Source organism: Equus asinus, chromosome 18 (assembly GCF_041296235.1).
Source record: "Equus asinus isolate D_3611 breed Donkey chromosome 18, EquAss-T2T_v2, whole genome shotgun sequence".
Taxonomy (NCBI): Eukaryota; Metazoa; Chordata; class Mammalia; order Perissodactyla; family Equidae; genus Equus; species Equus asinus.
Window position 1 is genome coordinate 3411181 of NC_091807.1, and position 144179 is coordinate 3555359.

Sequence of the window (144179 nt, forward strand, 5' to 3'; positions counted from 1 at the left end):
GCCATTTTTGTGTAACATAAAACAAAGTTCTCTTCATAGTAACTTTAAAAGCCAGGTCAGACTTCTTTTTTGAGCAAAAGTGGCAAGAAAAGAGAAATTCTGTCTGAGCAGCAACATGGTAAAAACAGAAGGGCAGAAGCGGTCCCTGAAGAAACCTCGTTCATGATCTCTCTCCTTCATTTTGCTGTATTTCATGACTTCAACATTACTTCCACTGACCTATGTGTTGGTGGCACTGGAGAGTGAACAACTGGGCCAGGGCTGTGTTCTGGATTTTCACCAGCTGAATGAAAGAGGAAACAATCTCTCTCGGTCCTCTTGGCCAGTCATTACCCCCCAAAATGTAATTCCTGGAGCAGACGTTTGTTAAACACAATCAGTTACTTTACAACCTTGGAATCTTGCAAAAAGCACCCACAGGGAGAGACCCCAGCATGGAAAACAAGCATGCGATAATATGAGTCCGCAAACTATGTGGCTCTTGTGGGCGGACTTGTGTCCCCCAAGAAGATGTATTAAAGTCTTAACCTCCAGTACCTCAGACTTTATGGAAGTAGGGTCTTTACAGAGGTAAAGCTAAAGTTAAAATGAGGTCAATCGGGTGGGCCCTAATCCAATATGGCTGGTATCCTCGTAAAAAGGGGAAATTTGGACACAGAAACAACACACACAAGAGAGAGGATGTGGAGACACACAGGGAGAAGACAGCCTTGTGACCGGAGTGATGAAGCCATAAACTGAGGGATGCCAAGGAGGCTGGCAAACTTGAGAAGCTAGAAGAAGCAAGGAAGGATTCTCCTCCAGGCCGTTAGAGAGAGCAAGGCCCTGCCAAACACCTTGACTTCAGACTTGCAGCCTCCAGAGCTGTGAGGCAAGACATTTCTGTTGTTTTAAGCCACTCAGTTTTTCTTTTTTTTTTTTGAGGAAGATTAGCCCTGAGCTAACATCTGCCACCAATCCCCCTCTTTTTGCTGAGGGAGATTGGCCCTGAGCTACCATCCATGCCCAGCTTCCTCTACTTTATATGTGGGACGCCCACCACAGCGTGGCGTGCCAAGCGGTGCCATGTCCGGATCTGGGATCTGAACCCATAGATCCGCACCTGGGATCCGAACCTGCGAACCCTGAACTGCTGAAACAGAAAGTGAGAACTTAACCGCTGTGCCACCAGGCCAGCCCCTAAGCCACTCAGTTTTTTGTGCTTTATTACAACAACCCTGGGAAATTAATACAGGACATTAGACACAATTGTTTTTTCCATGGCCTACTGAAATACTTCAGGAAAAAGAGAAGAAAGATAGAAATAACGTTGCATTGTGTAAGACCCTCACATTATAGAATTTGAAAATCAATCTCATGTGGCTGAAGCAGCACAATTTCAGAGATGGGAGACCATCCCATTCTGTGCAGCCCCTCCCATTGGTCAAACGTGATGAAACCTAACCCCTTTGGCAGCGTTTCTGCCATAGAGACGTGCATCTCTTGTGAGTAGATGGGATACATGAAAGCTCAGACATACTGCCGTGCTTTTCTCCTGTGAAGTGCCAGAGCTTCACAGTGTTGGTACATGCACAGAGATAGTACCAGAACCTGATCACACAAGCTCCAATTTAAAGATCTTCCAGAAGTAAGTTGTGTCTTACAGAAACAATATTAAGAGAAGTTGTTTATTGTCACTAGGGATTTTACAGATGTGAAAGGATCTTTAGACTTGTCCTGTCCTGCCCCTTGCTTAACACTACAGGGCTTTTTCTGTGAAGGAAATGTAGCTTCAATTGGCAACCACTGCTCTCACTTCTCCTCTCACTGCTGGGACCGCTGGACTGCCCTGGCGACACCCCTCCACCCCAGGGGCTGAGGTTGGCGAATCTCCTAGGTCTCACCCACCTCTCACACACCTGGGCCCGGCTTCATGTCCTGACCTAGTTCAGATTACACACTTCTGTGTCCATAACATGTATTTTATTTTCTACTCATTTAATTATGTCTGAATGCTCAACCAAACCAAATGTCAAATAATAAATAGCAGCCAAAGCCTTTTCCTTATGCTGCTGTGTCATCTTATCACACGCTGATTGTCCTAATCACATCCCAGCTTGAAGGCACCGCCACCATCATAAGAGGAAAAACAAATTGCTTCTCCTCGGGGTCAAATCAGTCCACGAACTTGCTTCCTTCATCTTACTTCTAAGAAAATTTACGAAAGATCCCAGTTTTCTCAGTTGCAGTCTCCCCTTTGTATCCTTTTGTTGTACCTTTTCTGAAAACTTCCCACCTCCCCTCTTTATTATCATAATGGACTAAATTGTCGTTTAATTAGTGACTCTATGAACCTAAAGGGAAGAATACATTTCATCCCTATGGGGCTAACTGCTGAGTTTATCCGGTCCCAGGGCCAGAGGCTACACACCTCAACTGCATTTGTACACGGGACCCAGAGAAATGTCTGCTATGATTTAGTATAGTTCTGGTACCTAACCTAGAAAAAAGAATGCATAAGGAATGTCTTTGAGAGAAGTTCATTGCTCATTTCAAGCAAGGGAGAAGCTTTGGAAAGAAGTACGTGAAACAAAGAGGAAGGAGACACTCACTAAGGTATTTGAATCTCATAAATCAACACTTGATGTCAACAAGAAGACAAAGAAGACGCCAGCACCTCTTTGTATCTGCCTTCTCAGAGCAGGTAAATAGTCGTTTTTAGGTATATGTAGAAAAGCATGCAAGCATTTAAAAGACATTGTTATGAAAATCTTCAAATATATAGATATATAAGTTCATAGTCTTCAAAATACTTCGATGTAGTAAATTTGTCTGTTCTTTCCATCTAGTCTGAAAACCATCAGATGGAAAAATTGTGGTTTCTAGAGCGGAATAACAGTCCCAAAGTCACAGAGAGCCAGAAACTGGTCGAATCAAGATTCAAATACAGGACATTTATTGATTCAATAAACATTAATCTAGCCCCTACTGCATGCTAGACTTATGTTCCAGGCAAGACCAAGAATTTTCTTATTATGTCACTGTGGCTTTGAACCACGTGTTCTAAATAGAACAGAAAGATAATTATTTTTAAAAGTCATTTTCAATTGTTATTTCTTTCAAAATACTCTCATAAAGTTTTGATTTATGCAGTAGAATTGTTTGAAGTTCAAAATATACAATCCAATAGCATTAAATGATTATTTCTGAGCACCTCTGAACTGTTGGTGTGTTTATTTGAGGTGTGGAATTATTGGGTCTTTTCTAGATTAACTTTAATTTATGTCTAGATATCAGTAAACATAAATAAAATTACTCTTAAAATGACTTTAGGAAACGTATCTTTAGTTTTCTCATAAAATCCATAGTCAACCTCATAATTGGATTTTGTAACCCAAAATAAAGCGTCTTGTTTTGCTTTATGTAAACACTGTCAATAACTGACAGGGAGAGATGTCATACCAACAACTTTCTTGTCATCTATGTTAAATAGAATCACTTGCTTTTTTTCTATGATCCAAAGACAAGGTATGCATATGGAATCTCTTAAAGCACTTTGCTTGTTAAAATCTAACTGAATATAGTGCGGCATTCAGTATGGCTTTGTAAGTTGCCTTCATCAGGGAACTGAGGAGAAAAAAAAATGTCAACTTTAGGTAATTCAGAATTCTGTCACAGCCAGGCTTTCCTTGTTTTTCAGTGCTCAGTTTTTTAAATCTTTGCACAAATTATCCATCCCAAAGACATTCGAAAGCTTTAATAATCTGTCAGTTGAAATAGTCCATGGATATTTATTTTTATTAATCCATCCATTCGCTCTAGTCTGCAGTTCACTCACTAAGCTGTTGGCTTTTTAATTCTGTAGTATTCTGGCTCCATAAATCCACAGAGCCTGTGACAGCTTTCAGCCCCATTCTGCAATCCAGGACTGTGGCTTTGAAATTTACAGTCTCTGTGGGCCTTTAGATGATGACGTGATGGGTAAGGCCGACTGATTGCCCAGGCCAGGCCTTACTGGAGAGTTACAACCTCATGGATTCACCATGACTCAGCTTTCCGATGCTCACTTTTGTCAGTACATCCAAGTGCGATCAGGCTCTGATTCTCAGTGATCATACTTAAAAGAGATTGATTTATAAGCCAGAATGCTAGTAATTTACAATGGGGTAGGAGAATTTGGCATATGCTTACCATCGTCCCTTCTAAGTAAGTAGGTTCATTCAGATAAATAAATGTAGATCAGGAGGTTGCCTGGTGAATACTGTGTTATAGAAAAGGAGTACCTTATTCTAAAAAGATTTCTGTTCCCTAACTGAAAACAGCTTACCTCCACTGCAGAAAAATTTAAGCTTAAAGGGAAGAGATCAGTCATTAGGAATACCACTTTCCTCTGAAGATGCCAAGGAAACTAACAAAGCTCTAACTCATTTTACTTCAAGAATTCTCCCTTTTGTTGCATTTAACATTCTGTTCCTCCATTTTCTTTCAGAATGCATATAACATTTATTTTTTTGTCGTCTTAGATTTTTAAAAGTTATGATAGGAAAACTCAGTAATTTTGAAAGAAGTTTTGACCAAATTATTGCATAAATCAGGTTTCTCAAACACCTGATTCGAAATATTGTGTCATCCATTTATTCACCGTTTTACATTCATCTATTCAAACATAGCACAATATGTCTTGCTAGCTTCAATCAAAGAGAATATATCTTTCTTCTCTCTGAACTTTCAGTTACTTCCTTCAGTAACTTCCTTAAATAATTGTTTGATCTATTTTTGTAATTCAAGTTTGGACTTTCATTCTTTAAAGTCTGTTCTTGCATGGGTCAATTTCTATATTCTAAAGAATACCTAAGTTGATTTGAGGTCCCTGTCCTAAACTTTTATATCATGGAGGATGTTTCTGGAAATCTGAGCTCTCATTTGCCTGTCATTAACAACAGGAAAAAAATGAATGCTTCAATAAACTCTTAGAGACTGTTCTAATATGGAATATGGAATTCTCTACTAGCTCTATTTTTAGAGTTAACCCAAAGGGGTCAGTAGTATCACTGAGTTGATTGTTTTTGACGCATGAGCTAAATATTCCAAAAGATGACAGCCGACATCACTGTAAAAATCACAGAGAACTGAAGTTTTCTCAAAGATACAGAATCTAGTTATTCTCTTAATCTTCCTATCCTTTTAGTTCTCATAATTGTGTTTAGTTTTCTATATTATGTTTATGCTTTATTTTAATTTACTTTTTAGGAGAATGGAACATATCAAACAACTTTATCTCCCAAAGTCATATTACTTCCTCATAAATTTAGATAGAGCCAAAAAGGGGCATATGTGACCAGTTTTGCACCACTATTTCAAACAAGATTATCCAAAAGTCTAGTAGGAATGCTCTCTCTTGACCTTGACATTGTTGCAGTCAAATCAGCTCTCACTTCATCAGAGAGGTGTTAGAGGACCGATGCTTGCTCTCCTCAGTCTGGAAGTTGAGTCATTGTATTCCCTAGGCCAGGGGAAATTAAGGTTGGCCTAAATAGTAGATAAGCACCTTCAAAGCATAGTTTGACTGTCACTCTGCACAATATGAGATCTAAACTGAATGCCAGTCCATAACCTTGAGAGATCTGGCATGATGGTCAGCTTCACACCACTGATTCCTAAGGAGGGTATTATGATGATGAGATCATGGAGGACAGAACAACAAATACTTAATCTGATTATACTGAGATTACACTTCCTAAAATTAACTTATACATAAAACAATTATATTACATGGTGGGTGCAAGATATAATGTATTGGTATGTTTTGCCTTTTTTTAATGAAACCTAGTACACAAATGCATTCACTTAATGAAGATAAATTAACAATCAGCACTACAAAAACATTCGTGGCTAACCTCTACTAATGACAGCCTTAAGCACATTAAAATATTATTTCATGCAGAAAATTTTCATTCACATATTTGTTTTTTAAAAATACATCTATTTCATAAATGTAATTTACAAATGAATGGAAAACTGCTTCTCTGTGATGTCCTTGTCAAGCCTCCTTTGCAATCAGACAAAACTCTGATGCTTACATAACAATTAATAATTTGTTTTTGTTTGTTTTATATCTTTTGGGGGAAAATATTGGCATTTATAAATACAGCTCTCAAAAAGATTACAAGTGGTAAATATCGCAAAAAGAGAAATATCATTTAGGCTTGAAAAATTCTTGTGAAGTATTTTTGCCCCAATTTGTACTAATCTGAAAGTTCCTGTGTCTGGTAGAGAAAACCTGCCTCAAAAAATGTAACAGAGGGGCCAGCCTGCTGGGCTCAGTGGTTAAGTTCACACATTCTGTTTTGGCGGCCTGAGGTTCGCAGGTTCACTGGTTTGGATCCTGGGTGGGGACCTATGCACAGCTTGTCAAGCCATGCAGGTGTCCCACATATAAAGTAGAGGAAGATGGGCACAGATGTTGGCTCAGGGCCAGTCTTCCTCAGCAAAAAGAGGAGGCTTGGCTGCAGATGTTAGCTCAGGGCTAATCTTCCTCAAAACAAAAAAAATAGTGGAATGACAGTTGGATTTCACTAGTGTGCATCACTTATGGCTCAGAGAAATTAGCAGAAGACATGGGGCACGTCCTCCTTTCAGCTGTCTCTGACTTGTGTTAGCAATGGGTGCTGGAACACCCTCTGCATGTGCCCACAAGGACAAACCACGGCAGACCACTTGGCTGTTTCAAGAAAGAAATTGATCTCAGCAGCAAGAAAGGTAAGTTCAGTGAGTATAGTTTACTTTGCTTAGCACTGCCTTTAGACGGGGAACCCGGAAGATGGCAACTTCTGTCTCTTGGTCTTTGAAACTTCTTTCTAATTGGTTTCAAAGACTAACCCAAGCCTTCAAAAACAAAGCATTCATTCATTTACTCTCCAGTCAACATGCACAGAATGCCTACTGTGTGCCCGGCACTGGCCTATGCACCGAGGATAAATGGTGGGTAAACACAGCCACGCTTCAAATAAAATAATCTAAGCTTCTCAAACACATTGCACCTCTGAATCAATTTTACAGAATTACTTAACTACTGGGCTTTCTCCTTTCAAATTTTAGAAAGGCCCCAGGTCAAGATTTGTAAATCCTGAAATCTACAAGTACAAACAAATGCTAAATATTCTGTATCCTTAGGTAAAAAAAAATATACTTCTACAATAAAAATATAAAATTTTCGTTTTATATATATAAAATATAGATATATATTCTGTATTTTTCTAACACTATTGGGAAAAAATTGACAGCATTTAATGTAACTTTAAAATGCAGTTTTTGAATGTTCATGAAATATAGGAAAATGTAATCCTGTGTCTAACCGTGATGTTATTCTATGATAGCAAAAAATTCTAGGCTCAAATTTTGCCGTTTAGTTTGCTAGATCACAGGTTTATTACATTTAGCGTACGATCCAGGTAGAGGTTATATGAAGGGGTAAATAAGCAATTGTTTACCATTTACTCATTCAGTAAATACTTATTGCACTTAATAGACTCAACAGAGAGGCAGGATATTTTTTTTAAGGGGGGTGTAGAAACCTTATAAAAGTGTGTGAAAGTGAAGCTGACGTCATCTGTGAGCACGGTCTCCTCAAACAGCGGAGGAGCCTGTGGAGTGGGGCCACAGGAAGTGTCAGTCCATGCCTGTGCTCAGCGAAGGAAGCTTTCTCTCCAGACACAGCTGAAAACAGCGCTCTTTGTGTGAGAAGCTGGCCAGAGAAAATCCCTCCCTTTACAGAAGCACCAGGCAGCGAGCAAGAGAGACGTGGGGAGCGGAGCAGTGGGAAGACCAAAGTGGACAGACAAGCTCTTCTTCAGGAGAAGTAACCAGCGGTATATGTTTTCCTGAGCATGTTAAAGGGAGGCAGACCTTCAGCGCAGAGTTAATGATAGTCTGTGCCTAATATGAATGTTGACCAATTGTATAAACACACTGAGGATTTTCTGCAAATGATAAAGAAAGCATCAGTGCAGATCATTCTGGGAGAAGATGGCCAAGGGATGCCACACAGGCATACCAGCAGAACTCGCTAACTTAGGACTGAGAGGCCTTCCTAGACCCACACAGCCAGTGAATGGGTCTGTCCAGGGGGGAGAGTTAAAATTAACTTCAGAATTTTAACGTTTATTTTCTTTCTGAATACAATTATGCTTATGTTACTTATGCTTTATTAAACTGTGTAGCATTCTCACTCTATAGGACAGTTCAATCATTTTCATAAATATTTTTATTATATTTACAAACCCCTCTTTTAAATAACTCTGGATTAGTTGTCACTGTCACTTGGGATTCTACTATTTACTATTAAGCCTCAGGTTGCATTGAAAATAATTTTGTTTTACCATATAGTAATAAAGAATGTAGTATATATACATGTTTTTTCTATAGTTTATTTTCTGGCTAACGTTTTGGTTAAGTGAAGCAAAGACTCACTATTTCATATACAATGCAGGAAAATATCTTTTTAAAATGATGAATTATTGAAGGCTGGGAACACAGTTATATTTTTTTCTGTAAGTCCTTTGATATTTTACATTATAGAATAAAGTAGATGGAGTATTTGTAATTGGCATATTATTTTATATAAAGAATTTTTTAATATGTCTTAACTCCTGAAAAACAAATATGTTCCTGTGATATTTTGAATGATTAGCATACAATTTTTTTTTCAGTCTGTGAAACAGATATTTTGACCAAGCCCTAGAGAATCAAAATTTTCAATGTCTAAATTAATCATGGGTTCAAGTTTATTTACTCTTATAGTGGCTTAAGCTTTCTCTAAACCCAATAAATTCTGGGACAAAATAATAGATACTTGGACTAGCAACAAAATGTAGCTTTCAAACATAAGCAAGTATACTATCCACAAACCTAAAAAAGGAAATAAGAAAGCTGAATTTTGAATGGTACTTTACTTTTACATTTTCAATTAGACTTCATCATTACTTTTAGACAGTCTCATTCCCTGATTCTTGAAAAACTTAATAATAGCTAACATTTATTGAATGCTTTGTATGCCAGTCACTGTTCTTGGAGATTTATATGTATGAACATATTTAACCCTTAAAACAATTCTGTTAAATAGGAACGATTAACATAATCATTTTACAGATGAGGAAACTAAGACACTGAAAGATTGAGTACGTTGTTAGGAAATTCAATGAGTATAATGTTCCAATTATTCTAGATGAACAAATTCTGGTTTGCTGTGCAACACCAAGCCTGTAGTTAACAATACAGTACTGTGCACTTCAAATTTTGTTCAGTGGGTAGATTTTATGTTAAGTACTCTTACCACAAAAATGAAAACAAAAACAAAAATTGAAAAAAACCCCAGAGTGACATAACAAAACTCTGGAAGGTGTTGGATGGTCTATGACATTGAGGTGATACTATCATGAATGTTTGCAATATGTTCAAATTCATCAAATTGTACAAATTAAATAGGTGCAGTTCTTTGTGTATCAATTATACTTTCCTCAAGGTGTTAATAAAGGGAAGAAATTTGTCTAATAGCCCAGCCAGGATTTGTAGAGCCCTGTTCAAAACCAAACAGATGATACTCAACCATTACATCAGAGTTTCTCAACCTCAGCACTACTGATATTTGGGATCAAATAATTTTTTGTTGTAGGGGGATTTCCTATGCCATGTAGGATGTTTAGCAACATCCTTGTCTTATATTCACTGGGTGCCACCACATAAATCACAATAATCAACAATGTCTCCAGATATTGTCAAATGTCTCCTGGGGTAAAGTTGCCCCCAGTTGATAAATACTGGGTTAGACTAATCAGAACGTTAGGAGTCTTGACCTAAAGGAGGATGAGAAAATGAAAATTGAGGTTCTATTTAGAGGGGAGGAGAAGAGTGGATGTTAGGTAAGTGTTCGACATTACCCACTAGCTGTACTGTAAGTATTTATTGGCCTTTGTCCTCCAGTAGAATGAACGTTTCTGGAGGCTTCACTTTGTTTCTCACGTCTCTTATTTCTACGGGGCTACAGATAACAGTTGAGGGCAGGTCTTTGATATTTAAGAATGTATAAAGATATTAGATGGTACCCTTGCAGGCACGTTCTGATCCTGTGTATTTAAGGATGCAGACACCAATCACAGCTCAGAAAATCTGTGCACATGAGTACTGACCATCTGAGCCCCCACTTAGGCTGACCAAGGTGTAAAAACACAGCAATACACCTCCCACTAGCCAGACAACATGTCAGGCAAGGTTTAAATGGACTTGTTCTAAATATGGACATTTTCCTCTAAGATGATGAGTTGAAGAAGGAAGAAAGAGGAATGACAAGGAGAAATTATATACAATCTGGAAATATTTCACCCATTCAAAGCTAATTACTTGGCAAACAGTTTAATTTTTCATGCAAAATAAAATCCCTGCTAATATTTCAATTTCAGTGTGAGCCCCTACTCTAACTGAGCAACACAATCCAGATTCCCTTTTACCTTTAAGTAAGCATGTTCCAAATCTCTATTTATCGCAAGTGACACTGTTAGGTAAAGAGTGGTGGTAAAAAAAAGAAAAAAATTACATTTAACTTTTTCATATCGTAAATAAATGAAAATACACTCATTACTTGATTAAGAGGTAGGTCAAAGTTGACATATAACTTTAAAATATATTATGTTATAGTTTCTAGCTTCATAGACCATTTTCCTTATGAAGGAAAAGCTTTGTTTCTATGTATTATTAGAGTAAAGACCTTAATAGTTGGTAAATGGATACTATGTTGTTAAAATCACTTGTGACAGAATATCAATAAGCAAAAGATGTCATTTTATGGATAGTAATAAAAATAATGTAAACTAAATCATGTTCGGGAAATATCACATTAGTGATCAAATGAACAAAGGCAAATATAATTTGATTTATTATTTGCATTTTTACTAAATGATATCAAAGCTTCATTGTTTTTCTGTCACTTAAAATAGAAAATTTAATTCATATTCCAGTTATGCACTGAGGAGAAAACTAACAGCTAATAGAGTAGATAAAACTCGTTTTCTAGCAAAAATATTTTTGGTAATTTTCTTTATAGCTTACATATGAATTGGTTAACTCCATTTTATTTTATAGTAAATTGTTCCCTCAATAAGATACAACTTATAGAAACACTTATTATTTTTATTATTAATTTTCATCCAGGAATCTCATCAGTTATTCTAGTCTTGATGCAAAGCAAAATCCCCAAATCCCTGTATCTAAATGTTCCATGACAAGACCATGTGCACTACAATCCTTTTAGATAACTAAATATCTTAAGGCAAAAAAATCACCATTTTAGATATTGGGGGTAGCAATCTGTGTTTTGCAAAGATTAACATAAACATAATGGGTTCTGGAGAATAAAGCATTGCTAGTGTTTCTGCAGAAGGCCTCCAGTAGTTGGTGTATGACTTAACGGTGATGTCAAATTCTGAAAAATTCTGCACTTTCTTCAAACAGAGCATATAAGTCCTAGGATTCTTTTATTATGCAAATCAACAACGGAAGTTTAAAACATATAACATTAATGCTAAGACAGAGAAATGTCATGAGATTAGACCTATTCCATGCAGAACCATATATATATATATATATATATATATATGTTCTAATTACTATTAAGCCTGTATATCTCTTAGTACTGGAAGCTAATGCAATCTCCCCTAAAGCACGTTGTAGGACGAAATCACGCACGGTATTTGTTATTTTGATTGTTGTCTGTTAGAATTTTCTCTGGGTAAATTTCTCAGAGTTTAGGAGTGAAAAACAGAAAAAAGAACAGAATTGGGGAAAATAAATCATAAAACTATTATAGTACATAATATATTTTGGGCACCAATCTTTGTTCTTTACTTATATTAATTCTTTTGGCCTTCATAACAAGTCTATGGCATAGGTAGTATGACTATTACTCCTGTTTACCAATGAGAACACTGAGGTCCAGAGAGGTTAAATGACTGCCTAAGGTCACAGAGCTAGGAAGTGACTGAGATCAGAACGGGCAGGTCAAAGTTGGCATGTAACTCAAATATATTCATATATATAATTCTGACTCTGCTTCCAGAGTCTGTTTTTTAACCATACTGCTCTTTTGATTGTAGGAGAGCATCCTGTAGTTATGTGTACTATCCTTCTAAGTCAATACTCCTCTTTTCTGTGCCCCTTTTTTGTCCCAGTGGAAACTGTTGATGAGAGGACTTCTTTTCTACCGTGTGTGTATGGACTGACTCAGCTCCAGAGCCAAGGAAGTTTCTGAGCGGGCAACTATCTCTAAACTGACATCTCTGAAAGACGTAGGATTTCTATCCTCTTTATCGAAGAAAGCATAATCTGTGACTGTGCCAGACTCTCCGAAGCAAACAACATCACTGACAACTGTGTACTCAGCCAATAATAGGAGTTAAATAATATTCTTTCATTCCGTTTGAAAAGCAGTGTACCATAAAGCTGAACTGCTAGGGAAAAAACTTTTCAATGTTTTATATTTATATCTAATTTAATTAATTATATTTATATTCAAATACTATGCAGCAGTGTTAAATTTAGAGAGCGATAGTATATAAATTAATTTTGTTTGTAGAATAAGACAACATCTTAAATACTATGCGCCTTTTTTTCTGGATAACAATTGGAATACATTAAACTCAAACAAGTCAGCATAAAACAAGTATTATCATACTTAAGAGACTGCAATAAACTTTGTTAAAACTATTTTTAAGTGAAGTGATAGATGGCCTTTGAACAAGCAAAAACTCTGGCAAATATGTAATTTTTAGAACAATTCATTTCATCACCTTAATCTAAACGTATAAAAAAATAAAAGCTTATCTTGTTGTGTGTGGGCTTTGCTGATGAAAGTTAGTCTCCTTCGCTCCTCCAAAAAAGAGAGAGAGAAAGAAAGAGAGAGAGAAATCGAGAGAGAAAAGGAATGTGTGGCATTCTTTTGTGTCAGGGTGTATCACAGCAGGATTTAATGTAGAATTCGGCTCTGTTTCAAGTTTACATATCAGTGTAGCAGGTAGAATTCCTGTGCAATAAAGTTGGCTAAAGCGAAAACTCAGGAAATATGCTTTAATATTGGGAAAATAGTCTTTTTTGTACAAATAAAAATATCTTTATAATGATCTGCAATCAGCTCAGCTCTCTATAGATTGAAATATTCTGACTTGTCTCACACCATCAGTCGTTATATATTGCTAAAATTAACCAAAGGAATTTCAATCTATTAGATTGCTTTAGAAACTCTTAGTGAATACTTTCATATAAACAAGTACTTAATATACTAACATGCTATCGAATATCTAAATTACACGTACAAGAAAAAAATGTAAAAACACTTGCCTTGTCTGCAAAATATTCTTGAAGTCTTTTAAGCCTATGAATTAGCTAACTTCAAGTTTTATTTCAAAGACTTAAAATCACGGAGCCAAAATAGGTATTTTGTCTGTGCCACACTGGTTTTCAGCTAGCCCTAAATCAGAATCTCTATCTTGGTATGATATTCAAAATTTATTTTTCAAATAGGTCTCTTAAAATATGGCTTATTTCTTTATATAATCATATTTCATGAAAAAGCAAATCATGTATGTCGGAACAAAATAGATTAATAAAAAATTGGTTATGGCACGGTTAGCTAAAATAGCATCTTAAGGCAAATATTAGTGTTGTTCATCATTATTAAATAAGGATCATTTTCATAAACTATTTCTCATAAATGTCGGATGCTTTCTCATTTTAAAAGAGAGTCTGAGGAAAAGATGTTCCCTTCTTATTTTATAAGCAAAATTAATATGTATACTATCGCTCTCTCTAAATTTAGCACTGCTGTGCTGTAATATTTTGAAAATTTCCTTTCCCATTTCTCAGGATTCCTGCATCATAATTTGTTTTCTCTGTGCTCATAAATGATATAAATAAAATATTCACTCTTTATCTTCAAATATTTCAGAAACTTCTAAACTCAAGCCAATATGGTATATATTATGTAAAGTTAAAAAAAATTCCACACTAATAATTTTCGAAAGCCAAGTTTGTAATGTTTCTGAAAGAAGTAATTTAAAAACAAGCAAAGCAGACACTTAAACACCTGTTTTTTAAATCAAAGACTCATCATCCATGTGGATATAATGCCATATAAGCCACTTATTCCTGGGTACAACAATATCTTCATTCTCCATGAGCATTGCTAGAGGTAGGAGGCTCTTGTCGTCAGTTTATAGTCTTCTGGGTTCCTCTATACCTACAGTGCCACTTCAGAGTCCCTGTGAGAGACTTCGGTGAAGTCAGTGTTCACTTCACCAATGGAAGGAGCTGGTGATTTCAATAGGTAGTGTATGTTTCCGTGGTTAAAATTCTCAGGCATGCCCCAACTGATGCAAAATGCGGATGAGTTTCCAATCATGTGAAATTAATTCTTGTAGAAAGGCTGGGGAGTGACATCAGGTTTCATGAGGAAATCAGCTAAAAAATGAAAGACCAGTACATGAAAACTTTTCCCCAATTCAGCACTGCAGTGACCTTGATGATCACTTGGAGCTCTGCTCATGCAGGGAGAGTAATATCCAGAAACAAGCCATTAGTACTGTGAGGGAAAGTAATCCTTCAAAGACAAGCCATGTGTAAGATTATTGCACCTTCCTGTTCCGTGCTTGGGTCTCTCACCATGTACAACAACAATGGTCATTTAATTAATAGCTTATCAATAATTATCAGATATTGGAAAATATCACTTAAAAAAGGATTTCTTTCCTATTAAATGGATATTCTTTACCTTCCTTAAAACTACTCAGTTTTAGGAAAGGCATAATGATGCTCCTACACGTCCCCAGAGGAACGTAGAGGTAGATACTTCAGGAATTAGGGTTAAAATGTTTCATCGTTTCAGAAATTCAATATAATGTAGATTCTGAATTTTAAAAGTGATCATTTATTAGTTGCTGGAAGACCCTAATAAAACATATTAGTTGTCTTATAATCTCTCAATTTGTCATTGTTGTTTTGATTTGCATTTCCCTGATGACATATGATGTGGAGCATCCTTTCCTGTTTATTTGTTATCCGTATATCTTCTTGGGTGAGGTGTCTAGAAAAGTCTCTAGCCCATTTTTTTAATCAGGTTGTTTGTTTTCTTATTGTTGAGTTTTAAGAATTCTTTATATGTTTTGGACAGCAGCCCTGTAACAACTTTATCTTTTGCAAATATTTTCTCCCAATCTACTACTTTGTCTTCTCATTCTCTCCACAGTATCTTTCATAGAGCAGAAGTTTTTAATTTTAAATAAGTCTAGATTACCAATTATTCCTCCATGGATTATGAGATACCACTACACACCTGTTAGAATGGCCCAAATCCAGAACACTGAAAGCACCAAATGTTGGCGAGGATGTGGAGCAACAGGAACTCTCATTCATTGCTGGTGGGAACAAAAACTGGTACAGCCACTTTGGATTATGCCTTTGGTGCTGTATCTAAGAAGTCATCACTATACTCAAAGTCAGCTAGATTTTCTCCTGTTATCGTAGAATTTTGTGGTTTTGCATTTTACGTATATGATCCATTTTGGTAAACATTTGCATTTCGTACACATGTAAAGCAAGCTTCACATAGTTAATGACAAGTCTTTAAAATAATTACAAGACACTGAAAATGTATGAACATTTAGTTTTAAATCACAATGGTAGTAATAATCATCAATATTATATAAATATGTATTGCATACATTTCTAAAAAGGATACTCTAACAAGACTTACTTGTATCATAGAGACATAAATATCTGGTAAAATAGTGTAATTTAACAGTTAGAAAATAAATCTTCACTACTAATGTCCAAAAATCAGAAAAACCTTTTCACTCTGCACGTTCAGTGGCACGTGTAAAGTTGTCATTTGAAATTTCATGTTGTAACAATTAAATTTAGCTTCTTTTTGATATAAAAATGAGTGAATATGGAACAAAAAACTAGGAGTAGATTTTGGCATTTGCTTACTCAAAAAGTTGTGTTCAACAGAAATTATTTACAGATAAAATCAATTCAGCAAAGTGCACCCACAGTCCCTATGACCTTCTAAAGGCTCCAGTTGCAAGTCCGTCTACTTACTGTGGTTGTGAAGCTATATTCCCCCTCTTCCTGAAATGCCTGCCTCCAAGGGCATTCGCGGGATCTATAAACAATCAGTGCAATAAGTAAAGACACACTGTGCCACTGACAATTTAGATCTAAAACCTCATTTCCTGTAGAAAAAACTGTAATCTCTATCAAATGATTAGTTTGAAAAAAACCTCAGACTATTTGATAAAGAAATATTTACGATTGATCTTAGCCAAAAGGCTGAGAAGCGATGATAAGGAAATATTTAGCACTGTTGTCTATAACTATTTTGAAAACTCTATAACTTCTTTGAAAATTTTCCCAGCAGGAAACACATTTATCTTTACCATCTTTGAAACTAAAAAGGCTAAAGGGGTAAATATCTTATTTCTTATGTACATGAAATTATTAAATGCCAAAGTGAAAGCAATTCAAATCTCAAAGATAATTCCATTTCTTCTTCCCTCCTCATCATACACCTGTCCTTTCCTTATTCATATGCAGAATTATATCGGACTTATTCTTATGAAGGAAAACGTTTCTACAAAGTGACGGTAGCTACGATATTGATGGAAGGAGGCCCACAGACTGGTAGAGCCACTGCTCTGGGAGGGAGACTGCATGTCTGGAGGCTCATTTTTAATTAAAAGAACTTATGAATCTCTTTAATATCCCACAACAATATCCTTCATAATTAATTATCAATTTCTGCAGCCTTGTCCCCATAGCCCACATTTCACATAATTTTTGTGAAATGTTATGGGCATGACCAATAAGCTGTTCTAAGTACTGGTATTATTTATTTTTTTTACTTATATAAGAACATGTTATAAATATATCTGAGTATATGGATGTTATACAAAATATACACACTAAAGAGATTTATTTGTAATGATGAAGAATCCAGTTTTCCCTACATTGTTTATTTTTCTGAACTACATGTGAAAAATTGCCCACTTCTTGGCTGTATATTTTCAGAAAGACATTAACAAACTAAGAAACATTCAGAAAAAGGCAACCAGAATAAAATAGTTTGTGATTATGTCATATGAGAAATTGTTGAATGAATATGGAATAAAACCACCAGCTGTTTCCCGGGGAAAAGAGAATACCGGTTAGTAGAAGTTAAAAGAAGACATTTTTTCATACAACATATAGATAAACTTTCTCAAAGTTATATCTCTTCACTTATTTCTTACAAAGCTATAAAGTATGCGTTACTATAAATGTTTGAACACTAGCTAGATAGCCTTCTGTTCACTAAATAAAAGTTAGGTTAAATGACCTGTAGGATTCCTCAAAATTCTAAGATTGAATCAATTAAATTATATATATTCTAAAGATATTTTTTGGAGTTACATTAATATGTCCTAAACTGAAACATAGGATTCAGACAAGTATTAATGGACTATTAACTCATACATTATGGTGTCTTTAAACCACATGTCTTTTAGGTTTATATTTAATTACAATTTAAAGGCTATTTTTGTGAATCGAACCTGCTTTTCCATCAGAAAAAGCTTAGGAGAAAGTAAGATTATTCACTTCTCATGTTAAATGTTCAGCATCATTTAAACTTTTTCATATCACTAGCCACCTGCTCCCAGAGTTCTCATTCTAGAGAGCCATTTCATCCTCATAATACTTTTTTGCTTTGAGAACATTTATGGTAATACTTTTACACTTAGATAAGTTCAAAGGCCATTACATTTTCAATAGATTTATAATCTATACATAGAAACAGCTTTTTCACATCCTCTTGTAAGGGTGATGTTCAAAAGAGCAAATCTTTATTATGAATGGAGGAATTTGCAATTTTTATATTTTTTTACAAGCTTGACTTGTATTCACACCGATGATGTATACCTTGTGGTTAATGTAATGTGGTCACCAACATGGTTACCAATGTTTTATTTGCAAGAGAAGATTATGAAAATTTCTGTAATAAATTTTTTAAAGAGATTAGAGGCAGAAAAAGGAACCCTGAATCTACAAAGTTCCAAGAAGATTGTACTGGAAATGTAAATTCAATTGCAAATTACGTGTATTAATCTTCTGGGAGTGCAATTGTTGATGGATTAAGAAATAGCCAGAATAAAAAGAATAAAAAATTAATGTCATTGAAAAAGAAAATTATTAGTTGCACAAAGATAGGCAGAATTCAAACTCTGTATTTGAGCACAGAAGTATCCGTTGTGAAGGGATGCTGAAGGATGCCAGGTGTAGCAAAAATGTGATCCTATAAACCTTAAAGAGCATCACTGAGATGGTTCTAGTTGAATGAGCCCTGATTTGACATTCAAGTGGCAATCTAGCAAGTAATGACTATGTGGATTTTGCTGGGACAATAACTTCACATGCTCGTGCTTGTTTTTTGTGTTTTTTTTTCCCTCTAATATAGAAGAATTTGATCACTGTTACTGGCAAGTAGAACAAAAGATTGAGATTTGCCAAGTTACTAATTTTTGAAAATCACCTAAAAAATCCTGATTTTTTGGCAAACCAGATTTAAAAAGGGAAAATTATAAATAAAAGTGTATTAAATAAATAAGAAAAAGATCATGTATCTCGAGAGTAATTCTTTTAAATTCCCTTAGTATGCTCTATTGGTGCTCTAAAATGTGCTTACATAACAGCATTGAAGTAAGAAACAGTATCTTTTTTCTCTAGTTTGAAATTAATTTGTGGACTATTTGGAATTAGAAAAAACAACAATCAGTAGTATTAAATTTTATAAAAGTTAGATAAGTTGTTTGAATTAATTGAAATTTTGAGTATTAAATTATTGGTATAAGAGATATCCCTCCCATTCAGGAAAAGTATAATCTTGCTTGAAAGATAACCTGTATGGGTCCAAAATAAACATTATTCAACTGGAGAAAATCTAGAGGATATTCGGGATTTCAGAAAAAGAAAGCTGATATTCCACGATATCATTTAGCTTAGAAAGGGGGTACAATTGCTGCAAAATAAAGTACTTTTTTGTAATTCAATAAATATTTTTGGTTATCACTGTATCTTTGCTATTTTTAGAAATATCTTTACTCTTCTAGTTCATTTGTAATAAATACATCTGGAAGAGAATTAGATTTGCATATAAACCAGGGAATCAAGGTATCACCAAATGCCCAATTCTTTTTGTTTCCAGACCATTAGCAGTAGTACTAATTTAGTCAACAGCCATTCTTAGAAGTGCAAAACGTTTTTCATCTCTGGTGTTTGGAATTTGGGTCATTCAAGTAACTTTACCTACACGTCACCAACAGAGTTTGACCGGTAGAGGGAGCCATTATCTACAGAGTCTAAACCTTGAAAACAAAGCAGTTTTCAAAGTAGAAAGAAACTATCACAGAATCTTAAAATCAATTTATCAATCCCTTTTTAAATAAAAAAAAATAAACCACCTAAATTGGTTTAACGTTTTTTATGTTTCAAAACAAATTAAAAATTAAGTTTATTGTAAGCCTTTTTGATGCAGTAATGAACATCTTTTATAATTTGTCTACTGTATTTAATCTTGGCTCAAATTTATTGAATGTCAGTAATACTAAAGGAAATGTATACCCAGCTATTATATCAGTATCTCCTCTTTTCATATTATTGTTATATCTATTTACCTTCACTGTTCACCAAAAAAATTCAAACTACATAGTGTTGGGGGCAGAATTATCTACAGAAGGCTCCATACTTGTATTATAGAGACAAATGAAAAGCAATGTAACTTCTAAAAGACCTATGGATTTTCTTATTGGTAACTATGAGAGTATGTTGGAAATTCTCTTTTGATAAAGTATAATGTTTTTAATAAACTATTTTTATCAAGAAATAGAATTAGGAAATCTGTGTTTGCCCAAATGTTGACACATTGATAACATTAGCATGGTATTTAAAGCTTATGTATTTATTAAAAAGATATTTAAAAATAATTATGCATGAAGACACCTAAAATGATTCACATAATTTTGTACAGCACAGCTTGACACAAACTTAAAATAAGTTTATAGTTAAGTCTCTACACTCAAACTCCAGAAGCTCAGTTTGCTTCCCATAGTGATATATGAATTAACACCCGCATTAATCAAAGAAAAGCATCATGCGACTATTTACTCTTAAGTAATATTCATTAGAAGATTGTGAATGATTCCTCATTTTTTCACAGTTCTCACTATCCTCACTATTTAATACAGTTCTTACTTTATCACATTTGTGATAGCTGTGCAGACATGACCTTGTTTGTACCAAACCGCAGAGTCTAGACTAGTAGTTCAACGAGTAGGTGCTAACACCGACCTGCACCAGGCATGAGCAGAGAGAAACTGTTGACACAGCACAGACCCAAACAAGCGCCCACAACTTCATCATTAATGAGGCTCAGGCAGGAAAGAATCAGCCCAGGTGGTCTTACCTGGTAAGGAGGTGTCTACACCCTTGTCACTCAAGGTGTGCTACACTGTCTAGTGGCCCTGGCCTCCCCTGGGAGCTTATTACAACCCTACTCTCAGGCCCCAGCAGAGCTGCTGAACCAGAATCTGCATTTGAATAAGATTTCCAGGCACTGCAAATGCACATTAAATTTTGAAAAAACATACCACCTCTTTGCAGAGATTTCTCCAGGCCACAGGGGCTCCCGAGACTTCTAGTCTCTAGTATTAATAAATATTTGTGACTTTGAAACTGTGTAGTTTTGGAAAACTGCAAAGAAGTTTTCTGGTTCTTATATGTCCTGTCAATGCTCCAAATTCTACCTGACAACACAATTTGAGGTGTGACATAGAGTGTTGGTGCAGTTTACATGCTGGGTTTAATTCTAAAACCACAGATAGTTGTTTTCTAGTCATCCTGTCTTTTTCAGTAGGAAAAACACGTTAGAGATGCATCTAAGACTACCATCACATGCTTCTTTTTGTGCTTTCTTTTCTTATATAGCTGCAAAACTTTCGATTTAAATAATCACTGTAACATAAGCAGCTTTTATAATTGTGATATAATATGAAGTGAAAATATACTGGTAAAGTTAAGAAGCTTCATGTCAGTGTTGGAAAAACCCAGTACATAAACTTTGATATAACGAAGCCAGCAAGGAGTTAAATGTCACTCGCTGCTCCTTAAGAGCGGAGGAGGAGATCCAGCCTGTAGAGTATGGTGATCCCTCATTATCCCCAAACCTGCGCTCCCATCTCAGCTGAAAGGGTAACCCTCCTGGTGTTCAGCAATTTTTGGTGCTCTGGTTATAGTTGGCCAAATTATATCTTCAAAGTCCCAAGCAATCTCACCTTTATTATGATATAAAACCGATAGAAGAGTAGAAATCATGATGTAGATCTAGCAAAGAAAATGGAAGCTTATGCCTCGGGATAGGGCTGGCTTTGTGTCACTTGCATTGTGAGTGATAACCTCAACCAATGCACACCCCTCCTAAGGGATCGCGCCCCACATGGCAGATAAGCAGAGGGAGAGACGCAGGAGAAAGGCAGTGACTCCATCTCCTGAAGTGTCCTGAGGTTGCATACACCTCTGTGTCGTGTGTGTGCGCCTGTGCACGCGTGCACAAAGCTGATTTTCCCTGTCTCCCTTTGTCCTTCATCACAATTCACCACCTCAGGGAATCGGTGTCATGTCACTGAAGGCGTGGAAGAATCAGCCACTTTAATTACGGACATGGAAACTGAGGTTCAGCCGGGCTGGGAAACCTGCCTGCAGTTTCCAGCGAGTTTGCGGCAGGACTGACAGTCAAATCAAAGCTTCTTCAAGGCCCAGCTTTCCTCCAAGCTCACCTCACAGCCTGCATTTTAAAACATGTGTGGGTTTGATTTTCCCTTCAAAGCAGGCTTCCTAACATAGCTTTGAGATTGAAAAGACAGGGGGAAACGTGCCCCACGTTGTGTGCTGCGTACCTTCAGACTAATTGGATTGAATAAATAGTTCTTAAGTGTCTGTCATATTCCGAACTTTGTTAACTGGTAAGACGCATAGATGAGAGAGATGTCCCCTCTTCTCTCACAGAGCTGATCTAGATGCAAAGGCTGAGGGTTGTCACCAGGCTGCACAAACCGACCATTTCCCTCTAGCGGGAGGTCACAGTAGCCTGTCATAAGCCTCAGTAGGGGAGGCACCTCTCTCTCCCTTATCCTTCACACCTGTACCTAGTGGGCTGTACACACCCCAGGAATTACACACTCTGAGCTGGGAAGAGCGCTACCTGACTTAAATGTGCTCCCTGGAAAATAGTAGGCAGCGCCCCTTGCCAACTTGAGAATCTGTTCAAACTTGAAAGGAACGGACCAGGGCACTATTGAAATTCTGAGCATAGTCCTGTGTTGTTGAAATGCCATCATAAAACAGACTGTTTCATCAAACATAACCATCACTTTATACCCTTTATTTTGCCAAGCATTGCGCTTTGCGAAATTAAAAAAAGGTCACCTCGGCCATTTAAAATGTGCATATGATTTTTAAAACTTGTTATAAAACTGCAAATTAAAAAAATCTAATGTTTAGACCTTTGATCTTATCTCCTTCCCCTGTCGATAAAATCATCAGTGGCAAGCATGAGCTCCCCACTCAAATATACACATGCGTCCTGCTGTTTCTGCAAGAGCATAAAATTATAATTCTTACAGAGAAAAATCATAAACCTCTTATTATATCATTTTCTTCTTTCACTGAAATCAAATAGAAAGAGAATGGGAGGAAGATTGCCATTATTAGGGATTTTTATCTCAAACAAGTGCTTCAGCACAGACTGAAGAAATTACAGTAGATTCAACTAGAATTCTGTTGTTTTAAACTGTTCAGATGCATACCTGGAAAATTAAGCGCAGATTATTCTAACACTCTTGGAGCATCAGGGCTGAGGATTTACCTGTACAGGGGGAGGGAAAGAGGAGAATTGATAAGAAACAACGACAGGCAGAAGCAGTGTAAAGGACTGTAGATGTAATGTGCATTTTTATGCAATGCATCTAAGATATATTTCAGAAATTGACAGTGCCCACGTGTGTAGTGATAATACAGAATTTTGTTTTAGATACCACCATTGCCTCTGTGTGGGCCAGGTCCTCGTCTCTCCCTTGGAACACTCTTGCAGCTTCCTGACTGGCCACCCTCCCACACGTTTCTCACTAGTCAGTCTGATAAATAGCCACAAAAGAGTGCCCCTAAAAACGTGATTCATCATCTAACATCCTGGTTTTAAAATAGCTCTTCCCTGTCACTTGTCTATGGAATAAAATGCCTTTTATGCCTAGGCTTTAAGGTCATTTGCAACCTTGCTGCAGCTTCTATTTCAAGCTTCACATCTCTTTTACCATTTCCCCAAGCCCATCTGCCTGCTTTCTGCAGGGGGTAACCTGGACTCCCGGGACCCTGAGCTTTTCAACATTTCCCAGACACGCTAGGCATCATTTAATGCCTCTGGATGTTTTTCTTCTCTACCTGGAATGCTCTTTCTCCCCTTCTTGCATAGCAAACTCCTAGTTTTTGAGCAAACCTGACTTGAAAACAAGCTAGTGAGAGAGGCTCCCTAGGTAACACTGTTCCTCCATCTTCAAGTCATGACTTAACTCGACGTTGTGTCCCCTGCAACATCTGCTCATGTATTGCAGCACTCAGATGTGAGCATATTATAGTAACTCACCAATTTTCTTGTCTGTTTCTTACACTCCATCAAAAAGTCTTTTCTATTTTCTATTTCTGACTTCCATCACGAAACACAGTACCAAGCATGTGCTTGTTTCTCAATAACTAATTCCTCGGGGGAAAATGAGTGAATGATCCTAATCAGATTGGGTAAGCACACTCACAAAATTAAACAGTTCCTCCTTTTCCAATTCATTAGCACAATATTTTATAGCGCAAATTATACTTCACATTTTATTTAAAGGCACAACAATTAGTGCTCATTGGCTGTTTCTCATGTATGATGTTTACTCCTTCTTTTGTCTGAGAAATAGTGCTATCAGAGTGCATTTTATCCATTCAGATTCCTACTAGAGTATCAGTGGGAATGAGTTCTGCTACTGAAAAATAACTAATTGCCACATTGGTTCTTAGAATTCTGTATAACTTTCTACAATATTTTGCAAAATTACAGTTAGTAAAACTCCATTGATACCATAAAATATCCTGCTACATCTCCCAAAATTGCTGTACTTTAAGCACGTTTTGAATTATCATCTTGCATCAAGTAGAAATTTCAAAACAAATTAATTGAGATTATAACAATTTAACTTGCTTCCTTTGTGTGCTATTGTAGTTAATAAATAATCTCAATTGCTTTGCAAAGGCTTATTGATCCAGCCGTGTAATGATGGCAAGTAGTAAACTTTCATTTACCATTAATACAGATTCCAGAAAATCAGAGAACCTACATTTTTTCAGCATCAGACACCATGATTCACCTGTGTGACATAAATCCAGGTTAAATTTTCTTAGAAATCCTTTGAACAAAATTACTGTATTCCCTATAAAAAATTATGGTTGTAGGAGCTGGCCCCATGGTGTAATGGATAAGTCTAGCACTCTCCACTTTGGTGGCCCGGGTTGGCGGGTTCAGATCTCAGGCACAGACATACCGCTCATCAAGCCATGCTGTGGTAGCAACCCACATACAAAATAGAGGCAGACTGGCACAGATGTTAGCTCAGGGACAATCTTCATCAAGCAAAAAACAAGGAAGGTTGGCAACAGCTGTTAGTTCTGTTAGCTCAGAGCAAATCTTCCTTACCAAAAAGAAAAAAAAGTTATAGTTACAAGTAATCAGTCTAGTGGCTGTCTGGTGAAGATCACTACCTTCTACTCGGACAGAAGTGATCCAACTTCCACTGTACAGTGCAAAGCTGAGTAGAAATGTTGAAAGGAGACATCCTTTTCTTATTTCCAGTAATCAGGTGGAGAGAGTGCTCAATAGTTCATCCTTAGATATGATGTGAGCCATAGATTGTTATTGAGGCTCTCTTTCCCATCAAGTTCCCTTCTTAGTTTGCTGATAGCTTTTATCACGAATCAGTATTGAATTTTGTAAAACGATGCTTTCTGTGTCTATTGATGTCATCATATGATTTTTTTAATAGGTAGCAGATTACATTGATCTTTTTGTGTGTGTTAAACCATTTATAATACTGGGATAAAACCCGCCTACTTAGTCATGATGTATTATCCTTTTTTGTGTATCGTTGAATGGGATTTGCTGATACTTTGCTGTGTTCGTGAAAGGTATCAGTCTGCATTTTTCTCTGCTTGGTTTCTACCTTTGGGTTTTGTGTCAGGGTTATATGGGCTTCAGAAAAGCAACTTGGAAAGTGTTCCCTCCTCCTCTCATTTCTCAAAAGTGTTGCGTGAGGTGGCATTATATCTTCCTTAATGCTTTATAGAATTCATCAGTGAAGCTGTCTGTGTCTGGAATTTCCTTTGTAGCTTTTTTTACAATAACAGACATAGGGCTACTCAGATTTTCTATTTCTTGATTCAGATTGGGTAAGTTACGATTTTCAAGGAACATGTCCGTTTCACCTGTCAGTTTTATTGGCATAATGTTGTCATAAAATTTTAAATATCAGTATCATCTGTAATGATGTTCCCTCTCTTAATGTGATATTGGTGCTTTCTGCTTTTTTTCTCTTTTTCGTTTTTCATGAACAATTTTGCTAGGGATTTAACAATTTTATTAACCTTATCAAAAAATCAAGTTTTAACTGTTGATTTTAGCTGTTTATCTACTTTTCATTTCACTAATTTCCACTATTATTTTTATTTTATTTCTTCTATTAATTTCATCTTAATTCGTTTTTAAATGCTTCTTAAAGTGACAGTGTAGATCGATTTTGCATCTTTCTCTTTTTCTAATAGAAGCACTTAAAAATACATATTTCTCTCTAAACATTGCCTAAGATTCCATATGTTTTGAAAAACTGTTTTTTATTATTATTAATTTAGAAATATTGTTTAAATATTCATTGGGATTTATTCTATAAACTTATGATTTATTTGGAAGTGAATTGCTTAATTCTGCTATTTGAAGATTTTCCAAGTATCTTTCTATCATCGATTTCTAATTTAATAGCATCTTGGTTGGAGAACATACTCTATGATTTTGATTCTTTTAAACTTACTGAGACGTGATATGTTGACCATTCTTGGTGCATGTTCCATGTGCAATCGAGAAGAGTATATTTCCTGCTGTTTGGAGAGGTAACATGCCATAAATATCAATTAGTATGGCTCAACCTCCTATAGTCTTCCTTTTTTCCTCTTGGATTTCAGTGGAAATCTAAATTGTTTCAGGATTCTTTGTCTTGATCTGGACATTTTTCCCAGGAGGAAAAGCCAGCAAACCTGTCATTCATGGTCAACCTGAGGAGAGGTCACTGCCAACACTTGCACTGTTTCTGCAAAAAAGGAGCAAGGCGTGTGGAGCCCTTTCAATAAAACATAGCTGTGTTCAGAAACTTAGAACAAGGGTGTGGAAAAAGGTGGGAGAAAAGAAATCTACACTGAGTTTCTTAGTCTAATTGCTTCACTTCACATGTGCTTTTCTGTCTTAAAAGCCTATATATCATGAGTGCTCAATTTAATCAACCTCACAAAAGATAGGAAGGAAATCGGAAGTTACTTCAACTTTAAGAGCTATGAGGTTTGATTAGTAATTCAGAACCAGCTGGGGAAAATTATAGAATAGTACCTATAAGAAATAGTGTGTATAAATAACATTTATCAACACACATATACACGCACACACACACACACTCACTCACACTTCATATCTTCTTAACCTCCACATTCAGAGCCCAGAAATCACTAATTTCTGAATATAGAAAGACTTGTAAAGACATCATTTTATGCCTTTTAAAATTTTCTTTGCATAAAAAACTTTTAAAAATAATTTTAATCAAACTCTTTGATTCAGTGATCCTATGAAGATACATCCTATACAGTCATTGCTGGGGATCCATGCAGGATTGGATCCAGTACCCCTAAGGACACCAAAACCCACATATGCTCAAATCTCTTAATATAAAATGACGTGGTATTTGCATGTAACCTATGCAATCCTCCCACGTACTTTAAGCCATCTCTAGATTACTTATAATACCTAATACAATGTAAGTGCTGTGTAAATAGCTGTTATGTGGTATTGTTTAGGGAATAATGACAAGAAGGAGTCTGTATGTGTTCAGTACAAACACAGCCATTGAAGGCCTTTTGATCACGATTGGTTGAATCTGCAGATGTGGAACCCGTGGATACAGAGGGCCAACTGCATTTTTTTCCTTTAATGAAAATGCAAGGATAAAAAACATGAAGAAAATAGTTTACTTAGTCAGGATTCCCATCAACCTAGTTTTTTTTCCTTCTTTGCTGCTTCAAGGATCAACAAATGAAAAAGTGCAGAAGTACTTCAGTGGACAACTAAATCGTGAAAGTTCTTCTATTGCTTTGCAATATAGATCTGCCGCTTCTCAAGCAGTCTGTTGTCAAATTCTTTCTCTTAAAAGGTATTGCTGACCTTGAGACCGTATTAGAGCCCTGGAACCAGAAGAGAAATATTTTCTGCTGAGATATCTCTTCATTAAATTGCTTTAGAAACCAAGGGCTGAGTGTCTTCATTAGTTGCATATTTTTTGTATAAGAAAGTGTTTTAAAAAGACTATTTCTTATGACAGAACAGCCATTAAAATGAGGTTTTCCAAATGGGTTGATTTTAGCAAAGAACTGTCACTTTTTTATTGGATATAGCTATAATAAATGTACACGTGTGTTTTTGCTATGCCATTTGTCATCTATTTAGTTATTACAGTGATGCATGTGATTTTCCTGCCTCCTGTATTTGTATGATTAGGCAGGTGAAAATTAACTCAGAGAAACAAGCTGGGAAACTTCTGTCTAAAGCAGTCCTTTAAATTTGTTGATGCTCAGACTATTGAGGTGTATTCCTTTTTTAATGTCAGTCTTACAGAGTATCCTGAGTGGTAAAGGTTTTCTTTCCAGCTTCATTGATATGTAATTCACACATAACATTGTATAAGTTTAAGATGTACAATGTGATCATTTCCTACACATATGTATTGTGAAACATTCACCACAATAAGGTTTCACCCATCTTTCACCTCACATAATGACCATCTTATTGGTGATGTTGTCATGGTGAGAATATTAAAGCTCTACCCTCGTAGCAACTTTCAATTATACTGTACAGTCCTGTTAACTATAGTCATCGTGCTGTATATTAGGTCCCAGGGACTTCGTCATCTCGTAGCTGAAAGTTGCAGGCTTTGACCGACATCTCTCGACTTCCCCCAGCCCGCAGCCCCTGGCAACCACTATTCTACTGAGTGGTGAAGTTTTAAAAGCATTCAGAAGTAGGCGTGTTTCTGTGTTGGTGCTGGCTTGCCATTGTCTTATCAGTGGATCAGAGGTGTGTTCCTAAGGCAGTCTGGTCTCAGAGGAGAGTCTGGAGACGGAGAAGCAGAAGTAGCCAACTATATGGAGTTATCCTGCAGTAGTTGTGAACTCTTCAGTGGATTCCTGTTTGAAAGCAGCTTCCTTGATGGAGAGAAAATCAGAGCTGCTTCCTTCCGACAATCATGTCCTGAGCTCGGTGCTGCCCCTTCATTTCAACCCTCCCAGAAAATAAGAACATCAGACTCAGGGTTGAGTTTGGGCTCATCGAATTTACCTGGCTAATCTCTCTCTTATCCACGTGGAATAGTTTGTGCTGCTTAAAGTATTGTTCCATGTAATTGAAATTAATTATTAAAGAAAAGCAGACTGTGCCAATGTGCTAGCAACTGTTTTTAAACGCAAGTAGATGTATCTAAAGAACACTTTCGTACCTACAAAAAGGTAAAAATCATTTGTCAGTTTTTGCCAAGATAATCTCGAAAGTTACGGTCCCCCTGAGAAAACTGTTGTCTATAGTGCACATTTAGCATATAGATACACTTTTGAAATGTTAATTTTTTTAAGTTTGTATATTTTTTTGGCAAGTGAAATCCGATGAAATCGGCACTATAATCATGCCTATTTTGCATATGATGAAACTGAACACTAATTTGTTCCACCTCAAACAAATAAAATAGGATAGGGAAGATTAATATCTTTATCACATATATATGTATATCAATTTAAATTATTTATCACCTAGACCGACACTGCATACATACACACAAATATACATCTGTATAAGTATAAAATAGGCTAGTGCATTGATCTATTGTCCAATATAACTTATGTGAGTCCAAAAACAGAAATATGTACTAATTAATTCATTACTATTTCAGATGACCAGATTATATACATTTTGGAAGAATATAGTTGCATTTATAACGACGAAGACGCAAACCGTAAAACCTACAAGGAAGTAGATCACTTAGATTCCCAGATAATGGAGAGATGTCTAACAAAAGTATTACTCTGGGGGCTGACCCATGGCCTAGTGGTTAAGTTTGGCGTGCTCCACTTTGGCAGTCCAGGTTTGGTTCCTGGGTGCAGACCTACACCACTAGTCAGCAGCCATGCTGGGGTTCTGACCCACATACAAAATAGAGGAAGATTGGCACAGATGTCAGCTCAGGGCAATTCTCCCTCAAGCAAAAGTAGGAAGATTGTCAACAGATATTAGCTCAGGGCAAAAAAAAGGATGTTAGCTCAGTCAGCAAAAAAGAAAAAAAAAAGTGTTATTCTAGTATAAAAGTCATGGATAGTAACACTAAAGACGTTTCAAAGATATATTTTGTCTTCTGCAATGAAGAGTTCATTTTTGTGTAAATTGGCATTTATTCCTGTGGAAAAAGAAATGCACAGATGCATGAAGATCATGCAAATTTAGCCAAAAAGGAATTTTTGTAATCAGTCTCAGCAGGAGTAGGAAACAGTTGAGAAGTCATACAACTTTCAAGCCTAGATGCAGAAGCAGTAAGAAGGGACCACTACTCAGAAGTGACAATTTGATTGCCATTTAGGTCCAAATACATTAAGATCAGAGTCAAGTGAGTGTGGTCTACTCTCACATCCTTGAATTTTCCCTAGATGGGATGGATGACTCTGATTCATGGCAATTGCTCCTGGCTGATTTTGGCCTAGAGAATTTCTAGTTCATTACCTCCTCTAGTATTTTAGTCCAGGTAAAACCAATTGCTATCCTTTTAAAGAAATTTTTGCTATTGTGCCTTTTCGTCTCTCTTCTTAAATTTTTTTTTAAGATTTTTTTCTTCTGCTTTATCTGAACATATTTCAAAAGACAACATCCCTTTTGTTTTATACTATGCTGCTCTGAAATGTGTGTGTTATGTGCCATGAAGTGGGCTCTGACTCCTCGTGACCCTATGAATGAATGAGGCCCACCATGTCCTGTCCTCAAAGACCTCCTCAGCTCCTGTAGACTTATGCCTATAGCTTCCTTTATGGAGTCAATCTGTCTCATATTTGCCTTCTTGTTTTCCAGCTGCCTTCTACTCTCCCAGCATTATTATCTTTTACAAACAGTCCTGCCTTCTCATGATGTGCCCAAAGTAGGACAGCCTCAGTTTAATCACTTTTGCTTCCAGCAATAATTCAGGTTTAATTTGCTCTGGGACCCACTTGTTCATCTTTCTAGCAGTCCAGGGGATCCACAGAGCTCTCTTCCAACACTATATTTCAAATGAGCCCACTTTTTCCCTGTTAGCCTTCTTCACCACGTAGCTTTCACATCTGTACATGGTAATTAGAAATATGAGGAAGTGGATGATCTTGGCCTTGGTTGCTAATGACACTTCCTTACACTTGATGATCTTCTCTGATTCTTCATTGGTTCCCTTCCGAGTCTCACTCAGTCTTCTCTTGATTTCTTGGCTGCAGTCTCCACTTAAAATCATGACTGAACAAGGTAAACAAAATCTTTAATAATTTCAATGTCTTCACTGTCTACATTAAAGTTATGTAGTTCTTCTGTAGTCATGATTTTTTTCTTCTTGACATTTAAAAGCAATCCTTCTTCGGCACTTTGATCTTCCACTTTCATTAGAAGTTGTTTCCAGTCTTTGCTGCTTTCTGCCAGTAAGATCGTGTCATCTGCGCATCTTAGATTGTTGAAAATTCTTATACCAATTTTCAATCCTCCTTCATTGGAGTCTAGCCCAGCCTTTCATATATGTCCTGAGTACAGATTAAACGGAGAGGGAGATGAAATGCACCCCTGTCTGACACCTTCACCTATAGGAAATCATTCTGTCTCTCCATTTTCTGTCCTGACTGGCTTCTTGTCCACAATATAGGCTACATACACATCAAGACAGTCAAGTCCTGAGGTACTCATTTTTCTCAGAGCAGCCCACAGCTTTTCATGGTCCACAGAGTCAAAGGCTTTACTGTAATCTACAAAATATAGACTAACCTGCTAGAATTCTTTGGAGCACTCCAGTAGCCAACAAGTAATTACACTTAGATCTCATGTGCCTCTCCCTTTTCAAAATCCACTTCTTGCTCCATATAAAGTAAAAGCCTTTGCTGCAGCACCTTGAGCACCACTCTGCTAGCATTGGAGATTAGAGCAACTGTCCTATAGTTCCTGCATACTTGGCATCTCCTTTCTTGGGGGTTGGAGGTATACTGAGAGTTTCCAGTCTGTAAGCCATTGTTTTGTTTTCCATATTTGTTGGCATATTCCTGTTAGGATTTTGACTCATTAGATTCAGTCTCTGTGGCTTAAAATAAGTCTATCGATATCCCATCTATGTCTGGTGACTTATTTCTTCCCAGGACTTTCAGGGCAACTTTCCCTTCACTTTCTAAAATGACAGGTTCTACCTCGCAGGAATCTTCTTCAAAGGTATCCATCTTCTCTTTGTCTTGTCTGTCTAGATCTTCTGTACGTTGTTTCCACCTTCTCTTTATCCTCCCCTGATCAGATAGCATGCTCCCTTGTTGGTCATTTAGTGTTCCTAATGTAGGTTTAAATTTCTGTTTGATTTCTTGAATCTTCTAGAAGGGACTTCTTGTTCCTTTTTTTTGTTTGTTTCCTCTGTCTTTGCATTGGCCATTACAGTAGTTCTGTTTATTTCTCCATGACAGTCGCTGAAAAGCTGAGTTCAGGATTCTTAAAGGAAAGGATTCAACCTTTACTTTTGCTTCTCCTCTGTCTTTAACAATTTTTTCTGTGTTTTTTGTCGTCCATCTCAATGTTTCTTTTCTCTTTACTTCAGGCACTGTCTTTTCCACCCTTCTCAATAATATTTCTGGTTTCAGTCCATAGTTCCTCTAGGTTCTCTGTTGATTAAGTTTAACAATGTAAATCTGGTTTTTATGTGGATTTTAAATTTGTCGGGAATGTTGTTTCCACCATATCTTGGCTCTACGATTCTTTTAGTCCGCTTCTTCAGCTTTACTCTGATATTTCATATGAACACTTTGTGGTCAGAACCACAATCTGCTCCTGGTCTTGTTTTGGCAGAGAGAATACAGCTTCTCCCTCTCCTGCTTCCAATTACGTGGTCTGTTTGATTTCTATGTTTGCCATCTGCTGATGCCCATGTAAGCAGTCGGCTGTTTGGTTGCTTGAAGCCTGCATTTGTGATGGACAGATTGCTGGCTTTACAGAAATCCACAAGCTGGTCTTCTGCTTCATTTCTGACTCCTAATCCAAATTTTCCAACAATCTTTGACTCCGCTTTATTTCCTACTTTTGCGTTCCAGTTACCTGTAATTATTAGAATGTCTAGTTTTGGTGAATGATCATTTTCTTCTTAAATACTTGTGTAAAACTTTCGATTTTGTCTTCTTCAGCATGTATGGTTGGAGCACAGACTTGGATAATGGTTATGTTAGTAGGTTTCCCCAGAAGTCTGATTGGTATCTCTCGCTTGGAGCTTATATTACAGCCCCTAATTGCCTGTGCTACATCCTGCCTCAGCATTAGAGTCACTCTATTTCTTCGGAGTTTGTCATATCCAGAGTAGAGTACTTTGAGTTGACTGACTGAAAGGGTCTCAATCCAGTCCATTTTAGTTCGCTAATGCCAAGTACTGCAATATCTAAATGTTCTTTTCTTGATTTATGGTTTTCAGTTTACCTTGGTTCGTGTTTCTCACGTCACACGTTCCAGTTGTGTGTGTTGTACGGCACTGGACTTTCCTTTCACCTTTGTGTGCTTCAGCCGCTGGATGTCCTTCTGGCTTTAGTCTAATTGCATCATTAGCAACAGTGTTATTCTTACGTGTTCTTTGCCCTTCCGCAGTAACTTGGTGCCTTCTGACCTGGTGATCTCATGTTCCAGTACTATCTCATATTTCATTTTGGACTGTCTCATCACAGGTTTTCAGGGTAAAAAAGTAAAAAAAAAAAAAAATGGAAAATGCAGCAGTGGTTTACCATTGCCTTCTGCTGCACAGTGTGTGGGTACAAACGACATGGGCTCTGGGCCGTGGTTTTGTAATCACCAAATGCCTATGAAATGTAGGTGCCCCTGCAGGAACTTAGAAATAGGTCTTGTTTATACTATTCTTTATATACAATATTTCATTGCAAATAGCACCATATATTTCAGAAATTTTCCAGTAATTTATTGTATAAGATAATAGCTTTGAAATAGGTTGCATTTATACTGTTATCTTACAAATAAATTACTGGAAAATTTCTGAAATATATGTTGTATTTACAATGAAACATTAACACCCAAAGCATTTTGATTAGTCAGTTACACCCATCTTTAATTGAAATATTAAGATGGTTGAAACATTTTTTAGAATGTCAAAGTTGATTACATTTATACTTTGCTCTTAAGTTATAGAAAATCAAAGTCAGAGTATTTGCACAGTAATGCCAGTCTCCAGTACTTTCTCCATTTCCTGCATCCTTGTCAGTTATTAAATCAGTGTGATTCATTTTCCCAGTGTAGCCTTATGCTACTGCAGAAGTGATGTGAACAGCGGAAGCAACTACTTGAATTTTGCCTGAATTTCTCAAATAATCCAAGCAGAAATAGAAAGTTTGCTTGAAGCACTATTGTTATTCTTCTCTTCACAAGTTGAGTCATCCCCATGACTGTCAATCAAATGTCCTGTCTGTTAGACGGTTCCACTCTCTTAACCACCATTGCTCAAAATGTCTAGACCTCATACATTTTCTTATTTTATTCTTGGAAACACTCTTTAAAAATATAGGCCTCACTTTAGACAGAGAATACATACATACATCAGAAATGAACTCTAGCAACATTTTTTTGGAAATAAAATATTTTATTACTCCTTTCTATATAAAATTTTCCAATCCTTCCTCCCACCATGGGTTACACATCCTCCACTATTTGTCATTATGAAAATAAACATATATATATGTGGCTCGAAGGTGCTGTGAATTCATAACTAAACATTAGAATGTACACATCCCAATATTGTTAACATCTTCAATGTAGTCACTTTTAAAGGTTGTGTGTTTATTCAGAAGTAACTACTACTTTGCAAAAAAAAGGATTTTGAATTTTTCTTGGAGAATTACGCTGAATGTCTGTGACAGATTCGTTGAAATTCTATAGTTCTTTACCCATAAAGAATATATTCATATCATCACCATCCCACAACCTCGTCAAACATTCTTCCTTGTCAAAAATAGAACTTTGAGCCTGGCATCCCAGAGGGCCCTTATGTTCTCCATCGTGATCACAATCTCGTTCCAAAATAACCACTATCCTGTTTTCTATCATCAGAAATGCCCTTGCCTTTCTTTACGATTTTTATCATTTAAGTGTGCGTTTTTAGACTTTATTATTTGGTTTTGCTCATTTTTAACAACTTGATAGGTATTTTAAGTTTCTTTTAAGCTTCAGGGCCATTTTCTATCTCTTTATTTTCGTTAAATTTTTAAATATCATTTCTCAGGTCATTTGACTTGTAGAGTTCCCCATAGTCTGGATGTTGTAGATTGCATGCTTATGGTAGAATGCAGGGTGTCCCTTTTTCCTGTGTATTTGCTGAAAACTGGCTGTTGGATCCAGAGACTTGATCAGACTTAAGTTTGATCTCTTTGGCAAGGTCATGGTGGTGGTGGTGTGCGTTTGGTTTTGTTTCAGGAAGCACATCTTATCTGGTTTGGATTCTTTAGGATGTTGGCGTCAGTTGCTGACCAACGCCTAGATCCTTTATTTGACTGAAGGTTGCACAATGGTAATAGCCTATCATTTTACTTTCATTTATCAGCTAGTATAACTTTGTAAAGAAACACTTTCCTTCACCTATTATTTGGTTGTACAGTAATAGGAAAGGCAGGATAAATGTTTGATTCTTTACTCTTGTTTCCCCAGAGACTTTGTGAGTGCTGCTAATAACCTTTTGCTGCCTAAAACCTCAGGGAAGCTGGGCTGGCCTTTTAGAGGATGAAGCACCACAGAGAGAGAGGGGCCTGGTGAAAGGTGGGCAGACTACCAGATGTGCGAGTGAGGCCATCTTGGATCACAGCCTGCCCACCTCCAGGTGTCAGTTTACTTCCACTGTATTAATGATCCCCAAAAGACCAGTAGCAAGAAACTACCCAGCTGAGGCCAAATTGCTAACCCAAAGAATTGTGAGAAAATAAAATGGTTGTTTTAAGCCATCAAGTTTTCCGGTAATGTTTTCCACTGAAATAGACATCTATGGAATGTATTTAAAGATAAAATGTCTTGTCATTTCATAGTGATATTTCCAACTCCCGTTAGGCTATGGGCTTCTTACTTACCCTCTTTCCTAGCATATCTGTGTCTTTCTTCTTCCACATTAAAAAGCCTGGTTCTGAAGGACACAGGGGATCATAATTACTCATTTGCTTTATTCCACATTATCCATACAAGTATCTTAGAAAAACAACAATACTATTATTATCAATCATGATCCCTCAAAAAGATTAAAATGTTTTCAACATGCTTTCCCCATTCTCCTTGCGTAATTTAATGTTGTATTGTGTCTAGATCATCAGATTTTATAGTCGTTAAATGCTATATTCTCTCCCACTTAACCTGTTTTATATCTAACTATATATTTAATATTCACCACAAGTCCTTATATCAATGTTTCTGTAGAGTCACTTTTGCTGTCTGAAGCTCATTCTCTATGAGCTTTATGGTATGTGTTAAGATAAAAAAAGGGAGCTATATTCCTTGAGTCTTGTGTGTTGATAACAATTTGTGACTTGCATAATTGAAGATCAGTTTTACTGGATATAAATAACATCACATTTTCTTTGGGAATCTTGCATATTTACTCTATTTTTTTCTGAAATAAAGCATTACTTTCGGAAAGCATGATGATAACCTAATTTCCCTTTCCACAAAAGTCACATTTTTTTCTCTAGATACTTAGAAGATTTGTTTAAATTCCAGAAAATGTGCTAGATTATATGACCATGTCCAAGATATATATTACTGCATATCAAACCACTTCAAAATTTAATAGCCAAAAAAACAACGATGTTATTAGGCTCATGGATTTTGTGGGAAAGAAACTTGGAAAGGACACAGAGGGCAGAGCTATTCTCTATTCCACAATGTGTGGGACTGAAAAATGTACTACTAGGATAGCTTCTTCACTTACATCTGGTGGCTGGGCTTGGATGACTGAGTGCCAAGATTGGCTAAAACCATTTGCAGGAGCACATACATGTCGTCTCTACAGATGGTGGTCTCAGTGTTGTTGATATCTTACATGGACACTGAGGGCTCCATTATTCCTGGTGAATAAAGGGGAAGCTTCAAGATCTTTTATGAATTTCCTCATACTCTATAGTCAAAGAAGTCACAAACCTGCCCAAATGGAAGATGAAGGGACACAGTTCCCCAACTTGATGTTTTTTTTCCTTAGTCCGGGCAAAGCAGCCTGTGCTGCTATAGTAAACAACCTTAGACTGAGAGGTTTCTAAACAAAAGAAATGTATTTCTCACAGTTCTGAGCCTAGGAAGCCCAAGATCAAGGTGCAGGCAGATTTGGTGTCTGGTGAGGGTCTTCCTAGTTCATAGACTGTCATCTTGTAGCTGTGTCCTCACATGGTGGAAGGAATAAGGGAGCTCTCCGGGGTCTTTTTTATAAGGGCACTAATCCCATTCATGAGAGTTCTGCCCTCATGACCTAATCAGCTCCCAGAGGCCTCTACTTCCAAACCCATCACATTGGGGATTAGGTTTCAGCATGTGAATTTTTGGAGGACACAAATGTTCCGTCTATAGCAGAAGAAATGTCAAGAAACTTGCAGCCATGTTTTAAAATACCCAATCCACCCTCTGTCTAAGATATTACACACATTCTTCTATTTATATACTTCCTCATTTATAAAATTGTCTAAAAGTCTTATCTCAAATGACGTCAGGCTCAAGCTCGAGGCTGAAGATTTACAGATTTAGAAGAGATCCGGGTGTGGATGAGGTTTCTGAGATTCAGTTCCTCTTGATTTTATTTGCTTGATTTTATTTGCTTACCATCAATATTTGCTATTTTCTTTCGAATCCTGCTTATCTCTTCATTATTTTTTACTTTTATTTTTTAGCTTATATTCATAATAGGGCTGTATTTGTGGTCTTTATTTCCTTTTTTGTTGATTCTAGCTTAGTTTTCATGCATAAAATATGTTTTCTTTTACTTCTAATTCTTTACCGATTCAGGTACCTCATTTCAAAGATTTATCTCATTGAAAAAGAATGTCCTTTTATATATCGTATAATTTTTGTTAATATATTTTAGCTCATTTTGAAATAGTACAAAACAGTTTTGTTCTGTTGTTTTGTTTGGAGCCTGACATTCTGGTGAGCTTTCATTCTCTGTAGGGAAGTTATCCTCTTGCTTTTTCCTTCTTCCTTATAGGAGCTTTGTGCAGGATTTGACTCTGATGTTTTCCTGTTGCTCATATGCTGTGTGATTTTAGTTTTCATGAACCCTAAGAAGGGGGCTTGGATCAGATAGCTTTCACAACTTCAGGGAAGTTTTAGATAATGTTAAAAAGATGATGGCCTATTTTATGAAGTTTCCTGGCTCTGTTTCCAAGTGCACTTTCAAATAGATCTTCTCATTCCTTCATTTCTGTTATTCCTATCAGCTCAGTTTATTTCTGCTCTAAGCGATACCTGCTCAGTGTACAGTCCTATCCTAGAAGAGAGTCTTAGTTGGTCAGTTTCAAGCACTCACAGGCTGTGGAATGCCTAGGTAACCTCAGAACTTTGCACGGACTGCATGCATGCTCCCGATTTGGAGTGAGCAAAACCCCTCCCAGTTAGAGCTGCCAACTTCCAATGGCCTTCCATGCTTTCCAGTGCATGCCTGCTGCCAGTTCTGTGCTTCCGAGTTCTCGCCTTCCATCAGGGTCCCTGTTGCTTCCCTCTCGCCACATGGATGTAACACACAGTTGCCATGTAATGCTAGTTTCACCCCACCGACTTATAGTATGCAGTTCTTCGGAATACCTTGTCATTTAGTTTTGCTATAAATTTTGAATGTGTGTGCTTAATTTTGTTATCTAGTCATTCTATTTATATTTGGAGATCAGAGATGATCCAAAAAATATGCTTCCACCATTGCTGCCATTTTCCAAAAAATCCTGAGGATGATTTCAAAAGGAGTTTTCAGAATACCATTTGAGAAAGCGCAAGACAATAATGGCCATCTTTGGAAAGAGATGTTAAAATCAAGCTTTAAATTGTATAGTCATGTCTCACATTACATATATTTCTAATGAAAAACGATGAAAAGTAGTGTGAAGGTCAATGTCATTTAAACTTGTTGCTTTGGAAAAAAAACTATTTTCCCTGTATATGATCTTATTTTTATCAAAAAGACTCAATAAGATGACTACCTTAATTTGTGGTATCCCCTTTGAATACCAGCTTTATATTGACTCTAATGCAAAAAGCATACATATCTGTAGACTAAATAAATATGTAACAGCTTCTTATGCACAGGAAATAACGCACTTTGAGAGAGACTAAGACTATTAGAGTATAAAATTGAGAAACGTTTCATGGTATCTTGAAAAATAGAGTAAATCTTTTTCTTGCTGAGTGATTCTCTAGCAAAACTAGGAAACTGCTTTGTAAACCATGATCTGTCCTTTGATCCACAAGGCTCCTCACCCAGCATTTCCTCCGGGACCAGGTTTGCTTTGGTAAACATAAATTTTTCTATGCCCCCCAGGATTATGCTGAGGGAGGTAGTCTCATCATGTTATTAGTTATCAATTCATTAATAATCAAACCCCCATAACAAAGCATGTTTTCTCTTGGTACTTTAGGGTAATGGCTGCTGCTCAAACTCCCTCTGCTTTTCTAGAAGTGACTAAAAATTATTCATGAGTATTTATTTTTTGTGGTAACACTGAGTGAAGACAAAAACTAGTTAGTTTTTGCAACTTACTGTGTCTTTAGAGAAGATCGCATTTCTCATAGTAAAGCATAACTTATCATAGATTCTGCAGATCTAAGATGTCGCTCAGATTTGTTCTGTCGTCCATCTCTCATGGCTCAAAAGGTAAAGCACAGTATTACATATTTGAAAATGAATATTGGAATTTCATTTATACTGGAGCATAAACTGAACAAATTAGACAATTTAGACATGAGTTTTTAATTATTAGAGTTATAGCTCTAAATCCAATACTCAAAAACAAATTCTTTTGCATGTATACAAACACATATATACAAGTACATATATATCTAAGATGTAGTAGTATGCATATATTTATTACTATATTAATATATAATATATTAGTTATTATGTATTACTATATACACATTAGTGTGCTAAGGCTGCCATAACAAAAGATCATAGACTAGATGGCTTAAACAAAAATTTATTTTCTCACTATTCTGAAGGCTAAAAGTCCAAGATCAAGGTGTCATCAAGATTGGTTTCTGGTGAGGCCTGTCTTCTTGGCTTATAGATGGCTGCCTTCTTGCTGTATCTTCACATGGCCTTTACTAGGTATACACATGGAGAGAGAGAGATTTTTGGTGTCTCTTCCTTTTCTTATAAAGACACCAGTCTTATCAGATTAAGGCCCCAGCTTTATGACATTTAACCTTAAATACCACACTATCTCCAAATACAGTCATACTGAGGGTTAGGACTTCAATTTAAGAATTTTTGGGAGACATGATTCAGTCTACTATATATATAAACACACATATACATAGAAGTACACAAACAAATATACAGATGCAGACAGGCAGGAGCACGCTTTATATAGATGAGCATCGTTAAAACTTTAGTTGTTAGATAATTTGTCAGAAATGTGGCAGTTAAATTCCCTGGCGTATTTACATAAGTCTAAAGTCTATGTAAACCATAACTTAGTTACATTTCATGTTTACAATAAGAACTAGTACGGGTTGCTACTGCAACACTAGAAATTGACTAATACCAATATAAAACCCTAAACTGAATTCGTAATAGTGGTTTAATTTTTTTTTTTTTGTAATTGTGAATTTTGGTGCTGGAAAAACAGAACAGTAAAAGGAAGCAGACAAGGAATTTTACAGAAATTTAGGAAGGAGCTTTGGGCATTAGCAATTGTTAATCTAATTTTCTGGGATGTCTGACAATACTTTAAAAGGTATAGTTTCCTTTATCAGGATAGGGGCCACTCCTGAACTAAAACTTAGATTTCAGTTGGATGATTTTCTGGCTCACACATGTAAGAGAGAGAGAGAAAGAGAGATTGTGACTGAGACTGATTTGGGGGGACTCTTCCATGTTGGCATTCCTTACCAGCTCCAACAGGAGCAAGCATAGCAACACTCCCCCTCAGAATTCCTGAGATGGAATCTCTTAAAGCTCTCAGTTATCCCAGTAAGGCTCTCCCACTACGCCATCTCCACAGGTATTCCCGGTCACGCCCACAAAATCTTCCCAATTGGTCATCAGGCTTAATACCATCAAGCCCTTTATTTCTGTTTAGGTTGGTCCCCACAGGAAACTTGTATTCCCAGGCATCCTACGTCATCTAACACACACAATGATGCTGACTAGTATTATCTTAAATTCAAAACCTCCTAAGCCCTCATTCTCAGCTAGTGTGCTTGCTTGCTTGCTTTTTTATATCACTAACAGAAAGAAACCATAAAATGACTTTACTTTTTTATATCTCTGGAAAAAATGCAATCAGAAGAGGACTTCTGCATGTTCTCCCACCAAGCTCCCAACCTACACACTCTGCTTTCTCTCCTTGTACAAGATCTGTGCTCCCCTCTAAGGGGACTTCTCCACTTTCAATGGATCACATCCACTCTTCACTCTAGGAAATCAGTTCTGAAGTTGTTTCTTCCCCAATATCACCAGTTTTTGGTCTCATCAACCTACAAACATGCTATGATTCCAGCTTTCAAAAAAATGGCTCTATTCAACTTCTCACTTAAGTGATTATCTCCATCTCATTTCTCAGCTCTCCTTAAAGCAAAACTCTTCAATAAAGCTTTCTGTACTCATTGTCCAATTCCTGAGTTCCCGTTCTCTCTTGAATCCATTTATTCTCATTACTCCACTGAAATTGCTCTCCCATTCATATCTACATTGTCATATTTAGTGGTCACTTTCTCAGGACCCATTTAAATACATCTATCAGCAGCATTTTAAATAGTTGTTTATTCCTTCCTTCTTGAAATACGTTGTTCTCTTGGCCTTTGAGATACTCCTCCTCTTGAGTCTTCCCCTAATTCATGGTCCACTTTGCTATAAAGTTCTTACTCTTCTAACCTCTAAATGTTGGAGCAACCCAGGAATCAATTCCTGGATTTTTATACTCTCTACTTGAACTTTCTTTTTTAGGTTATCTAAACTAGTTTTGGGCTTAACATATTTTCTCTATGGCAAAGAGTTTACCTCTCCAATACAATCCTGCTCTTTCCTAACCATGAGAGACATATTCAAAACTACTTATTCAACAATTGCGATTTTAGGTGTCTCCAAATTAACATTGAAAAATTGTAATTCTTCATTTAACTCACTTCCAAAGTCTACCTATCCTTGAGTCTTTCATGGCTTTGTACATAGCATCTGTATTCTAACGAGTTCAATCAGGAACCCTGGTCTTCTGGACTACTCTCTTTCTCTCACATACCATATCGAATTTACCTGTAAATCTAGAATCTACCCACATCTTTTCACCACCACTCATACCATTCTAGTCTAAGTAATCATCATATTTTGCCTATGTTATTGTAATAGCTTCCTAATAACTTTTCTGCTTTCATTTTTGCTATCCCACCTTCGATTCTTACAAAGGCAGATGGAGTAAGCATCTTTCATTTATTTATTTTTATTTATTTAGCATATGTGTTGAATAAACAAATAAATGAAAAATCTTTGATGTATGGAGGGGAGTAAAATGAAAAATACCAGAGGGAGAGAGAAGTAATCTATATACTCAAATAGTTTCCTTAAGTAACTGAGGAACGTGAGAAGATAATGGGAAAGAGAGAGTGTACTACAGTGAGATTGTATTAATGAAATTATATAGTCTTGAATACTGTCCTGGTTTGTTACTAATCAAGGGGGTGGGTATAATTCTAAGATGGCGCCATGATTCCCATGCCCTAATGTACTTTCATCTTCTCCCTCTTCAATCAAATTCTAATCTATGCGCTGCTTTGAAAAGATTTTGCAGCTGTAACTAAGATCTCAAGTCAGGTGACTTTAAAAATAAGATCATTTGGTGGGCCTAACCACATCTTGCAAGGCCTTAGAATGGACATATCTATTCCTGGCATTGAAGATCTGAATCAAAAGGGAAATTCCCTGTTGCTTGCTCACAAGAAGGAGGAGGCCAATTGCCAAGGAATGCAAGTGGCTTCTAGAAGCTGAGAGTGCCCCCAGCTAGCAGCCAGCAAACAAATGGGATCTCAGTCCTACAATCGCCTCGAACAACCACATGAGCTTACAAGAAGACTTTGGACTCAAGATGAGAAGGCGACCTGAACTACGCACTGGTTTTAGCACTGCAAAACCCAGAGCAGAAAGCCTAGTCATGCTGCACCCGAGCTTCTGACTTACAGAACCGTAGGCTGATGCATAAGTATTGTTTTAAGCCACTAAGTTTGTGGTAATTTGCTATGTAATCTCTAAAACAAAGGTTTTAATATCTTCTCTTTTTTATGAGATCAAAAGGAGATCAGTAATTATTTTTTTTACAGAACATGCATATTACCTATAAATTTGATAAAAGGAAATTGTAGAGAGAGATGTTGATAAGACAATTAGCTGCTACAAGGAAAAGTTTTGGAATAAGCAAGAGGAGGCAATAGCTGCGCATTAAGGGTTTTAATATGCACCATGGAGTTAACTGGAAATGTGGAACTCCTGCCTATGGTGGAGTATGAGTATAAATCCATGTTGAATTCTATTGTAGGATACATTTTATTTTATTGGAAGTTTTCTAATACTCTTAGTGAGTCCACTTCTTGCAACATACCTTAGATTTTGTTTACAAAAATAAAAAAAAAAAACTAGTATATTATCGAATTCTGATTATAGGGCAAGAACTATCCTAGATCTTTTACTTAGAATGTCACATTTAATCTTCCAAACAAAAGCAAAGAATTAATGACAATCAAGGAAAGATTTGTCTTATAAACACCACTAAAAAGATTCCATATATTCTGGTGTTCAAAGGAAAATTCTCCTCCAAAATCTAGAATTCTTATAAAAGTATTGATGCATAAGAAGGCATTTGAGGCTTTCTACATTATTCTACATTATAGGGGAAAATTTTGAGTCATTAGATATCATGTCTGAGGAGGAGTTCAGAGTCAATGAAGTTGCCATCATTTATCATTTTGGTTTAAATTTTATAGACAGAAAAACTCTTTTAAATTGTGCCTGTTTGTTACTCAAGCATCCTGCTGCATCGAGTTTGGAGCTTACCACCTGGGAGACATTTATGCTCACTCAAGTCTACCTTCCATCCTCCAGTCTCTTTTTAGCTATGTCTAGTCTACTTATTCGGTGTTTCAATTTTATTATCACATCCACATCCATTGCTAGGAATTCTATTTGTTGGTTTAAAAAATCTATTTGTCATATTCCACATTATAGTCTCCTTTTATGTAATCAATTAGATACTCTAATTTTATTATTTCTCCCAAGTTGGTCTACTATCATTACTGCTTAGATTTTTAATTTCTGTTCTTTACTGTGCTGGCTGACACTTCAGGAGCATCATTTTCTTGTGGGTTTTGAATTCTTGTTGTTAGCGCATCTTCATTAAGATTTCCAGTTTTGCCTGTGGAATCATATGCACCCAGGTAGTGAAGTTGTTTTATGGAATTAGTTTTGTCTGCTTTTCTCTGGCTTCTTACAATTTTCACAGGTTCATAATTAAATGATTAATTTCTTAACTTAGAAGATGAACAACATGGGTAATATCAACCCGATGCAATGTTAGAATGTAACCAAAGCCTGGGGCTTAGATATTTTTATGAGTCTATCTTTTCCTTTACCCCAAGATCTGGGCAGATGCAAGTTTTTTGTTTTTTTTTTAATCTTTTCCTTGCATAAATGGAATACAAAAAACCCTCTGCGTTTGGACAGGCCAAAGCATATTTGCTCTTCTCTGGGCATTGATAGTTGACCCCCTCCCCCCTAGTGCTTACGTCTGGTTCAATATTATCTGTGTTTATGTAACATCAGTTTGCAGAACTCCTGCTCTGGCTTTAAGCCCTCTTTTTTTCTTGACTCATGGATATCTTTCTTTTGAGCACAGATATGTGTTTTAATGGAAGACAGTCATCTTTTTTCCATCCCACTATGGTACTGGGACCAGAAATCAATATATAATTTTTGTCAAAAGGAATACAGTAAAAAGAGAAAAGTCTAGGAAGTCTCTGAGCTATCATATGAAGGATCTTAGGAAATTATTTTAGCTCGCTGAGCGTGTTTCCTCACCTCTAAAGCAGAAATTTTATTTTTCATGCAGAAAGGTTTGTGGCAGATTAAAAGAGGATGTCTTATTTGCATTCTACTGCTGGTGGACGTAGCCAGCTAAATGTCCATTTATAAACCCAGAAGATGGCCATCTGACAATGACAGAGAGGGATGGGACAGTCTCTCTTGTAAATCACTGGGATTGTGGCTGGGGCTGTAGAGAGAACACAAGACTGACTAGCGGCAGTGTGATCAATTTACTGAGAACTCCCAGGTGGAAAACTGTACCTTTAGACCTTTGCTTACTAAACTCAGGAAGTAATGACATCATATTTGATCTTCAAGGCTCTTGTTACAATTTCAAAACCCTATACAATAGAGAAGTCTTCTCCCATATCTATCAGGTTAAAGTACTGCTTAATAGTGGTGTGCTGGAGCCTGCACCACTGGCTCTTGAGCGCTAATTGTTAAAAATCCTAGAATTCTGTAAGCCAGTTATGACACTGTTGGTAGCTTGAAATTGACTATGCAAGAGGTATTTATACCACAAAAATTGGCAAGCACTACACATCAGGGCCTTAATTAATTATTTAATAACTGATTTACTAGCCAACACTGCATACAACAAAATGAAGGTCATATAATTCCCTGCATTATTTAATTATATTCAATTTGACTTTTATTCTGATAAAATTTTCTCATTTTAACAATTTAAACTGTGTCTACAGTTGTGAAGAGACTTACACATCAAACTGGAACTACTTAAGGAGAGCCTGAAAACCTAGAATACGCTGAAAACATTAGAACTGCTCTCTAACTAGTGAGTGCTCATCTCACTAAACTGAACATTAGCGCTGCCGGGCTGACTGTTTACTCCCCCAAGCATGAGAGCATAGCGTCCCCTAAGGAGCTCCCTAGCTTCTCAGACGAGGTCTGACGGTCTCAAAAAAATTTGTTGAGCGTGTATATGAAAATGAATCCCACTATTAGATATAACAAAATTCAGATATGTGGCAAAGACAATTTCCTGTAACATTTCCTCAGAGGAAACTACTTATGCCATTATGAAACACTCTTCCCCAATCATTTACTCTGGTTTGTTCTCTATCAATATTTTGGTTTCCAGTTTAAATGTAGTTAAAATATCCAGCACATCCTGCTCTCTGGTTTCCGTCACACTAAAGCTATGTTTGACTAATGACTACTTGCATAACTTCTTGTCTTACAATATCCTTCCTAATCCTAAATCACTCTCAAAGTGAGTAATAGGTTCTGATGTGTCATGTCACTCAGCATAAAGCTCCTCATGTATTTTTGATACCACTCAGACTATGGCAAGATAACACTCAACAGAAAATTTTTCCTGTGAACTTTCCAAGGAAAGAAATTTTGCAGCAATGTTTTAAAAAAAAATTTTAACGCATGCTGACTTTTGTTGAATAACAACTCCCCTAACCTCTGACAGAATCACTGTTCCATAAAAGTTGCCGAACACAATCTCACATGAACCACTCCTTAGTCCCGTAGATTCTCAGCCTTCTTAAGTTTTCAATTCCTTTAATTTGAGCAGATATTTACATTTAATCAGATTATCTAACTCTGTGTTGTCCATGTACTTACATTGAGGCCGTCCAATGCACCAATATACATTCATGCTGTGCTTTACCAATGAGTTTAAAAACTCTTGGAGGGCCCCTATATTTTTGATATTTTTATTTTTATTTGCTTAGTGTCTAATATGATGATCAGCACTCAGTGGGTATGCAATATATGTTGAAAGATCCTTACTTGTTTGTAAAATATGCAAAACAGGTATAATAAATGTAGAAGATATCATATGTAACAGGAGAATCATCAATTTATAGTTAAAAAAATAGAATGCTACAATATGGCTTTGTATGCTCAAGGACCATAATGCTTTCAAAGGAGTCAATAGATTTATGGTGATGAGACATTTTAAATATTTTCAATAAATATGACACATACAGACCCACCAGGCTGATGAAATTGTTCAAATTGTCTTGCTATTCTGGTCTTATAATTACAGCTTTGTTTGGCGATAAGAACCATCGTGGTATATAGTGGTTCAAGAAATCGGACTGGGGCTCGGTAACAGACAATATGAGGAATTCCAGAAAGAATGAACTTGGAAGTGAGTCTATCAATGAAAGAGGCTATAGCCTAGACTTCTAGGAAGGTAGGATTAGGGAGACTGGATAATCACTGCTGGAATTTTGGAAAAGGCTTCTAATTTCAGGAAAGATAGGGTTACGTACGAAACAGGGCTATCAGTCTAGAAGAAATCATACTCAAAAAGAGAATCAAATCAGAGTTTATTGAGCAGAGAGAGTATCAGATTTAGGCCCTGAGAACCAGGCTGCATGGTCAGTGTAATGCTGACATAAGATTGGCTTTCTTCCTAGATTGCTTGTAGAGTCTAGGGCTGAGCAAGGGTCTACAGTTTGGTGTTAAATGATATCACATGGAAAAGAAGAGACAGGAGGTCCAGAAAGAACACTAGGGTCTTGTTACATGATTGACGTGTGATGATTTCATAAAAAACGTTCTTGTAAGGTGAAGTATATACAGATTTCTGGGATCTGGATATAGCAATTTCCTCAAACTTGTGTCAAAAAGTATTCTTTTCTACCTCCCTCTTATCTATCCTCAAACCCACAATTTATTCAGAAGACAGAGACAGAATCATTGAATAAAACAATATCAACAGGCTGGTCATAAATGCATTTTAGCCCTGACAGCCTTAGAAGTTTTGAGTATACCTATGTATGTAACTATTAAAATCATGTTTCCGATCAAAACATTTACTTTCAGATATGCACAAATTCAGTAAACTTGCTTTAGGCTTCTTGAGGAACTGCACATTTTATAGGTAACTCTAAATATTGAGCGGAGCACTAGAAAGTTATTTGCATTAATCTACTCAAGTATAAAAGGTTCTGCTAGTTAAACATTCATAAGAAGGAGTGTCGATAAAACCTCAGCTGACTTACCCGTATGTATTTCTTACAACACATATTTATTTGCTCATATATTACATTTAACTATGTAATTCCAAATAGAAGTGAAAAAATAGAACTTATTCAGAAATTGTACAGGACAAGTGCTTATACTCATTAGATTTTGTCATGTAGGAATGACTGCTATGGGAAAAGTAGACAAAAAATGCCCCCTTTTAATTAATCTAACTTAGAAACGTATGTACTGAAAGTGTGTAAATTATGTTGCACATCAAAACAAGGATAATCTGAGAAACTACAGTATTGATTAGAACAATATTATTTCAATGTATAAACATAGTTTGTTTCAAAAAGGCACATTTTAAAAAACAACCCCCTAATCCACCAATCAAAATATGTCAATGTACTTTTTTTATTTCATATAAAACATATTTATTATTCAGAACAGGAAAAATCTGGTTAATATTATTTATATAAAAAACATTGTATTAATCTTCAATAAAATCTAAGTCCATATTTATACATATAAACTTCCATTAATTTTAGCCAATTTAAATTTGAAAACAAGTATAAAATTTAATAAAGCATAAAACGGGGCTGATTGAATAACACCTGTCCATCCCCAGCTCATTCTCTTTAAAGTATCTTATCATTTCCTGAAATGTGGTCTGTTATTTCCACTGAATCATTCCACTTAGATTTTTTTTAGGGTAGACACTAACAAACAAAATTATGATTATATTTCTATTAATTTACTCAAGTAATTAAAAAAGAGAAACCTTTTGAAAAATTTTGAACAAATAATTTCACTTGTTTAACTGAAAATGTAACCAGAACATACACAAGGAGGACAGTTGCAAATGTTCATCCAACGATCTTATTTAAAAAATAAATTAAAAGAACTTTTCAAATCCTTATTTAAAAAAACAATGGATAAATGCCCTCATGTTGGAAAACTTAACTGTAAGGCATCCAAGGACATGATGTTCACAATAGGAACTACCAGCCTGATCACTGTACCTGGCGAAGAAAATGATCACAGTTAAACTGTACTGAGTCAACATATTAAAAACATATATATTTAAAATTATGGATTAGGGGCCGACCTGGTGGCTCAGCTGTTAAGTTCGCACATTCTGCTTCTTGGCGGCCCGGGGTTTGTCGGTTTGGATCCCAGGTGGGGACATGGCACTGCTGGGCAAGCCATGCTGTGGTAGGCGTCCCACATATAAAGCAAAGGAAGATGGGCACGTATGTTAGCTCAGGGCCAGTCTTCCTCAGCAAAAAGAGAAGGATTGGCAGTAGTTAGCTCAGGGCTAATCTTCCTCAAAAAGCAAAAACAAAAACAAAAAACATAATAAAATTATGGATTAGAGTTATTAAATACATGGTTGATTATCAATAACATCAATTAATTGATGTTATTAACTAGTTGAGTATTAAAACAATAATCAAAAACCATACAGGGGCCAGCCTGGTGGTGCAGCAGTTAAGTTTGCACATTCTGCTTCAGAGGCCTGGGGTTCGGATCCCAGATGTGGACATGGCACCGCTTGGCAAGCCACGCTGTGGTAGGCGTCCCACATATATAGTAAAGGAAGATGGGCACAGATGTTAGTTTAGGGCCAGTCTTCCTCAATAAAAACCAAAACAAAACAACGAAACAATACAGAGAAGTCACCAATAGAGACACATTTGTACATATAACAAAGAATTTAAATATTTTGATATTGAAGATATTAATTAACGTGCAATAGCTGTCACACTTTATTTTATTTATTTATTCTTTTTGGAGGAAGATTAGCCCTGAGCTAACACTTTAATGTAATTTAAACTGAGTCATTTGAATCAAGGATTTATCAACAAGACCTGTTCCTAATTCTGAGCCTGGTTACATCTTTATCCTCCTGAAATCAGGGTAATACTTAGGGGACCTTATTAAAGAGAATAAAATTGCAGAAATAATTATCATTCCTGTGTGCACTTCATAAACCCGAATGCAAGGAAGTGGCCTTTAGCTAGAGGCTCCAAAACTTTACTTGGAAAGTAGAGTATTTCTAAGTGGAGAGGACAGACTGTATCATGTGTGTACCGAAGAAACAACAAAACTGATAGCTGTTGAAAAGGAACAGGAGGAACTCAGTGAAACATTCCATGCAGAAATGAGATGAGCTGTTCATGAGTTGTGATTACTCTTGACATTCATATCCTTCTCATCCAGGCTTAGCACGATTGAAAATATATAGTAACTTAAATACATGTCAAAGCTTTCCTGGACTATTCTACAGCATGCTCCTAAGCCTTGTTTCTCCTGCAGTGCCCCAAACATACTCCTGCCTCAGTGACCACTGCCAACATGGACCATGACAATTAGCAGCTGAGAGGATGAGATGCGCCATTACCATTGTTGTTGGCTAGGAATTGGTACCATTTGTACCACTGAAAAGGGTTGAGGAGTTAGTCCTTATACCCAACCAATGCCAAGGGGTAGCCCAGGATAACAAAAATGATCTCATTTTAAAATGGGAAGTACTCACAAATGCTACTTAAACTTTCTGTGTCATTCATGTTGCATGTACTGTGACATCTGCTCATTTTCTCTCACTCCTTTCCCTCTCTCCAAAAGGACTTGTTTTATTTTTATTGTTAGTGGAAAATCCTTCTTTGTTATCTTTCCTCTAAGATCACCTCTGTTCGCAATGAGGAAGTTACAGAATTCCCCCTACACACCTTCAATTTGTGATATTTTCTTCTTCAAAAAAGAAATTTCATATCAAACATGATCTATTGAACATCAACTTAAATTTCAGGCTTTACTGAGCAGTTTATTTTGGGCAGTTCATCAGCTATAGTTTCCAGCAATATATTATGATATTTAAGTTTTTATTTAATTATTTAAGTAAGTGATCGTAAGAGCAAGAACTATCTATCAATTGTTTTTCAAGCTAAGGAAGGCAAAGAGGAAAGTGCTAGCATTGTCATGGAAAATAGTAAAATATAGCAAGAAAAATGCTTTAAATTCTGTGAAGCCAAAACTCAAAGCACCATCATTAAAGGGAAAAATCAAACTATTTTTAGGAATAGAACACAAAAACGGCTGATAAAAAAATAAAATTTAAGTTGTAAAAAATATGATGAACACAAGCTGTTAAATATAAGGCTTAAAAAATAAGATGAAAATAAACTGTTAATATAATTTTAAACTATAGAAAAGTCTGATTTATAATGAAAAAGGAAGCACGTATAGGTTGCCAAGAATAAAATATTTTGAAAAGCAAATGATTACAAATCTTTGGATATTAAATATTTAATAGCATCACCATATGAGGATACAATTAACCTCTCCTGTCATCAGTGGCAAAGCTTTTTAAGGGATCTGAGGCATGAAAATAGAAATTGCAATTTAAAACTGACCCTAAATAAATTGAGTAGTTTATGTTAGTGAGATTTAAAAAATAGTTACTTGTCTAAATATTTGTATTCACTGTTGAAAAATATTGCAAGTGTATGGACTAGTTATCTAAATTACCATCTAAAATACAATCCAGAAGAATAATAAAGTGCTCTTTTTGTTTGTTTGTTTTTCTCCTTGTTTCAAGCTAATATTCCCAGGACACTTTAAAATCTATTTAGATCTTTAAAATCATCTTCCTACCTTGTTTTACATATTTAACATTCGATTTTTATATTGCAATAATGTATTATAATTATATTGCTATATAATTTGCACTTCGGATATTTCCTGTAGTCTCCAAAGAAACCTCTGGAGTTGAAATAAATACAATAGACTACTATGTTGTTCCAAAGAATTCAAGACCAGATATTTTGAATAATCTATTAACTTTCTACACTAAAATCATAAGGGTAATACTAAAGAAAAGTAACAGCCACAAAACAAAGATAAACCAAAAACAAGAACGTTAAAGTGTTCAATTCTCTCATCTGTTTTGTGTAGAATCTAAATTTGATTTGTAAGAGTTAAACCGTGATCAATTAAGGAAAACTTTTAACTGAATTACGTAATAAATACTGATTCAGATTGTCAATATCTAAAAATAATCTGTTGGCTTGCTTGTTAATTCTCCCTTTTATTCGTACTTTCTAAACTACGATGGCTAAAGCAAATCTCTTCTCTATCTCATTCTCTCGCTTTGCTTGGTAGAAAGTCACTAGATAAAAATCATATATCCCACCTAATTTAGAGAAACTAAAAGTCCACAATGTTAAATAATCTGCCCAAAAGTCACACAACTCAATGAGTCACATCTAGAACTCAGGGCTGTAGACTCCCATCTGGTGCCAAGTTGCCCCTCAATTCCTAAGTATACAGCAATTTCGCAATAATTTTAAAATTATGAGCAGATGTTCAAGGAGCAATGAACTATGAAAGCTGTATAAACATGAATAAAGTGTAGAGTGATAATCAAATAAAACTTACAATACAACAAAGTACATTTAGCACATATCCTGCCGCAAGGTAATTAGGTATAACCAGTAAGCAAAATCGTAAAAGAGCACAGTTAGTCTTTGAAATGGTCAATTGTATTGTTTTACCTCCTTAATTTTTTAAGTCCTAGATCATTAGTTGTCCCTGATTCTAGTCTACCTTCAGCTGCGTTCAGTCAAGCTATGCTCAGAAAGCTTTCATATGGCACAAACACACCTTCACAAGAACATTTGGAAGGCACCCTATAGATAGTTGAATAAAGCAGTCTATTCGAAAGCACCTTGTGGGTGGGAAAGGCCTCTGGAAATCTGGCACCATGGACTAAGTCTTATGAGAGGGTTAGAGCAGTTTTCAATAGTGAACTATTTTCATCTAAAAAGCAGTACAAAAATTCCTAACTTGAAAGAAAAAGTTGCTTGTTGCTCCAAGTAACAGAGCCATACCAACTGGGACTGCTGAGCTCAAGGTTAAGGGAAAAGCACAACGATAAGCAAGGCAGGAACAAGGAATTGAACTTGAAAAATGCCAGAGCACAAAGAAGAGGCAAAGGGAGAGGGAGGTTGAGTCAGTGTGAATCACACTTGCCTGGATGGCTGGATCTTCAGGGGTTGGAGCTCAGGGCTGAAATTCATCTTTGCCTGTCTCACTCTTTGAGGTTCCTTCAGGTTAGAAGTTCAGGTAAACAACAGATGACAAGAGACAGGAAGACCGCTGCCTAAAACTCGCTTCTTATGGCTCTCGCTAGTTTATCCATGAGGCAAGACAATGCTACTTTATTAGAAGAAACACCACGTTTTTTGCAGTTTGTTTGCTGCAACTTGACTAAGTTGCCTGCTTTTTAGCAAATGTCCCTGGTTTGAGGAAAAGTTGATCTTAAATGAACAGGTAGCAGCAAAATAAATTGTAATAGTACAATTGAAGCATAACTATTAGGGCGTTCAATGAGAGGAAAAGATTATTTTATGAGCTGTTAACTCTGTCTGGTAATCAGAAATGTCTAAAAAGGAAAGGTAAGATGTTGAAGATTGAGGATGAGCATTTTAGCAAAATCATTTGAATTTATCAGGCTCTCTTAAGCAATGCTTTTATGTTTGTAACCTTTTAATGAGTCATAAAATCAATTCAGTGGGTCACAACCAGCATTTAAATAGTAACTAGAATAGAATAAAAATATAACAGAAACTAGCAGAGTACATGATTTATAGTAAGGGTAAGTATCATTTGATGAAACTTTTGTCTCTGGTGTGTGTGCGTGTGTGTATGTGTTCTGGCTTTCTATGCTACCAATGTATTTGTTATTTGGGTCAAAGAAAAACCAGCAAAAATCTACCCCCTCAAACAAAACAAAACTTTGACAATCACTCCTCCTCCTCGCAGGTGCAAGCCTGAAAGACTGCCGCCCATGAATGTGCGGACAGTCCTCAGGTGGCGCATTCACAGTAACCCGCCACCTCTTTCCTTCTCAGAACCCTCCATTCTCCCCGTGGAAAAATCTTCTCTTCCTCAGCTGATTTCTATTTTCATTTTCTCTCACATACACATACACCACACACAGTCACAGCTCACACAAAGAGTACCCCGTAGAATAGCACACTGACAAATGCTAATGAGCTCCCAATTTTTAGCAGTTTGCTTTATTTTTCCTCATAATTGTCTCAAATTGGTGCAACATCTTTTTTCACAGTTTTGTGGAAAAATATGTAAAAATGATGACAAACTGCCTTCCACTCACTTTTTCTGTTTTAATATAATGTAGCTACATAAGCACAGACACACTTATACACATAACAACCACAGAAACAACAGGAAATCTTCGGAAAATCACTATTAACAACAGGTTTCAGGACCATATCCCTACTTCATTTTTCTTCACAGATAAATGGGCAAAACAGAAGTGTTGCATCTGGTTTATCTCATGGGGTTTCAAATAAGTCATCTGGACCCTTCTCCATATTTCTATTCATCTCTTACAACTACCTGAAAAAGAGTACAAAAGAAATCCTGAATCTACCTGATTCCATGACAACTATTTATCGAAGAGTTATTCACTAAGGTCATGTTTTTATGCAATATTTTTTCTGACTCAGTATGATTTTAGGGTGTACTCACCTCTGAATCAATTTATTTCATGGAATGAGAGCTGCCACAGTTGAGGCATCACATGGAAGAGTGGGAGGGCTCCCATCTCCCTGTGACAGAAATATGACCAACACTACCGTCATTGGATGTTGGAACTCCTATGTGAGCTTTAAGAGAAAGAAATGAAACACACATCCACATATATACAACTGTAAGTCTGTATTTTATCATACAAAATTATTCTATGACACAAAATTATTCTACAACATCAATCAAAACTAGAATTTTCTGGGGCTGTCTCCTTGGCTGAGTGATTAAAATTCTGTGCACTCCTGTGCAGTGGCCCTGGGTTTGTGGGTTCAGATCCTGGCTTAGACCTACTTCACTCATCAGCCATGCTGTGGCAGCGTCCCACCTACAAAGTACAAGAAGATTGGCACAGATGTTAGCTCAGGGCTAGTCTTCCTCAAGTGAAAAAAAAAAGAGGATTGGCAACAGATGTTAGCTTAGGGCGAGTCTTCCTCACGAAAAGAAAAACAAAAGAAAACTAGAATTTTCCTAAGATTTTCAATATAAAATTTCTGATATGCAATAAACAATGGTTTAACAAAGTATAAACCATTCAGTTTTGTTATTGTTATTGAGTGTTTTTATTCTTTTACTGTCCCAGCTTAATGAATAAAAGCAATAGTCATACTTAATAAGCCTTTTGCTAGAAGAGTTTCCTACCCAAATTACTTATGCAGCAACAAATATGCTGTGTGAAGGAAGTGTGCGATGTCAGAAGTCAGAGAGCATAGCCCAGAGGTTAAGTGACTCTATGTGGCTCAAGATTGATGCAAGTAATATTATGGGTTAAGGGGCAGGTGAAGGTAGGAAAGAGAGCAATACGTTTGTTTAATGGAGTGTCTTTCTATTATATTCCTGATGAAAGAGAAGGCTCTCTGCTGGGACACACTTAAACTATATATTGTTTTGTTTCCTTATTCACAGAATTACAGCTTCTTAGAAAATGTGCAATCACTAAAATCCGAATATCAATGTATTAGCTCAGTTTTCTTCTAAATGCTTAAGTGCATTAATTGTTTTGAATAACCACTATAATAACAGTAGAGTAAATGTACATATCAGGTTCCTCAACCATTTCATGCTATGAGCTATGGATTTATTTATTTAATCATTTATTTTATGGTGGAAAAATATACGTAACATGAAATTTACCATTTTAGTTATTTGCAAGTGTACATTCAGTGGCATTAAGTACGTTCACATTGTTACACAACCACCACCACCACTCATCTCTGCAGTTTTTCATCTTCCCAAACTGAAACTCCTTACTCATTAAACCATAACTTCCCGTTCCCTCCTTCTCCCAGGGCCTGGCAACTACCATTCTACTTTCTATTCTATGATCTTGAGCACTCTAGATACCTTATATGAGTGGAATCATACAGTAGTTGTGATTTTGTGCTTGGCTTATTTCACATAGTATATTGTCTTCAAAGTCCAGCCATATTGTAGCATGTATCAGAATTTCCTTCCTTTGTAAAGTTGAATAATATTCCATTGGGTTGCTTCCACCTTTGGCTATTGTGAATAATAATGCTATGAACACGGGTGGACAAACATCTGTTCAAGTCCCTGTTTTCAATTATTTGGGTATATCTCCCAAAGTGGAATTGTTGGATCATACGGCAATTCTATTTGTAGTTAAATTAAACAGCAGTGAGAAATCTGTTGAAAAACAGTGAGAAAATCCAACATATGCCTTCATTTGCTTATTTGTTCAATTCTAGTATACACATAGTCATTTCAGAATTGTTGACCAGTACCTTCATGGAAAACAAATTTATCAACTAGGAAACAGGGCTTCTACGAAGTTCCTTTTGCTTCAATCTTGTAGACTCCACTCATTTCTGAAGATAGTTAGGTCAACATCTTTATCCCCATCTTCTTCAGGGAGGTTGTGCACATCTGTAATACAGTTAGATCCTTTTATTACATTCTGCATTCCATCCTGGCATCTCCAGCCTTGTAAATCTTTTTGTTTTAATTTGTACGCTTTAAGATTTACTCTTTGTGCTGTAAAGTTCTATAAGTTTTGACAAATGCATAATGTTATGTATCCAATATTACAATATTGTATACAGTGGCTTCTCTGCCTTAAAATATACCCTGTATTCACGTGCTCAACCCTCCTCTCTCTCCTTCAACTGCCGACAACTGACATCTGTCTGCCGTTTCTATAGTTTTGCCTTTTTCAGAATGGCGCATAAGTGGTATATGTTGCATGTAGCCTTTCAGATTGATAGACTAGTTTTTTTCACTTAGCAATATGCATTTAAGATTAATCTATGTCTTTGCATGGTTTGATAGCTCATTCCTTTTTATTGTTAAATAAAGTGATATTCACAGTTTGATTGTCTATTCACCTATTCAAGGACATCTTTGTTGCTTCCAGTTTAGCTCAGTTATGAATAAAGCTTCCATAACATTTGCATGCAGGTTTTTGTGTGAACATAAGTTTTCAAATTATTTGGGTAAATATCTATGAGCACAATAGCAAGGTCATATGGTAAGACTATGTTTAGCTTTGTAACAAACTGCCAGACTTTGTGTGTGTGTGTGTGTGTGTGTGTGTGTGTGTGTGTGTGTGGAGAATTGGCCCTGAGTTAACATCTGTTGCCTATCTTCCTCTTTTTGCTTGAGGAAGATTGTCACTGAGCTAACATCCATGCCAATCTTCCTCTACTTTATGTGAGATGCCGCCACACTGTGGCTCAAGGAGTGGTGCTAAGTTGACACCCGGGATCCAAACCCACAAACCCTGGGCTGCTGAAACGGAGTTGGAACTTAACCTCAACCCCCCAGGCGGGCCCCTTTGGAAGACTTTCTTCCAAAATGGCTGCACCGTTTTACATTCCCACAGGAGTGAGTGAGACTTCCTGTTGAGATTTGGTTTTTAATCAACAATTTGGCAAAGGGATAACTGGATAACGTAACAAAACTGTGTCCTGCATTTAAACATGTTTTAAGCATCCTCAGAGATTTCTTGTATAATGGGAAGGTTAGTAACGCTGCAGTAGCAAAGGCAAGAATTTCAGTCAGGGCAACCTCTGCTAACTCGACACTACCAGATGTACGCTGTGTGATCTTAGGGTAGGGACTGTCCTCTCTGCTCATTGATTCTTCATCTCTGGAAAGAGGACCGCAGTGCCTGTCCTCTAGGCGTTTTGGAAAGTTAACTGAAATAGAGTTGGCTGAAGACAATCCTGAAATCATTGCAACTACAATCTAGTGCTAATCTCTCTTGACTTTTACTCCTGCTCAGCCTTTCACTGACTTCCTAGTACTGTCCACAACGGACTCTTCTCAAATAACTTTCATTCTATATTAGTTACAAACCCAACTCTACACTCTTAATTCTTTGCAAATGATCTGCCCTCTTATTTAGCAGAATAGATTGAAGAAGTATAATAGGGATTTTATGTTATATATATATATATATTACATATGATATTATATTAAATATACATATGTAAGGCCACAAATCAAGGCTGGATCTAGCAGAAACACTTGGGGTTCTCCTTCTCATGCATTTTCTTTCTCCACAACCAGAAAGAAGCTCCGTGTACCCAGAAACAGAGTGACACTTATCACCTTTCTGATTACTATTTTCCTGAGACTCCTACCCTGTCCCTGTCCTTCCTACACATTCCACACAGTCACACAGTTACAGGCTCTCTCATGATATTCTTGAAATTATTCTTGGCGTTTCAGAATAGTCTGAGGCCGGCACAGAGGAATTAAGAACAGTTATGGTTCTTCTGTTCCTCTTCCGTTCTCAAGGGAGGCCTGAATAACGAGGAAAGGGTGAAAGGGGGGTCTAGGTCTCCTACCCCCAACACTCCCACCCTCCCTGCCACCCTCTGAGAGCCATGCCTCTATGGTAGTAGCAACTATTTTTTCTTTCTTTTCTGCACGCCCATGCCTAGCAAAGCTATCTCCAGAATTAAAAATTGCCACCAAAAACACCAGAGCTAGCTATAACTGACTTATGATTAATGAATCTATAAAAAGTTACTCTTTCATCTCTTATCCAAGGAAATTTACTGAGCACTGAAGATGTGCCAGAAAAATGGTAAGCATGTTATACCTCAAAATACCTTCATTACCACCATGATCATCATCATTACAATCTCATCATCACGCCACAAACATTTATTAAAACACAACTATTCTAGGAATTGGAATGCAGTAGTAAAGAAAGCTAATCTTGTCCTAAACTTACAGTCTGGTGGGATAATAATAAATCTTCATACAGTAGATTACAGCTTAAAAATACATTTAGTTAACCTTTTATTTTAGCTTTTTATGACTAAATTTTTAACTCTAAATTGCTAAATACTTAGCTTTCTCTTGTCTTCCTATTTCATAATTTAAAAATTTCCTGGTTTTGTTCACCCAGCACTTGTACAAATGATCTCTCTCATTGAACTAGGGACTGCCACAGGACTACCACTTTCAGTGAGGGGATAGATTCCTTCAGTTTTAGGTATGCTGCATTTCAATGGCACATTTAGTTATGAATATCCAGGGTATAGACAGTTGGCCATAGTAGAGTGGAACTCAGGAGTGGGAAGTGGGCTGGAGATTTGGGATTCGAGGGATATATTGTTGGTAAACGAGGCCATGGATGAAACTACCCAGAAAGAAAGGCAAATGAGGAGAGAACCCTAAGAAACATTTAAGGAACAGGTGGGATTGGTCAAAGGAGAAGCTTGCCTAAGGCTAGTCAGGGACAGTGAAAAACTACAATATTATGCACAGGAAGAGAGCTTCCAAAAGGAGAGAGTGGTCAAACATGATTAAGATACAGGACTGAAAATTTCGGAACGGATTCTGCAAACAGGATACTAATGGCCGCCCTCAGCAACTAGGTGTAGAGAACTGGAATGGATGTTTTTTCAAGAGTGAATGCGGTATGAAAGTGAGGACAGCCAGGGTAGATGGAGACGGTATGATGAAGAGTGTCAAGAGCATTTTTTTCGTTTTGCTCTGTTTTTGTTTTTGTATATATCTAAAATCAGACCTTCTCTTACATTCTCTGATCTCCTGACGTCCCCTCCTTTCTCCTTTCTTCTGCCCAGCCCCATCCCTCACACTCAATCTCTCTCAATTTCTCTTTCAAATTCTGTCTTTGGTGCCCTGAGACTACTCATTTACTTTTTCAGACATGGAATGAGAATTTAGCTGAGGGAAAAAAAGATCGAAATTATACAATCCCTTATAAAAGTTAGATTTCACTTCTGTGACACTGGCATCAACATGGGAGGGTGTTGAAGGTGTTAGCTTTGCTGACCCGCTGGCAGTCAGCTGAAACCGCCATTTGGTAAATGTCACTGCTGTCTGGAGACCTTGAATGCCAGGAAGCAGCTGGTCCATTGGACTCTCTTGGAAGTGATTAAAAAAAGAAAAATCAGACTCTCCAAGGGACATTCTTCTAAAGACATCAACCAAATGGAAATTTCTTCACCAAAGCATTTATAGAACATATTTCATGGTTCTGAATTTTGACATATTGGACCAACTTAGGGAGAATTTTACTTTTATTTTTACCCTGGGGGAAGAGCATCATAAATTATTCCATGACTATTTCCTCTCTATTTACAACACTATTTGGAAAGTGTTCTGGAACATGAAAAGAGTGACTATTTCACCCTTGTCTGCATATTAGCTGTAGCTGCGTGAATCTCTCCCAGCTTAATGAATTCTCCACATTATGAGACTAAAACTCACACAACAGAGCCTAGCACAGAAGATGCACTCATTAAATATTAGGCATTTTTGGTAAGAGGAGGGCTTCTCTCTTACTTGAAACTGAAAATACCCTGTAATTGCTTTTCAATCTCCCTTTGGATTTAGGATGCATAAGCTCGACTTTTACGTTAGAAACATCCTCTGCAGTTTCTGAGTTGAAATATGCAGACAGAAGAATGTTAAGGAAATGGGGACAGCAGAGCATAAGTTCTGATGGCCAACGGTGGAGCAGACGTACCGACTTTTGAGGCAACAGCAGCCATGTTGCCAGGAGTCGCTTGTACTGTCCACAGAAGCCTTGTCTTCTAGCATGCAGTGTTGGAGGCCTGTTTCTGCTCTGTGGCATGATTTTGGGTAAGATCCTGCCTGCAGCCTAGCATCCTTTTACCCATTCTTTCTCTATACCTGGTTCTTGAGGCTCCTGGTATTCTGTGATCCATTCATTCTGTTTTTAAAAATTTATTTTCTGTTTAAATAATAATCAGAGTCAGATTCTGTTGCCTACAGCTAAGAACCCTGATAGATAACAATCGCCACATACATCAGAACTCAGAAGCAGCCACCACGGAGCTTATCAAATTTAACTTTGACTCTACGTTATTAATGCCGCAAGAACCTCAGATGCGGGCTATCTATGTAAAAAGGCTCTGCTTCTCCTTCAGCTCTGGTGGTACAGTGAGACGCTAAGGCTTGGATACTTAAGGCCTGAAGTTGGTGAGCGAGGCCATGGAAGGTCAGGCTCTGATGGCTGCCTGTGGAGACTGGTCTACGGGTTTGATCCATAAAAGCCCCAGCTTCACAGGCTGCTTTCTGACTGATTTCTAGCAATGTGCCCTCAAAAAAACACAGTTGACTTTTAAAAATTTACATAATAATGTTCCAAGTAATAGTTTCTGTCTCTAAACTCCTCGAGGACCCTTTTGAATGGTCAGCTCCTAACTCCACCAATTTAGGGACTTTGGTAACGCTCTGAATATGATCCTTGTTGATGCACCAGGGTTCCACCTCCACCCCTTTCCCCCCAGAGTCAAAATTTTCTAATTAGCTGTTCCCTTGAAAATGTATGCCAGTTTCTTCTTGTTTAAGCCACAAATCTGAGCTTCTTCATAACTCTTTAAGAGGAAGAGTGTGTTTCAGGATTTGACTCAAAACAAATCTTTATGCTGAGATGATCATATAGAACAAATGTCTTAATATACCAATATATACTCCAAATCAGAAGAATCTTCTCTTGATTGATTTATCCTGTGGGATGAAACATAAAGGTGTTCCAGAATCCTGTAATTTAAAAATCTGTATTGATACTTTGATGATATCTTTGAATAAATGAAATGCATACTCCTCTGCATGGTGGAGAGAAAGATCCTCTGCTTTCTATACACAAATAAAATGGTCTTATTTCCTTGAAATAGAAGTAATCTTAGCTGAGAAGTGACTCTGGTACATGCTTGATACCATAGAGAGTAATTATGTGAACTAGATAATCCTCAACTGGATTTTAGATAAACAGATTCTTCAGGAAGTTGACTTATTCAATAACTTATGGATACATTTGAAAAAGTTACCTTCTAGTGTCCCACTAATTTTACAAAGGACATCATACTTTACCATTATTATCTAATTGGCAAGATGCACATTGAATAAAACCCAATATTATTTAGATAAAATCAATACAGGTGTGACATATAGCCTAGAATTTTGACCCTCAGAGTTGGCATGAAATCAAACTTTTTTTCTTTTCAGGAAAATCTTGTCCTTATTCATAGATGGTCTTTCTATTTGAGTCTCGTCAATTTTCATAAGGAGAAGTGAAGTCTACTCTGAGCTTAGCTGACTGTTGAACTATGTATCTTCATTCTTTTTCAGTGCAACACACATCTGCTTTCAGGTACATTGCAAAGAACATAAACTCAGTTCACCACTATTTAGTACTTAACAAAGCTTGGCTGAAATGACTCACAGATACAGAGAACAAACTGGTGGTTGCTGGTTGGGGTGGGGGTGGGAGTTGGGGAGAAGGGTGAAATAGGTGAAAGAGATTAAGAGATACAGACTTCTGGTCACAAAATAAGTGAGTCACAGGGATGCAATGTACATCATAGGGAATATAGTCAACAATGTGGTAATAATTTTGTCTGGTGACAGATGCTTACTAGTCTTATTAGGGTGGTTATTTCATAATGTATATAAACGTTGAATCACTGTGTTGTACACCTGAAAATAATACCATATTGTATGTCAACTATCCTTCAATTAAAAAAATAAAACTTGGCTAAAATGGATAACTTCTATAGAATATTGCCTGAAAAAATTTATACTTTCCATTCATTTATCAATCAATTTATATCAGTGATTTAAAAGAACTTTAAGCTCTGAAACACTCTCTTCAAACAAGGCCTTGAAAAAATAATCACTACGTAATAGAGATGAAGGTGGAATGACCTTAGTTGGAGTGTAAGTGGAAAGCCCTCATTACAGTCAGGGGAGACGCTGGGCTCCCTGAGATCTAGAGAGCAGTGTTTGGGAACCATCACTATGAATATGTTAATCTGGTTGATATATTTAGAATGTATACCAGGGCCATGCTGTTTCCAAACACCACCTAGGATTTACCTTGTTGCGTTGCTTGTGTTGCATGGCACAGGCCATTGGATGGCTTCATGAAAGATACAACCCTTTGAAACTCATCATTACATTTATTATAACTCTGATGTTAAGATATTTGTCATAATATCATACAACTCCTCTTTATTCCCAGGAAAGTTTTATTCGTATGTGACAGCTAGGAACACTTCTACTCACGTGAATCAGTTTGTATGCATCTTTAGAACCTTGGGACACAGGTAGTGAGTTCCTCATATTCATTGCTTGCTAATAAGCTAAAGGACAAATTTGTGCCAAAAATCTAGCAAGTGGACAGTGATACAGTATATTTTGTGTGCTAATCTTTGATTATGTGTTCTCTGGTTCCGTCTTTGTTTTGAGGGTTTGTTTTTTAGAATTTGGCTTTATCTTTAATGCTTTGCTTCTCAATCAAAAAAAAAGTAAATGATTGCATTACTTGTATGTTTTGAATGCTTCCTGATATCTCTCTTTTTTTTGGAATAAGGCAGGATATAAGTTTTTAGGATAATTTAAATATGTACTATCTGTTTTTCCTCATCCATGTGAAGTCTTGAGTGTGTCCATTTAATATGGCGCCTTCTGAAGCTTTCCTTTTCTCTTCTCAATATTTACCTTCAACAAATCCACTTATTCCTAACCCATCCTTTCTCACTGGCACTATAAATAAGGTACAAAACAGTTTTAAAATATTTGATGTGCTCATAAACAATGAATTGCCAACAGTCCTTTTTCCTAAAAGACAATTTAGGTAGAAACATTTGTCTTCTGCTTTTAATTCAAATACCTCCTAGTTTCTCAGTTTGGTGCAAAAACACTAAACTCAAGATGTTTCCAAAACCTTAATAACTAGAGAGAGTAATTAGATAATAAAGGCAGCCACTAGTGGCCTTGTACCTCGTTAGCAGAAAACCAAATAGCGGAGCTTTTGATAAGCATTTCAGAAGCTGGGTGTATACACCACAAACTATTATGTTCATACAGACATCAGACATGTAAACCGGGTTGAACTGTGTTTGCATCTGTCAACCTGTCCTCAATGAGTTAACCAAGAATTGTATAAAGCTTTGCTACAGTAATGGTATGTCTGAAATAACCACTAGTCTCCAAAGTATGGTCTATTGGAAGCAGCAAGGCCAACGCCGAGGAGAACAGAAATCTAACTTTATCACTTTCAACCATATTCCAGGGCAATAGGGTAGTTTCTGTGCCATCAGTTGATTGACCAAATTAACAGGTGGTGCTCAGGTGCCCTTAAATAGTTAAATGATTTTATTACGAAATACTCTTCTTACAGCATCAGGCTCAACATAACTATCCAGTTTAAAATAAATATTTCCCAATGTTAAAAAATTATCTGCTTAATAGTCAGAGAGCCTAGCAGATCCCTGGGGATAATTAGATAGAACTGCGCTATGGAAACTGGAAGGCACATCAAGCAGATAATTTCTAATACATTTTAAGCAGTGGCTCTCTGCTTTTGCCCTGTAATTATTTCTCACACAATATGATCCATCCAGGGCAGAATTTTTGAATATAAACATAACTTTCAGTGGGAGCCACTAATGAAGGAGTAATGCTTGGTGCTATCCAGCACAAGGACATGCATAAATCATAATCTCAAAATGCAAAAACAGAATGAGCTACTCTATTATTCAAGAGTTACACTCCTCAATACATTAGTATTTCCCAAACTAATGACATCAAGTAGATTTTTATCCCAGCTAAAACTTTCTAACCCACAAAAGCAATATGAATACATTTATTATTTCCAAATTTTCTTGAGATATTTTCTAATTAACTGTATGATTTGGGGCAATATATTAATAGCATTTCTATCAAACAGAGCCAGCATTTTAATTAAACCAAATTTCCCCAAAAATTATTTATACATTGAATAATTTTTATAAATTAGTCCAGTGTTTTATATATAAAAATTATATTCATCTCTAATTTACTTATAATTTTGCCACAGGATAAAATCTGTAGACAGATTTCACAGACTTCAAACCCAATATAATATTTGTAAACCACCCAGATAATTATTGATAAAAAAGAAAATTAACATTTTTCTTTTTTTTGTTCCACCTAGAGCCAAGACCAAGACAGGAAATTAAATGTCTTACTGTTTTCTAGTTTTTTCCGGGTTTACTCACTGAGGAGTTTGGCATTCTGGGTGTGTGTGTTTGTGTGTTGATGGCATGTTTCTGTCCTGACTTGATCTTCCTTAAACCCAGGATTTTTCATAGTTCCCGCACATGCGCATGCCCTGCTAACACCATTTTATAAGCCACTAGTTTGGGAGATGCTGTCTGGGTAAATGCTGCTCAGAATCCCTTCATCCTTCTGATTTTATTTCTGACCTCCAGTTGTTTTCCTTACTTTTCCTCCAATTCATCCATTTAAAATAAAAACATGTCTTATCTTCACATTTTGTTTAATATCTTTGGTGTTTTGAATGGGGAGGCATCTTGCTAACATAATTCCAAAAACATCCTTTCCATTATCATTCCTAACTGTGCAATTTTTAATGTACTTTAGCCTGCTCCCTCTATAGAAGTTTTGATGGGGTGAACTCGAGGTCATATCTATTTGCCTCACTGGTTAGATGTGTCCAGAGCTGCGATTATTCTATTTCCCAAAGAAAAAGTTGAGCTAAACAATATTGAGAATTTTTAAAACTGTCTTTTATTTTATTACTGGGTCCAGGAACTCCAGTTCGAATGGAGAACAAACTCTGAGACAACTTAATTACAGCCTTTGTTTGAACTGTGGAGATCTGGCCCAGTTTTTGCTGGTGGAGATCCAACCACCTGCTAGTAGCTTTATGAAAGGAAGCAAGGCAACAGAAAACAAACTCAAAATGATGAGACTCTGTGGAGTTCATTCTACAAGAATGGGACCACTTTGACAAACCAAATGACGTGTGGTTCGTGGTTCACTTGGAATTTTTATAGCACAATAAAGAAAGGTGTTCTTATTCACATTATTGAAATTTAAGCAACTAGTCAGAGTCAGTGAGGAAAACATAATTTTGGAAATATGGGATATATGAACACAACTCAATGTTTTGCAAGTTCACTTAAAAAGAATTACCATTTGCAGAGCACAATAGTAGACCTGCTGAGAAATAGAAACACGAAAACAAACTCTCACTCTTCATCCCTTTGTGAAACTCATCTTAACACACAAAGTGTATGTCTTCATATATTTGTTAAGCCTCTCTATTCAATTTAACAATGAAATAAAGAAGGTGAAATTATCTGCTTCCATTTCTTTGAATGATGAAACAGCTGCAAAATTGTTGTTGGACATGGTTGCTACAAGGAAGAATTGTTTTCCGAAGCACACTTGGCCTGCTCTCAGCCCTGCCACCCACCTGCCCCGGCTGTGGATGGATTGAATGGTTCTGTCTACAAGTTTACAGAGAATAACTTGGGCAAGAATGACGCAGGTAGCTTTCTCGTCTTCTTGGGATGGTTTTTAGACATCACAAGGTTAAGTTTGTAGTTCTATGCTATGCCTTTCTCTCTTCAATCTTATCTTGGCCCTGCTTGAGAGGTTTCTGTAACCTGATGGGTTAAATTCTAGGATTTATTTAACAAGCCGAGCTGTCTCTCAAGCCAAGTTATGTTTTCCAATCTTATCTCTATCAGAAATAAACACTATGGTTCTGCTTTCATCTTTAACTTTCGTTTTATTTCTTAAATTTTTTAAAAGGGTGCTATTTATTGGAGGCTGCCTCAGAGACACAAATAGAACTGTGTAAACTTTTCTATAGTTTCTGATTAAATTATAAGTGCTTGAATTCTCCTTCTAAATTAAGACGTAATTAATGTCAAATCCATCTTTACCAGAGTCAAAGGTAATGTGGGTGTAAAAGCAATTAGCAGACCTACTTGAGAGAAAAACTTTGAAAAATGCTGGGATCTAATATGTTTGTCAAGCCATGCAAACTGTTCATCAGGCCGTTGTTGACTGATAGTTCGTGTTTTGAAGCATTAAAAATTTCAAATATGCCTAAATATACTGTTTCCCTCATGACTGTCATACCACATCATTTCTTGTAATGGCCTTGACTTTGTTTATTTTGAGATTACAAACCACAGGCTCACAAATGATCTCAGGAAGTCCTGGATTCACTTGCTTTATTTTCCAGTAGAAATCAAGGACTGGACGCATTGAATCACATCTTCAAGATCACACAGTGAACCAGAGTCAGAGACAAAATTCAATTCAGTTTTTTAAAAAAAATCAAACTCTTCAAATGTTTAAATACGTATACAAAGAGGGAAGTTACTATTATTGAAATAATATGGTAATAGCTTACATTTGTTGAACCCTTACCATATCCTAAACACCACTTTTAGCATTTTACATACATTATTTCATTTCATGTCACAACAATTCTACAGGTATACATATCATTATACTCATTTTCTAGGTGCTGGAAGTAAGACTTAGAAAGTTTTAGTAACTTGGCCCTCATCACACAATGAGTAAGTAGGGCAGGTGGGATCTGAAACCAGGCCTGACTAATGTAAAGCTTATACTTTAATTCACTGTGCAGCTAATTTGTCTCAAAGTGTAAATGATTACTGATTTTCATCTTAGATCTACATTTATGTTTTCAATTTCCAACTTCTCTACTGCATCTTATCCTTGTAGGTAAGCAATAATTTAAAGTTATATTACAAACAAAAGAAATGTGAAAAGTAAACAATGTTCAAATACAGACAGTTAGCAATTTTCTTTTACTTGTGATATATAAATATGTACCCAGAATCTCCTACATAGGAAGGAGAACTCAATGTCAATAACCAAATTAAAATTTTAATGATCACAGCTTTGCATCACATCTTTGTGCATTTTTCACAAAATAGTAACTATTTTGGAGATATGTAAGGACAAGTATACACTTATTTATATATGATACAAACAAAAGTACACAAAAAATAGACAAAATAATAGTAGTTAGCATTTAATGTACTTTTTACTGTCTAGGTACTTTATACATATAAATTTGTAATATAGGTTTGCTTTATAAATTGAAGTACTAAGAGGTAATATTATTGATTAACGTCATACCCATTTTACAGGTAAGGAAATATTGGGGTAAATAAATGTTCAGTTGTCCAAGTTTACCCAGGTAGAAAGTGGGTGCGCCTAACGATTACTTTTTACTGCCTTTGTAAAGAGCTTTGGGTCTTGCTATACTGACACAAAACAGTGGAATTCTTTGAATAGGTTAACACTACATAACAAAACCAATTAAATACTATCACTTAAAACTTACAGTAGCAAAAGACAAACCCACTGCAGACTTCATTAGTTGGTTGGCATTATTTATTACGTACATATCACAGATCCATGTAGAAAAATACTATAAATATTAGCATGAGATTGTTTCTAGAGCAGCGCTGTCCAACAGAACTTTCTGCAGTGATGAAAAGACTGTGTATCGGAGCTGTTCAGTAGAGTAGCCACCCGTGATTATTGAGCACTTGAAATGTGGCTAGTGTGATTGAGAAACTGATTTTTAAATTTTATGTAATTTTTATTAATTTAAATTTAAATAAAACAGCCCGTGTGGCTAGTAGCTACCACATTGAACAGCTCAGCACCAGAGAATGCCCTAAAGTCATGGCTTTTGTCCTTTATGACTGTGACTAGAGTTAGAAATATTTTACATTAAAATGCCATACACCGTAATTGTGGAAGTGATTGCTTCTGTGTGCAAATAATCCAAATAAAATTTTGACAAAATAGTGTTAACAAACATTTGCTCTGACATTAGCTTTTCGATTCTATTGTTTAGAATTTTGACTCATAAAATTGATCTCGTGCCTTATTAACAGTTTGAGATCTGCCGCTTGAGGACTCTTCAGCAAAGGATGTGTATGTGTACACGTGGTGCTTCCCCACTCTCGTTTGCTAAAGAGAACTGAAAGCTGCTCCCAAGCACAGACACAGACTGCACTGAACATTTTACTCCTGCACTTTCATTACCGGGCTAAAAGAGAGAAGACTGCCTTGAGTTTGAAAGGAGAGAAAATGTCAGTGGTATATTTATTTGCTGTTTTCAGTGACGGCTGATGCTCATGGTTAAAGAGAGTCTTCAGGAATGTCTGAACACCCAAGAGGCTGAGGGAGGGTGGACAGAAAATCCCCCTTTTCAAGCGAGAAGTGTGAGGCGTACTCAGGGATACTTGAATATGGAAAGTACCAATGTGGATCCCAGGAGAAAGGCAGAGGGAAGGCTCCAAGCCAGAAGGAAATGTTGGAAAGGAGACTGAGTCAGGGAACAAAATCAAAGTCTCCCCTATCCTGAGTACAGAAGCGGCTGTTCACATCTCAAAATCCACTTGTACACATGTGCACCCCCTCCTGAGTGACTGAAGAATCTCATCTGCAAATTAACCAAGGGACATATTACAACTCTCAGTCACTGTGAGCATATGGATAATCCAATGTTTATTGATGATGTCTGCTGACTAAAGCTCTTTCTAAAACAGTATATGAAAGTATTGACAAGTAGAATGTGCCTGGCTGTCTTGTGTTACCTCTCACATGTGGATGATGGCTGTGGACTTCCCTTCAAGCTGTGAGCTTAGGTCTAGGCTTTTTAACAGTACTATTAAATTATGTTGTAATAATTTGATTTAATTGAGATGCAAACAGTGTATTATTGAAACAATTATCTGATTTTACCCTTGTGGCAAAGAGTTTAAACTTTGACTTCTCCTGTTCTACTTATGTATACTTAAATTAAGTTTACTATTAGATATGTATGAAATTTAATCAATGTAATCTAAAGAACTGACAGTCAAACCACCTTTATAGTATTTTTCAAAATGGGCATTATGCTTTTCTTTTTTTTCCTTTCTGAATTGTTTTTTTAGTTTATCAAAACACTATATCTTCTGTTTATTTATCTTGTCAACGCAAGTGAAAAGTTATCTATTTTTCTAAGAAACTATCATGAATTGTGCTCTAAATGGACTGTCTGACCCTGTATTCCAATTTCTAAGCAGTTTGTGGGAAGTTTTTGTAAATTCGTTTTATAGTATTCAATATTAGAGAAGATTAGCAAATTTATGTCAAGTGTGTGGATGTTTTAACCAGACAAATACAGAGGAAAATGGGCTGGCTCATTTTCCATTAACCTCTGTTCATTGTTTTCATGAATATATTGTAGTTTTTAAAAATATTTGTTGAGATTTTTCTCTCATTAAAATTTACCACAAGCTTGTGTAAAAAATGCGGAGAGAATACAGAAGAAAAAGAGGACATGAGGAATTTGGGTTTTATCCTGTACATTTTCTTCATGTTTCCAGTTTTATTATATGTGCTGTGAAGTGAGCACCACGCAGATGTCTATAATCTTCACACTTTTAAAGCCAAAGCACTTTTAATGTTAATTTTCTGTGGTGTCGTGTTTGTAATAGATAACCAAAGTTTATGTTTTATTGGTTCGTTGATTGTGATGGTTTCTTAGAATGATTTTCTTTAAGGGGAATAGAAATGGTTTGCTTTAAGGGAGTAGAAATAGTGATGTTTAGTTGGATATCTTGCTATCTCTTATCAAATCCATTTTGCTTTCACTTATTGTGAACATGCTGTGAAAACTCATTCAGGTGATATAGAATTTTCAGTATGTATAAGTGGATATATGTGTATGTAGATATATGTGTGTGTCCACATACATGTATATGTGTATGTATGTAGATATAAATCCTCAATGTTGAAACAGGAAACTTAGGAATTTAACTTTTCTATCAAATAAAGATGCGATTCTTTTTACATTTTGTAGAAACTTTGACTAAAATTCCCAGACTCTAAGCATTTTAAGAACTAGGAAGTTAAGAATATCACAAGGCAGGCCTTTTCATTTTTCATAGGTTATAATTATTAAAAAATAATTTCTTATATTGAGTCAAACTTTTTTCTGCTGTAACTTCCACAAGGTAATACTAATTATGCTTACAATACTATGGTGAAAAAGGATAACCAGTCTTCAAAATGACACATTTTCAATCATAGCTTCCAAAAATTGAAAGAGCTTTATTGCTTTTCTAATAAGATCATAGTACAATGCATAAATGATATAAATTACAGTGTAAAGTATCTGTAATAAAATAAAATAACAATCATCCATAATCTCACAATCTAGAGGAAAAAACTGTTAATATTTTTATATAAAGTGTCAGTATGTTACTGCATATATACACAGCCACATCATAAAAATAAAATTGTTTTTAATCTACATATCATTTTGTACCTGTTTTGTTCAGTTATGCAATGATATCTTATCATTACAAATATATATGTATATGATCAAGTTTTATTGGATGGATAATAGTGGATAATATTCTATCATTGAAAGATGTTATAATTATTTAATTAATTCTTATTAATGGACTTACGCATCATTTACTGCATTTTACCATTCTAAAAAATACTGGAATGAAAGTCATTCTAAGTACAAGTTTATGTCCTTGTAAACATCATTCTGTTTACAACCTTTAAGAACTTTATATTCTTTCCTTAAAATTAATTTCTACAAGTGAATTTTCTGGGACAAAATTTACTTTGCGTATTTTTAAGGATTTTGATACATATTGCCCTTGTATATAGTGTCTGGCTCCAGAGAATGGAGAAATGTACTTTTGAAGCCCACTTCCCACTGTGATCAAGTATAAAACTTGAACGAAGGGCCTTCCCTGTGGCACCACTGGAGCGCTGACGAAGCAGTGGATCTTATACATCCTAAATGAAGAAATAATGTCACGTTCACAGCAATGTTTTCTTAAAACCAGCCCTCAGCTCATTTTACTAGGCCACAGTGTGCTTGATACTAAAACTTGAGAAAGATATTGCAAGAAAGAAAAATTACAGGCCAATCTCACTCATGAGCATAAATGCAAAAATACAAATTATTAGTAAACATTAGAAGTACATTCCAAGTTAATAAATCCAGAAATGTAGAGTTGATTTTAATGTTTGTAATTGTGATCATGTCCACATATACAAAAATTATTTCTTAAATATTTCAACATCTACTTGTTAGCAATTCTTTTAGCACATTTACACTAGGAGAGCTTCTTAACTATTTAAAGGGAATCTAGAAAACAAGAATAGCAAATATCAAATTTAAGGGGGGAATTTTGAAAGACTTCTCAGTGAACCAGCAAGATAAATACTTACATTACTGCCGCTTCTTTCAGCACTGCAAAGGCAATTCTTGAGAGTAAAATGTCAAGAAAAAAAAGAATTTCAGTTGAAAAGGAAGAACTATAACATATGATGCATAGACAACATTATATACACAAAAACTTTTTAAATGAGAAAAGTTATTAGATTTAATAATTGATTTTAAACAAAGATTCTGATTACAAAAGTAATTGTATTCTTATATACAGCAACAAAGGTTGGAAAATAAAAAATAATAAAATATACAATTTAAAATAGCAACAAAATTTTTAAAAAATCTATAAGAATAAATCTAACAAAACATGCTGAGACCTCTACATAGAAAATTTTTAAAATATTATTTAGAGAAATTAAAGAAAACATATCATGGAGGACTATGGCATGTTCATGCATGAGAAGACATAATACTACAAAGATATTAATTTAATATGATCCCAACCTAAATGTTCATAGTTTTTTTAAATGACAAATTGATTTAAAAAGATACTACCTGAACATAAAAAGAATTAAACATATATAAGAAAATCTTTATGAAGAAAAAACCTGAGGACTTGACTAGATATCAAGACTTCTCCAAAGGCACAGTAATTAAAATAGTGAAGTATTGACTCTAGGAAAAGCAGACTGTGGAACAGAACAGGGAGCCTGAAAACAGACCCATGTATGTATATACTGCCCAACTATGACAAAGGTGTTGTGTCAAGCAGTGGGCAAAAGGGAATCTTTTCAGTAAATAAAATTGGGTCAACTGTCTATCTAAACTGGAGAAAAGAAAAAGTGAAACTCACCTCTAACTCACCATATACATAAAAAAATTCCTGATGGACTATAGATCTAATGTGCAAGGCAAAACAATATTAATAATATTCACATTTACTATATTTAGATAATATTAAAATATCTCAATCATCTTAGGTTAAGAAAGTATTCCTTAAGCAGAATACAAAGAGCTTAAACTGTAAAGGAAAGGATATAAATTGAACTTTATTAGAGTTGTGAACATTTGTTTCTCAAAAGACACCACTAATATAATGAAAAGCCACAGAGTAGAAGATCTGGCAACACATATAACCGACAAAGATGTTCTATCCAGATATGTAAAGATCCTAACACATCAATGAAGAAAATATAGACAACCCAATAGAAAAATGGAAAATAAACTTCACTAAAGAAGATATCCAAAGGGCAAAGAAACATGACAACTTGTTTAGTTAGCATTATCAGTTATTAGGAAAATGCTATTTAAAATTTCAATGAAATATGGCCACACGCATATCAAAGTGTCTAAAGTTAAACATTTTGACATACATATAGTGTATCAGGGTCTCTCCCATACTACAGGAGGAGATGTAAATCAGGCAGCCAAATTGCTAAGCAATTTGGAATTATCTACCTTAGGGAAATGAATGCTTGTGTTATGACCCAGAAATTCCACTCCTATGAATACATCAAACAGAAGTGCATGCCCAGGGGCACCAGAATATATGTGCAAGAATATTCCTGGCAGTGATGTTCTTAGAACCCAAATCTGGAAATCATCTAAATGGCCACCAACAGCAGAATGTATACTTACAGTGTGATACATTTATACGAACGAATACTAGACAATAATAAAAACAACAAGGGCAGAGTGATGGAAGTGTTTTAAAATTAGATTGTGATGATCGTTGTACAATTCTGTAAATATACTAAATTCATTGAACTATATACTAAAAGCATGAATTTTGTGATATTTAAATTATCTCTCAATGACACTATTTAAAATTTCATTATTCGGGAAAATAACAGTAAATTGGTACTAGATGTCAAGATGACAAAATTTAAACTTTTAGAAAAATAGGTATTATTGGAGCTATTTTGTAGTTCATTCAACTGAAAAATCAATTAATTTGTCAGTCACTATACAAATATTTAAATATGTATACAATTGCAATGATTTTGGTGCTGTTTTTTATGTCAAAAGTGTCCTGGTGTGGACAATAAATTACGTAGTCACTCTAATCATAGATCTTTGATTCCACAGCTTTGAATAAAAGTTAGCCTCTTGCAAACAGACTTCTCTTTTGCAGTTTTTCCTTTAAAAATGTGAAACAACGTACTACTTGATGTTAGCATGACACATCACTATTTTAAGAATTGTTTTCAAATATTTGTTCATATTTTTCAAAGAATACTGAAATGTCAATGAAAATTATATTAGCCTGATATTATAAGACAACTGAAACTCAGACTTTAAAACGTGAGCCTTAGTTCCCTTCGCCGCCTCACTCGCAATGCCGCAGGAAATTTGCGTCTGTTATCCTGGATCTTATATTGGTATTCATAAAGCATAAATATGAATTATGTCTTTTCAGAAACAAGACCAGACTATTGAAAACTTTTCCAAAACAGTGACCTTCTTTCACTTACACATCTTGTCCTTCCTTTTTGTCTTGTTACCCTGACCCTTTATAGTGTCCTAAGAAAATTCTGTCACCTGCCCCAGGCAGCCTTAAAGCTCTGGTTTGGTTATCTTTATATTTATTTGCATTTTTGATCAGCTTCAGCTCAGATTGGAGATTGGCCACCCATACTTTATTTGTTACAGGTTTTTGCTTTTTAAATTTTATTAGCATTGGTTTATATTTCTTCTTCCCATCTTACACTTGTCCTCCATTAAAAATAATGCTTTGTAATCTAAAATGTCATAATAAATTGAAAAATAGTACTTTGTCTTGGGTGTTAGGTGTGCACACACCCCAGACTATAAGTTGTCATTGTGTCTGCATGATTGACTTCCAAGCCAAATAAACTCAGAGAGCTTTGTTCTTTTATCATTATTCAACCTCTTATTGAAATTGTAGTCTATTCATTCTTGCCTAAAATAACTTCAGATGTTGCTTATTTTCCCATAACCTTCCAAAAACGACAATTAAAATTATTATTTACGAATGAATAGTCATTATTTATTGAAAAGCCCCATGTATTCTATTTCCATGCGTGAATTTGACTGTAAAAATGTAAATAAGTGCAGCAATTCCTAATCCATTCTGTTTTGAACAAAACGCATCAATGTCAATGTTTTAGAGACGTGAACATAATAAAATGCAGGATTTCTGTTTTAGCATACATAGAAGAGAGTCTCCATGTCTTCCCCAGTGCTACAGGAGAAAATAAAGAAGCTTCAAAAATCACTTCCTACTTGACTTTATGGTCACCATTAGTCTTATTTCTTCAAGTGTTGAGAATTCCTCTCCATTCAGTTAGTTAAATAATGCACTTTTTGCTAATACATGAAAAAATAAACATTTGAAACTTAAATTGTCTTCCACATATTCTCACTTTTATTTTGTTCTTTATGACAAAATATGAGCAAACCATCATTCGCTTATGAAAATGAAAATTTGCTTTATTACATGAGGAAACCAAAATTTCTTCAGATGAATATTTCTCTTCTTTCTTCAAATTCTTACAAAGTATTTGAAATATAAACTACTGTTTCACAAAACAATCTGATACTAAAAAGATTATATAAAAGGATCTCTTTCTACTGTATGAATATCAACTTATTTTTTTGTTTCTAATGTTTGACCTTGATATAAATGTGAACCCCAAATCTATTTCCTTCCTGATTCTGCTTTCTGCCAGAACTTATTCAAGCATAAGCCTTCATAAAGAAACTCCATGGGGCCAGCCCCGTGGTTAGTTTGCACTCTCTGCTTCGGCAGCCCAGTGTTTCACCAGTTCAAATCCTGGGGCGGACATGGCACCACTTGTCAGGCCATGTTGCGGTGGCATCCCACATGCCACAACTAGAAGGACCTACAACTAAAATATATACAACTATGTATTGGGGATATTTGGGGAGAAATAGCAGGAAAAAAAAAAGAAAGAAAAAAGAAGATTGACAACAGTTGTTAGCTCAGGTGCCAATCTTTAAAAAAAAAGAAAGAAACTCCATGCTTGGGTCATCTCTGTGAAAATGTAAAATAAAATGAGATAGTTTACCCACTCAAGGTACCCTATGACTTCACAATGTGTGTGATATTTAAAGAGATGAGGAGAGTTAAAGAGAAGCTTTTGGTTCAAATGGTCTTCAGGGAGAAGTAATAGCTGTGATATACTTTGGCCTTGAGTCTGATTCTGAATGTTTTATGATAATGTGCTGTCTACCAAGTTGCCATACATGACAGTTAATCAATGAGAAGCATAAAGGCACCATGAAGGGGAGACAGTCCCCATCAGGATGAAGTCCTATGTGCGGTGACCCACTAGCATCATAGTTCATATTTTGAAGCTACCCTTATTATCATTTCATCTTTTATTTAATATTTCAACTCTATGGTTTCTGCCATGCCCTTTTTACCACACATATTAATACAAATTCATACAGCAGCACATTTTAAAAAGTATCTGTGTCATAAAGAAATCAAGAAAATAGTATAAGTTCTCTGCACTCTGTGCAAGGAGGGCATTTTAAGCATAAATCTTATGTAAAGTAAAAGATCAAATAATAAATAAGGAAAGTCAATTTTAGACAAAAGGTTAATTCTTTATTACACAAAAAGTTATTTTATAATCACAGCTTGAAAATCTGACAGAAAAATAGTGCCATCCAGAAACACACAATTTGCCATAGAAGAAATACAAATGGCAAATAAATTTTTAAAAATCACCTCATTAGTAATTAATACAATGCAAAGAAAAGTAATTCAGGATTGTTATTTGGCTTTTCAAATTGGCAGGATTTCAAATGCAATTTGAGATCTAAAATGAGGGAGGGAGAGAGAGTGAGACAGAGACAGAGACACAGAGAGGAGAGAGACAGAGAGAGACACCTCTGGGTTGGAGAGCTTTCTGGGTTGGAGGAAGAAGGTGGAGACTAGCTCACTTCTAGAAATTTATCAGGAAGTATTCAGTATCAGGAAGGAAGTAATCAGCAGTGGACATACTTATTTAGCTTCATCATAGCCTTGCTTTTAAAAGCAAAAGAAATATTTTAAAAGAACAAAGGTCCAAGAGAAGATTGAATAATTTTGCATACATGGGGAAAATTTTCATTTAGCACATTTTTCTGTGCCATCCAAATTCTAGAAATTGTTCATTAAAAACCATTCTTCAAAAACATGCAAGGGAATTATGCTCATTACAAATATTAATTTAAAAAAATCAATTGCAACTCTCTTTATCTCTATATACATTATATGATCCCATGGCAATTTGATTAATTTCTGCATAATAAAGTTATGAATGATTTTTATATTCTTTATATATTTCTATATTTTCTTATCTCTACAATTTATATATTACTTTCCTAATTAGAAAAGTATTTTAAAGTAATAATATAACTTCGTTGACATATCTTTCACTAATTACTTTCTTTAGATACTTTGGGAATTTTTCCTTCCGTTAACTACTTGCACTTTTTTAGAAATTAACTATCTCTGGAAAGGTATCTTGTGATGCAAGTTTATAAAGATTATACTAAATTAAGTAATTTGGAAATTCTCTTAATTCATAAGTTAATTTGCAGGAAATTTATTGAAGCAACTAGATTATATCAGCTTTATAAAATTATTAGCTCCTATAAAACATGGAGACCAATTAAAATTTTGGAAATTTGTTTTTCTTAATTGAATCAAATAAATCTCTTGTGCACCCTGCCACGTGGTTAAAGGATGATCTGGATATTTAGTTCATTTAAATATAACTGAAGCAAATTTGAGGGCAATGTCTTCCTAAGTTCAAGCTTCCAAGCATGAAGTCATAGGATCCTTTATCTTCTATCACACAATTTTCCTGTACTACATGTGCAAAATACAAATAGTGGTTGGCTGTGTTAAATGAAGCATATTTCTCCAAATTTCTACCCATACCTTATTCACTGCTGTTTCAAAATTAAGGAAATAATATAATTTCTGTTTAAAGACAACTTACAACTTCAAAGAAGCTGTTTTCAGCTTCCTTCCTAATAAGCTATAAGTAAACCCTAAGCAAGACCCTTCTAGATAGCCAGATCCTAGCTGTCCTGCCCATTAGCTTGAACTGGCTGCTTGAACAGGCCCAGCTGAAACCAACAGAGGCTGGCCACTGTCAACACAGCTGCCCAGAGAGCTTGTATACTCAGGAGAAATAATATTTTTTTCTTTTAAGCCATTTAAAGTTTAAGAGTAGGTTGTTTATCGAGCAGTAGCTAACTGATATAGCTGTATTAAATAAAATACCTGTTTCCAAATTCTTAATATTGCTATATTTAATTCTCTTTCTAATTTTAATTCAATACAGTTGCAAGAAATCCTATGAAGTTTGAGAATCTCTTCTCAGATTCAGCCTCTAATGAGCTATTTTCAATATCCTAGTGTTAGACTCCAACTGAAAGTATTTGTGGCTAAATAATGCAGCCATTTTAACTACACAATCATAAATACAGGACAAGTAAAAATAGGAAGGGTTTGCCTTATGAGGAATGATTTGAACTTAGTTATCCAGAAACGAGTTGAACAAGTTTTAACCTTGAATGTGTCCATCGCCCTACTAACATCAACCAGAACTGTACACGGGTGAGAGTGGGGAAAGCACTGACATTCTCTCTCCTGTCCCCTTTCCTTCCCTCACCTTCGTGTTTACTCCCACTGTTCCCAGATCAGGAGAGTCTCTAAAGAAACACTGAGTCTCAAATTACTGACTTCAGTCTAGGAGATGAGTATCTCCCACGGCATTGCTGCAATTTACTGATTTTTCTGACCCTGAAAAACTAGATTGAAATTATAAATAGAATAAATAGACTACTTGGAGGATAAAAGTTTTCCTATGTTTAGAATAACAACAATGAAAAAGCATAGATATGTATCCTCAACATTTATCCATTGATATTTTAAAACATCCTAATAATACCTTATCTACTTAATGATTAGGTAAAAACCTATTAACTTTATTTATTGAGTGAAAACACTCAAAGCAGATGGCCCCAAATTAACTAGGGAATATATTCACAAATGTTTTGAAAATTATATCAAGAAATCCTCTTACTGAGCATATGTGAGGGTTTCTTATTCCCCAAGGCTGTCTTCTGGAAAAGTCAATGTGGAAGCAGTAATCTTGAGAAAGGAGAAAAGGCAGCCCACTGCACTGGACAATAAGGAGCCTGTGTTTGGGCGGAGTGGGGGAATGCCCATATATTTCAGCATGATCATTGCCTCTCACAGCATTGAAATCTCGCAGTCTGTAATATGTCTGGTATGGCAAGTATTAGAGCAATTTATCTGGGTCAAATGTTTAGTAAAAACTCATTGAGATACAAATCTATTACTTGAGAAAGGTAACACATTAAATCACAGAACATATTAATAATTTAACATGTATTAAGCTATCCTAAAGTTCTCATAATTGATTTGTTGACACAACACTTAGTAGATATATTCACTAGCATTTTTAGTAACAGGCTTCTCAAACCCAAGATTATTCTAATTCGGTTCTTGATCTGTATCCTCTTCATAGTTTACCCCTGTTACAGACTGAATGTTATGTTGAAGACCTTATCCTCAGTGCAATGGAATTAGGAGGTGGGGCCTTGGGAGGTAATTAGTTTAAGAGGAGGTCATGAGCGTAGAGCCCCCATAACGGGATTAGTACCTTTATAATAAAAGAAGAGACACCAGGGCATCCTCTTTCCACCATGTGGGGACACAGCCATAAGGACTGAAAGGCTACAGAAGGCAGCCACCTGCAAGCCAGGAAAAGGGCACTCACCAGAACTCACCCATGCTGGCACCCTAATCTCAGACTTCCAGCTTCTGGAACTGTGAGAAAATAAATTTCTTTAGTTTAAGCCACTCAATCTATGGGGTTTTGTTCTAGCAATGTGAGCTGACTAAGATACCACCCACTCACACTGTTTCTCAAGCCAAGAAACTGGGAGTCACCTTTCATTCTTTTATAGTTTCCATGTCTCACATCCAAACCAATAGCAAATTCTCTGGACTATTCTCTTATTATTCCCTGAGGAAAACCTTCTAGTGGCTTGTCCTACAATACTAATGCAATCTAAACTACTCGTTTTAGCCATGTCTACCTTTCCAACCCTTCCTTTACAGCTCCCCTCTTGATTCACACACCTCCATTCTGTTCACACATCACAAAGTCCATTTCTTCCTAGGACTTCTGTACTTGCTCTTTCTGCGCCTGGCATGCTGTTCTTCAGTACCTTCTGTGCCTATCTCGCCTTATCACTCATGCCTCCACACAAAGTACAGCTGCCCAGAGAGGTCTTCTCTGACCATCCTAGCAAAAGGAGCTCCCAGGGCCACACCTGTCACACTCTGTATTCTATTTCCTTCTGGGAATGGATCACTGTCTGAATGGTGGTTGCTTTTGGTTTGTTTGCATGGCTTATGTCTGTCTCACTTCACAAAATACATCCAACAGAGTACGGATATTATTTATCTTTTCTGTTGCTGTATTCCCAACGTGTACAATAGCACCTTTATAAATCATAAATGACTCAAGAAGGTACTCTAAGCAGTATGACAAGATACGTTAGTACATTGAATTCTATAACACAATCTAAAGAAATTTTGTTGACCCAATATGTATGATAATCAATGCAAAGTCATTATTCCAGGCAAATGAATGAAACAGAAAACAAACTTTTGGATAAAGCATAACAAGATCACACCAGGATTTTCCCTTAAAGTATATTTGTAAATTGTTCAACCTCTTTCTCAGCAAAGAAGTGGTAATATTTATAAAATATACCTTATGTGAAAATTTTCAGTTGCGTATATTTATACATTTCAGGAAAATACGTTTACAAACATAACTGTAAATATTATGGCTAATTTTAAAAGTGAGAAATTATATTCACTAATAACTCCCCCTCCCACACATACATATGGACTGGGAAAATACAGTCATTATTCAATATTATTTAAATTATGCAATCATGCATTCATTCCACAAGTACATTTTAGGAAATGACTATATGTGAAGGAGAAGAATGAATTTCATATCAGGAAGCAAGGATGTTTATATATGATACAGTCCTGTCCTCAAGGAAATTAGTCTACGTGAAGAGACAGACATGAAAGAAAATGACTGAAATGCAATGGAGCCACACGGACAAAGATAGACATGTACACGTGCTCATGTGGAATCATATGGGAGGAGGTTCTGAATAGTTGAAATGCAGTGGGAGAGGGATGAAGTGGTTCCTGAGCCGAATCTTAAAAGATGACCAGATGCAAGCAAGGCGAAGAATGAAGGAGTGATTCTATGTGGGGGGAGGGGTCAATGTAAGAGGCAAAAGTACACAACAAAAAAACAAGAGACAAAGGACGAAAAGCAGAAGGAGACTGATTAGGTATTGCCTTGTCTTCCCCACTTCTTTGCTCATTGGTGATCCCTTTATTCCCTCAACAAATGCCTGAGTATCTCCGATGTGCCACGGAGGATGCTGCCCAGGAAAGAGCTTGAACTTTGTACTGAAAGTGAGAACAACAGTGTTTATGATGGCTTTGTCTTAGGGTACACTACTTTGGCATTTCTGTGGAGGCATAAATTGAAGGGTTTAGGCTGCAGGCAGGAAGCCTGTTGTAACAATCCATGACAAAGCTGATAATGGTCTGCATTAGGGCGGTGATAATAGAATAGAGAGAAGGAGATAGATGTAAGAAATATTTAAAAGAAAACATTAGCGGATTTTACAAGTGAGAGAGAGAAGTAATTGTCAGCCATATGAAGTGAGCAAGGAGAGTTTATTAACCTTTGCCTTTTATCAGTTCCTTAATAGCTTGAGAACCAAAGGTTCTGTGAAATGGCATGAGCTGTCATGTGGAGGTGCTTTAGCTAAACTCCCAGATGAAGGGAGAAAAAAGCCCGCTGTCTTCACTTCTTTCCCTGCGGCTCTTGCGCTGGCCTCAGAGCCCTACAGACGTCTCTCCCGGGAGGAGAGCGCCTCTGACACTTTCAGAGAACTTTTGGGTACACGCCTCCTAGATGCTGCAGGTAAAATGAGGGGAGACAAGAACGCCCACCCCAATCCTGGGGTTGTTCTTTAGTCTGCTCCTCTCTGAGAAGATGTGTCGTGAGACTAAATGAGAGAAGAAAAGATGCCTGAATATTTTGCATCTGCGCAGCTTGGCTTTTTCTGCACTGCCCCTGCTGAATAAGGACCAAGAATGGGCTGTCTAATCTACCTCTGCCCTCGGGCTGAATTCCAACTACAGAAGCCAAGGCAGCCTAAGATTTTTGTTTACAATTAGCACGACATAAAATTGTATAGTCACTGTGTTACAATATGTTTTCTTTACAAACATATTTTTAATATTTCTGTAAGCAAACTTTCTTTCTTTATGATGATAGACATGAAGTCTCAATGCATTACTTGAAAGTTAAAACAAAATAACCTAATTTTTAAACAGTAGATTCCGATAAAACTTTTCTAACAGATAGATCTCACCAAACTGTTATAATGGTTAAAGTTTTGATTAACGCATTATTTGAATTCAATTTTTTATAAGTCCAGATAAGATTGTATTCACAAGTTCAAAAATATCCTGCCTATTTTATCCATAAATATACTACTACTCTTACACATATAAATACATTTGAATTCCTAATGATCATTTATTTCCAATTATAATTTCAAGAAATGAACAAGTTAGAAAAATTCAAATTGTGTGTAACGGGTAAATTATATGTTTTTTTCTCTTCTAGTCTGATAACATTCAATGTTACTCATCATTTTGTTTTTATTTAAGAATATTCTGGAAAAAATATCTTATTTAAAACTAATTCAACTATTTCCTTTCTAAAGGACATTACGTTATGCAACTAGAAGATCTAGAGTGTGTCTCTAATATAAATCTATATAGATCTTAATTTAAATAATTTCAAAAGGTTTTCTGTTGGCTGGTTAAAACGAAACTGAAACCTTTAATATTTGAATATTACACCAAAATTTGTGATTGACATTTCCCAGCAGTTAGAAACTAAAATCTTTTTCTCTTAAAATGCATTTAATCATATGATTGAGAGTACAATTTAAGCTTTGAAACAACAAAGCAATTGTAATACGTTTTGGTACTTTTATTTTTTTAGATGTTATATTAAAATGAAGTTGATTTATTTTATCCTTAAAGTGATAAGAAATTGACTATGGTAGATAGTACAAAAGTGAATTAAAATGGCAATGGAAAGATTGTAAGAACTCTGGATAATGTGTGAGCTACCAGCTGCTTTTACTTCATCATGCTTAAAAACTAAACAGCCCTAAGAATTTGTGGACTACAGTCCAATAGGATTTGAAATATGTCATTTTAGTTAAAGTGCATCCAGATAGATAGACATAGATACACATGTTTATATCTGTGGATAGATATAGATATTCTACCTGTACAAATTTTAGAGTTTTAACTGAAATTTAGTCTGCAAAAGTGAATTTGCAAAAGATTTTCTCTTCTTTTATGCTTATGTGGTGCCTAAATTTTTTATCAACAACATTCAGTCAATTTGTGTGGTTTGCATCGTGTAAAGGCAATCCTCTGTAGGTGGAGTAGGAAACTGGGAAATCACAGACTTGCCTGCTCTAACATACGCCCACCAACATCCCCAGCCTCCCGGAGGGTCTGAAATACCCTCCATTACTTAGGGTATTATGTGAATATAGTAACTGGTATGGGTGATGCCAAAAGATATCAAGCACTATGTAAATTATACAGATCTATATAAACGTAAGCTATTACTATCACAGAAGTCATACTTTGACATGGATTATTTTTATCTGTCCATCTAAAAAATGTAAACTTAAATGTAAGAAAATTCAAAATAATTATATTATTTATCTAAAAACATGTTACAAAAACAAAAGACTTAAAGACATAAAAACCATCTCAAATAGTGAAATGCTACACATATTACAAAAAAAAGAGACAATTTTCAATCGATTTAAATAAATATCTTGCTAATGAAGATTGATAACACATTTTTGTTAGCTTTTCAACAGCACTTCAATATATCATAACACAGTCAATTTGAGGGAGTTTGGGGATTTTGTAAGTTCTAAATTATATTCTTATCTTCCTTTGTGTTTTAAATGTAAATGTAACACCAATATGCTAAAATTTATTATATACAGGTATATTCTTAGTAATTAAAGGCATTCAACAACCACAAGCTTTCAGTATGTAACAGATTACCACTAAATGAAGAACAATGAAGGCAGTCTTTCTGTGTGGAGTTCCATCGATAATACATTTTAGAACACTGTAAAATACAAATGAATGAAGAAAAAAATTTCATAATCATCTCTTGGGTATTGTACAATGCAAATTTTATCAGTTCTTTTCTAAGGCAAAACACAAACCTCTCACCTATTAAACATGATAAATTAAGATAAAAGATACACTGGAGTCCAAAGACAAAATGGAAGAGATAGTATTACTCACTGGGAAGTCAACGCACAAAGGAACAGCTTGAATTATTTTCACTCTTGCTATTCCTGTGCAACAAAAGAACCATGACAGACATTGAAAATTCATCATGCATGTTCTTTCTATTTGTACTTTCTTTCTATTTGAGAAAATGTATTCTTGGATATATTGAATAAACGTATTTCCCCCAAAATGGCAAAATTCTATATATTGAGTCCATGCTTTCTATCAATATTTAATACAAATTTGAAAGTTATTTTGATCAGGAACGTGTTTCAGAATAATAAAATGGGAACAGAATATCTAAATTACAAGAAAAAAAGGGCAGAAAGGACAGTTAAAAGATAAGTGGCTTTTTACTATGTCTAGGGAGAGAAAAATGTTTGATTTTAGAAGTATAGCTATGATCTGAAGGACAAAAATATGTTTTATGTTGGAAGAAATGCAATCCAATAAGGATCTAAAATTTCTATAATTGAAAATTTCAGAAAAGTTAATGCTCTGATTCAATTATCCCATCTCAAAAGATCTCTGAACATGAGGCAATCATGTTTCCAGTTTAAGCAATCTATACATCGAGATAAAACGTCTCAATATGGAACACAAAATATACTGGATAAAATCCAGAAATTCATTCTCAAAAAAATTTATGCTATTAGAGAAATTAAAAAATTGTCGGAATCCCCAAAACTATAAGAAAATGCAATTCAAGAGACATTAAGAAAGCACTAAGTTGTCTTATAGGCATCTGTTGACCCTTTGTTTAAGGTGGTCTGACTGTGTGATGCCTGAATAGGAGGTTGAATCAGAAAACTCTTCTTAAATTAGAACTCTGGAAAAGTTTCATCTTTAATTGAGTAAAACTTAAAAGTATCCTAAAATGCAGAAAGAAACGTTCGGGACACCCTTTTGCCTATAAAACAATCTCTCCTGGGATTTTCTGAACACAATCTGCTGTCAAATATACTTGACATCAGAATTTACTCTATTATGTAGTGCTCAAACTATAAACTAAAAGTTTAGTTTAAAGTGGTCTTAGGCAATTCCTTTCCCCCATTTCCCTGAGAAAAGCAACAGAAATAGTCTCAGGGAAAAAGAACTTTAAGTAAAGCCTTCAAAAAACCTCCAAGAACAGAATAAGAATAGAAGATTAACAAAAATCAGAAGTAGGTAAGAAAATAGACATTCTGAAGGAGAGTTAACTGAAACAAAAATTCATAATCAGGACCCAAAAGACTGTAATTATTGGAATTATCAGATGCATAATATAAAAATAACATATTTAACATGCTTAGAGAAACAAAAGTTAGAATTGAGAGTATGAGAAAGCAAACAGACTATGAAAAAGGTCTAGGTAGATTTGAAAAAGAAAGAAATGAATGTTAATTTGTATGTGTATTAAGTGAAATATAAATATATACATCATGTATATTAGATATATACTATTATATATATAGTGGAAAGAAAACTTCAGTGCAGGCTTTTCTGTTCCTGATATTGATAGGCTAAATTATCAGAACCAACCTCGTAATTATGACTGCTAGATATAATACTAACAAAACGTTTCTTTGAAATCATTGAAGAGTTGATGCAAAGAATTATTAGGTCAACTTTAAGTCAAATTCAAAATCCAGAGAGAGAAATAATTAAGAAAATTTCTTTCTTTGAGAATAGTTACTGAGACAGGCAAATTTGGATATGGTATTGGGGGAGCAAAATAAAAGCCCATGGTTTACAGATTATGGGAACTCTTTAAAGGGAACCATCTCATTCACAGCATTAAGATCTAGTGGGAGTGGACCAAGCTTCTGGAGGAACTGACAGCCAAAATGTAACTCTACTGGGTCTTCTGAGAAACCGCAAGACTTAAATTTAGTTTAATGTTTTCTTATCCTAGTCGTGACCACAGTCAACTGACAGACAAAGATATTTTTTCTTTAGGCTTCAAATTATCCTTTCAAATATTTTTTTCTTGTAAGATGACATGCACACAATCAAAGCAGTGAAGGTGTTCAAAAAGACAATTCAGCATAAGTTTAACTACAGAAACAGACAAGGAACAGACACAAAAAGATTTGGGATATTAAATTATTAGAAATAGATTATAAAAGAGTTATTTTAACATATAAATAACATATATAAACATATATGAAGTTCATACATAAAGAACTAACTTAACATATATGTCTATATATTCAAGGGAGAGGAAACTATAAAAAGTCATGAATGTGAATAATGAATGTAAAAATCATATCAACTAGATCATCTAGAAGTAAAAAACATTAACTAAAGTTAAAATACTATATGATTTTGCAACTATTTAGACAACACTGAAAACATAATTAGTAAATTGGAAGAGAGGCCAATGAAAATTATCCAGAATTGAGAACACAGATTTATACCTATGAAAAATGCAGTGGGAATAGAAGATGAACTTTTAAGGTCTAATATGCATTTAAATAGAAACCACGAATAGAAGAGAGAAAGAATAGATATGAGAGAATATGTAAAAGACAATCATTATGAATTTTCAGGACTGATGAAAATCATCACGCTATAGAATCAAAGAGCTTGATTTATTATGAAAAAGATAAGTAAAAAGAAATCCGTACATAGACACATGATGATAATATTGCAGAAAATAAAGTACAATAACAAATTCTTGAAGGGGCAGAAGTGTAGGGGAGACAGATCATAAGTAGTGAACGGTGGGTGGTGGACCAGCTTCAGGCCACAGACCACAGTTTGAATAGTAATATAACTCTACATTAAACACACACACACACACACACAAACTCTGAAATTTAATTTTTTATTTATTTTGTTTAATAAGATGTTTGGCAAGGTTTCTAGTCATAAGGTCAATGAACACAGGTCAATTGCATTTCTTTTTACTAATAAAAATTTGAAACTTTAATTAAAAATAAAACATTATTTATAATACTTTAAAAACTAAACACTGTTTAGAAATAAAACTAACAAAAGTTATACAAGAACTATATTGTAAGGAATTAAAGATTTATATAAATGTATTCATCATTGGAAACATCAGTATTATGAAGATATCCGTATTCCACAAATTGATTTGAGTTCAATGTCAATGAAATTATGACCAGATATTTTGTGCAAATTGATAGGCTGATTATAAATTTTGATATTAGAACAAACAGCCAAGTATAAGCAAAACTTTCCTATAAAAGAGGGAGGGAGAAGATAAGTTATAAAATTTTATTAAGAAAGATATTATGGTATTGGTGTTCAATTACAAATAAATAGACCAACTTCTTTATGCACATATAACAGAAATGGTGTTACAGATCATAAATAAGAAGATGGACTATTTTAATATTTCTTCATTTTATCTAAGAGTCAGCTATCAGTTTTCCTTTCTTATTCTTGGCTTTTTTAAGATCTTTTTCCCCCACTTCTTTGATTTTTAACAAAATCACTTTGCTTGACCTACGTGCGGTTTGCTTTGCATTTATCCAACTTTGAGTTCGTTGTGCTGTTTGATTGATAACTCTCAGTAAAATTTTGATAATTCTCAGCCATTATGTCTTCAAATACTACATCTGTTCCATTTCCACTCTATCTCCTCTAAGACTCCAATTACAAATATGGCAAAGCTTTCACTATATCCTCCATGTCTCTTGTAAATTTTTAATGTAGTCTTTCTTTTCCCCTCTTCATGCTCTGTTCTCAACAGTTCTTCTGTTCTGTACTTCCAGTTTCTATTATTTTTCCAGCTTTGACTAACCTATTAATCCCATACTTCAGGTTTTTATTTTATGTTTCAGCTCTAGAGCTTCCATTTGATTCTTTTTGAACAATCAAGGTCTCTGCCAAAATTAGCAAATTCCTCTTGCGTTTTTTTAACATATTAAGCATAGTTTTATTTTTTAATCTTCATATGATGCTTTTCTCATCTATATTCCCTATGAATCTGTCTCTAATATCAAATTGTCTTCTCTATGTACGAAATTATTTTTGATTGAGTGCTGGACATTGCAGATAAAAACAGAGATAATTTGAGCTCTGAAGGAATTTGACTTCTTCACAGAGCATTTACATTTTCTTCTGCAAGATGGCTAAGGCCAATAGCAATCCCAAATCAACTTAACACAATCTACTTTTGAGATAGTTTGCAGCTGTGCTGCGGTCTTAGGAAGGGTGGTTTGTGTCCAGTTAACCTGCACATCTAAGGCCTAACACTTTGCTTTTCCTTCAGAGTGCCTGTTGGGTTCATCAGTTCTCTCCACTCCTTGGTAGGTCCTGAACGTCAATGTTTGTCCCCTTAGCCTTGTAAGTCTTTCCAAAGTTTCTCTCAAATTCTAAGCCTGATAAGACAAGGCCCTAAATGTTTAGATAATTTTTTTTTCTCTCAGATATTGACTCTGTAACTCATTATCTTGGTAACTGTATATCTTATAACACATATTTTCAATATATATTTTCCAGGTTTTCTATTGTTCTCGTTACATAGGTAAGTTACCTAATTCATTGTTACAAGAAAGAGAACTCTGGTAACTTTTCTTTGAACCTGAAAATCAGACAATACTCCTTACATTTCACTACAGTTGAAGTCTGTTTCACATAACTATATTTTAAGGCCATAAATGTCTGTAGGCTAAAAATTTTCCATAGTTTTACTGTAAGTTTATTTATTTTTGTTGCTACATGCACATCCAAACAATATCGTTGCTGTTATAAATTGAGGATTCAGTTGAAATATGGACAAATTCTACCAACTTTAACCATTGACATTGCTGCCCAGTTCTACGGATTGGTTTCAACAGAAAAATGTGTGCTCCAACACCTTCTGCTGACCTCTTCATTTTCTTAAAAACCAATTTACTTGCAGATAGGGACAGAAAGACAGGGAATGCATAGTGGTGAGAATTATGAAACAAAGATTAATGAACGGTGCTTGTCAAAGATTTGCTGAAGTCAAGTATTTTGCACAGGCTGCCTGATACAGCAGTCATGCATTCATTCAGTCCTTAGAGCTTAGGACATAAAAATGGAATCATGCCAGATGAATGAGCTAAGGAAATGTGAGTGCTTGAATGGGAGCAGTGCATCCCACACGCTTCACCCTAATAAAGCCTGGCAAGTCACCCTTCCTAGACTTCATTTTTCCCTCTGTCAGCTGAATGTGGGTAATGTTTCTAAGAGATAAAGGGCAGAAGTGGTGTGCAAAATACTTCAGCCTTTCGTTTACTCTGAACCCTCTGTTCGACTTTCCAAGCATGCTTGCCATGGTGCCAACAGGCAAGTCAAGAGAAGTTAATCCACATTTAAAAGACTAAGTACAGGTGCCTTTAAAATGTTAATATAAACTGTAGTTAAAATTCACAGCACCAGTATAATAGACTTCTAGTCTTTGTAGTATCAGATGAATCATTCTGAGAACACTGGAAAACAAGATTTTTAAGTTTTCACTGCAGTAGGCTGTCCTCTTTTACATACATGAGGAGAACTGTATACCAATTAGCTTCTAACTAAAATATTAGTGGCTTAGTTTGGATATCAAGTCATCCATACATTGGTACCAATTATTACTCCAATATTCAAGCCCTAAAAGATTCATAATACATCCTGTGATGGCATTTCCTTTCACTGCTCAAAAGGAATAGCAGGAATGCTGGGTAGTAACAAAAGTCTTCTTTTACAGAATAAGACACTTGTTTATCTGGAGTAGAAGATACAGTTTCAAGATAAAGTCAGTTCTCCATCTAAGAATCATTTCGGTTTTAGGGTTACTCCATTCCAAACTATTTCCATGCCATGTGGAGAGAAATATTCAATTTCTGTTTCGATATTTTGCTTAAATAAGAATACACTATGTTGTTAAATAAAACTATATAGCCCAGCATTTTGATGACAAATTGACATTTTGTTTGTTTTGATGTCTTATTTATTAGACATTTAAAGTTAAATTTAAATCAAGTTAGAAGTATTTGTGATTGGATGAGAATAAAATTTTAACTGTCCATGAGTTAATTTAAAACACGATTTGTATATTTTCAGAATTAAGTTTTTTATGTCAGAGGTGATAAAAAATTCAATGAAGTTAGAAAACAAATCATAAAATGTAAAAGTAAGAAAAAAACTAGCTATTAAAACAATAGCGCCACTGAGTGAGTTGTGAACTATAACAACTGAGGTACCAGAAACGTGCTGGTGCTGCACAGGGAGTTTTCTGGGAATTATTTTCCTGAATAATAAGAAAGATCATTTACCTTGGACTCCAAGAAATATCTATATCACTAATAATAACACTCTAATAATAATAATTTAACTCCTTCCCTTTTTCCCAACCACCCTTACACCTTGCTTCAGCAAACAGAATGTTGACCTGGAGAAGAGATTGTAGCCACCACTAGCCAGAGGGTGAAAGCAACGAGTGAAAAGGTGAATAAGATAAAAAGGCTGGTTGTCACAAAGAAAGTTTCACAAGTTTCTTCTCTATAGAAGTCTTTAAGGCATGCATGGAATATATGAGTGTAGATTATGAATCTCTGGGAGATTTTACAGGGTATGGACAATATTTAATAACTTTTTATGACCACAGTGTGGTAGGAAGATTTCTAAGATGCCCCCTCTAATAAGTAAAGTAATTTATTAAAAAAATGGATGGCCCTAAGATTCTAGGCCCCTGGTGTGCACACATGTTTTCCCTGTTAAATCAAACACTAATCTAGATTCAGCTGTGAAAGGCTTTTGCAGTTGTAATTAAGGTTCCAAATCAATTGTCTTTAAGTTAGGGAGATAATCCAGTTGGTCTGAGCTAGTCAAGTGAGGCCGTAAAACCAGAGAGTTTTCTCTAGTTTGTTGCAGAAAAGGAAATCAGAGATTCGAAGCACAAGAAAGATATAATGTGCCATCGTGAAGATAGAGGTGGCCACATGGCAAGGAATGCATGTGGCCTCTAGGAGCTGAGGCTGGCCCCCAGCTGACAGCCAGCAAGTAAACAGGGACCTCGCTCCTTCAACCACAGGGAACTGAATTCTGGTAACAAGAATGATCTTGGAAGCAAATTTTTCCCCAGAGTCTCCAGATGAAAATTCAGACTGGCCAATGCTTTTATTCCAGTCTTATCGCACCCTGAGCACAGAACCCATCCATGCTGGACCTCTGACCTACAGAACTGAGAATTCAACCAGGGATGCCAGGCAGTATAACCAAATAATGGGTCCATTTAGAAGAGGATATAATTTTGAGGATAAGATAGAAGTTTCTGTCTCAGTATAATTTTCTGTCTGTTCAAGCCTTTAATGAGTTGTTAATTCTCTTGTTATTAATTCTCTTAATTTTCTTTATTTCCTTAATAATTACAGATGTATGACACCCAAATCATTTTTGTAAAATATATGATTGTTTCCAAAATGATTCCCAAGAGATATATACATATATGGATAATATGTAGATAATTTACTGACTTGTTGACATAAAATTGTTTAAAGCCCTCTCAGCAGTACATAGGAGTGACTATCTCCACAATGATTTCCTCAGCTTACTAATTTGTATCAATTATCAAAATTCTATTTTATAAACTAGATCATAGATTCCAGAATATTTGAAGAAATGAGTCATATTGTATTCTAACCATATTTTGCAGTAAATAAAGTGATATCCAGAGATGTCATATAAAAACCTTTTAGATAAAAAGTTTTTAATATTTTATTATGAAAAATTGCAAAAGTAGAAGGAATAGTACTTTGGACTATCACCTACCCATCATCAGATACCTATCATATCCAGTGAAAATGGATATTTTCAATAATTATCAACTCATGGCCAATTAAAGAAGTGTATTTTGGGGCCTGCCCCGTGGCTGAATGGTTAAGTTCGCCTGCTCCATTTTGGAGACCCAGGGTTTCGCTGGTTCAGATTCTGGGTGCATTCCCACATGCCACAGGTAAAAGGACCTGCAACTAAAATATACAACTATGTACTGGGGCGATTTGGGGAGAAAAAGCAGAAAAAAAGGAAGATTGTCAACATTTGTTAGCTTAGGTGACAATCTTTAAAAAAGAAGCACGTAGTTTGAGTGAATGATAACACTACATTTTCACAAGGTATTACAATTTTGGAATAACATTTTATTCAGTTAAGGAAGATAATTCATTAGTCACAAAAGTTCTGGCATTGACTACACCTCTTAAAATTTGATGATATACCAGTTCAATGAGCAAATCATGAAATAAAATCCTCATATATTATCTACTAATTTTGTACATAAGACATAGAAATGACTATTCTTTAACTTTTTTGTAAAATTGTGTAAGAGATACTTTGAACTATATTATTTTCAACGCTCTTTGATTTGCCTGGGAGTTCTAATTATTCTAAAAGTCAAAGTTTCCACATTATTGTCTCAAAGTAAAGTATTTTTCTAATATCTATAGAGAATAAACAGCTGAATGTGGTGCTGCCTTAACTATCAAGGAGCTTACTACTGAGATAATATGGTTAAATAAAACATAATAAAGAATATTGCAAATTCAATAGGAGAGGTAGAAAGATCAAGGGAATTCAGAGGAGTAGGAGAGTACATATAGACAGGTAAGTGAGGAATGACCCTGTAAAAAGCAGCATCTGATATGGGTTTGAAGAACTGCTAAATATACAACCATATGAAATGAGAAAATGTTCTAATCAGAAATATACACACATACCTCCAACCATACGTACATATAATTTCTATTGGACTGTTCCTAAACCGGGCGTTAGATGAAAAACTCTTCATAATAGGATTTTCTGATGACCAACATTGAATTGAGAAAATTTCATAAATATTTTGGAATATAGAAACCATAAATTTACCAAATCCATTAATGACACACCATTTGCAATTTAGGGAAATGACACAGACATGGCAGACCTCAGAAAGAGAGTACAAAGCTATGTGATGAGATAAAAAATCCTGGCAATAAAGCTCAAAGTAGACAACACAGCTAATGATAAAGCAGCCTCTATGCTAATCTGACAGGAAGTTAAGATATGCTGTCAAATATTTTAACTAAAAAGCCTAGTTACCTAAATTTTAAACAACAACAAAAAAAACAATGTAAATGTACACTATGTTTATATTGATTCTTTCGTTTATCCACTTATCAATCACTAGTCCCCACCCTCTCTGGGAAAGAGTCTCATATGGATTAGAAGGAAGGAGCAGCGGAATATGGTATTTCAAATTCCAAGAACGGAATTAAAACTGATTTGTTTGATTTCAACGACTGTGAAAACAGGGCAGGGAATTGCTTTTATTCCTCACCTAACTTAACAGTAATACTGTTCGTCAAGTCTTTCAACTACAATCCCGTCACATGTATCTCAGATATGTCTCTAAGGATCGTTCTCTCCTCATTCCTCTCACTGTTGCTGCCTCAGTTCAGGCCCTCATAATCTGTTGCTTGAAATACTGTAAGACGACCTTCTAGCTGGTTTCTATACAACCAGTTTATCTAGTTCCTTTTGACTTGTCACAGTTAAAATACAAATAAATCATCTACTTACCAGTATTAAAACTGCATTGACACCCTGGGCAGATAGAATAAAATGCAAACCCTTGTCTAGGCTTAACATATAGGTGTAGGTTTTGCAGCATAACCCTGACCTACATTTTTCAACCTCATTTGCTATAACTTTCTCCAATCTTCCTGCCCCATCTCTTTCACTGTGGCCCATGAACCTTCTTAACGTCCCCTCTGCACATTAGGTTCTTTCATCATTGTACAGCTTGGTGCATTTTCCCCCCCACTGCCTAGAATTGTCTCGTCCCCAGTTTTCGGTGTTGAAGTCCTGCAATCTTGAAGATCCAGCTCAAATATTACCTCCTGGTGGTGACTTTCTTTGCAATGCCCAGAAAACACTAATTCTTCCATCCTCTGTGCTCACCTACAATCATGTATATATCCAAATAAAACCATTTCCTTACATTGTAGTATAATTGGTTGGCTTCTGGGTCTTCTATTTTACTCTAACAGGTAAAATCAGTTCAAAGGTCATTTCCATCTATCTTTTTTCTCCTTAACACCTACAGCAGTGCCTGGTATAAAGAAAGTAATAACACATGCCTGTTAAGTAAATGAATACATCTGCTGAAACTGATGGTGTAGTGAAACAGCTTTTATATGTAAATTGTAGAATTTATATTTGCTACTGTTTTATTAATCAAGCTTATTTCTCTATTCCAGTGGTAAGTCCAGTAGAAAGGAGAAAAGGACTAAATTTTGTGACTAAAATTCATTCACAGTCATTTTCTTAACTATGGATGGAGTTTTGCCTGTTCAGGTAAAATACTTCCTTGTCTCCCAGCAATTGTGATTTGTGCCTTCTTAGTATGCCAATATAAGTGCAAAGTTTAAATACATGTTCTATATTTTTACCCTTGGAGACAGTAACTGAAAAAGTCTATGGTGTTCTTGTGGAAGAAATCTCCATGAAAGATCAAAATAAACTCAGAAATTGGTGAAATATGGAAACTTTCAATGTATTTTTCTAGAAAGTCTTTCAGACTTTAGAAACTTTCGTAGTTATAAACTTTTTATAGCGTTTAAATTTATTTTGCATAATACGTTTATAGACAGATTTCTTTGTCTTTGAGACAGTGAGAGATACTCTTATTCATGATCGATGGAAAACTGTACAATTTATTAGACTATTTCCGAAAGTCATTCTTTTTAGTATCGGCATTCCTCAGCAAAGTTCCAGAAATATAATTGGTGCTCCCCACAAAAAAAATACCTCACAGTTTCCGTACATTTCAGCTTTAAAAATTCAGGTAAGGAGGCTGAGAGTTCATCCTGTAAAGATGTGAAGTGGTGGTTGATGGAATGGAGAGGAGGAGGGTAAATAACATCTTCCCTCCCCACCAAACTCGTACTTTTAAATCAAATCCTCCTGATTATGGAGCAAGGATAAAAATATTAGGTAGACAAAAGAGCTACCACTCATTATGAGGGGAAATAAATGGTATGAGAATTTATGTAGTCTATTCTAGAGTGATTGTGTGACCTCAGTATTGGAATAGAAAGAAATCCTTCTAAAACTATCCAGAGCCCTCTTGAACACCATTCCCCTATGACTCAAGCATCTTATTAGTTGTCTTAATTTGTTGGTTCCAGAAGTGTTTGTGATATTCAGTATAGTTTATTCAATGAATATTGAATTAGCTACCTTATTAACCATTGTAAATATCAGTTTGCAATGTTTTTTCCCCAATCTTTCTAAATCACAGGGCATTTGTCTTTTGAATGCTGGCATAATGTACAAAGCACAAAAGTGTATCTATAAGACTAAACAGATTTTACATTAGACCAATTCTTCTCTCTAAAATTGAATGTTTTCAAATACTTAAGTTGATACAACTCTCTAGTAACCTTTAAACATTAATCAATTTTTAGAAAATATTACTGAAAAATAATAAAATAGCATTAATTAAAACTTTTAAGAGAACGCTATAATTCAAAAATTTTGATGAAACAATGATTTTCAGTTGTACATACCTCTTTTCAGTTCTTACCAATGTGTGCACATTCATTGTCATAAGTATAATTATCCTGTAAATTTCAGTTGCCTAATTTAGCAATATAGTACATGCCTTTTTACATGTTATCATACATGATGAATCATTTATTTGTTATACCATAATTTACTTTAAGTATTGTTTTCAATTTTGTTTTGTTTCAATTTTTAAGATAATACTTCACAATATTGTAGATAATTCTTTATCCTTCCTTGGAATTTTTTTTTCTAATTCCTAAAGTGAAGTTGGAAGAAAAACTAATATAAGAACCTATGAAGAGAGTATATTTCAAATATATGAGTTTGGTTTTAAGAGATTTTTTCTTTGTTTGAACTGAAGAAAATTTTTGAATAATAATATAGCTCTTTATATATTAAATCAAGGTATTAGTTTATATTATAGTTTATTATATTAAACAACTAATTGTGTTACTTTTAGAAGTAACACATGAAAGTATATAGTAATTTGATGAAAGTGATATAAAGCCACAAGTAACTTTTTCTGATATCTTGGGTGAGTTATTTAGGCTCTGAAATGTTGTGGTATCCCTTGTACATGTGAATGTCAATATCTGCTTTCCAGAGGTGTTTTTTTTGAGGATTAAGTTTAACAAAAAATTATAAAAAGACTCTGCTATACTGCCTAGTATGTAATATAGGATCAAGACACGTAAAGAAGTAGGCACAATTAAAAGAATGTTATGTATATAGATCAACTATGCCCCACTTTTTTCCAGGTTTCAGTTAACTGGTAGAACTATTATTTTTATTCTCTCTCTTTTTTTTTAATTGAAGTATAGTTGACATACAATATCTTATTTAGTTTCACGTGTACATCACAGCGATTTGATATTTATGTACATTAAGAAATGATTACTATGATAAGTCTAGCTACCATCTGTCACCACACAAAGTTAATACAATATTGTTGACTAGATTCCCTATGCGTACATTACATCCCCATGACGTAGTTGTTTTATGACTGGAAGTTCGTACCTCTTACCGCCTTCACCTCTTTCACACTTCACCTCCCTCCTCTCTTGTAACCATTATTTGTTCTCTTTATCTATGAATCGATTTCTGTTTTGTTTCTTTTTTTGTTTTTTTTGTTTTTTTTAGATTCCACATATAAGTAAAATCATATGCTATTTTCCTTTCTCTGTCTGGCTTACTTCACTGAGCACCATATGCTCTAGATCCATCCATGTTGTTGCAAATGGGAGGATTTCATTTTTTTCTATGGCTGAGTAATATTCCATTACATATATATACCACATCTTCTTTATCCATTCATCTAATGATGGACACTTAGAATGCTTCCATATCTTGGCTATTGCAATGAACATAGGGGTGAATATATTTTAATAAATTAATGTTTTCATTTTCTTGAATAAATACCCAGTAGGGGAAATGCTGGATCATATGCCTTTCTTTTTAATTTTTTGAGGAGCCTCCACACTGTTTTCCATAGTGGTTGCGCTAACTTACATCCCCACCAACAGTGCACAACGCTTCCCTTTTCTTACATCCTCACTAACTCTTATTTTTTGTCTTTTTGATAAAAGCCATTCTGACAGATGTGTGGTGGTATCTCATTTTGACTTTGATTTGCATTTCCCTGATAATTAGTGGCATTCAGTCCTTTTTCATGTGCCTCTTGTCAATCTGTATGTCTTCTCTGGAAAAAAGTTTACTCGGGTCCTCTGCCCATTTTTTAACTGGGTTTTTTTTATGTTGAGTTGTATGAGTTATTTATATATTATGGATATTAACTTCTAACTAGATATATCATTTTCAAATATCTTCTTTCACTCAGTAGGTTTCTATTACTGATAGTTTCCTTTTTTTTAAATTTTAATTTTTTTGAGGAGGATTAGCCCTGAGCTAACATCTGCTGCAAATCCTCCTCTTTTTGATGAGGAAGACTGGCCCTGAGCTAACATCCATGCCCATCTTCCTGTACTTTATATGTGGGGCACTTGCCACAGCATGGCTTGCCAAGCAGTGCATAGGTCTGCACCTGGGATCTGGGCCTGCACACCCTATGCTGCTGAAGCAGAACTTGAAAACTTAACTGCTGCGCCACCGGGCTGGCCCCTGTTGATGGTTTCCTTTGCTGTGCAAAATCTTTTCAGTTTGATATAATCCCATTTGTTTATTTTTGCTTTTGTTGCCCTTGCCTGAGAAGAAATATCCAAAAAAATATTGCCAAGACCCATGGCAAAGAGTTTACTACCTATGTTTTCTCCTAGGAGTTTTATGGTTTCAGGTCTTACATTTAGGTCTTTAATCTACTTTGAGTTTCTTTCATCAGTTTCTTACAGTTTTCAGTATACAGATCATTCACCTCCTTGGTTAAACTTATTCCTAGTTACCATTCTCTTTGTGATGCAATTGTAAATGAGATTGTTTTCTTAATTTTTCTTTCTGATAGTTTGTTGTTAGTGTATAGGAACACAGCTAATTTCTTTATGTTTAGTTTGTATCCTGCAACTTTACTGAGTTCGTTTATTAGTCCTAATAATATTTAGGTGAAGTTTTCTATATGTAAAATCATGTCATCTTCAAATAATGACACTTTTACTTCTTCTTTTCCAATTTTATCATTTATTTATTTTTCTTGTCTGAATCCTGTAGCTAGGAATCCCACACTATGTTGAATAAGAGTGGCGAGAGTGGGCATCCTAGTGTTGTTCCTGATCTTAGAGGAAAATCTCTGTGCTATTCATCATTTGCTATGGTGATAGCTGTGGGTTTCTCAGGCATGGCCTTTATTATGTGGAGATACGTTTCCTCTATACCCACTTTGTTAAGGACTTTTTTTTTAATCATAAATGGATGTTGAATGTTATAAAATGTTTATATGCATGTATTGAAATTATATATAAATTTTATCCTTTATTTTGTTAATGTGTTGTTTCACATTGCTTGATTTCTGGATATGGAACTATCCTCGCATCCCTGGAAAAAAAATCCCACTTGATCATGGTGTATGATCCTTTTGATATGTTGTTGAATTTGGTTTGCTAATGTTTTGTCAATCATTTTTACATCTATCTTCATCAGGGATATTGACCTGATATCTTTGTCTTTTGGGTATCAGGGTAGTGCTGGCCTCATACAATGAGCTTGGGAGTCATCCTTCCTCTTCAATTTTTTGAAATGGTTTGAGAAGGATGGGCGTTAACTCTTCTTTAAATGTTTGATAGAATTAACCTGTGAAGCCATCTGGTCATGGACTTTTGTTTTTTGGGAGTTTTTTGATTACTGATTCAATTTCATTATTAGTAATAAGTCTGCTCAGATTTACTATTTCTTCCTGATTCGGTGTTGGAAGATTGTATGATTCTAGGAATTTATCCATTTCTTCCAGGTTGTCCAATTTGTTGTTATATAATTCTTCATAAGAATCTCTCATGATTCTTTGCATTTATGTGTTCTTAGTTGTAACTTCTTGTCTTTCATTTCTGATTTTATTTATTTGAGCCCTCTCTCTTTTTTTCTTGATGTGTCTGGGTAAAGCTTTATCAATTTTCTTTATCTTTTCAAAGAACCAGCTCTTAGTTCCACTGATCTTTTCTATTGTCTCTTTAGTCTCTATTTCACTTACTTCTCCTCTGATCTTTATTATTTCCTTCTTTTTACTAACTTTGGGCTCTGTTATTCTTATTTTTCTAGTTCCTTTAGCTGTAAAGTTAGATTGTTTACTTGATATTTTTCTTCTTTCTTGAGATGGGCCTGTATAACTACAAACTTCCCTCTTAAAACTGCTTTTGCTGCATTCCATAGATTTTGGATAGCTGTCTTTCCATTTTCATTTATCTTAAGGTTTTTTTTCATTTCCTCTTTGACATTTTCATTGACCCATTGGTTGCATAATAGTATATTGTTTGGTCTCCATGTGTTTGTATTTTTCCAATTTTCTTCTTGTTATTGATTTTTAGTTTCATACTGTTGTGGTTAGAAGAGATGGCAAATATGATTTCAACGTCCTTAAACTTATTGAGACTTGTTTTGTGACCTAACATGTAAGCAGTCCTGGAGAATGTTCCATATGCATTCAAAAAGAGTGTGCATTCTGCTGTTTTGGGATGGAATGTTCTGTATACACGCATTAAGTCCATCTGACCTAACGTGTCATTTAAGGCCAATGTTCCCTTATTGATCTTCTGTCTAGATGATTTACCTATTGATGTAACTGGGGTGTTAACGTTCCCTACTGTTATGGTGTTACTGTCAATTTCGCTTTTTATGTTAGTTAATAATTGCTTTATGTATTTAAGTGCTCCCATGTTGGGTGCATAGATGTTTACAGGTGTTATATTCTCTTGTTGAATTGTTCCCTTTATCATTATGTAATGCTCTTCTGTGTCTCTTGTCACAGTTGTTTTAAAGTCTATTTTGTTTACTATAAGCATTGCTAACTCAGCTTTCTTTTTGTTTCCATTTGCATGGAATATCCTTTTCTATCTCTTCACTTGTCTTGTTGGCAGCATGTATATAGGTCTTGTTTTTTTTATCCATTCAACTACCCTATGCCTTTTGATTGAAGAATTTATTCCATTTACATTTGGAGTAATTGTTGATAGGTATGCACTTATTGCCATTTTGTTGTATGTTTTCTGGATGTTTTTGTACTTCTTCTCTGTTCCATTCTTTTTCTCTTGCTGTCTTCCTTTGTGATTTGATGACTTTCTTTAGTTTTATGTTTGGAATCTTTCCTCTTTATTTTTGTGTATTATAGATACTTGACTTGTGGTTACCATGAGGTTTATATACAATCACCTATGTATGTAGCAGTCTATATTAAGTTGATGTTCTCTTAAGTTTGAACACATTCTAAAAGTCCTAAATTTTTACTTCCCTCTCAAGTTTTATGTTTTGACATCATATTTTATGTCTTTTCATTTAGTAGATCTCTTAATTGTAGATATAGACAATTTTAGTATTTTTGCCTTTTGACCTTCATACTAGCATTATAAGTGGTTGATCTATCACCTTTACCTTTACAGTATATTTGGCTTTACCAATGTCATTTTTTTCTTTGATAAATTTCTTTTTTTCTGCTTGTGGCCTTTTCTCCCCCCACTTAAAGTAATCCCTTTAGCATTTCTTGTAAGGCCAGTTTACTGGTGATGAACTCCTTTAGTTTTGCTTCTCTGTAAAACTCTTTTTCTCTCCTTCTATTCTTAATGATAAGCTTGCTAGGGAGAATATTCTGTTATAGGTTTTTTCGTTTCAGCACTTTGAATATATCATGCTACACCCTTCTAGCCTGTAAGATTTCTGCTGAAAAGTCAGCTGATAGACTTATGGGTGTCCCCCTTGGGTAACATTGCTTTACTCTTGCAGGTTTTATCTTTAATTCTGGTTATTTTAATTATAATTACCTCAGTGTAGGCCTCTTTGGATTCATCTTGTTTGGGACTCTCTGTGTTTTCTGGACCAGGATGTCTGTTTTCTTCCCCAGGTTAGGGAAATTTTCAGGTATTATTTCTTCAAATAAGTTCTTTGCACCTTTCTCTTCCTCTTCTCCTTCTGGGACACCTATACTGCAAATGTTAGTATGCTTGATGTTGTCCCAGAAGGTCCTCAGCGTGTTCTGGCTACTTGGTCAGGCAGCACAGGACAGCCTGGAGTGCACTGGTGGGCAGGTCTGGCCCCTGGTATGGGCTGATGGCAGGTGACTGCTTCTGGCTTGCTGGTTGGTGGGACAGGCCCCTGGTGCAGGCTGACTGTGTGGCTTGGCAGTGTGGAGCTGCCATAGGTACACTGGTGGGCTGGGAAGGCCCCCATTCTAACAGGCTAGAGGGAAAATTTCAAAATGGTGCCTGCCAGTGCTGGCATCAGAATAGCTGAATGAGGTCCTCAAAATGGCTATCACCTGTGTCTCAGTTCCTGGGGGCCAGGCTCACCAGCTTTCTGCCTCTCTAGAAGGTGCCCCCCACTTCTTATTCTCTTTTATTTATGGACTATACACTTTTCTATCTGGTGATTTTGTACTGGTTTTCCAGTCAAATGAGTCTGTGCATAAGCCCTTTAAGAGTGGGTTTTCCTTTCCCTGTAGTCCTATATTTGTCCTAAGTATATTCCCCATTGGGTTTTAAAGCCAAGTGTTTCGGGATCTTGCCTCTCCTGTGCTGAATGTAAGGACTCGGTTGCCTAATGTGGAGCTTGAATCTCTCCTACCTCTGGATAAAGATCTGTGCCTTTGACATCACTTCTGACCATGAAATCCCATGACAAGGGTGTGCAGGACTTCATCTCTCTCTTACACCCCTTTCAGTGTCTCCCCAGTTATAGAGGCTCTTTTCACCCCGTTCTGAGATTTCCCTCAGGGAAAATTATTCCACATGTAGTTGTAGATTTGTTGTGTCTGGAGGAGGAGACAAACTCAGGATTCTCCTATGCCACTGTCTTCCAAACTCCTAGCACAAAGAAGCTTTTATTCTCCTGCTTTATTCCTAAAACTTATCCTTTTTTTAAAAAATTTGAGGTCTCAATAGCTTACATCATTGTGAAATTTCAGTTGTACATTATTTCCTGCCTATCACCACATAGATGCTCTGCTTAACCCCCTTCCCCATCCCTGACCCTCCGTCCCCTGGTAACTACTGAACTGTTTTCTTTGTCCATGCGTTTTGTTTATATTCCACATATGAGTGAAATCATATGGTGTTTGTCTTTCTCAGTCTGCCTTAATTTGCATAGCATAATTCCCTCCAGGTCCATCCATGTTGTTGCAAATGGGATGATATTGTGTTTTTTCTGGCTGAGTAGTATTCCATTGTATATATATACCAACTCTTCTTTATCCACTCATCAGTCAATGGGCATTTGGATAGTTTCCATGTCTTGGCTATTGTGAATAGTGCTGCAATAAACACAGGTGTGCATATGTTACTTTGGATTGTTGATTTCAAGTTGTTTGGGTAGATACCCAGTATTGGGATAGCTGAGTCATTGGTTCTATTTTCAGTTTTTTGAGGAATCTCTCTGCTATTTTCCATAGTGGCTGCCCAAGTTTGCATTCCCATCAGCGGTGTATGAGGATTCCCTTTTCTCCACACCCTTTCCAACATTTTTATTTTTAGTCTTAGTGATTATCGCCATTTTTATGAGCATAAGGTAGTGTCTTAGTGTAGTTATGATTTGCATTTCCCCGATGATGGGTGATGTTGAACATCTTCTCTTGTGTTTATTGGACATCTGTATATACTCTTTGGAAAAATGTTCATATCTTCTGCTTATTTTTTGATCGCACTCTTTGTTTTTTTGTTGATCAGTTGTGTGAGTTCCTTATATATTATGGAGATTAACCCCTTGTTGGATATGATTTGCAAAAATTTTATCCAAATTGGTGTGTTGTCTTTTGTTTTTGATCCTAGTTTCTTTTGCCTTGAAGAATCTCTTTAGTCTGATGAACTCCCCCTTGTTTATTTTTTCTTTTGTTTCACTTGTCTGAGAAGACATGGTATTCAAAAGATCCTTGTCAGTGTCAAAACGTGTACTGCCTATATTATCTTCCAGAAGTTTTATGGTTTCAGGACTTATCTTCAAGTCTTTGATCCATTTTGAGTTTATTTTTGTGTATGGTGTGAGATAATGGTCTACTTTTATCCTTTGCATATAGTTGTCCAGTTTTCCCAACACCATTTATTGAAGAGACTGTCTTTTCTCCATTGTATGTTCTTGGCACCTTTGTCAGAGATTAGCTTTTTGTATATGTGCAGTTTTATTTCTGGGATTTCAGTTCTGTTCCATTGATCTGTGTGTCTGTTTTTGTAACAGTATCATACTGCTTTGATCACTATGGATTTTCAGTACATTTTCAAGTCATGGATTTGATGCCTCCAGCTTTGTTCTTTTTTCTTAAGATTGCTTTGGAAATGTGGGGTCTTAGGTTGACCCATATGAATTTTAGGATTCTTTGCACTATTTCCATGAAGAATAAGATTGGAATTCTGATTGGGATTGCATTGACTCTGTAGATTGCTTTGGGAAGTATGGACATTTTAACTATATTTATTCTTCCAATCCATGTGCATGGAATCTCTTTCCATCTTTTTATGTCATTATCTATTTCTTTCAATAATGTCTTATTATAGTTTTTATTGTATAAGTCCTTCACCTCCTTAGTTAAATTTATTCCTGGGTACTTTATTCTTTTTGTTTCAATTGTAAATGGAATTATATTCTCGAGTTATCTTTCTGTAAGATTGTTATTAGAGTACAAAAATGCAATTGATTTTTGTAAGTTGATTTTGTACGCCACAACTTACGGTAGTTCTTAATTATTTCTAATAGTTTTCCAATGGATTCTTTAGGATTTTCTATACATAAGATAATGTTATCTGCAAGCAGTAAGAGTTTGACTTCTTCACTCCCTATTTGTATTCTTTTACTTCTTTCTCTTGCCTACCTGTGCTGGCCAAAACCTCCAGTACTATGTTGAATAAGAGTGGTGAGAGGGGCATCCTTGTCTTGTTCCTGTTCTCAGAGGGATTGTGTTCAGTTTTTCCCCATTGAGTATGATGTTGGCTGTGATTTTGTCATATATGGCCTTTATTATGTTGAGTTAACTTCCTTCTATCCAATTTGTTAAGAATTTTTATCATAAATGGCTGTTGGACCTTGTCAAATGTTTTCTCTGCATCTATTGAGATGACCACATGGTTTTTATTCCTCATTTTGTTAATGTGTTGTATCACATTGATTGATTTGCAGATGTTGAGCCATCTCTGTGTCCCTGGTATGAATCCCACTTGATCATGATGTATGAGCTTTGTGAGGTATTGCTGTATTCGGGTTGCCAATATTTTGTTGACTTTTGCATCAATGTTCATCAGCAATATTGGCCTGTAATTTTCCATTTTTGTGTTGTGCTTGTAAAGCTTTGGTATCAGAGTGATGTTGACCTCATAGAATGTGTTAGAAAGCATTCCATCTTCCCTAATTTTTTGGAATAGTTTGAGAAGGATAGGTATTAAGTCCTCTCTCAAAGTTTGGTAGAATTCCCCAGGGAAGCCATCTGGTCCTGGGCTTTATTCTTTGGGATGATTTGGTTGGTGTTTCAATCACTTTACTTGTGATAGGTCTGTTTAGATTATATATTTCTTCTTGGTTCAGCTTTGGGAGGTTGTGAGAGTCTAAGAATTTATCCATTTCATTTAGGTTGTCCATTTTGTTGGCATATAGTTTTTCATAGTATTCTCTTATAATCCGTATTTCTATGGTATCCGTTGTTATTTCTCCTCTTTCATTTCTAATTTTATTTATCTGAGCTTTCCCTCTTTTTTTCTTTGTAAGTCTGGCTGGGGGCACGTCAATTTTATTTATCTCCTCAAAGAACCAACTCTTTGTTTCATTGATCCTTTCTACTGCCTTTTTTGTTTCAATTGCATTTATGTCTGCTCTGATTTTTATTATTTCTCTCCTTCTGCTGATTTTGGGCTTTGTTTGTTCTTTTTCTAACTCAGTTAGGTGTAGTTTAAGATTGCCTATTTGGACTTTTTCTTGTTTGTTAACGTGAGCCTGCATTGTGATGGATTTTCCTCTTAATATGGCTTTTGCTGCATCCCATATGAGTTGGTATGGTATGCTTTCATTTTCATTTGTCTACAGATATTTTTTGATTTCTCCTTTTATTTCTTCACTGATCCATTGCTTGTTCAATAGCATGTTGTTTAGTTTCCACATCTCTGTCCTTTTCTCAGCTTTTTTCTTGTAATTAATTTCTAGCTTTATAGCTTTGTGATCAGAGAAAATTCCTGTTACTATTTCAATCTTCTTAAATTTATGGAGGCTTGCTTTATTTCCCAATATATGGTCTATTCTTGAGAATGTTCCATGCACACTTGAGAAGAATGTGTATTCTGCTGTTTTTGGATGGAGTATTCTATATATGTCTATTAAGTCCAACTGGTCTAGCTTTTCATTTAATTCCACTGTTTCCTTGTTGATTTTCTGTCTGGATGATCTATCCATTGATGTGAGTGGAGTGCTGAGCTCCCTTACTATTATTGTGTTATTATTAATGCATTCTTTTAGGTTTGTTAATAGTTGCTTTATGTACTTTGGTGCTCCTGCGTTGGGTGCATAGATATTTGTAAGTGTTATTTCTTCTTGATGGAATGCCCCTTTAATCATTACATACTGCCCCTCTTTGTCTCCCTTTACCTGTCTTATACTGAAGTCTACTTTATATGATATAAGTATGGCAACACTTGCTTTCTTTTGTTTGTCACTACCTTGTAGTATCATCTTCCATCCCTTCACTCTGAGCTTGTGTTTGTCTTTGGAGCTGAGATGCATTTTCTGGAGGCAGCATATTGTTGGGTCTTGTTCTTTAATCCATCTTGCCACTCTGTATCTTTTTATTGGAGAATTCAATCCATTTACTTTTAGGGTGATTATCAATATATGAGGGCTTAATGCTGACATTTTATCACTCATTTTCTGGTTCTCCTGCATTTTCTTTGTTTCTTGACCTGTGTATTTTGGCCTACCAGTCAAGTTATGTATTTCTTTATGTTGTGTTTCTTTGCTTTCTCCTTATTTATTATTTGTCTCTGTTCTGCTTTTTTGTTTAGTGGTTACCTTGTGGTTTGTACTCAAAATCTCATGGGTAAGATAGTCCCTTTTCTGATGGCCTCTTATTTCCTTAGACTAAACTGATTCAATCCCTTTCCTCTTCCCCTCCTAAATTCTTTTTCTCACATCTTATTCCATCTTGTGTTATGAGTTTGTGGTTAAAATGACGAGATCATCTTTGTTTTTAGTGTATTCCTTCCCTTTGTCTTTGATGGTATACTAAGTATTTGCTATCCTGCTCTGATTCTATTTACCTATTTATCTCCTTTCTCCGTGCTTTGTAACCCATTTCTCCCCCCCCCTTCTTTTTCAGGTATGAGGGCATTCTTGAAAATTTCTTGTGTGGGGGGGTCGTGGCTATGAACTTCCTTAGCTTATGTTTGCCTGGGAAATTTTTTATTCCTCCATCATACCTGAAGGTTATTTTCACTAGCTAGAGTATCCTTGGCTGAACGTTTTTGTCCTTCGAAGATTTGAATATGTCATTCCAGTCTCTTCTAGCCTGTAAGGTTTCTGCACAGAAATATGCTGAATGCCTGATGGGAGTTCCTTTGTAGATTATGTTCTTCTGCCTTGCTGCCCTTAGTATTCTTTCTTTGCCATTCAGTTTTGCCAGTTTCACTACTATATGCCTTGCAGGAGGTCTTTTTACATTGACGTATTTAGGAGATCTGGCAGCCTCTTCCTCCTGGATTTCCTTTCCTAGGTTTGGGAAGTTCTCTGCTATTATTTCTTTGTGCAAGCTTTCTGCTCCATTCTCCTTGTCTTCTCCTTCTTGAATACCTAAAATTCTTACGTTGCATTTCCTAATTGAGTCAGATATTTCTTGGAGACTTTCTTCTTTTTAGTCTTAGTTCTCTCTCCTCCTCTATCTGGAGCATTTCAACAGGCTTATCTTCGATTATGCTGATATGCTTCTCTATGGTGTCTGCTTGAGCATTCAGGGAATCCACATTTTGTTTTATTTCCTCCATTGTGTCTTTCATCTCTAATACTTCTGATTGATTATTTATAGTTTCAATCTCTTTTGTGAAGTAGCTCCTGAACTCATTAAATTGTTTGTCTACATTCTTTTAGCTCATTGAGCTTTTTGATGATAGCTGTTTTGAATTCTCTCTCATTTAGATTACATATGTCTGCGTCCTCAGGACTGGGTGCTTGTCATTTTCTCTCTGGTCTGGAGATCTAATATAATGTTTGATATTGCTAGAGGGAGTGGCTCTGTTTTTTCTCATCCTTGGTGTTGTTTGGTTGCAGTTACCATCTATCACCACTGAGTAGGAGTGAAGAGTCACGTATTCTGAGCACTCTGCCTTCAACTGAAATCTCAGGGGCTTGGAACTGTGCTGAGTGGGTGGGGGAGGGGTGCTTTCTCCTGTGTGCTCTACGGGTTTTCTCCCTCTGCTCTTGTTATCTGCTCTCCTGGGCTGTTGGCTTTATAAGGTCACTCCCCATGAAAGCCTTCACCCTGTAGAGGGCTTCCCTTTAGGCTGAAAGGGCCCATGAGAGTCCTTGATGTTCCTATGAATGAACATCACCTCCCCCATTCCTTCCCTCTTGGAGGCTGCCCAGGGTCCTGCATCACAGTCTTTAGGGGAGGGGGCGAAGTTTTCTCTTACTCTGCTCCACCTCGTCCAAGGGGTTTCTGGTCTCCCTGCCCTCTGTCATATGCCTACATGGGTCTCTATGAGGTTTTTTATGTTGTATTTGGATGTCTTCTGCTGAGTATGAATGTCCTTTTCCTTCTATATTGGAGGAGAAAGATTACTGGAGAAGCCTACTCTGCCATGATGCTGACTTCATTCCCAAACTTACACTTTTTTATTTGAGGAAGAACCCATTACTTTACCTCTTGGACCTAAGATTGATTGATGCTTCAGTTCAGATATGGGTTAGTTTGCACTCTTGCTTAAGCAGGCACTTTAGAAATTCACCAAGGCAGAAATAGTACTATCTGCTCATCTGTAAAATAATGAGAATACTTATTAATGTATAGTTTTTTATCTTGAGATAATTATAAATTCACAATAATAGTACAAAGGTACAAATGTAGTCAGAGAGGTCCCATAGCCTTCACCCAATTTCCCTTCACTGGTTACATCTTACATACTGTAGTACAAAATCAAAATCAGGAAATTGTCCTAATAGTTAGATGCCATTTTGTCATATATGTAGATTAGTGTAACCATCACCAGTCAAGCTACAGAGAGGATTCCCATCATTCCTTGACAAGAATGGCTCACTGTACCTAAACTGTTTTTACAGACAATTTGGTTTATGTTGAACCTCTCTTTCCTTCTGGGAGTCTGGAATTTCAGTGCATGCTAGGTAGAGGGTGTCTACACAACCAGCTCCCAATTAAGAACCCTGGGCAATGAATCTCTTAATGAGCTTCCCTAACAGACAACATTTCACATATGTTGTCACAACTCCTTGACTGAAGTGTGTCCTATGTGACTACACTGGTTGAGGACCATTAGACGCTTGCACCTGATTTCCCCTGGAATGTTCCTCATGTGCATATTCCCTGTGCTGATTTTGCTTTGCACCCTTTCACTCTAATAGCTCATAGTTGTGAGTATAAACATATGCTAAGTCCCATGAGTTCTCTTAGTGAATCATCAAGCTGGGGTGATCGTGTGGACTCTGACAAAGTAGCAACATCTCTTGTTAGTGTTAATTTGCATTTCCCCTGCTGGCTAGTGATGTTGCACATCTTTTCATGTGCTTATTTGCCATTTGTATGTCACCTTTGGTAAAATTTTTTCATGTTTCTTCATTTTCTAATTAGATTGTTCATTAGTTTTTACAGTTTTACAGTTTGGGGAGTTCTTTATATATTCTACTTAAGAATCTTTGATCACATATCTGGTTTACAAATACTTTTTCTTAGTCTTCAGGATTTTTTTTCAACCTGTTAACATGGCAGAAGATTTTAATTTTAAGGAAAACCAATTTATTGATCTTTTTGTTTATGGATCATGCCTTTGATATTGTATAAGAATACTTCACCAAATCCTATGTGCCAAACATATTTTCACATTTTCTTCTAAAAGCTTTATAGTTTTTCATTTTATATTAAAATCTACGACCCATTTTAACTTAATTTTTGTTTAACATGAGGCTTAAGTCAAGGGTTTTGGCCTATTGAATGTCTGATTGCTCTGTTTCCGTTTATTGAAAATATTATCTTTCTTCCATTTAATTTATGTTGTACCTTTTTCAAAATCCAGTTAGCTATACTTGTATATGGCTGCTTCTGGGCTTTCTATCCTGTTCCATTGATCCATGCACCTATCCCTCCACCAACACCTTGCCATCCTGATTACTGTAACCATATAAAAGTCTTGATACAGGGTAGAGTGATTTCTCCCATTTTATTCTCCTTTGCTTAATTATTTTAGCTATTCTAGTTCCTTTGCTCTGAAATACAACTTCTAGAATAATCCCACCAAATCTGCAAAAAGTCTTGCTGAGATTTTGATAAGAATTCTGTTAAACCTATTTAACAATTTAAGGAAAATTGACATTTTTATTATGTTTACCTTTCCAATTCATGGACATAATATGTCTCTCCACTTATTTATATCTTATTTGAATTCCCCTAGAAGGATTTTCTAGTTTTCAACATACAAGTTCTGTGCATGTTTTGTTAGATCTATATCTAACTATTTCTCTTCTTTGAGTGATTGTAAATTGTATTATATTTTTAATTTTTATGTCTATACATTCATTGATTTTGCATATTTATCTTGTGTCCTGAAGACTTTTTGTACTAACTAATTAGTTCTAGGACATTTTTTTTGCAGCTTCCTTGGGATTTTTTACAAAGCCCATGACTTCGTTTGTGAATAGGGAGAGTTTATTTCTTCCTTTCTGATCTGGATGCCTTTGATATCCTTTACATGCTGCTTTCATTTTTTTTTTTTAAATTTCGGAAGTTTGACTATGATATGATTTGGCATAGATTTCTTTAGGTTTATACTGTTTGTGTATATGGTTTGTGGTTTGCTCAGCTTCATGAATCTATTGGCTTATGTACTTTGCCAAACTTGGAAAGTTGTCAGCCATTATTTCTTTGAAAATCTTTTCTGTCCCACCGTCTTTCTTGTCTCATTATGAGCTATCATCAGACAATTGACAAATCTTTTTTTTATTGTCCCACAGGTTCCGGAGGTTCTGTTCATGTTAATTCCAGTCTATTTTCGGTCTGTGGTTGACTGGGTGATTTTTATTGTTCTAATCTTTAAATTCATTAATTCTTTTCTCTGCTCCCTCTGTTCTGCTTTTAAGCCCATCATTATGAGGTGTTTGTCCTTTTCTTTTTTTGGTTATTACATTTTTTAATTTAAAATTGTAGTTTATGTTTGGTTATTACTTATATCTTCTATTTCCTTGCTGATATTTTCTATTTCTTTCAGGAGTTGTTCTATTTTTTATTAGTTTAAGCTTGTTCATAATTGCCTTTTGAAATATTTTTATGATGCTTGCTTTACAACCCATGTCGGATAGTTTCACCATCTCTGTCATGCCTGTCACTGTTGATATCTATGATTGACTTTTTTTATTCACGTTGAAATTTTCCTGATTCCTTATATGACAACTGATTTTCAATTGCAAACTAGACATCTTGAGTATTATGTTATGAGACTCTGGGTCTTATTTAGCTTTTTGTTTGTTTGTTTAATTCTTATTAAGATTATGATAGTTTACAACCTTGTGAAATTTCAGTTGGACATTATTGTCAGTCATATTGTAGGTGCACCACTTCACCCTTTGTGCCCTCCCCCACCCCCTCTTTCTCCTGGTAACCACCAATCAGTTCTCTTTATCTACATGTTTAACTTCCACCTATGAGTGGAGTCATACAGAGTTCCTCTTTCTCTACCTGGCTTATCTCACTTAACATAATACCCTTAAGGTCTATCCATGTTGTTGTGAATGGGAAGATTTTATCCTTTTTTATGACTAAGTATTCCATTGTGTATATATATTGTATCTTCTTTATCCAATCATCAGTTGATGGGCACTTAGGTTGCTTCCACATCTTGGATATTGTAAATAATGCTGCAATGAACATAGGGCTTCATGGGACTTTTGGAATTGCTGATTTCAAGTTCTTTGGATAGATACCCAGTAGTGGGATGGCTGGGTCATATAGTATTTCTATTTTTAATTTTTCGAGAAATCTCCGCACTGTTTTCCATAGTGGCTGCACCAGTTTGCATTCCCACCAACAGTGGATGAGGGTTCCTTTTTCTCCACAACCTCTCCAACATTTGTCACTTTTTATTTTGGTTATTTTTGCCATTCTAACAGGTATAAGGTGATATCTTAGCATAGTTTTGATTTGCATTTCCCTGATGATTAATGATGATGAGCATCTTTTCATGTGTCTATGGGCCATCTATATATCTTCTTTGGAGAAATGTCTGTTCATTTCCCCTGCCCATTTTTTGATCGGGTTGTTTGATTTTTGTTCTTGAGCTGTGTGAGTTTTTCATATATCATGGAGATTAACCCTTTGTCTGATATATAACTTGTAAATATTTTTTCCCAATTAGTGTTTTTTTTTTTGTTTCAACCCTGTTTTCCCTTGACTTGAAGAAGATCTTTAGTCTGATCAAGTCCCATTTGCTTATTCTTTCTATTGTTTACTTGTCTGAGAAGACATGGCATCCTAAAAAATCCTTTTGATACTGATGTCAAAGAATGTACTGCCTATATTTTCTTCTAGAAGCCTTTTGGTTTCAGGTCTAATCTTTAGGCTTTGATCCATTTTGAGTTTCTTTTGGTGAATGGTGAAAAAGAATGGTCAATTTTCATTCTTTTATGTGTGGCTGTCCAGTTTTCCCAGCACCATTTGTTGAAAAGACATTCTTTTCTCTGTTGTATGCCCTCAGCTCCTTTGTCAAAGATTAGGTGTCCAGAGATGTGTGGTTTTATTTCTGGGCTTTCAATTCTATTCCATTGATCTGTGCACCCATTTTTTTACCAGTACCATGCTGTTTTGATTACTGTAGCTTTGTAGTATGTTTTGAAGTCAGAGTTTGTGATGCCTCCAGCTTTGTTCTTTTTTTCAGGATTGCTTTAGCAATTCAGGGTCTTTTGTTGCCCCATATGAATTTTAGGATTCTTTGTTCTATTTCTGTAAAGAATGTCATTGGGATTCTGATTGGGATAGCTTTTAATCTGTAGATTGCTTTAGGTAGTATGGAAATTTTAACTATGTTTATTCTTCCAATCCATGTGCATGGAATGTCTTTCCATCTCTTTATGCTGTTATCAATTTCTTTCAGTAAAGTCTTGTAGTTTTCATTGTATAGGTCTTTTACCTCCTTGGTTAAATTTACGCCAAGGTATTTTATTCTCTTTGTTGCGATTGTGAATTTGTTTGTTTGTTTTAACTAGTGTTTCTGATGTTGCCCCAGAAGGAGAAGGGGAGCATGTCCTGCCTCCTTACTTCCATGTAGCTGTGGAAGTTCAGGTTCCCCTCTTGGCCTCCACTGACATCTGGGGTTTGGGGGAAAGATCCTCATTTCCAAGCAGGGGTGGAATTTTCTGCTGCCAGTATATCTCTAGCTGGACCAACATGGCTGGGGAGAGGAGGAGAATGCCTGGTTACTTCTTCCCACAGGGCCTCCACTGTCCCTGCTGGAAGAGTAGGGTCTCATTACTGTTGGATTATAGTGAAAGACTTGGCTCTCCACAAGGCCTTTTCTGATGCCACCCCACAAAGGAATGGTTCCTCATTCCACAGGGTGAGAGTGGAGAACAGCTTCCCTACCTGGTCACCATTCATTCTGAGAGGGGAGATGAAAATTCTGGCTCCCTACTGGGTCTTCTCTGACATAACCCCAGGAGGGGGGTGGGTGCCTCATTGCAGCCAGTAGGAAACAGAAGTCTCAGCTCCTCTTTCAGCCTTTGCTGTTGAGGATGGCCATGAGGCTACAGATTTTTCTGTGTTGTTAGGTTGAAATAGAGAAGTTTTTCTATAAAATGCTTCTGTCTTGATGAGTTGCCCTCTCTCCTGGTCCTTTGATTAAAGAGAACCAGCTTTTGGTTGTTTGTTTTGTCCATGACTGTTGGCATTTCTGGGTTGCTTGCATCTCCAGCACCAATTCTGGGGAAAATGGGGCCAAAAGAAAACCCAGTGATCTTACCCCCAGGTCATTCCTTGGGTCTCAAAGCTCTTACCTGATCTGTCTTCTTTGCTCCACATTTCAGAGTCTTCTTAAGCTTGATTTATTTATAATATCCAGAGGTTTTAGTTGTATCTAGTGGGAGGAATAGAAGAAAGTACCTCTACTCCATCTTTACAGAAGCAAACACACAAAATCTGTAACGTTTTAGTAAAGAATAAATGAGATAAATTTCATCAATGGTCTAAAACAGTGACTATCTTTTAGGGACATTTAATAATTATTACTATCCTACTCTTACATCTGCATAAATATTCTGAAAATTAATTAAAAGAATGATTGCATAAAATGAGGAATTAAGTTTCCTCATTGATGATATGATATATATTAAATTCACACATTAGTTAATCATCTTGTGTCAATAACTTACATAGAGTTTATTAGAAAGTGAGGATTTTTAGAATACAGTCTACTAAATGAAAGTCATATTTCTTCTGTACAGCACTTGCATGGATTTAATTATTTTGAAATCTTTGGTACAAGCTCCCAATTTATATTTCTTAAACATAATTACTAAAAAGGACTTGCATCAACTGGCCTCACTGCCCTATTGCTTTCTCATCTGTCCTTGACATTTAAATGGATTTTCTGAGGATGAAAGAACATAATAAAAAAAGAAAAAGAGAGAAAGTGATAAGAGCATAAATAGAAGGAGGTCAGACTACTGAACTCTCTCTCCCATTTAGCAGTTTGAAATCTGAGAGAGTCTACAAGTGTAGATATACTTGTTAGTTAAGCTGTTCCACACTAAGTTTTCTTCGTAATGGTGCAAACCAAAATACCAGATAGTGGGTAAGTCTTGATCAATTTAACAGAGTCTTTATCCCTTTTTCTTCTTATGAGGAGACTCACAGATTATTACTTCTACTACCTTTCAGGGACTTGGCACAAAAATTTGCAAATTTGCTGTTACCTAGATTTCCTACTGTTTCATCCCAACCCTCCTGCCTACACAGCGCCTTCTCACTGTTTTTATGTGCACATTTTCACTTTTATTATATTAAATGTTACTATTTCTAGAACCTTTCCAAGGAGCTCTGTGTTCTTAGGAGGGAAAGCATTATATAAATCTAACAAGCAAAGCCAAGATCCAAATCCAATAAAGGAGAATTTCTAGAAATTATTAAAGACTTCACTGACAGAGAAATTAAATCTTGATACCCCATTTCCTTATCTTTTCACTGCGGTAGAATCTGTGAAATCAATGCATTTGAAGCGAACTGCATACAGTCCATTCAGAAGAATGGTTCTGGCACAAAAGCGAGCAGCTTCTAAAATTCTCAAGACATCTCATTCCTTGAAACAATGTATGCAGGATTTTAGAAAGGTATTTTTTTAACTTATATAAATAGTAAAAGTTAAAGGCTGTGGTTTTGGTAGATCCATAAATAGATGCTAATTGACACCAATATTAAAAATTAAAACCCCATAATATAGTCACAATTATAAAAAGGTAATACCTGTTTAACCTTAGGAACTGAGGAACATCAGGATTAAACAAGTGTTTCTAAACATGACAGATAAATGAATAGTTTGTTTGGAATTTAGCTAGAAGGCATGAGTATCCAATCTCCCAGTAAGAATGTCATCAACATCCAGATCATCTTGGCACAGGACTAATCTATTTTTTTTAAGCTTAAGGAATAAATATATGTGAATATATACATATCCCTGTATATGAATGACGAACTGAAAGATAAACAAAAGTACTGGAGAATAATATACCAAATACATGCCAAGAATCATATAAGGTACCACTTTGCATACATTTTCTCATTTAACACCCCAAATTCCCCTACAAATTAGGAGGTAATAGCTTATTCTAGACCATAAGTCACAGCTCCTGATATGCTCCTGGCCTCTTAAAAGATGCTCTATCTACAGGCCTCATTAAAAATAGGGCCTTAGGTGGTCATGAATTGTACTGGATGATTTTCACTGTAATATCCTCATTAATATGTGATTTGTTCAGGAGTAACTCCCTCATCCAGGATTAGTCAAAATGTGGGCTTCCAGCATAAAAGGATATCACAGGCCAAATTCCTTCTTACAGGAATTGCAACTGGACGAATGGAAACAATCTATCAGTGGGTGGTAATATCACTGAAGGCCCAGTCAGAAGACAGAAACCACACCAGATATTTGAATAGAAACAATTTAATATAGAGACTTTTACATATGTTACTTAAAAGACAAGAAGAAACATTAAGCTTATCATCCTTAAAGTGAAACATCTACCACATCTAAGACTATGGAATAAAAGGAAGAGTTTTGAATTATTAAGACTTAGATGCTTAGACAAGGGGCATCACAGAGCTGAAACTCTGGCTTCTGAGGAGGAGGTGTTGGCCGATGGTGTGGAAGTTTATGACCTTGGAGGAAGAAACTTAATTGTCTGGTACCCAGGCCGGACCTTTAAGAAGGGTGCACTAGCCTCTGGGACTGCTGTCTTAGAGAGGGGCACGATCATGTTGGGTAGGCACATGTGGAAAAAACTGCAACCTTGATTCACCATCTCCTCCAGGAAGGAACTTCTGCCTCTTGGGTTAAACAATGCTAGGGTGATGCTCACAGAAACGAGAAGTAGTTAGATAGCAACGAAGAAGGAACAAGACCTCCTTTCTCCTCTAGCCTTCCATTCTTCTTCTAACACTTCCTATTGACAGAAGCCAACAGGGGGCAAGCTGGCAAAACAGATTTGCAGAAACCCAGCTCCAGCTCCAGTATCACAAAGCAGGTTATAGAAGAATAGGTTTGGTTCTGAGAGAGAAAACATTAGTAACGGTCATATTCTGCTATTTGGCTATTCAACTTTCAGACATGCTACTCTGTACATATTTTAACTTCCATACGAGAACAAAACAACTTATGTTCCCATTTAGTAAGATGCAGCTATCATTCATTCAAGTGAAGATGTTCTTGCCTTCTACTGAAATAAAATGGTGTAAAACTCCAAGAGTTATTGTAGCTGACTTTGGGAGACTGTCACGTTATCCATCTATGATCTATGTTAATTGACCTTCAAATTCAATCACTGTCACATGTGCATATTCTGCTCCCTGAATTATAAATCCTGTTACCTGAGGGGTAAATTCTGTTACTGAATTGTAAACTTAACCTTCTATAAAATTTGGATAAAATAATGGGAAGAAAGAGAAGAAAATCATACACACACGTGTATATACGTATACACATATATGCATCATACAACAAGCAAGGAAAAAATACATAAATATAGATCCCAATATAAATATATAAAGCAAGGAATTTCTCACTTCTGTAACTTATCTTGAGGACATAGTTGATATTTATAAGTTCAATCTTACACTATCTATTTCATTCTTCTTTTGCTTTTAAGCCATAGGCTTTAGGTCACAGTTGATATTTATAACTCCCTTTTTGCAAAACTCCATGCATGTTTCCTTTGGCTTCAGCTGATCCATTCATGTTTATTAATGTGGTATCCTCGAATTTTTATTCACGAAGGGTCTAAAATCTTAGTGGTCCTTATTTTTCCAGTTGCTGTATTTTTCCATTAACTTATATTTTTGACCATTAAAGTACTGTGAAACATCCCAAAGAATTTTCTGGCTTCCATATATAATCTTTCCTGTCCCCATTTTATCGCAGCAACCAACTCCTCCCTTGGTAATCTATATCAATCACCCCAGTGAGTAGTGTAAGCACCTTGGTTACCTGTTGGTTCAGTGGCATGGAGAGTGGAAAAGGGCCAGGCGACAGTGTCAAGTTGCAATTTAATGGAACCATGGCTGTGTCTCTGGTGGAAACACATCTCCCTTGGAAGCAGTGCCTCCAAAACAGCAGAGATCAAAGCTGGGAGAGGGGAAGCAAAAACTCCGTGGTTGAACCTGTTTTAATAGTGAGAGGAGCCACTCCCTCTTCCATACTTGATTCCTAGGCCTATATAGTCTGGATATAGGAGAGACAGCAAACATGGTAGTCAATAATTAAAGGCAAATGCTTCAGCCTGAAAGATAAAACTCCATCCTTTCAAATAGAATCTTTCCCCCCAAACTGGCGCTCTGAGTCTTCAGTAGGCCTTTCCATCAATGGATTAGGACAGGTGCGATACGACCAATGAATTGCACGAGCAAGAGCCCTTTGCTGTTCTTGTTTTGTTACAAAATAAATTTCTGGACCAGAATCAAGGTTGTGCAGGATGATGAATAAGCAATATCACAAATCTATGGATGGTGGTGTTGGTAGAAGCATTAAGGGCAGGGAAGGCAAATCCATATCCAGAATACATGTCTATTCCAGTGAGGACAAATCTTTGTTCTCTCCTTGATGAAAATAGTCCAATGTAATAAACCTGCCATCAGGTGGTTGTTTGGTTACCCCAGGGAATGGTTCCATATCAGGGTTCACTGTTGCTTCTGCTGTTGGCAGATAATGCCCTCAGCAGTAGCTAGTTAGTTTGGCAGTGGTGAAGGACATCGATGTGGATGAGCTCTGTGGATAGGCTCGGTCCCTGCCATTACGGTTATCATGGACAAATTGAGTAAGAATTCCATGGCTGGGTAAAGAAGCTTTACTGAAATCCATAGAGTGTATCATTTTGTCAACCTAAGAACCTCTTCTGCAGTGGATGACCTTTGGGGAACATTCAAGTGGGACATGATTATCTTCAAATTCTGTACCCACACTGACAGATCCATCCACACACCTCTCACCTAGACCTCATTGTCACCAATTTTCCAATCTTGTTCTTTACAAGGTCCTAACTGTCCCGGGAAACCACTAGCCACTACTCATGAATTAACATAAGTTTGTTCTTTTGGCCATCTTGGTCTAGACAAAGTGAATGGCCAAATATAACACTTGAACTTATGAACACTACAGAATATTTTCCTTCAAACTTTCCTTTAAGGCCACCTTTGAGTGAAACTATAATGGCTGGTTGGTTAACTAGGCCTGGATGTTTTATTCCTTATCAATTTGGTCATAAGGAACTCCCCAGGGCCATAGGTCTAGATTGAGAAAGACAGGCAATATAACAGAAATTATTGTCAAAGAAGTTTGAGCCATATACTCATTTAATTTAGATGTGTCTTCCAGACTTCCACAAGCCTGTGTCTTTATATTTCCTCTTTCTGATTGATTTCTGCTGCAAATTTCCAATCTTATGAATTGGTCAATCAGATAACATTATTTCATAATAAGGAGCACAGGTCATATAGTCATTTCTACTATAGTTAGGTGTTCAATGTCTTCCAGGGCTCACTAGTAAGCAAGGAGCTATATCTCAAAGTGGAGAACAACTACTTGCAGAAGAGGGTGAGGATTTCTCAAAAAACACACAGGACTTTACTGTGATTCTTCTGTTAGTTCTTGCTAGAGGCTCCGTACAGCATCCCTGTTTGCCACAGACACTTCGAGCAATATCGGATCTTATGTTCATAAGGCAAAGTGGAAGAGTAACTGGGACTTCAGCCTAGAATTGCAGCTAAGCCTTCTCTTGCTCTGGCAAACTTACAAGTTACTTAGCAAATGGTTTAGAGTAGCACACTTCGTAAGTATATGATACTCCCAAATCCAAAATGGCCCATCAGGCATTATATTTCTTCTCTGTTGATAGCAGCGCAAAGTGCATCAACTTGTCTTTCAATGTGAAGGGAATATTATGACATGCTCCAGACTTTTGTACTCCCAGAAAATTCTCTGAGTTAGGAAGCCCCTAAGTATTATTGGGGTTTACATCCACCCTACGATTCATATAGATCTTACTAAGGAATCCAAGGTACTGCTACTTCCTGTTCATGAAGCCCAATAAGCCATAACGTTAGTGGACAACATGTTGTTATATGGAATGTCAAAAGTATTAAGATCTCTGTGGATTATATTACAGGGAGCAGAAGAATTGGTACAGTCCTGAGGCAAGATTTCCAAAAGTGTATTGTTGATCTTCCCAGGTAAAAGCAACGGCTTTTGACAGCCTTTTCAGATTGATATGTAGAAAACTATTATTCAGGTCAATAGCTGCATATCAAGTGCCCAGAGATTTGTCAATTTGCTCCATAAAATATACCATGCCTGGAACAGCAGGGGCAAGCGGAGTCTCTACCTGCTTCAGTTACAATAACTCACATTCTCCAAGACTCATCCACTTCTGCACAGCTAAAAGAGGCAAGTTAAACCGTGCTGTCACAGGAAAGATCACACATCTTTCAAGATTTTCATGGTCCCCCTAACATCTACAATCCCCTAAGAATATGGTACTGCTTCCAGTCTACTATCTGGGAAAAGAGAGAAGTTTCAGGGCTGCCACTTTACCTTTCCTACTACAGTGGCTCTACACCTTTGGTCAGATGGCAAATGCGGGGATTCTGCCAGTTGCTGATTACAACCACTTCTATTATATACTCAGGAACTGGGCAGATAACCATAAGACAAGACCTCAGACATATTGGGCTCAATGTATTATGAACTTGAGCCAAAATCCTATTTATCATCTGAATCAAATAGAATCTTTTGGGTAGTACACCAGAAACAATTAAGGCATTTTGTAATCTCATGATTTGCCACTAATTCAGAGACAGTATCTGGTAATTTCCAAAAGGTCTGGGTACTTACTTTTCCAGAGTTTGCAGTCACTCTAGTAAATGGCTTCAACTCCCTTTGGGGAACACTCGAAGGAGGCTTACGCTCAGAGTGTGTACTTGTGGCGGTGTTGAGTGTCCTTCCTCAAGGGAATGAGATTGTCCTTCAATCCATATCCTTTAGGTCTATGAACTGGCTTAGTGCTGGAAACTGGAGGAACACCAATGATTTATTATGGTGGTGAATCAAGTTAGGTTTTGGCCCCAAGATCTGGAGTTTGCTTCTGTTATGTAAATCAAGTAAACTTTTAGTAACTGGGCCATATATTCACTAAAAGAGAGACTATGAACAATTATCCACCAACATAGACCCCTGTGGATCAAAACTTTTTAATTATCACTTTATCCTTGCTGCCCTTTTTAGTGAAAAAAAAAAAAGAGAGAGATTAAGAACTGCCACCCAGCATCTGTGTTTCTGGCTTTCAGTTATCCCCACTAAAATCAGAGAGCTCATTTCTATTTCTACTTCTATTTCTATAGAACTCATCTCTACCCTCACGGCTGTTCTACAAGGGACAGCTAATGCAGAGCATTTCAAGGATGCTGATGCTGTGCTCACTAATATATTTCTTGATATCTCAATCAACAGAGAGTTCTGAGTCCTATGAGGATGCGTATTGTAAGAGTAGGTGTGTATATTGCATACAAAAATCTACAATGTTCCTTACATCATAATTATTTGTATTTCTTTTTCTTAATTATTCCAGGGAAGTTCTAGCATCTAGACTTCATTAAATGTAGTTCATAATTTTGTTCCAGCTTTAGTCAAACAACCAAGTAAACTACTATAGGTCCTTCCAGGTGCCCAAGTTAACACATTAATGCAGAATCTCTCCTAAGTGCATTCATATCAATAAATTCAACCTGATTCAGTGTTTTATTTCATCCTCCTTCATCTGACATACTTAGAATATATTCCCACACGTATTTCACATGTTTCTTTGGATATGAATTAGCAAAATCTTGACATTATTTTGACACATAAGCTATTTCCTCTGGGGCAATTTTTATACTTGCCTGTCTAAAGCATGCTCTAATATGTCCTGTTTAAGGGCTTAGTGACCACAAGGTGTTTGGGGGGTTATTATTAAATAAAATTAGCATCTCTTTGCAATAAAACTGCTACAGATAAGGTTATTATAGGATATTCAAGCAGAGAAAGACTCCTAAGACGAGTGAAGGAAAGCTGCTTCCATTGACAAGAGAAGCTAAGAATGACCGAGAAGTTCAAGGTCCTCAGTTTCATCTGGATCCAACTAGACTTCCCCATTCCAAGTTTTAGATGCTCAATCCCTCACAGTCTCTGTCATAACATTCCCATGAAAGAATGGCGAGGCAGTGAATTTATCTCACATTGTAATTCTGCAACCAAAACAGTGAAATTTTATATTTAGTTTAAGCACATTGGCCCTAATTGTTTTGCAGTAGTCATAGAAGCTTTATGTATTTCCTGATGGCAACTTCACCTGAGAGATCAAAGATGCGAGCGTGTCCTTTTGTTTCTGGGAGCACTTGAGCACACTCAGAGAATCTGCATCACACACCTTGTAGTCATCAGTCCTTCCGTAATTGAAAAGTGCAGCAGCTATTCAGTCTGCGAAGGCACTTGCTTCACTAGGCATTTCAAGAGAAGGTACATGATAGCTGTTTTAACCGTGATGATAATGTATTTCAGAGATTACTAGTATTCTGTTTCCCATGGCCAAAAAACCATGTCACTACATTAAAAACCAGTAACATTGCCAATGTAACTCCCAAATGATATCTGATGGTTTCTTTGCTATAACAATTTTTTTCTCAGACAGGGTTCAATCAGGAGACAAAAACCACAATGTTTATTTGAATAGAGAGAACTTAATATAAGGAATATTTAAGTAGGTATAAAATTTTTAATTAGTTAACTAAAAAGGCAGAAAGAACACTATGTTTTCACAGAGGTTATAATTATAGGAAGCAAATACTACCTCTCGGACTGCAAGAACAAAAGGAAGAGGTGGCAATTATTAAATTTAGAAGCTTGGAAGAGAAGCCTCATGGATCTGGGACCCATAGGTCTGAGGAGGTAATGCCAGTTCATTGGGTGGTGTTGTCTTTGATGGGGGAGCAATTAAACTGATTATGCAAGTGTAGAAAAATCTGCACACTGGACTCAGTTGCTGCTAAAGGAAAGAACGGTAGGCCTGGTGACACAGAATGGGTAAGATGGCACTCACAGGAATAGGAAGCACACAAGAAGCCAACAGGAAACAAAAGGAAGGAGCAAGTCTATTCTTCCTCATTCAGCTTTGCTGTCTCTTTCTAACGTCTTTCACTGACAGAACCTCTTAGGAACTAACAGGCAAAGAATAAACGTGATTTACAGAGTTTAAGCCTGAGTGTCACAAAATAGAGAGAGAAATGGGCATTCGGAGTTGAGAGACAAGAAATTGAAAAGTGGAACAGTAGCTGAAGAGAAAGAATCCACTGGGAGAACAGTCAATTTAATGGTAGAGCATTACAGGGAAGATGTTGGACTTTCTCTAGAATTGATCATTTTCCTGCATCAATGGTACATATTTTGCTAATTTCATAGGTGTGTGCACCTTATAATAATCCATATTCCCATACTTAACGACATTTGCGTGAGTTCATTCCTTCTAACCAAATAAAATATACTTAAACAATCCTTCAGTTTGTAAATGACAAGGCAAGAAAGACTAAGTGAATTGCTCACAGCTAACTTGGCGAATTAACAGTTTAATTCAGGTCTAGCTATGTAATTCTAGAAATTGGACATCCACTTATTATTGTTGTTTTTAAGGTTTTGTCAACTACTACAAATAGATTTTCTTTGATAGTCCTGGAAGTTCACATGCAAGGAATTCAACTGTGGTTACATTCTATTTTCTGATTAAATTATTTATCCCCATATTAATTTCAATACTATTTTTCAATTTTATTTCCAACATATAGAATGGAGATTTTGAGACCAAGGCCTTCTGACTAATCTGAGATAATTGTGCTAGGTTATCTCTTTTGGGAATTTCAGCACCCCATCCACTTAGAATCCCCTTTCACTTGAGGCAGCTGTAGCCCTCTCTAGAAGTTAATTGACTTTACCTACAAAACTTCTTGTGAATTTGTTTTCTGGAAGTGTGTCAGCCAAGGACTGATCATCTGAGGGTGTGTTGGAAACTCAGCTTCCTGAATCTCAGGGTGAGGACCCAAATCCTTGAGGAAGAAGTGATCAACCTGAGGCAGAAGGTTATTCTGAACAGCCCATAGCCTTTCCTGAGAAGCAACTAGAATTTCATTGTATTTGCAACAAAGTATTAATGTGGTAATCAGGCAGAGTTTTAGATGTTTTAGTTTTAATGTTTATATTTTGTGTTTACTGCAGTGAAATTATTATATAGACTCTACGTACACCATGATGCATTTAAATTTCTAAAAGCCGGAATGCATTTAATGGTACATTGGCATTGCATAATATGTTTAATGTTAATATGGCTAAATAATGTTTCTAAAGAAAATTATAAAATAATTGTATAGTTTCTCTAGTCAGTGTCTATTTACTCCACGCTACTCTGTCATTCTGTTTTATCCCCAAATGCACTCTCCCGGCCTCAAGTTGTGGTGAACAGCATATCTAAGCAGTTCATTTGCCTCACTCACCTGTCACACATTCTTGCTTTATCATTTAGGTAAATGTTTCTATAAGCTAATGCAGCATTAACTCTATTACTACCCAGAGGGGTCAAACTGTCTTTAAAGATATGTAACTATTATAATATAGTTATTCCTCCACAATTCTTTAATTTTTAAACTGACCTACTTAAAAGTAGCATTCTGCGTGACTGTGAATATTTTATATATGTATACATATGAAGTTACAAGCAATATGTTTGTAGTAAAGTGCTAAAAATTATAAAATATTAGTTATTGATATCAAACTGTATACAGAATTTAGTAAAAAAGTAAGTAGTACATAGGACTACTTGTAATGTAGATCTAAGGTCACTCTGTTTTACACAGATAGAGCTAGTTTTTTACTAATACCACTAACTACTTAGATCTTTGCAATGAAATAAAATACTACAGTCTGAAGTTTGTCACTCTAACTCATACACATTTATAGTGATAATCCTATATCTGAGTATTCCATACGTGGAATAATTCCATACTTCTAGGAGGTTATTCCTTACTTTACTATTTGGTGAAAATCACTCTAATGTTCCTCTAAGAGTGGCAAGCTAAACCATGGAACAGCTAGAATTTTAACAGAGACAACCAGGGAAAGAGAAGCTAAGAGCCCTCCTGGGGTTGGAGCAAGTCTTAATGTCTGGCCTCAGAGATTACTTAATTGGGGTAGGACTTAATTGGCTCCAACTGTGGAACAATTGATGCCACAGAGCATTATGGAAAATAATAGATAAATTAGCTGGAAATTAGTAAAGGCTAGGAGCTGGGGGTGATGCAAATGGAAGCAGGAAATTCAAGAAAGAGCAGGGAAGAGACAGTGAAAGAAAGCCCTGCTGAAACCACTGTCATCCCAGGATGATTGTGAGCATGGCCACGGCTGTGCCTTACGAGTAGCGACATCAGAGGCTGCACACCACGGGGAGAGCAAAGTTTACTGAGATAATCCAGCCAATTCACTAAACAAAGAGACAAGAAAACTAACAACAACAAACCCCAGAGGGGGGACTGGATTGGTAATCAGAATTACCACAATATTGTATCAAAGTGCCAAGCTTTCAAAAACAATAACAAAAAAACATGAGACATGCAAAGAAATAGAGAAGTGTGACCCACAGCCTGGGCAGTGAAAATGCTCTGAGAGGGCCTGAATGTCAGGCATAGCTGACGAAGACTTCAAAGCGACTATTGTAAATATGTTCAGAAAACTAAAGTCAACCTTACTTAAAGAAATAGAGTTAGATGACAAGGTCTCATCAAATAGAGAATATCAATGAAGAGATAGAAGGTATTAAAATAGAAAGTGTGGAGGTGAAAAATACAATAACCTGAGTGAAAAATTTACCACTGGATCTCAATAGAATATTTTAGCTGGGAGAAGAAAAAATAAGCTAACTTGAAGATAGATTGATATATATTACGCACTATGAAGAACAGAGAGAAAAAAGTATGAAGAAAAAATAGTCTCAGAGATCTGCGGGATACTATCAAGAGTAGCAACATATACATCATGAGGGTATGAGAAGAAGAGAAATGAGAGAAAGAACAGAAAAAGAAATTTAAGAAATAATGGCTGAAAAAGAATAGTCTTATCGTCACATGGTGCTGGGACAACTAGATATTCACATGCAAAAGAATCAAATTGGACCCCTTTTTACAACATACAAAAAAATTAACTCCAGGTAGATCATAAATCTAAATATAAGATCTAAAACTATAAAGATTTTAGAAGAAAACATAACAATAAATCTTTGTGACTGAGTTAGGAAAAGCATCTTAGATACAGCACCAAAAGCACAAGTGACAAAAGACAAAATAAATTGTACTTTATCAAAATTAAAAATTTATATGCTTCAGGGGCTGGCCCCGTGGCCGAGTGGTTGGGTTCGCGCGCTCCGCTGCAGGCGGCCCAGTGTTTCGTTGGTTCGAATCCTGGGCGCGGACATGACACTGCTCATCGGACCACGCTGGGGTGGCGTCCCGCATGCCACAACTAGAAGGACCTAAGGCAGAGAATATACAGCTATGTACCGTGGGGCTTTGGGGAGAAAAAGGGAAAGAATAAAATCTTAAAAAAAAAAAAATTTATATGCTTCAAAGGATATCATCAAAAAAGAAAAACAACTGACAGAATTGGAAAAAATATTTGCAGAGAGAAAATCCAGAATATTTAAAGAATGCTCAACCACTCAATCATAAAAAGACAAGTAATGCAATTAACAAGTGGGCAAAAGATATGAATAAAAATTTCCCCAAAGATACACAAATAACCCATAAGCACATGAAAAGGTGCTACACATCATTAGTTGTTAGACAAATATAATCAGGGGCCGGCCCCGGGGCCAAGTGGTTAAGTCCGCGCGTTCTGCTTCGGCGGCCCAGGGTTCGGATCCTGGGCGCGGACATGGCACCGCTCATTAGGCCACGTTGAGGCAGCTTCCCACATGCCACAACTAGAAGGACCCACAACTAAAATATATACAACAATGTACTTGGGATTGGGGGAGAAAAAAAGCAGGAAGAAAAAAAAGAAGATTGGCAACAGTTGTTAGCCTCGGTGCCAATCTTTAAAAAAAAAAAAAAAAAATATAATCAATACCACAATAAGATACCACTTCACACTGATGAGCGTGCCTGTAATCAAAAAGACAGATAATGCCAAATGATGACAAGGAAAAGGAGAAGTTGGAATCCTTACACATTGCTGGTTGGAATGAAGAATGCTGCAACTACTTTGGAAAAATTTTGGCAGTTCTTCAAAATACGAAACACACACATTACCATATGACCCAGTAATTCCACTCCTAGGTATATACCCAAAAGAAATGAAAACATGCATCCACCCAAAAATGTGTACACAATGATAGCAGTATAATTAATAATAGCTAAAGAATGAACACAATCCAAATGTCCCTCAACTGATGAATGGATAAATAAAATGTGATTTATCATACAATATTATTTGGCACCAAAAAGTAATGAAATAAAGGTACATTCTACAACATGAATGAATCTTGAAATTATACTAAGTAAAAGAAGCCAGACATAAAAGGTCACACATTGTATGATTTCACGTATATGAAATTTTCAGAATAGACAAATACATAAAGACTGAAGGTAGATTAGTGGTTGCCTAGAGCTGGAGAAATTGGAGAAAATGGAGAAAGACTGCTAACGTGTTCTTTTCTTGGTGATGGTTGCCCAAGTCTGCGCATTTTCAAAAAACCATTAAATTGTACATATTAAATAGGCGTAATGTATGGTATATGAATTATATCATAATCAAGCTGTTAAGAAGGTACATCTGAGGGGTCAGCCCAGTAGCATAGTGGTTAAGTTCACATGCTCTGTTTCGGAGGCCTGGGGTTTATGGGTTCAAATCCTGGGCACAAACGTACACACTCATCAGGCCGTGCTGTGCTGGTGGACATGCAAAAGAGAGGGAGATTGGCATGGATGCTAGCTCAGGGTGAACTTTCCTCAAGCAAAAAGAGGAAGGCTGGCAACAGATATTAGCTCAGGGCCAACCTTCCTTACCAAAAAAAGAAGAAACAAAGAAAGTACATCTGAAATCCTGCTATTTGCAACAACATGGATGGACCTTGAGGGAATTATGCTAAGTGAAATAAGTCAGATAGAGAAAGACAAATACCATATGATCTCACATCTGTGGAATCTATAAACAAACAAAAAAACAAAATTCATAGATAAAAGGATCAGATTTGTAGTTACCAGAGGTGGGGGAAGGGTGAGGAGAGCGGAAACAGGAGAATGGTGGTCAAAAGTTACAAACTTCCAGTTACAAGATAAATGAGTACTAGGGATGTAATGTACAGCATGGCGACCACAGTTCACACCGTTGTATGACGTATTTGAAAACTGTTAAGACAGTAAATTCTAAGAGTAAATCTCCTCACAAGGAAAAAATTGTTTCCTTTTCTCTTTTTGCTTTCTCTAAATGTATATGAGAAGATGGACGTTAACAAAACTTGTTGCAGTAATTGTTTCTCAATATACATCAATCAAACCATTATCCCGTATACCTTAAACTTATACAGTGATATATGTCAATTATATCTCAATAAAACTAGGAGAAAAAAACTACATCTAACCTAATTATAAAATGGTAAAAATATCACTTCAGTTCTCTGAAGAACACAAATGTACAAATTTTTTATACTACAAGATTAATAAACAAAGAATAATTGATATCATATGTACTTGGTTTTAGGTACTATGTTTTTAGGAAAGCTGAACTACTTTTCAGCCTAAAACCAGAAAAAGAGATTCTCTCATGATCCCTTCTAGTCATTAGATTAATTTGCTCTGCTCTTACATTTATATCTTATATAAATATGTCTTGTATTTCTATGATATTAAGAAACTATTGATACTTTGGTTTAATAACCTTGAGTCTCCAATATTGGAGAGTATTAGAATTAAAGCTTAAATTTTTACAGTTTCAAAACTTAAATTGCCATTATATCTGAATATTAAAAATAATAATATTAGAAACAGATGATTATTAGTGCTTGAAATCTGTAAAAATTAAAACTATGTTTGACTCACATTGAATCTATTTCAGAAGTTATAGTTATATATTAGGACATGTAATATTGCATAATTTTATTTTGCTTTGAGAGGCATACTTGCAATCTTAAATGCCTTTTAATAGTAATATTCATATTTTAAACTTTTTGAAACTCCTGGAAGGCAAAATAGATGATAATTATGGCTTAAAGTTTTGGAAACTATTAAATTAAGGAAATTTATTTTGGCACAAAAAGAAAAGAGTGCTTATGACTCTTCATTAAGCTTGAAAGCATCATATTCAGATCTTTTACAAACAGCTGAAATTGGTACACATGGGAAATGCCAGATGATAACATGACAATTCTGAATTATTAGACTTTGTTTCTTATTAAAAAGAAAAATACATAATGAATTGGTTTACAGGTGATTATAAGGGTCAATAAGGACAATTATCTTCTTCCTTTGAGTACTAAATTTAAAATTAAAGTTCATTTTAAATTCAGTCATTACAGGAGAAGCAGAATAAAAGTAATTTTATTCTGCAAAAAAAGCAATATTCAGAAAAGGAACCCCATAAATCAATTGCCCAACCAGAATTAACTCTTTTGAATTGTTTCAATTATCCTAAAGAGGATTAGAATAGGATTTAAATAAAACCAATGCATTATATTTTCTACACCCACCAAAATAATTACCCAGTGACAGTGACAGTTTTTAGGATTCAATGTAAATTGACATTAAATTTTAAAAAGAGGGGGTCTTTCAAATCTATTTAATTAATCAAACTTTAGTGAATCATTAATACATTGTTAAAAGTAGTGTATCCTGAAAATTTTAAGAAAGATGTAGTGTATGAAATTTATACGAATTATACAAACAGAAAACTACCTTTAAAATGTCGTACTAAAGTCAAAACTGTCCAAGGTCTAAATCTGTGACTAACTAGAAAACAATATCCATCACTGAATAATTAACAGAAACGATAAATTAAATATATATATATACACAAAATATGATATTTATGTATACTTGAAATGTAAAATGTATATGCTGAAATGAATTAAAATAACATTTGACAAGATTGTTTAAAAAATGAAAATAGAGATGAGCTTTGACTTTCAAATGTTGTACATTAGAATAACATATGTTTTATATTTTAGTCCTCCATAGTCTAAACAACCTTTCTAAAATTAAATGTATATTTCTTCACTGCAAAAATAAGTTAAACTTTGTCATATTAGTACTGTATATCAATAACGGTTTCAGATACTGTCATCTTTTTCTACTCTGCAGTATTTATGTGTTTCTTCTTAGATGCCGAATGACCTGGAATCCAGGACTATGATCCTTGAGGGAAGGGTGACACACGGAGTGAGTTTCAAGGTCACCCTGGTTTCCTTCCTGAAGTCATTTATTTTTAATTAGTAAAACAACTTTTATTTTTCACTGAAGATTATTTCATAACATCTAAACATCTTTGATAATATTAAACAGATGGTTTTACCATTTTATTTTTCCAATTTTTTCCAACTTTATTGATGAATAATTGAAAAATATAATTGTATTTAAAGTATACAATGTGATGATTTGTTATACATATACAGTGTAAAATGACTACCAAGATCAAGATATTTAACACACCCATTACCTCACATAGTTATCTCTTTTTTGTGCGTGGTGTGGTAAGAGACCACGAAACAAAAAGAAATACTATAAAACATTAGAGGTAATTTACCTAAAAACAAAATAAAATTACTTGTACTTAAGATGTACTCTTAGCAAATTTCAAGTATACATTTCAGTATTATTAACTATAGTCACCATGCTGTACATTAGATTCTCAGAACTTAGTCATCTTATAACTGAAAGTTTGCACACTTTGATCTACATTTCCCCACGCCCCGCCTCAGCTCTGGCAGCCACCATTCTATTTTGCTTCTATGAAATCAATTTTTTTTTTTAGATTCCGCATATAAGTGATACCATACAGTATTTGTCTTTTTCTGTCTGGCTTATTCCACTGAGCATAATGTCCTCCGGTTGCATCCATGTCATAGCAGATGGACTGCAGAACAAGGTGGCAGAGCCCAAGGAGATGGTGATTGTTTCGCTGAGCACACAGGTAGTGATTAGAGGTGGCAGGAAAAGCCAGGAGCTGTTCAGAGAAGAAACTCCAAATGCTGTCTTTGCCAATTACTAAACTGCCCGTGGAAAGGGAGAGAATCTGAAGTGCATGGAGAAGAACAGTGATAGGAGGGCTCTGAGCTGAACCACAGTTCCGGATGTCATGCATCACTGGGTGATGTAGGAGTTCCAAACAGCAGAGTGGAGAGATTGCTCTGTGTACTCTAGGAATCCAATTAAGACAGGAGAAAGAAGAAGTCCTAGGAGCAGCACCCTGAAGCCAGGGCTACCATAGACCTACTCTGAAAAAACATTGAAAAAATAAGAAAAAAACAAAGCCACAGATGGATGGAGATGATCCGCCTGCTTGCTAGAACAAAAGTCGCTGTATAAAGGAAGACATCAATACAGATACTCTCAGCAACATGACACCCACAGCAGCCACCACACAGTTTCTAGACATGTGAAGAAGCAAGAGAACATGACCTGGAGAAAAAAACGCAGTCAGTAACAGTTGTAGAGATGACAGATATTGAACTGACAAAAAAAGAAGTTTAGGTATTTTGGGGCAGAAAAATAACTGTGGTTGATATTGTTTCAAAATAAAAATCTACCCCACAGTTCCAAGAAACTCAAAAAACCTAGAGCAAGGGGCCCGCCCCATGGCCAAGTGGTTAAGTTCACGCGCTCTGCTTTGGCAGCCCAGGGTTTTGCCAGTTCGAATCCTGGGCGCAGACATGGCGCCGCTCATCAAGTCATGATGAGGCGGCATCCCACATGCTACAACTAGAAGGACCCACAACTAAAAATACACAACTATGTACTGGGGGACTTTGGGAGAAAAAGGAAAAATAAAATCTTTAAAAAACAAACAAACGTAAAACAAGATAAACACAAGGAATCTACACATAAGAACATCACAGTTAAATTCTCTTAAAAGATAAAGTGTGGGAGGGGAGAGAGAGAGAGTGAGAGGGAGAAAAGCGGGAGAGGGGTAACATCCTTATAGGGTCCATAGAAAAAAGAAATATATTACATAAAGAGAAATAAACACGACCCACTTCTGATCAGAAAACATGCAATTGGATAGCTAATTGAACAACATTTTTTAAAATGCTGTAAGAAGAAATCTGTCAAACTAGAATTCTACGTCCAGCAAAACTATCCTTAGAAATTAAGGCAAAATAAAAATTATTCATATAAGCAAAATCTAAGAAAATCTGCCACTAGTAGATGTGCACTGAGAAATTTTAGTGGAAGTTCTTTGGGCTGAAGGAACGTGAATCCAGATAAAACTTGCGATGGTTAATTTTGTCAACTTGACGAGGCTATGATGCCCGGGTGGCCGGGTCACATACTAGTGTGGATGCTGTTGTGAGGTACTTTGTAGATGTTATTAACACTTACAGCCAGTCGAAGTTTCCCTTAAAGCAGACTGGAGCTCCCTCATGTTACAACTATAACTTTAAGCAAAATAAAAAAAAATAGTACCTGCAGCCTTCAGAAAATAAACAAAAGCAGACAGACTATAGACAGAAGATAAAGTCTGGAAGCAGGAGTAGCATATGGTGAGTTCCTCGTTTTTACCACTTTTAGCCCAAAGGTCAAAACTGATTTTAAAAATCTGCAATGTTTGAGGTCTGAAGAACTGGAGGTCAGAGTTCTGGGCAAGTACAGCAAATACAGAATGTGGAATGATCATGCTGAGATATCATCTCACCCATATTAGGATGGCTATTATCAAAAAGACAAGCATGGGTGAGGATGTAGACAAAGAGAACACTTGTACATTGTTGGTGGTAATGTAAATTGGTACAGCTTTTACGGAAAACAATATGGAGATTTCTCAAATAATTAAAAAACTACCATAGGACCCAGAAGTCCCACTTCTGGGTATTTGTCCAAAAGAAACGAGATCTGGACCCTCAAGAGATACATGTACTCCCATGTCCATTGCAGCATTATTCACAGTAGCCAAGCTTTGCAAACAACCTAAGTATCCGTCATCTGATGAGTGGATAAAGAAGATGCGATATATGTTATACAATAACATTATTATTTAGGCCTGAGAAAGAAGAAAATCCTGCCATTTGTGACAACATGGATGAATCTAGAGGACATTATACTAAATGTACAATACGCTTATGTAAAATAAGCCAGACACAAAAAGACAAATACTGTATGATCGTACTTATGTGTGGAATCTAAAAAAGTCAGACTCATAAAACCAGAGAGTAGAATGATGGTTACCAAGGGCTGGGAGGTCGAAAAAATGGGGAGATATTATTCAGAGGGTACAAACTTTTAGTTATAAGATGAATAATTTCTGGGGATCTAATGTACAAAATGATGAATATAGTTAATAATACTGCATTGTATACCTGACTTTTGCTAAGAGAGTAAATTTTGTGTTCTCAACAGCAACAAAAACTGTGATAACTATGTGAAGTGATGGATATGTTAATTAATTTCATTGTGGTGATCATTTCATAATGTATATGTATATTGAATCATCACATCATACACTTAAAATTTTTTTTTCAGGAAGATTAGCCCTGAGCTAACACTTGCCAATCCTCTCCCTTTTTTCTGAGCAAGGCTGGCCCTGAGTTAACATCTGTGCCCATCTTCCTCTACTTTATATGCGGGATGCCTACCACAGCATGGCGTGCCAACCGTGGTTATATCTGCAACCGGGATCCGAACCAGCGAACCTCCGGCCGCGGAGAATTGGAATGTGTGAACTTAACAGCTGTGCCACCAGCCTGGCCCCACATCATACACTTTAAATATAAAATTTTTATTTGTCAATACTACCTCAATAAATCTGGGGGGGGGGGGTGGATTTGGAGTGATCCTGCTAAGGAGAGTGCCAAAGAAGGGGACATACAAATTTTTGTATAAATTCTGTAATTCCCCGGCCAGTTCTAAGCTGTGATGCTTTGAGGCTGAGTGAAAGCAAGCTGAAGGGGGAAACTGAACTGAGATATGAGCTCCAAGACACAGAGAGTGCAGTTGGAGTCTGACAAAGTTAACCACTGGCTGAAACAAAAATATTGGCCCTGTTCAGAGAGAATAGCAGAACAGGTAATGTAGCATCTGTAATGTTTAGGATACGATACAAAATTATTCAATATAGAAATAATTAAGAAATTGTGATTCATTCTCAAGGGAAAAAAAAAAAAACTACAGATGTCAATTCTGAGATGGCCTGAATTCTGGGGTGTCATTACAACAGTTATTTAACTCTGCTCAGAGAAGTAAAGAAACACCTTCACACTGAGTGAAAAGATAGAATAGCCCAGCAGAGAAATAGAAACAATAAAAAGAACCAAGGAAATTCTAGAACTTGAGAAATATAATACCTGATATTGAACACATTATAGAATTCTTAGCCAAATGGAGGTGGCAGAGGAGAGTCAGCAACTTTCAAGATGGATCAAAGAAATTATCCAGGAGAGAAAAAAATAGATAAAACACTAGAATGAAAATAAACAGAACTTTATGGACTTACATGGCAATATCAAAAGGAAAAAAGAGACTGGGGCCAGGAAAAAGAAAAGAAAACAAAACTTAAAGCAGAAGATACCTCAATTTTGGTAAAAACAAATTTACAAATTCAAATCTTAGGCATTTATGCAAAAGAAATGGGCATGTATACTCTCAAAAAGATGTATAAATGTTCACAGAAGCTTCATTCATAAGAGCCCCTAATGGGAAAGACAAATATATATTAACAGGAAAATGGATCAACAAAAATGTGACATGCCCATGCTGTGGGACATACTCAGCAGTAAAAAGCAGCAAACTATGTACTTAGAAATACAACGTAGCCGAATCTCAAAGACGTGATAAACAAAAAAGGCAGGTACAAATAATGTATTCTGCATGTTTTCACTTAAATAAAGTTCTCGACAGGCACTAACACTCTAGGATAACAGAAACTGGAAGTGTTTGCTGCTGGGGAGGGGTGGGCATGAAGATGTTCTTTATCCTGGTATGAGTGTCAACTACATGGGTGTGTGCACTTGTCAAAAGTCTTTAAAGTATAACAATTATGATCTGTGAATTTCTTTGGAGAAAAATAATAGAGAAAAGATAAAAGGAAAAAAGCAAAAGCAAAACAATTAAAAGAAAAATTTTAAAAAGCGAAAGAAAACATCTGATAAAACAGTCCTATTTGATTCTTGATGGACCTTAACAATTGAAGAAGAAATGTCATATTAATAATGTTAATTACCTTGTAATCCATTGGTAATATTGTTTTAAAAAGATACAAATAGATCATGTTGTGGGTCCTAAAATGACTCTGTTGAAAGTGGAGGAATTTCTTTGATAATTAGGTGTGGCACTGATGATGTAATTTGTTGCTTGGAGGTGGTTGTAGAATCATGTGCAAATTGTCTGTGACATATAAACAGTCACCAAACACTTCATTAATTCAATAAACAGTTATATATTAAGTAGTCATTAACTGAGTGACAAAATCTAAGGATCAGAAAACAAAGATTCACGAAGAACTAGCCCTCTAAGAATCTCCATCGATGATAAATGAAATAGAGCATGCAAACACTCCTTATCATCGCACTGAACACCCTATCTGGACCTAATAAATGTTAATTGCATGTAAAACAGAGGATTTTTACTTTTTTTTGATCACTTTGAGAATTTGAGGAAAACTATACGTATACTCAGGAAAAAAAAAATACATTAGCATACAATATGTTCCTTCTAAGGAATTTTCCTTTAGGGAATTCATACTCTCCCAAAATTGCCCTATGAAGTCCAAGACCAGGGCTGAGAAATTCTTCTTATATGGAAGATAATTGCTACATGTGAACAGGTAATTTACGGTTCTAAGCAAAATGATGTGTTGAGCCCTTTTAAGGAAGCAGTTGATTAAGAGAAATATCTCCCGAAAGAGAAAGTTCAGATTGGAAGGTCAAAATCAGCTTCCACTTGCTTATTGCCAAATCTGGATTGATTGGTATGGAAAATATTTTGTGTGAGTTTTCTTTGTGTTAACTTAAAAGTTGCAGTCTGAGTAGCAGCATAACATATCAGATTCTAGAATCAGATTTCTTGGGTTTCAAATGCTGGTTTTTAGTAATTACTAGTTCTAAGCCCACAGGATTTTTCTCTGTAAAATGAGGCTAATCATAACACCTACCTCATCGTGATTTTTAAGGTATAAATTAGTCGATATTTGTAAAGAATCAAGATGACATGGAAGTACTAAAGGGTATATAAATTAATGTTAAATAGCATCTCACTGACTTTGTAACTATGTCAGGAAAGCCTGAGATGTAAAGATTTCATTTGAGAGACAATCAAAGGAGTTGGGGAAAATTATTCAGAAAGCAAGAGAGCACATGACAAATTTATTTCCAGGTACCATTTTTACAGCCACAAAAATTGTTTTAACGAGCCACTGAAAGTAAAAGGAGGATTTTAGAAAATCTCTTTGTATTTAAATCCTTACACTTTTACTTCCACAACTAAGATCTGAACTACTAAAACACATATTTTTAGACCAGCTTGCTAGGTGCCTTTTGGAATATCTAAATCATGAAAGGTACATGGGGTGGGGAGAATTTATATGCGTCCATTGCTGGGTTATGGCAAGGCTATAAAGAGGCAATAAAATGGAGGTTGAAAAAAAGAAAAAGAAAAGAAAAATAAACAAACAAAGAAAAAATGAGAAATAGAAGGAAAAGAGCCTGTGGAGGCTGTCCGCTGCTCATACACAGCTAAAGGAAGGGAGGAGCAGGCCTGGGGCGGGCCAATGAGAGTGAGAAAGATTTGCTACTCACAAAAAGTTGAATTTCTCAACTATTCCCCCTGTGATGCAGTGTCTCTGCGTGGAGTCGTTGTCTATATGCTAGTGATTTTCCTTTACCTCTTTTTTTTTTTTTTCAGCAACTGTTTATTGAGAGCTTACAACCTACTAGGTGCTGTAGAAGAAATAAGTATATAAAGAGACCTGGCCCTCTGGGCTGACCTTGGGTTGCCTATAGGCTAAAGGCAGGAAGGCTGATAGAAAGATGTAAGTACTACAGCAAAAGACGTGCACAAAGTGTCAAGGAGGCAGAGAAGAAAAAACAAGTGATAATCAAAAGAGGAATCGGAAAGAAGCGGCTACCATTTACCATTCTTTGTTGCATTTTTTCTAGCCAGGGAGAGTCTACAATTTTCTTTTTTTCCCCCAATTTTTTCCCCTTTTAAAGGAATATTTCTTGTATTTTTAAAATCATATTTGGGATCTTATTCCAGAAACTATTTTTATTATACTTTCTTTAGAATTACTTATTTGCTAAATTTTCCTTTCCTTTTTAAGTTATAACATGAATATTAATAGCTAAGGATTTTTCCTGAGTTCTGTATGAAATTATTCTCAGCTTTGGAAAAGAATTGATTTAAATGACATAAAAGAAGCCACTGATCTACCTCCAATTAAAACATTGAGTAGGAATATTACAAATCTTAAAGTCAACTGAAGTAAAACATAATTATGGAAGATGGGTCTCTAAATAGCCCAGGTGTTTCAAATGGGCTTGTTAGGTTAACACACTGGATGCTTCCCTCTGTGCCTGACAAAAATGACAGCCTCAATCTTCACTATTGAAACAGCATTGGATCCAAGAAAAGGTAAATTCAGGTACTTACTAGCCCATAACAAAAGAGAAGATGATAATCTTTTTATGTCTGAATTCTCCTAAGCTATAAATTATTCTGTGCACACATGAACAAACAGATGAAAAAATCAAAAATCTAAATAAAATACAGCACAATCAACTTGTCTCTGCTCAGGTATGTTTTCTATGCGAAGTCATTCTTTTGATAGAAAAGACTGCTTTTCTACAACGTGGACCGTTTGTCTGTGTTAGCTGTTTCTTACTTTGCACATTTCAAAGTATGGATAAAAATTCTTAACTGCTTCATATATATCATAAGGATTAATGATTCTAAGAAACTTTCAAGATGGAAGTTCTTTCAACTATAAAGCATCATTAATAATAAAGAAAAAGGAAATTAAACCTTAGCATAAATATCCTTGCACATGATGACAAATTGATGTTCTGATGAACATAATTGGCATTTCATATTCCTGGCTGTAAGGCAGATTTTGCAGTGCACCATCATAAGTCTACTCGGATCCACATCCCACACCTAAACATGTGTGCATAGAACACATACACACATCAAATCACATGTTCTCCACAAGTTTACTAAAGAGATGAGAATTTAATTTCATAAGTTGATTATAGTTTATTAAATACGCTTCTAGATTTTCAAAATCCAAAAGCAAGTTAAGTTGACCACAAATAATATACATTTTTTTTGCTATATGTTATAGTTAATGTCTCTCAGAGATCATTGAGAGTTAACCTGTAATAAATAGCTATTCTATAAAACCATGAGATGTCATATTCTGATTTTATGGGATGTTAATGAAAACATGAATTAAAAATCAATATCCTCAAAAAATATGCAATAATAGTTTTGCTGATAAGAGAAATAGCTGTAGTTTTCAAGCCAGGCCCTATTCCATGATCAGTTAAGTTGACAGCTCTTGCCAGCAAATAAGAGGCAATCTAATATGCAAAGACACACACACATTTGTATGAGAAGCACAATTAATTTTGATATGTTTAAATAAGATGGTACTTCAATCAAAATGTATATTCCAAAACAATTCTCTGTGATGCTTTTGATTCAGAAGTTTAGAGATGATAACACTGATGAGAATGCGGATAGTAAAATATCAAAACTGGCAGCACACAACTCCAATTTAGAAAAGAAATTAGATTTCCCAAAATAGATTAAGAGAGGAAGTGGAGACAGTGTGGTAGCACACAAAAACACACAAGCAACGTTTTCACAACTGGCGAGGAGCTGCCTTTCTGCTTAATGAAATGGAAGATTTAGAGGCCCACTCCCGGAGTTTTCAATGGGGGGTAAGGGTGTAAAACAGTAACTGGGCAGCCAGCTTTGAGATTGCAAGGATTCATGCTCAGCATCACACACTAGTCTTGCATTCCTGTGGTTCTACAGCTCTGAAATACTCACTGGCCCTGAAAATGGAGGATGTTATAATTTAAAAATGTTTAAAGACACTTAGTTAAAAGTTAGCTATTCCAGTGTTAAAAATAAAAACAACGTAACATTGGTAACTTAAATTGACGAGGGGAGGCAAAGCTTAAGTCATCCTCATGTTTGTAACCATCTGAAATATTCACTGACTTCCTATTACTTGCCAAGCCTCTTTCTAAGCTCTGGGGACACCCTCACAAGTGTGGCATTGTAGTGGAAGGAGACAGACAACAGAGAAAAAGGAAACAGCAAGAATGTCACATGGAATATTAAAGGCTGCTGAGTATTACAGAGAGAATAAACAAAAGATGGCTAGAAAGCGGCCAGGATGGGAGTGAGAGTTGAAATACAAAGAGGTGGTCAGGGAAGCACTCACTGAGAAAACGGCATGACTGAGGGAGTCTTGAAGCAGACAAGGGAGCAAGCCTCAGGAGTATCTGGGGAAATCCTTTCCGGCTGGAGCTTCCTAGAGCAAATGTCCAGAGACCAGAATGTCTCAACCTGTCTAGCAGTGACCAAGGGTGGTCGGAGGGCAGTGAGTGAGAGAGGACAGTAGGAGATGAAGACAGAAAGGAAGAGAAGTAGGTAGGGTAGAGCCTCCAGGGCCACCGGAAACCTTTGTTTTGATTCTTAGTGGAAGGAACGGGGGCCACTGGATGCTTCAGGCAGAAGGTGACATGGTTGGACGGGAGAGGATCACGTATATGTATTATATCATCTATAGAGATACCTAGCATGTAGATAATGACTAACATATTGCTTATTTCCCTGCTAATTTTAAAAGGGTGCAATCACTTTCCTTAATCTTTGTTTGAAAGGGTCATATTATATAAAATGGGTATCTTATCTTCTTATTTTGGTCTTTTGTTTAAAACGATTCCTGTAGAACACCCCATATCACCGTGGAATTAAGTACAGGACTGCGGCAGAAACTACTCGTTCTCTCCCTAAATCCATTTTGCCTTTCCCCACAGTGGTAAAATGGCTGGCTGGGTAGGTGGCCATCCAGAATAGGATTATATAACACAGCCTTCCTTGCAGATGGGTGCGACTGTGTGAGTAACTTCTGGCCAACGATATGTAAGCGGTAGTGTCCTGTAGCAGTTTCGGAGATCCATCCTAAAGGAAGAGCTGGCACTCACACTGCATCCCTTGTTCTACTCCTGACCCTCCCTCCAAAGTGACAGTGACATTTCAGATTACTGTGTTACTCGCCAAGCTTATTTGTGCACTTTAACGTTGTCTTTCTGGACACTTAAAGGTGTGATGATAACATTGTGGTTCAGAGTGTGGGCTCCAATGCAAGAATGCTCTGGTTCAATCCCAGTTTGCCATCAGCTTGGCTGTGTGAGCTTCAGCAAGCTGTTTAACTTCTCTGTGCTTAAGTTTTATCATCTGTAAAATGGGATTGTTATGAGAAGTAAATGATTTAATTCTTACAAAATGTATAAGAGTGTAGAACAGTGATCTACCTTAAGTGCCATTTTGCCTACTTTTATCATCTGTTTTAGTAGCAAATAAACACTTTCATCCCAATATTATAAATTAGGCCCAAAATATAAACACTTCGAAAATCACCATCAGCATATTTCACAGTTTTCTTTCCTAGGAGGTGAAGAGGAGATTTACCTAAAATAGCCTGTTTTCAAATCCAGTATACTCAGACAGAACTCTTTTTCTATCAGATTTAACCCACTCTTTATGTTACATCCAAGTTCCCAAACAGCTGTGGTTTGCCCTTGTTGCCCAGCGCCACGACAGTGCCAAGCTCAGAATAGACTCTCAGTATGTTCACCGAGTAAATACATGAAATTGTAGAGAAGTCAGAGTGCTCAAGATCTCAAGGACTCGAAGTCTTTGACTCCAGTGTCTGTTTCCAGACCAGTGAGGAAAGCCCCTCTAGTCACGAGTGAGCCTGCCAGGCAGCTTCTTGGGGAGGGGCCAGCAGAGGGAGCCTTTTCCTGAAGCAAACCCAGTGAATGAAGAACACTGGAAAAAAATGAATGTTGCTGTGTCTTTATCCAGGGCTTCCTTCTAGTGTCCCATGCTAAAGCTACTATCTAAATATAGATATGGACTTGGAAAAAGTAAATAAAAACTCCTCTTCAATGCTGCTAGAATCTAAGTTTCAATCAACGCACCAAGGCAGCGTTACTGCCAGGACACGGCCAACCTGGGGCACAGACCCCAGAGGAGTCTATTCGAATGTGGGCTTTCCTTTGAGCAAAGTTAGAAGAAGACGTTTTGGTGCCTAGGGGCCTATGGTGTCTGTTTACAAACTGTCCTTTTAGACAAAGTCTGCATTGTTTGGAGGGGAAATTAAAGGAAACCTTTTTACAAAATAATGGAGAAACACAATATTCAAGCGATGTTACACCTTGGTTTAAAGGTGTTATACAATCCTTTTAATTTGTTGGCCTATCTGTACAGTGGAATTATTGGCAACGTTTTCTCTGTTTTTGAACTTCTCTGTACCTTCCAAGTTTTCTATAAGGAGCAAATTTTTTTAATGAAACAAACATCAAATGGGAAAGCAAGTCAGTAGAAACCTAAAACCTTCAACTAGATAGGTAGTATTATCTGAAATTGACATGACTAAGACGATAACTTTTTAAATATTTTAAGACTTAGTAATGACTCACTGAAGAAAGAAATGGATTGAGTGAGTTAGTGAAAATTGTGCAGGTATTGTAGCTATTACAGGAGGAGTAAAGATTTAGGAAACACATGGGACAGAGCCACGAATGAACAATGTAGGCATGTCTTCATGGCAAAAACGTCAAGAAGAAACACTTGGGCCTGTGAAATGTAGTATGGAGTATAAATTATGGAATTTCAGATTGCAGATTAAAGGGAAACTGAAGTAACAAGGTCTGAACAAGCAGTCTGGCTTTGGGCCCCCTGATATGAGTCATCTTGTCTTTAAAGGACGATCCCGTCTACCTCTAGGGGGTTTCTGATGATTTAATCAGGTAATATGTGGCAAAAAATGCCTGAATCTGGTGGTGCAGAAAAGGAAGAGGGAAAACCCAAACAAGTTTTCACCTCTCTTAAAGAAAGGAATTCCAGAATTATTTGGTTAACACTAGAAATTAATAGAAGAAATAAGAAAGTTAGATTTTAAAAGCTGCTTGATGCTTTTTCAAAAATAGATACATTACATTTATCTTCTAACTCTAATAACTAACTTTTAATAAACTACATAAGTATATGAACATAAAGAAAGTAAGGAATAGCAATAAAGATAAACCTACAGTGATGTACAACATGTTACAAAGGTAGGTATTACAACACTAAATATAAACCTGCTAATCTCTCTTAGCATAGCTGACAGAATAAAACTGAAGATTATGGGCTGGCCCAGTGACACAGTGGTTAAGTTCATGTGCTCTGCTTTAGCGGCCCAGGGTTCACTGGTTCAGATCCTGGGCATAGACCTATGCACCACTCATAGAGTCATGCTGTGGTGGTATCCCACATAGAAGAACTAGAACCATTTACAACTGGAAAATACTGGGGCTTTGGGGAGAAAAATAAAGGAGGAAGACTGGCAATAGACGTTAGTCAGGGCCAATCTTCCTCAGCAAAAAAAAAAAAAGAAGAATGGAAAGCAAATTCACACACTGAAATACAAAATAAAACCACCCAAAAAACTGAAGAGTATGTAAAATGGCATTTGAGAGTTAAATTCTAAAATCAACAATTGTGGATCCTAACTGAGGTAGGCAACATCACCTTAAAGAGAGAGACTGAAAATGAGCAGGAAGAAATGCCAATCCCCAGGAGCCAACGCTGAGCAGGCCTCTCACAGTGCCACCTGGGAAGATGGTGCTCTGTGAGAGACATCAAGTTTCCAGTTTCATGGCAATCTGTCTGTCAGCACGTATATGGACATCGGACTCTGGAACCAGGAAATATTTGAATTATTAGGATGGGAAGTCTTGATCTAATTTCAGGGTCAGGCAGCAACCTTCTGTCAATTTGTTTCCCATGAAGTTTGCCTACAGGAATAGAATGTGCTGGTATGCAAGCTGCAACTATTTCTTTCACTTGGCACTTATATTTATCATTTAAATTAATAAATTAGCATTCTGCTTTTTATTATCAGTCTCCTGTCGTCTTTGCTATGTTGGCATCTGTCATTCTAATAAACTGTGTGGTAAAAACAAGGTCAGGTTTAATACCTAGTACACCGAAGGCTAAGCCCTTCATCATACCAGCCTCCCTTCCCCACGATTCTCCCTCAACCACCAGCTTTTGTTTCAAAGACAAATCCAATATATAAAAAATAAGTCTTGATGGTTGCATTTTTCAGCGTTAATTGTCTATTGCCAATATCCCTTTACAACCAAAAAACAACCACTTGGTTCAAGTTGACTTTGACAGCAAATACAAAAAATAAAAAAGATGATTGTTTTGGTGAAGTGATTAAAATAGGTAAACCATGTCACACTATAACAGTAAGAGATACATTAAATCAAAAAACACACACAAGATGAGGCTCATATTTAGAAAGTTAGCTGATGTGCTACCCGGAGAAGAGGAAGACCATTGCAAGGAGACGAATCAGAATATGATCACGAGTAACAAGGACCTGAGCATCAGCAGGGATGGAGACAATTATATGGAGGAAATCTTAGCCTGTGTTTTAGATTGCAAGTACAAAAGCTGACTGGCAGATTAAGGAGAAGGAGTTTATTAAAAGAATATTGGGTCAGTCAAAGAACTGAGAAAGCCAAATAACTGTTAACAGGTTCCCAGCTGAGCTTTCAGTACTGATGCTACAAATCTGGCTACCAAATTGACCCAAGGAGAAAACATTCCTCTTCCGCTGAAGCCACTGGTGATGAGGCTAAGCAGCAAGGATTACTGCTACCAACCAGAGTTCAATGCCCCTACCACTTCTTTTCTGGGATCTTGACCTCATGATCACTGCTAGGCACCTCTGGCATCCCCCCTCACCAACACAGTGGATTCGAACCTCCTTTCCCAGTTTGCTTATTTTTGAATCAGACCCTCACAAGTCTATTTAATTGTTATAGACCAGGTTCTAGACATAAAGATGGGGGAAGCTGGTTTCTCCTGCTTTGACCCAGTGGAGGCAGTATTCAGAAGAACGAAATTTCCCGAGACGTAGTAAATGTGTTTAAAAATGTTGAGTGTTCCAGAAAACAATGATAAATTGTATTACGAGGAGACACGTTAAAATTCAATTTTTTTTTTAAGATTTTTTTTTTTAACTTTTTTCCTCAAAGCCCCCCAGTACATAGTTGTATATTCTTTGTTGTG

The 144179-nt window shown here is 36.0% G+C and overlaps 1 pseudogene; it reads right to left on the reverse strand.

The window, feature by feature from the left end:
- Positions 1-16239: 16239 nt before the first annotated feature.
- On the reverse strand, positions 16240-16362 carry LOC123278190 (U2 spliceosomal RNA; annotated as a pseudogene).
- Between the last annotated feature and the right edge of the window lie 127817 nt (positions 16363-144179).